The sequence below is a fragment of the Lampris incognitus genome, chromosome 14 (genome assembly GCF_029633865.1).
Source record: "Lampris incognitus isolate fLamInc1 chromosome 14, fLamInc1.hap2, whole genome shotgun sequence".
In the NCBI taxonomy this organism is placed as follows: Eukaryota; Metazoa; Chordata; class Actinopteri; order Lampriformes; family Lampridae; genus Lampris; species Lampris incognitus.
Genome location: NC_079224.1, coordinates 28,570,046 through 28,714,224, shown reverse-complemented (window position 1 = coordinate 28,714,224; position 144,179 = coordinate 28,570,046). Strand labels below are relative to the sequence as shown.

General features: G+C 45.5%; 2 protein-coding genes across 3 annotated transcripts; both read right to left on the bottom strand.

Moving 5' to 3' along the window:
- Window positions 1–1,018: 1,018 nt before the first annotated feature.
- On the bottom strand, window positions 1,019–19,462 carry mpz (myelin protein zero). Of its 2 annotated transcripts, none has more exons than XM_056293315.1 (6): window positions 19,200–19,462; window positions 16,467–16,633; window positions 11,761–11,974; window positions 9,086–9,215; window positions 8,470–8,512; window positions 1,019–3,940 (listed from the first exon to the last, which is right to left on the bottom strand). In XM_056293315.1, exons 1-6 carry the CDS (start codon window positions 19,243–19,245, stop codon window positions 3,854–3,856), a joined length of 687 nt encoding a protein of 228 aa, XP_056149290.1. In that variant the 5' UTR covers window positions 19,246–19,462; the 3' UTR covers window positions 1,019–3,853. The 2 variants fall into 2 exon arrangements, with proteins under 2 accessions (XP_056149290.1, XP_056149291.1); XM_056293316.1 differs by lacking the exon at window positions 1,019–3,940 and adding an exon at window positions 3,953–4,303.
- A 34,351-nt stretch (window positions 19,463–53,813) lies between these two features.
- Window positions 53,814–114,847, bottom strand: lig1 (ligase I, DNA, ATP-dependent). Its single transcript, XM_056293232.1, has 27 exons — window positions 114,701–114,847; window positions 114,245–114,310; window positions 113,242–113,422; window positions 106,948–107,083; window positions 102,595–102,747; window positions 90,447–90,788; window positions 90,174–90,300; window positions 87,165–87,239; window positions 86,253–86,309; window positions 85,569–85,627; window positions 79,086–79,199; window positions 78,805–78,971; window positions 78,329–78,405; window positions 77,944–78,035; window positions 76,888–76,987; window positions 76,570–76,655; window positions 75,344–75,459; window positions 74,110–74,205; window positions 71,108–71,218; window positions 70,262–70,333; window positions 69,678–69,822; window positions 69,351–69,433; window positions 68,578–68,730; window positions 66,647–66,700; window positions 55,809–55,952; window positions 55,049–55,141; window positions 53,814–53,973 (listed from the first exon to the last, which is right to left on the bottom strand). Exons 1-27 carry the CDS (start codon window positions 114,715–114,717, stop codon window positions 53,899–53,901), a joined length of 2,991 nt encoding a protein of 996 aa, XP_056149207.1. The 5' UTR covers window positions 114,718–114,847; the 3' UTR covers window positions 53,814–53,898.
- Window positions 114,848–144,179: the final 29,332 nt, after the last annotated feature.

Here is a 144,179-nt window from a genome sequence, read left to right as displayed (position 1 = left end):
ATTCTAACTAATCCATAAGACTGGACAGTTAAAACGACGACTAGCGAAACAAATCTCTGGTTATAAAATTGTGGATTATAGCACCTCCATTCCCTTTACCACGGTTTAAAGAGAGACATTCAATTCTACAAATTAACCTCCCTGCCTATTGGGCACGAGGATCACAATCCATCTTCGACCTGGGAGGGGGGCACCTTCAAACGAGAAAGGTGTGGAGAAGAAAGAGCCCAGTCTGTTGTGATACATATGGACTTTGGCTTGGCTTAACACACCAGACAAGTCTCTTCCTCCAAAGATTTCTCCTGAGGAAAGGAGCCGGCATCCTTTATCCCCTTGCCGTATCATGCTATATCTGAAGCTAACCTCACCCTTATCATCAGCCCTCATCTTCTCTCCACCCCCTCCCTCTCTCTCTCTGTGTGTTACTTCCCCAACACCGGGATGGGATAGGAAATCTTGCCCCTCCTTCCTCTTGGAACAGAACATATACTGAAGTAACAGCCACACAGTTCCCTCCATAACACAAGGTCAGAAATATAATAGAATACTATATGGGGCTAGAATACAATTACATTTCTTTCCTGCATTGGTAAACATGTTTCCCAGATGTTTTTTTTTCCTTAAATACATGTAAAAATGCCTCGGAAATTATTATTTGCTTTACTTTTATGCATCGTATCTCACTGGGACACTCTTAACAAGACACACATATACAAAGAACACGAGTCATATCGGCGACCAAAAGAGAGCGAGCGAAATTATACGTTTGTGTTTGGCGTCTTCGGGGGAGAACTAGAGGTGAACTCCGCCGTTTGTTTTATTTTCCCTCTCTTGGCCAGCGAGGGGGAAAAGGGGAGCATTTGTGTCATTTGTGTGCCCCCCCCCCCAATCAGCAGAAAGGCGGAGTGAGGCGGGGCAGGGGAGATGCCACGGGGGGTGGTATTGTATGAAGGATGAAGGGCAAGTGAGAGGGTGTCTGTCGATCATTGGCAAGGAGGGAGGGATAAGAGAAAAGGAGCAAGAGAGAGATCACAGAGTTTGAAAGAAGGAAGGAAGGATGAGGAGATGAAGGACAGGAATAAAGAGGAGAAGAGTGGCGCTTTGAGCTGTGGGCCTGGTAGTCTGATAAGGGGAGACTTAAGAGTGGAGTGGATTGTGTATGGGGGCCCGGTGTATCAGGGGATGAGGGGATGAGGGAGAGCCAAGCCATTCTGTAAATTGTGTAAACACAACATCCATTGCACGTCCGTCTGTCTTGGGAGAGAGATCCCTCATCTGCTGCTCTCCCTGAGGTTTCTTCCTATTTTTTCTCCCTGTTAAAGGGTTTTTTTTAGGGAGTTGTTCCTTATCCGATGCGAGGGTCTAAGGACAGGATCTTGTGTTGCTGTAAAGCCCCTTGAGGCACATTTCTCATTTGTGATATTGGGCTAAACAAATAAAATTGACTTGACAACAGGAAGCGAAGGAGGAGACAGAGCAAACGACAGACGCAAGGAGAGAGGGAACAAAATTGGCTGAGTGAGATGGTCAGAGATGGGAGAGAAACACAGAGGGAGCGAGAGTTAGAGAGCGAGAGTTAGAGAGAGAGAGAGCGAGAGAGAGAGAGAGAGATGAACCCGAGGATGTGAAAATAGCAAACGAGAGGAGATGGAAGTGGAGGCGGGGGCACAATGAGTGCGAGAAACAAATGGAGAGATATCTCGTTACCAAGCGCGCGCTAAATAATTAGCCCTGTGTGAGGCGGAAGAGGATTGGGGGGGAGGGGGGGGGGGAGAACGTGCGAGCGGATTAACTGGACCTAAAATAACTCTGGGAGCACAAAAGCTGCACCGTTTCCTGGTAAGCCTTTTGTCAGTGCCCGGAGGGTGTCCGCTCGCTCCGTGACGTCATTCCACTGTGTTGGTCACTCATGGAGGCAACAGTGGACACAGCCTTATCTGCATGTGCGCATGCACGCACAGCACGCACGCACGCACGCACGCACGCACGCACGCACGCACGCACGCACGCACGCACGCACGCACGCACACACACACACACACACACACACACACACACACACACACACACACACACACACACACACACAAACAGCACAGCAAGGTCCCCTGCTCGGTCTATCCCCCTCCACCTGGCCACCACCCTTGGGCCGAAAAATGTGCAGCTGTTACAGTAAGCCTGTACGCTCTTATAGGGCCAGAAATAGCCCCCTCTAGCCGGGGCAGGGACATGGCGGCAACATCCATTAGCTCAAATTTGAGAGGATTGAATCACCCCAGGCACAAGGGATTGAACCTCTATCTACGCCAGCGGAGAGCTGGAATCATATTTCTCTGCGACTCTATCGGTCTCCTCACGCTTCTCTCTCTCTCTCTCTCTCTCTCTCTCTCTCTCTCTCTCTCTCTCTCTCTCTCTCTCTCTCTCTCTCTGAAGTCCAGAGTGTGGTCTGAGCACTGCTCAATGGGGATGTCACGGGGTCGTAAACACTGACTTGCGAGGGGGGAAGATTCAAGGGAGCCTAAACATAGAGGGATGTGATTTCGGGTGGGGCGTTCCTCTTGAAGAAGTTATGTGTGCAGTTTGGCTTTAAACAGCTTTACATTTTGCCCACTGAACGTGTATGGGGTCTCCCGTGGGGGGCGCTATAAAAATCGTTATGCATTACATTGACTGATATAGGAGGACTATTCTTACAGCCAGTGCTGTCTTGAAAGGGTGGAGATAATGGGGAATAATGGGGGCTGCATCAGGCTGGGTAGAAAAGGAGGGAGCAGAGTAGAGGAGTGGAGGCAGTCATGAAGAAGTCAGACCTTTATCTACAGGAGAAAGAAAGAAAAGAGAGAAGGAAAGAAGAGAGGAAGAAAAAACAGGATAGAGCCGTTAGCATATAAATCACTTCTATAATTTGAATTAAAAGAGAGTTGGGTGGAGCATTCACAGTGATAGAGGATAAAAAAAGGGTGGCGGGGGGAGTAGGGTAAGGGGGAAGAAAAAAGTGAATGAAGATTAGCATAAGGGGAGAAAGTTAGAGTTTGACACGTCGTCTCTGAAAGAGCAAATTGGCTTGTCCTCGCTTGCCGGAGAGCCGTGATGCGTATCAGACGCACTGAAGAGAGCTTTTTCATTGGATAGGATCATATTGAAAGGAACCAAAAAGGCAAAAACTGGGGGAACAGCTTTTTAGATTTTGTTATCAAACTCAGCAGTCTCGGGGTCTCGCTTCAAGTGGCATATCTTATGACCTGACAAGAAAGAAAAAAGCATTTGGCGGATGCCAGCTAGTGTAATAGATTATCACAACATCACAGATCGCAGCCCATATCACTTGACTCAGTGCGGCCTCTCTTTGCCTGTGACCAGAGCAGATGTGATTTGACTCATTTTCTCGGGGTCTCTGGGTTTTATTTTTGTTTTGTTTTTATGGTGTGTTTGTGGCGGGGAAAGAAGTAGGCTGGGCTCCCTGGGGCAACCTTTTTTTTTATTCCCTCGCTCTCTCTCGGGCAGAATTCCCGCTCTCTCATCCTGGTGAACCCCCCTCCCCCCTTGCTGGTCTTTAGTACTTGAAGGTGAGTGTGTTGGCGAGGCGGGAGAGGAAGTCCAGCGGCTTGGCCAGGCTTCTTGCTCTCTCGCCAGTGGCAGCGGCGCCCTCCTCCACCCTGTTCGTGCGGGTGAGCTCCAGATCAATGGTCATCAGCACGCGGCCCATGCCCTCCTCCCCGCCTCCTCCTCCTCCTACTCTCACCGTCTTCCTGACTAGGGTTTTTTGCTGCTGCTGCTGCTTCCCGTGCCTGGACACTGGGCGTACGGACTGGAGCAGCCGGCCGGCTAGCGCGCCCCAGCCCTTCCCCGTATCCTATTTCTTATCCCTGCGTGACTCCTGCTTCTTCTTCTCCGAGGCGGCCGCCTTCACCTTGGAGGGGTCAGCAGGAGGCGTGGGGCCCTGTGTGGGGAGCAGGTAGGGGGTGGGGGGGAGCGAGGAGAGAGGAGGAGGGGCGGGGGGGGAGAACAGGGGAAGGAGAGTCACTTCAGGAGGAAAGGAGCGTGTGTGAGAGTGAGAGTTGAGAGCGAGAGAGAGAGAAAGGGAGTGGGGAGGAGAGAGAGAGGGGAGGGGGAAAGGGGGTGAGATTGGCTGGTTACAGATGAGAGGATGAGAGGTGCATTAGGAGAACCAGTGGAGCCTTGTGAAAAGGAGAGAAAGACACATTTAGGAGGAAGAAGAGGCCAAAGAGAGAGAGGGGAGGAGGTAGAGAGACAGTCCTTCTTAGGGGAGAGGGTAGCACGTGAGAGGGGGCGGAGTCCAGAGCTGTAGGGGTGTGACAAAACAGGTAACCATGCGTTAGGATGGGACACTGTGGCAAGGAGGTCTCTGCACACCTGTGACAACTAACAACAACGCACATACACACGCAAACAGACCCACACACACATGCACAAACTGTTCTATATTAGGCACCAGTATGATTCACTCATTCACTCACTCACTCTCGCTCAGTCCTATTGTGAAGTGTGACAATGTAACTTTAAATTATTTCCTGGGATTTATCTTTTGGGACAGTTGAGTCTATTCAGGTATGAAGGGTGTGGGAGAACGAGGGAACTGTAGGGAAACGCAACAAGGGCTTCAGTCTGGCACGACAAATCCTCACAGCAGGAGGGGAGCAGATTGAGTAGAGATAAGGTCAAGGTAACATTTAACTTTGCAATACCCCGATTCTGGCGCATTAACCCAAGTATTAACCTTCGGTAAAGTATTCTATTTTGCACAACAGCATTGCATTTGTACAACTTCCTCGTAGATGTGGTCCCTGAGGGGGTCAAGTACAATTTCATTAGACTCTACCAGGGCTTTGTTGTGTTCCTGCCATGCTCTCCTAGGTCAACAAAAAGTTAAGTGTTATCAGCACAACCAAATAGCAAACTAGTCTAGAGTTCAGGCTAGGCAATTTTTGTTCGTGCACACCACGGCAAGTGTGCAGTGAAAGCACACAAGAGGCTTTTGCTACCCACTGAAGCTTCTACTAATTATACTTAACTGATTGTGTTGAAAAAATCATCTTCAATTATGCACTCAGCGCAAGCAGCACGAATCCCGACAGTCCAGGGGGCAGGGAGCGCACTGTAACTAACAGAGGAACTCTCAATAGGGCAGACGCAGAATCTTTTAAGCCACGTGACTACATTGCATCCTATATCATATTCATATATTCTTATCATTTATTGTCACATTGTCACGGTTATGCATCAGGCAGGGGGGATTCTGGGTTCTGCTGCAATGTGTAGCACCGCTCCCATGCTCTCACAATTGGCCCAGCAATGTAAATCACACTCTCCAACCTGCTTATAGGCAGAAGGCTGAACTGGCCCTTGTTACGGTGGGTGGGGTGAGTGGGTTGGGAGGGGGATATTGAGTGGTGGTGGTGGTGGTGGTGGTGGTGGAGGGCAACAGTGCAGCTTTGGCTGCATGATTCGAAAGGAAAAGAAAAAAGGTGGGTACAGTGAAGAAAATGGAAAAGAGGTAGATTTGAAGGTAAGTGGACAGGTCCCCTGTTGCATACTAACACAGATAGGGGCCAGCAGACAGGTGGGGGGTGAGGGGGGGGCGGCGTGGAGAGAGAGACAGAGATTGAGAGGTAGACGAAGTGTGAGAGATAGCGATTTTCTGTCCAGAACCAAAACTGATCAGAACGCTAAGAACCTGCAGAGAGTAGGGGCGAGAGAGACAGAGAGAGAGAGAGACAGAGAGAGAGAGAGAGAGAGAGAGAGAGAGAGAGAGAGAGAGAGAGAGAGAGAGAGAGAGAGAGAGAGAGAGATGGACAGATGGTAGAAAGGGAGGGGAGAAATCAACAGAGCGAGAGAAAGAGAGAATGAAAGGCTGAGGGAGAGAAAGGAAGAAGAGAGAAAAGAAAGATGTATAGATGCTTCTCATGGTCAGCGAGGAAGTCAAAGGACTGGAGAGAGAAGTGGGGAGTGAGAAGGGAGGGGTGCAACTGAGGAGAGGGAGACAGGGGAGCAGATGAGAGGAATGTGAATGAGAGAAAGAGAAAATGGGGGGTTCATGGGGGATGGAAAGAAGAATGGGTGGGGCATGAGTGTGTGTGTGTGTGTACGTATGTGTGTGCGTATGTGTGTGTGTGTGTGTGTGTGTGTGTGTGTGTGTGTGTGTGTGTGTGTGCGTGTGTGTGTTTTAGTTCCGATCGATACAGAGTGCACTCAATTATCATTCCAGCACAGACAGAAGGAGAGACGGAGAGAGAGCGTGTATATATTATGTGTGTGTGTGTGTGTGGCTGCCTTTGTGTGGGGCTGCAGGGCAAACTCCTCTCCCACAACTCTACCTAATGGGGAGCAACACACACTGGGGCTTCTCTCTCTCTCTGGGTCTCTCTCTCTCTCCGTCCCCATCTGTCTCCCTGTGTTTCTCCACCTCTCTCACCCACTTACTCACAGTCTTTGCTTGGTCTTTCTAGTGCAAGACCAGCAAAATAACCAAGATGGTGTTGCTGATACAAAATTGTGATGTGTCAGCAGGCCCCTCTAATAAGGACTATTTGATCAAACAACCACTTACGTATAAGCACACTGCAAAATCCCCTGGGTCTCCTGTGTGTTGTGTAACTAAAAAAGAGGAACAGGCTCCAAAAACAAATAAATAGACAAATAGACAAATAAATAAATAAATAAATAAATAAATATGTAAGTAAATACGTACACAAATAGATAAATAGAGAAGGAATCAAAATTCAATAAAAAAGAATGTAAGGTTTGCCTGGTAGACATAATTGGACAGTTGTTTCTTGTTTTTGTTTTTTTGCTGTGTATTTTCCTCCGTGTCGAGACTTTGGGAGAGTAACTGTAAATGACAACGCTGTCAGATATTTCAGAGTGTCCTTTTGGTGGCGGGGTTTTATTTATTCATATATGCACTGTCACCTGCCTCAGGCGCTCGAGAGCAAGTGACTGCAGCCCAGGAGTAACCTGACAATCATGTGACAGGGCGGGGGGGAGGGAGAGAGAGAGAGAGAGAGAGAGAAAGAGAGAGAGAAAGAGAGAAAGAGAGAGAAAGAGGACGATGGAAGACAGCTCTGGGGATATGACAATGATTGCGCTTTCGCTAGCGAGTATCCCTCCCCCCATGGGTAGGGGCCAGAGAGGTGGGGGGTGGAGGGTGTAGAGGTGGAGGCGAGTGACAGACTGGTAAAACATGCGCTTCCCCAAAAACCCGACTCAGTCTAAATTGCACCTGCGGTGAAAAGACTCGCTGTCACCATGATTCCTTTGATTCCACCCCATGTTGAATGGCTGTGTGCCTATCTCATTTCAAAAAGGTGATTTTGATTTAGGGGGGAAAAACACCTTAAAGTGTATCAATCCCCCCACTTTGTTTCATTATCAGCAAGCAGTACAAGTCGACTAACCCCGCCCCCCAAAAAATCCTACATATTGCCACAGTGTAATCAAACAGAACCTACTCTGTTGGCTTATACTCACACAAAGGAATACAAGCCACCAAAATGGCTGATTAATCCACCACTTTGGGCTATCACTCTCCCCTGAGAAATGGGGGAGGGTGGAGAGAGGAAAAAAAACTACCTGAAATCCTCAGTGTGCTGTAGCATACAGCTGCTGATAACAGCCTGAGCCCATAATAGGCCCAGTGATTTTCATTTGACTCCCAGTGAGCAAAACCGGCAGCTTCTGTCCCTTTCCCCAATGTGAGCAAATCACAGCCCCGTTCACCAGAGCAATAGTATTAGCGCCATGACCTGACCTCGGCCATTTCACAGTCACTGGTTTGATTTCTGCCCCGTGGCTGTTTACCCGCGCGCTGTTACTTTGCCCATGGGAGCGGTGGTGGTGGTGGTGGTGGGGGGGGTTTGGGGGGGGGGGGTTGATGATGGAAGAAACTGAATGCAGGGTCCAATGCCACAAAATGGGAGCTGGCCAGTGTAGGGATTTAAAGCGGCCAGGGTACCAGCATTCCACTAGAATTTTAACAGCATGAGAACAGTTATTAGTGTTTGCCTCGGAGCCTTTGAATGACACGTTATTTTGCTGCTGATGTGCAGCTTCAAGGAGCAGCCGGCTGTGTCGTGGGCATAAACATATTTCAGCTGTGCTGCGATTATGAAACTGAGCCGTTATGGGCTGTCATATTGGATATGAACTATTGTGTGGCGCGCCACAAAAAAATAGATGATCGCTTGTGTGGCACCATATGTTTACTGAGCCCTCCCAAATTCATATGCTCATTGCAATTGTAATCGCTCCAAGATAACATCGTTCTCCTCTTTAGCGCAGGCTTTCAACAGCAGACCCAAGCTGTTGCATTCACCGGCTGGTCTCCATAATTTGGCATTGTTATGTGATGCATACTTGTGATGGAGTGATGTGTGATGGGAGGAAGGAGAGGAATGGGTGGAGAAGAGGAGGAGGAAGGGGAGTCTAGAGGAGGAGGAAGAGGAAACTTGCCTGTCTCTGCTGTGATCCCTCTTTCTTTTTCTTGCCATGTTTGCTGGAGGGGGACAAAAGAAAGACAATGTCAGGATGTCAAATCTATCTCTCCCTCCAGTGGTCGCAGGGCAGCATTGCCCGGCAGCCATCATGAAGAGAATAGCAGAGCACGTCAACCTAATCTACTGGCCCTGTCTAAAACTCAGCCTCTGGGTGCTAGATGCTTGTAGATCTCAGTGGATTCAAGTAGGTATAGGCAAAATGAAGGAGCGATAATCCACCCAGGATGCTTAGTGGTGCTTGGCTTCATCAATTCTAACCATCTCGTGGTGGACCCAAGCATTCAATTAATTCATTAGATTTAATTGAATTCGAGTGCTCCTATTTTTCGTTTTGTTTAGAGGTCACCTTCCCTAGCTTTCTCTCGCTGACTCAACATGCGACAACCCCACAATCCCATGCAATTTAAAATCCGTAAACCTTGAAAACCTTATAACCTAGAAATACCCCCGCCCCCGCCTACGCCTGCTTGGCCACGCATGTCTCGGTGCCAGGGATGGGCTCTGGTGTCACCCCAAGCCCCTGGCACAGACCCGACTGGCACAGGGCCGCTGGGCACGGGCCAGGGACTGACCTGACGCTGAGGCTGAAGACCCGACGTGCCACCAGGAACCTCATCAGGTAGTAGATCACCACGATGAGCACCAGCAGGCCAAGCACCACACCGATGATAGCGCCGGTGATCACCCCGGCCTGGATGGGCACTGTTGGGACAAAAAGGGGGGAGGGAGGAAAGAGAGGTGGAGGGTGATAAAGAGGAACGGGAAGTCAGGGATGGAGGCATTCAAAGAGAAGGGTGGGAGGAGAGGAGAAAGTGAGAGAAAGGAGGTGGAAGAGAGGGAGTTATATTACACCTTCGTGGATAAAACAAACGAACATATTGGCTGAAGTCTTTGCTGCAGCTAAAATTCTTCTCAGGTTTAAACAGCATTTCCCCATAAATGCCTGATAGAAAAGACACAACGCTACAACTCTAAAGAAGATAACTTCAACGCCATCCAAGTCTTGACCATTAAGACCAGTAATTAAAAAAAACAAACTCTAAGGGTCCTTATCACTGTGTATATCTTTATGTGATGTCGCTTCTGAGCACGTGCCTCTGAGAATCACTGACCCAAACCACAAGACAACAGCAGAATTACATTAAAAGACACTAACTCGGTTGGCGTATGGGCCAGAAAGAAGGTAAAGTAAGCAAGAAGGAAATCTTTCTTTCAGTGGACACGCCAGGTGGGTGAGTAATGCTGAAATGATTAGGCAGCTGTTTTGGTGTGCTGAATTCTGTTTTTAATGATACATCTGCAGGCGTGATAAAGGAAAAGGAGGGGGGAGAAAGATGTGGGGGGGCATTGAGGGCAAGAAAATTGAATGGCAAAGAAGGGAAGATGAAAAGAGTCAAAGGGCAGAATGAAAGCGAGAAAGAGAGAATCACATAAAGGGAGAACTTGGAATGAAGATGAATCAAGGAATCAAAATGGCACTCTCTAGACAACTGGCACGGTGTGCCATTCCCATCCATTTTCAAAGTGGCACCAGGGTAACATTTTTGCACCACTATCACAAAGACAACCAAGGGGCTTTTTTTTTCTCTTTATAGCATAGCAACATGATATGTTCATTGCTTACAACTTGTTGCTCAATATAATATCACAGAAGATGACGAGCTATGTTCACAGATGGGACAAAATAAACTTGCTGTACTTATATGTGTGCCGTAAAGCAATCCCTGTATTCCCCTGGGAGGTTTCTTGCCTGGCAACAGACTAAAGGAATTGCAAAACCAAGGCTTCTAGGGAACTGATCTGAATGGTGATTGTGTCATTCCCCGATAGTCATCACACTATGCAACCGAAATGATTTCCAAAATGAATGGCTATACTTATATGTGTGCCGTAAAGCAATCCCTGTCTTCCCCTGGGAGGTTTCTTGTCTGGCGACAGACTTAATGCATCGCAGAACCAAGGCTTCCAGGGAACTGAGCCGAATGGAAATTGTCATTCTGCGATAGCCATCACACTATGCAACCAAAATGATTTCAATGATGGTAAGTTAAAGCCAAAAAAAAAAGTGTTGCCCATTACTGCTTTAATACTTTAATGAAGACTTGAGACTTGACTTGAGACTGTGAGTGTTGTAGGAACTTGCATTATGTCATACTTTCAATGAAATTTTATATCTTAAAGGTCCTGTGTATGCAAAGCACTGGCTTGAAATTCCTGGTATGTGAAAACAAGTAAAACAGATTCGGATTCTGGTAAGATGGCGATGGGTGTGCGATAGTAGAGAGAGGGTTTGGGTGGAGAGTTAAACAAGGTGGAACAGAGACAGAAGAGGAGGAGGAGGAGTGAAGAGGTGAAAAGCTTTAGAATTAAGGAGCTGAGAGCAGGGCCAGAGGGAGGGAGGTTGAATAGATGGAGGAGGAGGGGTGTAAGATGGAAAAAGGGGACGACAACCGAAATGGGAAGGACTGGAGGGGAGAGAAGAAGTGAAAAGAAGGCAAGTGATAGCGATCTCAAATAGCGAAAGAGAGATAAAATGTAATTGATTTCATTTAACAGGAGGTGCAATGAATTCTAACAAGGCACCAGTGGAAATGGTCTCAACACGGTAATGGCTTTAATCTGATGCACGCAACAAATTGAGATTAATTTCTGAGTTTGGAGTGAATACAACTACAAGAGAGCAGTTGGCCTAAGTCTGAATAAAAAAAAACACCATATGGTCGGAGGGACTCTAATGAGCAGACACAATTTGAATTTGAGAAGCAACGCAACTCCACACGCAATGGAATTCATGAGCTGCGTTTCCACAAAGCTATTGCAATGCAAAAAAAAAAAAAAACAAGACTCGACCCGACCCGACCCGACCGCGGAGAAGCAGCTGATGATGAGATGAGATGAAAAATAAAGAAACACCAAAATATCAAACAACAACAAAAAACCTGGATATACTGGATATATACTAATAGACAACCTTTCATGCCAGGTTGAGGAGAAGTTATCATGGCTGGAGATGTTGATAGAATTATTATGCAATCAGAACTGATGGAAACAGAATTCTCAAATTACTCAAATAGCATGGATATTTCATCAACCCGTCTCCATTTTTCTCTTGAGTATTTTTGCCGACCTGCATATAAAGAGGGTTTAATTGCTTAAAATTCTCATTTGATCCTTTTCCTAACTGTTTTGAAAGTTCACAAAACATTTAGATGGAAACACGTCTCTTGCAGAGCCCTCCCCATCTCACCCTTCTCAAAGACCAGCAGCCGAACACTTGAGGGCCTGCCAACTATGTCAGGGGGGTTCTTGGCATCGCAGGTGAAGGTCCCGTTGTCGCCAAAGTCCAGGTTCTTCAGCAGAATGGATCCGTCGCGGCGACCAGGGTTCCCCACAAATTCCAGTCTGTCCCTGAACGGTCCCTTGTTGTCAAGGTATGGCATGCCGCCGGTGTAGTGGAAGATCTGTTAGGAGAGAGAGGACATGGATCAGTTCCGGCTTGCATTTTTCCAATGCTACAGTACATTTTCCTGTGTTTTGTGCTGTGTTTTTACAGCACTGCACTATTAGATATTGTCTTTTTAATATATGATAATCCCATTAAACTTAATTCCCCCAGGCTGGACAATTAAGATTCAAACATAAACCTGATCTACCTACAGTAACTTCAACATCGCCATTTCCTTTTGCGATACACTCGCAGAGTTCGTGTCCAGTTCTTGTATTCACTGTTCTTGTTTCCAAATGTTTTTATGTCATGTCATCTCTGTAATGGGCCTCGTGAAAACTTAACCCTTGATTTGACTTGACCACTAATTTCAGCTTGGGGTCAATAAATATGGTCATGCTGTAGCAAAAGATAAAAAACAGGTTAAAGACTACATGCAAATATGGACAGAAAAACCAGTGTTTTTCCCGTCATTATAAGACTTCTACGCAGCGCCCAAATCAATTGAACGGGAAATATGGGGGGGAAAGTTGTTAATACGCAGAGCTCAAGCTAAAAAATCTACCTAATTAAAATGTTTTGCCTTTCAGTCTTTGGATGTGCAGCCTCCTAAGCGGACCCTTGAAATGACAGAGATCAGGCTACCATAATTTCAAAGCCCTTATTAAAAGACTTCAAATGTGTTTAACCGTCACGTTTTTCATGGTATAAAATGAATGAAGGTGAATGGCTGCTCTGCTGATTGACTTTCATTCATAAAACAATGGTAAGAAAACATAGCTCAGCCATGGGAAGTTTTATTGTCGCTACTGAGATGATTTCCAGCTGTGACTGTAATTAATCCTACCCTTGAAATTGTATTTTTATAGCAGAGTTTTAACCTTTGAGATTATGGCACTTCCACGTGTTGGCAAGGTGAATAAGGTGAATTATTTTTGGTTCATCCAGTGTTCCTCAAGTTCTCCTGTACTGAGATCAGCAGTGAATGATTTGCTAGCTTGCGAAATACAATCGACTTCTCCTTTACTTTCAAGACCCATACCCAAATACATAATATTTTGGTTTTGACACTGTCGCTGCCGGATCTGACTCAACCGTAGATGTGAGTCATGCATGCGCACGGTTGACTCGGAACGGGCAGCGACGGAAAGCAGCGCTGGTCGAGTGAGCTAGAGAGTGAACGAGGAGAGGGAGCGGCGATAGTGAGAATGTTTTATGGAAGGTTTTTAATCGCCACAACCACAAGAGGTTCTTCATCATACAGTCATAACTGTGCACAAAACGTTGTAGGCTGATAGGTCCAGCAGTTTGTGAGATTAGCCGCAGACACACACACACAAACACACACACGCACATGCATAATCCCCTTCAGGCTACCACCTGATGGCTAATTTTGTATTCCATAGAAGTAGAGACTTAGATAATTGCCAGTCTTATTTGGTAAAACCTCCCCTTTAGTTTCTTCTTTTGAACAACAAATGTACAATACATCATAAAAGCCTGTGTATCAACTGTAGACCTACTACTACTACTACTTTTGGCTGCTCCCGTTAGGGGTCACCCCAGCGGATCATCCGAGTATCAACTGTAGGCCTAATTTATATAAATTCTTAAACGTAATACAAATGCACTACAACTGATAGTACCACAATGCCAGCTCAGGGGGGGGGCAATGCCAGCTCGAGGGGGGGGGGCTCATAAAATGTGATAGTGTAGTGGTTATGGGGATACATAATTCCCTAGGTTTTTAAGGCTTCAAGGTCACTTTTAATCATGTCCTTTCTCGACAGGGTGATGTCAGATTTGGGGAGGAAATAGAAAGATACTGTAGATGCAGGGCTGGTATGAGGGATAGAAAACTGAATGCCAACCAAGTTATTTGATCATTTGCAAAACAAAAACTGACACAGCTGTCCACCACTTAACACTTAGCAATCGTCTGTACACTCCTACAAATGGCATTACTACGACACGCCACTAGGGGTAATAGAGAGCAGCTATGACACAACATGCAGTAGATATTAAAAAGAAATAGAGTGGAAAGGTGTTGAGGAAGCCGTAAAACATATTCAAGCCATTCCGAGGGCATTTAACTCGTTGATATGGTATTATAGTTATAATAGCAAAGTAATTCTTGAAAGTTTATTGGGCGTATCAACAGTAGCTGAGGATGGCTGGATACCTGGCTCACCCCTTCCCCGTTTGCAGCAACTGCCAAACTGTGCTGCTGCAGTTTGTGCTCCTCTAAAATGGAGGATAACAGCAAAAAAGTAAAAGGTGACATCCCACCTTGAATTCACTTTTCCAAAGAATTGATTTTTTTTTAAAGATGGCTTCAAATGCTGATTGATTTTTGGAGATGGCTGTCTTTTGTATTGGAGATATGGGAAAGGGTGGGGGTGGGCGTGGGCGTGGTGGAGTCAGTCAAGGTCAAAATCTGTTGCATTATCCTGAACAAAAACTTTGGACCACTGAATCGAGCCAAACGATCAGTTTTGGTCTCTGATGTGGCTGATTTGACTAATTCAGTGTCAGGGACCTCATCTCGGCCCATGGCAGCCACCGCCGGGTCGCCCATCAATAACACTCAACCTTTCACATGGCACAACTTGTCAGAAGTACGACACTGACATTATAAAGGACAAATCTGCAGTGAGAACAGACAAACATATAAAGCCATAAATCTGTACTGGGGGGAGAGAATGGAAATGACAGAAGATAAGGAAGGAAAAAAGAAGAGAGTAATCTGGTTTCAAAGGGAGGGCGTGGTGGGAGGCGGATGGAGGCAGAGGAGGTGAGCAGAGGAGATAATGAGAGAGGAGGGGAGGGAAGAGAAGATCCAGGCCCAGAGAAGAGCAGATTAAGGGAGAGAGGGACGGGGGGGGGGGGGGGCAGTCAGGACAGAACGATAGAGAGATGAGGGAGATAGGAGGGAGATAAGGGCTGGGTGATCGAAGTTAAAGAGCAGGAGAGAGGTGAGGTGGCGGGCTGGAGTGGGGGAGTGAAGACAGAAGATGTGTGTGTGTGTGCATGTGTGCATGTGTGTGTGTGTGTGTATGCTCATTCGAAAGTGTGCATGTTTCCTTCTCTGAGTTGCTACAAGCAAACTGCATTTACTGTGTTACAATAGACTGGGGGAGCTGCTCGTCTTTGTAATGACTTGTAGTGCACTATAAGTTAACATCTGCAGACTACAGTTGTATCCACTCCTATTAAATTGTGTATTTGTTTGTTCATGCATGAGAGCGAGCATGCCTCACATGTGCATACTGTATTTGTGTCAGATGAAATTTTCGTGCTATGCTGAATACACACTTGCATACATACAGTCGGTCTGAGTTTGTGTGCATTCCCTTGTTTCCACGATATGCCATTATGCAATAGAACTATTAACATGTAAATATATGTGCCTTTGTACATATCTTTAGCTATATCTACGACCCCCATTAACACCTGTTATGTGATCTGGATCTGATTATGTTATTTGGATAATGAACGGTGTGTCATGAAATTTGCATTTACACCTGATATGTAGACGAGTTCATGTTGTCTATGTTGTGTCCACACTGTGGTGGGATTTGATTTTTTTTTGCACGCATTATATGCATAATGCATACCAAAAAAATCAGAAAAACAAGAGAAAAACAAGTGAGTGGGAAGATGGATAGTCAGTCTGTTGTCAATGGTTAAACAAAATGATATCAAACATTTTCTCTGGAAGAGTCATTTAATAAGAGGGATGCAAGTTGTTTAGCTGTGGTCATATTCGCAGCTACTGTGAATGTAACTACAGTGACTTGTTTACCATGGTGGGAGTGGTTCATGCCAAAGTTGGGTAAATATGAATAAATTGGATTCTTCAGCATGAGCTCCAACAAATTTAACTACTGGCTGCAAAGAGGGCGTTTCTGCCTTGCGGTCGGTACTTTCTCACCAATGGGATTACAATGTACGAATTGCATTTACACCTGAATGACTCTGAGATGCGATCACATGCTGATCACACTGTGTCCTGTGTATTTTTACACCTTAAAAGTGTTTTTTTCCCTTCATCCATATAAGATACCACGATACAGAGCCACATTTAAATATAAAGTGCAAATGAGATTTAGTGTTAATTACTGAAGCAAGTCTGCTGCAAAGCAGATATGTAGATTAGGTATGTAAATACACTCTAGGTATTGTGTGATAACTGATAACTTGGGGTTTTTTTTCCTGCTGTTTATGTTCTCATGCTCTTTATAAGAATAAGTAAAAATTCGGATAATGTGCAAAAACTGACTGATAAAACGCCGTTTTAGTTTTTATTTCATAGACAAAACATTTCATCTAAACCACCTATACCTGTGCTGCATAGGTACTGTGCATTTGACATATATATAAAATGTGATCTGATTTCAACTTAAACTTGTAGTCTGTGTGTGTGTGTGTGTGTGTGTGTGTGTGTGTGTGTGTGTGTGTGTGTGTGTGTGTGTGTGTGTGTGTGTGTGTGTGTGTGTGTTTATTACAGAGATGCTGTCCCGGGAGCCATCAGGCCTGTATGTCCAGGAGAAGGTGACGTCCTCAGAGGTCCAGCGCCAGGAGAAGAAGGAGCAGGACAGCCGGATGTCAGAGCCCACCAGGGCATGGCGCTCCCAGCCTGTGTAGATCACAATGGCCTGGGACCGCTCTGGCACTGTACCAATAGGGTGGGGGAATATGGTTAATACATGCACAAACACAAACACACACACACACACACACACACACACACACACACACACACACACACACACACACACACACACACAAATGCTTAAAGGCTACCCACTGAATGGAGTCAGAAAATGCATAAGAATATTATAGTTTAAACATAAAATTCAAAGACAAACCAGACCTGGCCAAAATAAGACTAGACTCGACTAGAATGGAATATTTTCTCCCTAATTGTACTTGGCCAGTTACCCTATTTTCCAAGCGGTCTGTTCCACCCCCTCTGCCGAGCCGGGGAGGGCTGCAGACTACCACATCTCCTCCAATACATGTGGAGTCGCCAACCACTTCTTTTCACCTGACAGTGAGGAGTTTCACCAGGGGGATGTAGCGCATGGGAGGATCACGCGAGGCACTAGTGCAGTGACCAGGACACATACCCCCGCCCAGCTTCTCACCCGGAGACACGGCCAATTGTGTCTGTAGGGACACCCGACGAAGCCAGAGGTAACACGGGGATTTGAACAGGCAATCCCCGTGTTGGTAGGCAACGGAATAGACTGCCACGTCACCCGCATGCCCTGAGAATAGAATATTTTTGCTCACAAAAACATGCTATCCGTTCCCGAACCGAAGTTTGCTAATGCTCTGACACTTTGTTTGACAGGTCTGTAAAATGTAAACAGTTTCAGAGAACAGCAAACCCACACAACTTTCAGGTCATCTGTACATATATACATACATGAAACACACAATGTACCTCTCTTTGCCAGGAAACAACCAAATACACGGCCTTGCGTTTGTTGTATCTGAGTGGACACCAAGTTGACCACTCCTAACCTGAGCCTTTCCTTCAGATCAGCCCCAAACTCCCCCCCCCCCTTTTACTCCCCAATTGTACTTAGCCAATTACCCCACTCTTCCAAGCTGTCCTGGTTGCTGCCCCACCCCCTCTGCCGATCTAGGGAGGGCTGCAGACTACCAAATGCCTCCCCCGATATATGTGGAGTCACCAGCCGCTTTTCACCTGACAATGAGGAGTTTCGCCAGGGGGACGTAGCATGGGAGGATCCCGCTATTGCCCCCAGTTCCCCCTCCTCCCCGAACAGGCACCCCGACCGACCAGAGGAGGCATCAGTGCAGCGACCAGGACACCGACCCACATCCGGCTTCCCTCCCACAGACGTGGCCAATTGTGTCTGTAGGGATGCCCGACCAAGCCTGAGCCCAAAACTTCCTTTACCCTCATCCTCCTTCAGTCCTATTGTAAAACACATCCTGCCTCTCGCATACTCGCTCTGTGCTCTCCTCTCCTGGAGATGTTTGGGTTTCGGTAAATGGTGAAATATATATACAAAACAGAGTTAAATTGCTAATTAAGGGCAGTCTAATCTGCAATAGATGCAGATACGCGGTCAATAAACCTTTGGATTTTTTACTCGAATATTTGCATGAGAGTCTTAAAAGTCGAAGGGGAACATCATTTTCTCCCATTAATATGGATTATGTTGGTTTAATCACGTGCACGGTGAATGCTTGAATAATATTTAATGATCGATGTTAATTCGGTTTTTGGCTGTACAATCAATATTTCACTTCCCTAGAGAATGCAGTCTGCATGTCAAACAACAGTCAAATCCCCTGCGAGCTACCAGCCCCCCGCCACTGCAACAAAAACATTCCTAAATTATTTAGTTTCACTGAGAATGCGTTAATGGGCCTCAGCAAAGTTATCATGGCCCTCATAGTCAATATCAAAACCGTGTCCCCAAGTGTTCTAGGTGTTTCTGCCCTTTGCATTTTCTCTCCCCCCCTCCCCAACACCCAGAGAGGAAAGTTCACAGCTTTTACTGCGAGCACCCATGAGTCAGCACCATGGAGTGCAGCGCACCCCCCCCCCCCAAAAAAAAACCTTGTCAATGAAATTGCCCTTGACGTTTTTAATTAAAATTCTGACAAAACTGCAAATATCTGACAGGAGGAGAGCAGAGAAAACTCGTCTGGAGAGCTCAGGCTTAGTCGGCCCCTCTGTCTGTCAGAGTCATAATATTGTTGCTCTTTCTGGAACTTGCTCTGAAGACAGACGACGCGCTGGTAACCTCTGGGCAAAGAAGTATTAGCTACTTCCTCTGCAAGCCTGTCACCGGCCTTTGCTGATGAAACAAAGCATCCAAAAGCACTTAAGATCTTTGAGCCAACCTGAATTATACCGGGGGTGCTGGTGTTGGCGGTGGTGGTGGGGGGTAACATTTCTACTGCACCAGTCTAAGCCTATTTACCCCCCATTTTTTTTGCATCAGGCACATCAGTCTTCACACAATTATTGAACTATAAGACAATGTCTGAGAGCACAAAATGAAGCTTTTATGTTTTCAATTTAACCTTTAACCCCTGACGAGAGGAAATTCATTCAGGAGATATTCACCAAGTCCAAATCAGAGGCAAGGTGCAGCAGGGTGACTCATAAGCCTTCATCAAAAAAAAAGAAAGAAAAAAAATCCGAACAAAGTAAAGATTTAAAAAACATTTTTCCTTTTTTTTTTTTTTACCTATTCCCAAGAGGATGACCGACGCCAGCGCCCAAAAGGTCAACATGGTGTGTGTGGCTTCTTGTGGAGCTCCCCCCCAAAAAAAGATGAAGCTGCGGAGCTTTCAGGAGGCTGTGTTGAAGAGTTCCACTCTGGAAGGAGAGCGAGTGGAAGGCAGAGGGAGAGAGGAAAAAGAGAAAGGGAAAAGAGAAAGAGAGAGAGATAGAGACAGGGTGCCGGGCGCCAGGACAGCGGGCTTTCAAAACAGGACAACAACAGAAAACTCACTGTCCATGCATGGGTTTATACCCAACCACACCCCTCGCCCAGGCCACGGTCCGGCCCATTCCTCCTTTCTCCTCTCTCCTCTTCCTCACCTTCCCTTTCTCTCTCTCGCTCTACCCCCATCCCACTTCTCTCCATTTCTTGCCTCATTGAAACAAATTACACACATTATCTTTTGAAGTGCAAGACAAATGCGGGAGAGGGAGAAACAAACAAGCGAGCGTCTAGATGCAGAATTAATCGGGTAAACAAAGGGCATCTCGGGGCAAATTTGGAGAAAAAAAACAGTGGACTGTTACACAATGATGAACACAATAAGTTTGATTACGGTTTGTGTGCGATATGATGCCTTTCGAGAGGAAAAGCTAATCAGGCATAGAGCGAGCGAAGGCATTTTCAACGGGTGTCATTGCCAGCCGCCAGTGGGTGCGTGCGGTTGAGCACACTGCTTGTGTGTAAACACTACATGTGAAGGGTGAGAGGTTGTAGTGTGTTTGTGTTGTACTGTGTGTGTGTGTGTGTGTGTGTGTAGTGGTGGAGTGGGGTGGGGTCCTAAAGTGAAGTCAACATAGTGCTCTCTCTGCTTTCCCCTCGGTTCACCCCGTCATCCCCTCCTCCTCTCCTCTGCCTGCACTTTTCACCCAGGGCCCAGGGCCAACGGGACGAAACAAAGCCTCGAGTCTTCCCCCTCTCTCCCTCTCTCTTTCTCTCGTTCTCCGGATTCCTGTCATTTGCTGATGTCCAGCCTTTGGAGACACTGGAGAGAGAGGGGGACAGGGACTGACTGGTGTGCGTCTGTTTAACTGTCAATGGTGCTTTCTTCCTCTCCCTGATTCTCTTTCTGTCTGTCTCTGCTTGGATATTTTCCCCACCCTGGCCAAGACAAAGCTGAGTATTCACTCCACAGCGCCCACGGCACGCTTTCCCACTAACACAGAGAGGGCAGGTGGGGGGGGGGGTTGGTTATATATAGATGGGTTGATATGAGGACAAGTAAGACACACACAGACAGACGCATGAGCACAACGGCAGCAGATACAAAATCAGACACTGAGTGTGTGTCTCCATGTTGGCTAGGGGCGTAAGACAGAGAGAGGCAATGGCAACATGAAAAAGCAAACGCAGAGGAGGGAAGTCACTCGAAAAAACCCCATTTTCCAGAGGCCCCATTCCGTCATTTTGTCATGTGTCATAAATATGCATTTATCTGGCTGCAGGCACTGTAATGGCAAACACACACATACCTACTGTAGATTAATGGGCCGCTGTGCTTCCCCCGGCAACGGTAAATGCTCGATTTTGAACTCATTTATTCCCATCATAATGTGCATCCGGAATCTATCATGACATTGCATTTGATTTTTTTTCTACCTGTAATCAAGGGGTTTAATTTAATGATTTATATATATATATATAAGCAGCTGATGAGTGCGTGATGCACGAAACAAGCTTGTACTGCTATGTATTAAAAAAAAATCCTACATATATATATATATATATCCCCAGCCATCCATTTATATATATATATAAATATATGTATATATGTATGTATGTATGTATGTATGTATATATATATATATATATATATATTAATATATATGCATGTGTGTATAGGTACACCATTTCTTTTTGAAGATTAACCTCAGTGAAAACTTTATTTATTAGATAAGCTCTGTTGGGATCAAAAATCTCTTGTGAAGCGGAGACCCAGCCAAGAAAGCGCAGCGGTGCATTTAGTTGCAGACAAACTTCCACTTACATGTGACACAACATCCTGCCAACTTGTGACAGATCGCAGCCACTCGTTCATCTTTGCACCTCAAATACCCTACTGACGGCTTAGTCGAACAAAAAAGGACCATCTGCCAACTTGTTGGCGTCGTCAACTGACTAAGCTTTGACTTGAGCACCATCTAAATCGCAACGTCCTTAACGATTATGGCAGATCCTGCCTTCGGGCTACGGGGAAACAGGGGGATTCTTTATGAGCCTGGCAGGTGCGAAACGTGGCATCCACCCAGGCTCGATCAGCACCAAGCGATGGCGGTGGTGACAGTGGAAGAGCTTGGCAGGCAGAGACTGTATCAGATACAGAACTAAGGCCCCCACTCCCTGGTTGGCAGTGATATAGCACACTAATGTCAGAGAAGGAGAGCTTATCTACCACTAAATTATACACAGAGAGGAGAGGTAGAGAGGAGGAGGAAGGAGAGAGGTAGCCTTAAAGCCAGGAACAGATAATGAGAGAGAGAGAGAGAAATATTGGAACCAAAATGGAATATTAAACCAAAGAAGAAGAAAAAAAACACTAACTAAAATGAACCAACCAATCAACATTATCAAAATTGAAACACAAAGAACAAAAGCTATGTTGCCAAAAAGAAATCAAACTCATAAACAAGACTAAATTAAGCAACTTTAAGTGTTAGAAAAGCGCTATATACATTTAATTTATTATTATTATTATTAGTTTGCTTCCACAACATTGAACACATTAAAAGTAAGTACAATACCTTAACCAGAATCAAAGAGCCCAGACAAAGAAAAATGCTGTCATGGTATATAGACTGAGTGACCAGCAGCCAGCTAGGCTAGCTGTAGAGATAAGCAGGTAGGAATAAGAGGAGACGAAACAGTATGTGTATTCGGTGAGTGAAGAACCTGTGATGAGTACAAAGGCATCAGAAACACACACTCAAAAATCTCCAAAAACAGTAGACAACCTATAAGACTTAAGTCCCAGTGAAACGTGGTGGTGGGCTGTCAGGGCCTTCTCTGCTGGCCCTGTCAAAATCAAACTCAAATTTGTTTTTCATAGTTAAATTGAAGTGTGCCTGAAATGTGTCTGATTTCAAACACTTTTCTTCTCCTGGGGCTGAGCAGGGATTTCTAAACATAATCTAAATGCATCACAGCTCCTCGGACCAGCACCAGTTTGTATTGCTCGCCTTTCGTTGAAGCCCAAAGCTGCAAACTGATTACAACTTTGAGTGACTGTATCATCAGCCAATCAAAATTCGATGTGTACTGACAGAACGCCCCAGGGCCCTGCGATGTGTTGGTGCTAGCCCCAGTGTCATCATCAACTCTGAGCTTTGTAGTCACATTGACTGGAATCGTGATGAATATTAAACTTTACATTTATTTTCATTGAACAATAGGGGACAATCAGGAGATGATACCAACAACTATATATATATATATATATATATATATATATATATATATATATATATATATATATATATATATATATATATATATATATATATATAAGATGTAGGGAAAAAAACTTTAATTCATAGCAGCACAAGCCTGTTTCATGCGTTGCGCACTCATCAGCTGCCAAGTTGGCTATACCAACTTGGACTTGGCAGCTGATGAGTACATGACGCACGAATCAGGCTTATACTGCTATGAATTAAAAAAAAAGGTCCTACATCTATCTTAATATTCCACTCCTCATTTGTTGAGCACTCTTTCATCAATACCGATGGTTTCTGGAAGAAAAAAAAAACAAAACGCTATGTATATATAAAATAAGATCCCGTTTTTTACCAAATCTCTTGAGACTCCCACCAGGTAAGGCAAAACTATAGTCAAACATTGTCACAGTACAACTGTCCCTCTTCTTTAGCTTTGGTTCTCAACCAGAAGTAATGCGAAAGAAACATTGTACTAATTAGTTCGGAACATCCAACAATGTTTCACAAAATAACAATTCAGCTGGTCAAGCTTATACCTGAAAATGGAGTGTCTTCAAATGAAAGTACATTGCTATTTATTACACAGTTGCACACTGTAAAAAAAATACTTATAGCTCAATGAATAAATGCATAAACAAAATGATTCACATGTTCCCACATATCCAGGTTCATATATGCTTTGTTTTGTGTCTAGTTTAGGTACTTTGTATTTGGCTTAGAAACTAAAAATCTAATGAGATACATGGAAGTAGTAGGCCTTTAACCTGTCTCTACACACTTCTATAACACTCTACTCCTGGGATTCTTTTCAGCACTTGTTTTTGACCTTGTCCTGATGGTTTATGTTAAGTGTTATCAGGTTTCTCAGTCATTTGTGTTTTGTCCATCTGTGGTTCAGGTGTGTGTTGTGATACATCTGGTTTCTTTGCATGTGATGGGCTTTGGAGGCGGTGGCTCCATCACTGGCAGAATGTGATATCCGTTGCTTCTGTATTCCTTACCTTCAGACTCTGAAAGTCTGGCTCGACACACTTTTTCCTTACAACTCCCATTTTGTCATGTCCTTTTTGTATTTGGAGTCTTACCACTTGGTTTGGTATTATGGGAGCTAGTGGCTTGAGCGACAAATGCGCATGAGTAGCCACCAAAGATTTGCTCTTTGGAAAACTTCAGAGGCAGTGTTAATGCCAAAGGGCATCCTCAGGAACTTAACTCTACTGAAAGGAGTTGTAAATGTTGTGTGGAGAGATGAAGTGTCATCCAATTTGATTTGCCAGAAGGAGCTTTTCGCATCAGGAGTGGAGAAGATAGTAGCGCCTGACATCCGTGCTGCTACCTCTTCCACTGTAAGCATGGAATGGTGAGGGTGCATCAATGCCTTATTTAGATCTCTTGGAACTACGCAGATACGAACGTTACCAGTCTCTTTTTATTGCGTGGAAACCATGTTGGAGACCCATGCTGTGGACTTGTCCATGGGTTTGATCACTCCAAGAGCTTGCATTCTCTGGAGCTCGTTTCACCTTTTTCCACATTGCCACAGGAACGCACCATGGAGCGGTTAACAACTGGTGTCACTTCTGGATTTACTTTCATTGAGTAAGTCACAGGTAAGTCACCAACTTCATCTCTGAAGAGATCTGCAAACATTCTCTGTGACAGAGTTTGATCTTGAACAGTGTCCATGTGATGTACCTCATTGCTGAAGGTGACCAGCTTCATCTTTAGGCTGTCCTGCAGGCCTAGAACGGATTGTGCACTTTTATTCACAACTTGTAATTGCAGGTTGTGCGGCTTTGTGCAGCAGCAATTAATAATTTTTGACCCCCCCCAGGGGGGGGGTGTTCCCCCCTTTTCTCCCCAATTGTATCCAGCCAATTACCCCACTCTTCCGAGCCGTCCCAGTCGCTGCTCCACCCCCTCTGCCGATCCGGGGAGGGCTGCAGACTACCACATGCCTCCTCCGATACATGTAGCGTCACCAGCCACTTCTTATCACCTGACAGTGAAGAGTTTTGCCAGGGGACGTAGTGCGTGGGAGGATCATGCTATTCCCCCCAGTTCCCCCTCCCCCCCGAACAGGCGCCCCGCTCAACCAGAGGAGGCCCTAGTGCAGCGACCAGGACACATACCCACATCCGGCTTCCCACCCGCAGACATGGCAATGAATATTTGATATTCACGTTCAAACTTGTGCCAGTTCTCTGCCACATTTCCATTGAAAATGAGAGGGTCTGGATGTCGGAATCTGTGCCATCTTTTTCTTTGACTCCGCGGTAACTTTTTTACTGTTCCTACCAGCTCCGGCGGGTTGTCCGAGAAGCGTAATCACACCAAGAGATATCCCACTTCTGACATCATGTAGTTACATTGACTGAAGTCAGGATGAATGTTCAACTTTACATGCATTTTCATTGAACTATAAACTGTAAATTCTAAAAGATAAGTTTACTTAAAAAATGTAGAAAACCGATTAGACTTGGGAAAAGTAAGTAAATGAACTTGTGTCAAGTTATGTGGAATGATTTTACGTGAAATGAACTTGACACAGTTAAGTTCATTTACTTACTTTTCCCAAGTGTAGCGATTTCCTAATCTTTTTAATTACACTTAACTTTTAGAATTTACAGTGTAGGAGACAATCAGGAGATACGTCTGGGGTTTTTTTTTTCATTGTGCTGTGGTGGACACGTATTGGGGACAGAATTCAACCCCAGGAACTAAGGGTTAAGTCATGGTTGCCCTGGCAGGTTAACGCAGGGTTAAGTTATGGTTGTCCAGCCAGTTTTCTGGTTATTCTTGCCACCTCCGCTCAGTCGAGCTGTGGTTTGGTTGTCTCTCTGATTTACCGTGGATTAAAGAAAGTTGCCTACACGGCTAAAGTGTGAACCTACGGTCTTCTCCGTTCCTTCGGCTCTACACTGGTGACCTCGACGTCGGTTTTCGGATAAGTTTTCTGAAACCACACACATTATGGCTACGAACGCCGTTGCAATTAAACTGCCGGAGTTTTGGGAGTCTTCCGCGGCTACATGGTTCGCGCAGGCTGAGGCACAGTTCGCGCTCAGAGACATAACAGCAGACGAGACCAGGTACTACTACGTAGTGGCAGCGCTGGGGGGCGCTACGGCTTCCAGGATAAGCGGTTTCATAACCAACCCACCGGCCGATGGTAAATACGCCGCACTTAAACATCTCCTCCTTGAAACTTTTGAACTGTCAACAACAGAGAGAGCACGTCGCCTCTTCGCAATTCAGGGCTTGGGAGATGGCAAACCATCGGAGCTAATGAGCAGGATGTTAAACCTACTGGGTCAAGAAAAGCCATGTTTCCTGTTTATGGAGCTGTTTCTGCGCAACATGCCGCCCCACGTCCAGACTGCGCTCGCTAACTCCACCATCACTGATCCCCGTGAGCGGGCAAAGGAGGCTGACCGATTCTTCGTCGCTACACAACGTTCCTCCCATGCCGGGGTGCTGGCTCCTACCTTCACTGGCCCCCCGCCGACATCGCGGGCGTGGCCCGACGGTGGCGCCACAGCGTCAGACCGCTACAAGCCCTCTGGACTCTGTATGTACCACGCTCGATTTGGTGCGAAAGCTAAACGGTGCCGTTCCCCCTGCAACTACAGGCCGACGGGAAACGAGAGGGCCAACACTCAGTAGTGGCCATGAGTGTTGGCGATACGAGCAGGCTACTCTTCATCCTCGACACCATCTCCGGTCGGCGATTTCTTTGTGACACGGGCGCACAGAGAAGCGTGCTCCCTGCTACTGACGTCGACATCATGGGCGGGGAGCGGGGCCCCCAGTTGGCGACGGCTGACGGCAGCCCTATCCACACCTACGGCGTGCGGTCTGTAGAACTGTGTTTTGGTGGACAACGTTTCACGTGGGAGTTCGTCATGGCCAATGTAACGCTTCCCCTCCTCGGAGCTGATTTTTTGTGCGCTTACGGTTTGCTAGTGGACATTCAGAACAGCCGTCTGGTCGATGCCTTAACCTTCTCCTCCTTCGCATGTACGCGGAGGGAAGCGGCCTATGCAGGTCTAGCCAACTCTCTCTCAGAGGCAGACAAGTTCAACCGCCTCCTCGCTGAGTTCCCTGACCTCACCTAGCCTACCTTCTCTGCACCCACCGCTAAGCATGGGGTGGAGCATCACATTGCTACGAAGGGGCCCCCGGTCTACGCCAGAGCCAGGCGTCTCGACCCCGCCAAACTCGCCATTGCCAAGTCTGAGTTCGAGCACCTGGAACGCATGGGGATCATCCGCCGCTCTGACAGCCCGTGGGCGTCCCCACTCCACATCGTCGCTAAGCCTGATGGAGGTTGGCGCCCATGCGGGGACTACCGCCGACTAAATGACGCCACCACGCCCGACCGCTATCCTGTCCCGCATATCAAGGACTTTTCTGCAAACCTGTCTGGCAAATGCGTCTTCTCAAAAGTCGACCTGGTCCGTGGTTATCATCAAGTTCCCGTGCACCGGTCCGCGGTGGTGTAGCGGTCTAAGCATCGGCTCTGTGTCGATGCAGTTGCCCACTGGGGACTGGGGTTCGCGCCCCGGTCTCGTCAGATCTGACTATGGCCGGACTCGACGAAGCAGCGATCATTGGCAACGCTGTCTTCGGGAGGGGGGCGGAGTCGGCTTGTGTTCGTCACGTGAATGCGTCTCTGTGTGTGTCGGAAAAACAGTGGTTCGGCTTGGAGTCGCCTTGTCACGAAAGTGGCGAGGCGGTCTCCTTCGAGACTGCCGGCCGGAGAGATGCAGTTGGCGAACGCATACAGTGCGAGGGTGGGTGTTTGAATTAAAATAGGGATCGATTGGCCACTAAATTGGGAGAAGAAAGGGAAAAAATCAGAAATAAATTTATAAAAAAAAAAAAAGTTCCCGTGCACCCCTCAGACATCCCCAAGACAGCGGTGACTACCCCATTCGGCCTATTTGAATTCCTACGAATGCCATTTGGACTCAAAAACGCGGCCCAGTCCTTTCAGCGGCTGATGGATTCAGTGCTCCGTGGCCTTCCTTTCATCTTCGTCTATTTGGACGACATACTCATCGCCAGCGCCTCCAAGGAAGAACACCTGTCCCATCTTCATGCCCTCTTCACACGCCTCAGCCAGCATGGGCTGATCGTCAACCCGGCGAAGTGCCGGTTCGGGCTGACAGCCATTGATTTCCTCGGGCACCGCATCACTGGGGACGGGGCAGTCCCCCTGCCCTCAAAGGTGGAAGTGGTGGCGGCCTTTCCGTGCCCCCAAACAGCTTGTGCGCTCAGGGAGTTCATCGGGATGGTGACATTCTACCACCGCTTCATTCCCCGAGCCGCCTTTATCATCCGGCCACTGTACGAGGCGCTGAAAGGCATGTCCCCCAACCAGGCGGTCGACTGGACAGCAGAGCGGGACCGTGCGTTCACCGAGACTAAAGCTGCGCTCTCCCAGGCTACCCTGCTAGCGCATCCTTCACCTACAGCGCCTATTTCCATAACCACGGATGCATCGGACTATGCTGTTGGTGCGGTTCACGAACAGTGGGTGGGGGGGGCTTGGCAGCCTTTGGCCTTTTTCAGTCGCCAGCTTACACCCCGAGAGCGCAAGTATAGTACTTTTGACAGGGAACTCCTCGGTCTCTGGCTCGCCGTCCGGCATTTCCGTTTCCTGCTAGAGGGCCGCGAGTTTACTGCGTACGTGGACCACAAGCCCCTCACGTTTGCCATGTCCAAGACGGCCGAGCCATGGTCCGCTCGCCAGCAGCGACAACTCTCCTACATTTCGGAATTCACTACCGACATCCAGCACGTCGCTGGTAAGTCTAACCAGGTAGCTGACTGCCTCTCTAGGGCAGTGATTGGAGCGGTCCACCTAGGCCTTGACTATGCACAGATGGCTGCTGACCAGGCCACGGACCCGAGCATCCTCCGTCTCCGGGCCTCCGACACAGGGCTCCGCCTGCAGGACGTTCCTTTCAGCGACACAGGTGTCACCCTCCTGTGTGACGTCTCCACAGGACAGCCCAGGCCCATCGTCCCGCACAGCTGGAGACACCCCGTATTTGAAGCTGTGCACGGCCTCTCTCATCCAGGCGGTAAGCCATCCGTGCGCCTGACCTCTGCTAAGTTTGTGTGGGAGGGACTTAAGAGAGACGTGAAAGCGTGGGCCGACTCGTGTGTTGCCTGTCAGCGGGCTAAGATACACCGCCACATTAAGGCACCCCTGGAACGCTTCGCAGTGCCGGAGAGACGATTTGACCATGTCCACGTCGACCTGGTTGGTCCCCTACCCCCCTCCCATGGGTTCACCTACCTCTTCACTGTGGTGGACAGGACTACGCGCTGGCCTGAAGCTGTTCCCCTGGCATCCACGACATCTGCTGATGTGGCCCGGGCTTTTATTGGGTCGTGGGTCTCACGTTTCGGTACGCCTTCCGACCTTTCATCTGACCGGGGCCACAGTTTACCTCAGAGCTATGGAATGCTGTGGGTGAGGCTCTGGGCGTCAAGCTTCATCGCACTACCGCCTACCATCCTCAGGCGAACGGCCTATGTGAGCGCTTCCACCGGTCCATGAAGGCTGCGCTTCGGGCTACTCTCAAGCACTGCAACTGGGTCGACAAGCTCCCATGGGTCATGCTGGGCCTGCGGACCGCCCCGAAGGAAGACCTACAAGCCTCCTCTGCGGAGCTGGTGTACGGCACGCCGCTGCGAGTCCCAGGCGATTTCATGCCCAATGCAACGCGTCCCTGGTCAGCTGTGGACCAACGAGCCTCCTTGCTGGACGGGGTCAGAGCTTTCACACCCGTCCCTACCGCCCAACACGGCGCTCCGGTGTCCCAGGTGCCCCCAGGTCTGCAGTCAGCGGACTACGTGTTCATCCGTCACGACGCACACCGCCCCCCTCTGCAACCCCCTTATGACGGCCCCTTCCGCGTCCTGGAACGGGGAACTAAGCACCTGGTGGTGGATTTTGGGGGCACGGCCGAGCATGTTTCAGTGGACCGAGTTAAACCCGCACACCTGGACTTGACGCAGCCGTTGGAGTTAGCCCAACCTCCTCGTCGCGGTCGTCCCCCGGCTCCGCCTCCTCCCCCCGTGGAGGCCCGAGCTGCCTCTTCTGCTCCTCAGGCCGACCTCCACAGGCCCGCGTCAATGCCTCCCAGAGACACTCCGGCCCCTGTTATCCGGAGCCGCCGCGGACGGCCTGTCGTCCCCCCGCGCCTGCCTGCCTTCGATTACTAGGGCGAATTTTGGGGGGGCTCATGTGGTGGACATGTGTTGGGGACAGAATTCAACCCAGGAACTAAGGGTTAAGTCATGGTTGCCCTGGCAGGTTAACGCAGGGTTAAGTTATGGTTGTCCAGCCAGTTTTCTGGTTATTCTTGCCACCTCCGCTCAGTCGAGCTGTGGTTTGGTTGTCTCTCTGATTTACCGTGGATTAAAGAAAGTTGCCTACACGGCTAAAGTGTGAACCTACGGTCTTCTCCGTTCCTTCGGCTCTACAGTGCCAACAAAAGTTGTTTTATGTGCAGATGTTGTTGAGCGGAGCTTGGGGAACCATGTTGAACCAAAAGTCACTCACCCCAACATCCTTGTGTTGTGCTTTGAGCAAATTAGATGGTCCAATCTCCAAGACCTCCATCTGAAGAGCTGCCTCATCTATGGAAGGTACCAGCCTTTTGGCCGCCGCAGTCCACTGGCCGCCAGCCAAAACGGAGAATGGCTGTCTCAGGAAGAGCAGGATGTCGCCTGAAAGTTTAGGGGAGCTTTCAAGTCGTTTCTCCAAGTTTTCAGCCAAGCTCGTCACAAAATCCTTTATTGCTGGATCCTCCCGCATTTCGTTCTCCTTGCAATGCAGACATGGAAAGTGCAACTTTCTCTCGTGAATATCTCTCTCCAGAATCAGAAACCAGAAACACTTTTTGTCATTTCATTTCACGTCATATACCTACTCTCGTCTTCTTACTGTATTAACGTAGAACACACCACATGGCATTATCCAGCAGTGCCTCTTAGCGGCGTTACAAGATAAACCATTACAGGACACAACATCTCTCTGTAAAAGAATACTCTTGCTTGCATTGACAATAAATGAACAAAGTGGTAAACATGACTCACCATTGGACGAAAGTTGTAAAAGTAGTAACCCTCATAATCAAACACTCAGAAGGTATATAAACGCATTCAACATTACATGCGTAGCCACCATTTTATATTCTCATCTTCTTACTGTATTAATGTAGAACACACGTTTCATTATTTAGCAGTGCCTCCTAGCGGCGTTATAAGATAAGCCATTACAGGACACAACATGCACTTGCGCACATGAAATGAAACAAAACATCGTTTCCCCTAGCCCACACCAGTGCAACACAAAGGCAAGAACACATATATCAAAATATATATTTAAACTAAACATATGTCTAAGCTAAACAATAAATAAATAAATAATCACTGTCCAGGAGAAAAAAACGCCAGCTAGGATGACCGTTGGAACTGCCGGTCTGCATGGGCTAGCAGTTAGCTTAGCCTGCCCCGCTTCCGCGTCCTGTCAGACCGCCCTCGGTGTTTCCTCTTCGGGCACAGCTCCGGTCAGGGCCGTGGTCCTTGGGCCTACAGGATGCAGCAGACCGAGCTCCCTCAGCCGATCCAACGCTAGCTCTCCCGGCCAGACGCCTTCAACACACCTCCCCACACTCCACACAAGAACACTACAAACACAGTCAAGGCTGGGCGAGGCCGATGCCAGGTGGAATCTGCATGGGCTACCAGTTAGCTTAGCCTGCCCCGTGTCTGCTTCGGCCACAGCTTCAGGTAGGGCAGTGGTCCTTGGGCCCACAGAATGCAGTAGACCGAGCTCTCCCAGCCATCAAACGAAGACAAACTTAGACACAGACATTGACAGACACTGCATGGCCAGTACTGGGTGAGGATGCTGCAAACGTGAATTCGCACCGCCATCTTCCACACCGGTACTGGGTTAGGGCGTTGCAAACGTCAATTTGTGCCACCATCTTCCACACCGGAAGCAGTGAAAAGGTTCAGCTTTGACCGGAAAGCTTCAGCCACCTCATATATATCTGCAACAGTGTGGTTCTTGCCTTCTAATTGCAGATTAAGGTGTTTTAGATGAGACATGATGTCACACAAAAAATAACGTATGCCATATTGTTGTAGTGTATGGAGATACACACGAAAGCAAATGTTTTATTTGGAGTAATATGTATTTTATGTTTGACCTCTGACCTTCGATGTCTATTGGTTGTGTATGTATAAATGTACGAGCGCCAATCTGGTGCGCGCCCTTGGAATAAGACAGAGCAAGAGGGCCACTCATGTGTTTTCGTGCCTGCTTAACGCAGTCGTTTTGTAATGTTACTACTGTGGTGATACACAATTGAGGGTAGATTCACCAGGGAGTGCTGCTCCTTTAAGGCAGACGTTCAGAGTAGTGACGTAGGCACTGCTTAGAGTTTCCGGGGTGGAGCCATGTTTGCAGCAGCCTAGCGGTTAGCTGGTTGCCACGAGAGATTGTGCTGTATCGGTGTCGTTTTGTGTGGCGAGTAAACGAAATCGACTCGACTCGATCTCTCCGTCTCCTCATTCCTGCACTCCCACACTACGGTCTAGCAAATAAAAGAGGACGACCAAGATACACCTTGATCGTTGTAACCAGTTATCCTTTAGATACACGACAAGTTTTGGCGACGAGAACGGGATTTTCCTCTTTATTTTTATGTGCAACTGGTTGCTCCCGTCTTGACCGGTAATTTTTGAACGATGCTAGCAGCTTACCAGCTAACGTATGCGATGGCACTGTATAGTACAGATATAGGACTGCAGATCGGCGAAACGGCAGAAACCTTCGACAATTATGAAGAAAGGCTTATGCAGTTCTTGTCTGCTAACAAAATTGAGCAAGATAGGAGAAGAGCCGTATTTTTGTCCGTGGTTGGACCGAAGAAGTTTGCCTTGCCAAAGGACTTGGTATCACCAAAAAGTTCAGTGAAGTTGCTTTTGCAACCTTGCTACAGACGTTGCGGGATTTTTACACGCCAAAGAAGACCGTATTGGCGGAGAGATTTGCTTTTAGAAGTCGTCGACAACATTCTGGAGAGACTTTTGCTGATTACATTGCTAGCTTGAAAGGCACGAATTCTGGATTAGAAAGCATGCAGAAGGGACAGTCATCTCTGCATATGCGAGCGGATCATGTCGGAGTACGGAGACACCGAGAGCCCAGGACTGCGCGGAACCAGAGGGAGGTCAGCGACAGCCACCAGGACTGCTACAGGTGCCTCGGGAAAGGACACGGACCGGGGAGCTGCCGCTTCAAAGACTTCCAGTGTCGCAGATGTGGAAAGAACGGCCATCTGGAGAGAGCCTGTCGGAACAAGCGCACCGACGCCGGTAGGGACCAAGGGATGCGGTCTGCTGGACATTCGTCTACCCGCCCGCCTCGGACCAAAGGCGGCCCGGAGTTGAACTTTGTGGACCAAGCAGACGCAACTCGCGAACCGGACTCAGGGACTGACTCTGAATAGCGCACTGATATGAGACTGTATTCAGTAAAGATTGAGTGTGCGTATGTGAAACCTTACAAGGTAATGGTAAAATGCAATGGTGTTAGGATGCACATGGAGGTGGACACCGGGGCAGCAATGTCAGTTATCCCAGAGAGCCTGTACAAATCGAAACTGAAAGGGTCGAAATTGCATTCATGTGACGTTACACTGAGAACATACACAGACCAACCGTTAGCTTTGTGAGGTAAAATCCTAGTGAATGTGCAATGTGGGAAGCAGCATTTACAGCTCACCTTGCTAGTGGCCCGTGGTAAAGCACCGGCGCTGATGGGGCGTGATTGGATTCGGGTGCTCAACTTAGATTGGTCAAAAGTGAATCGCGTTGCCGCATCTGACCCAGTGGAGCAAGTGTGCTCAGAGCACAGAGCAGTTTTCAGTGCAGAGCTAGGTCGTGCAAAAGGCGTCACTGCGTCCTTGCGTGTATCACCGGATGCTATACCAAAATTTTGCAAAGCGAGGCCAGTGCCTTGTGCACTGCGAGAAGCCGTGGATAAAAAGTTAACTCGAGCAACAGGGAATTATCTGTCCTGTGCAGCATAGTGAATGGGCTGCGCCGCTAGTGTGCATTCCGAAAAAAGATGGATCAGTGCGCATTTGCGGAGGTGACGGTAAATCAGTGGCTTGATGTAGATCAGTACCCATTTCCAAAACCGCAGGATTTATTCTCCACTTTAGCAGGTGGAAAGCATTTCACTAAACTTGACGTGACGCAGGCCTACATTCAGCTCGACATGGATGAGAAAAGTAAGCCGTTTCTCACCATCAATACACACAGAGGTCTCTACGTATGCAACCGCTTGCCATATGGGGTCGCTAGCGCGCCCGCTATTTTCCAGCGCACTATGGATGAAGTATTACAAGGGCTTGATGGCGTGGTATGCTACTTAGACGATATTTTGATAACAGGAACAGATACCACCGCACATCTGCACAATCTTAAACAAGTGTTACAGAGACTGGAAGAACATAGGCTTAGGCTTAACAAAGAGAAATGTGCCTTCTTTCTGAACAGTGTGGCTTACCTCGGGCATGTAATTGATGCCGAGGGTGTGCGCCCAATTAAAGAGAAAACGGAGGCTATTGACAAAGCTCCTGTGCCGAAAAATGTGACAGAATTGAGGTTGTACTTAGCCATGCTCAATTACTATGGCAAATTTATACCAAACCGGTCCAGCGAGATTAAGCCTATGACTGAGCTCCTACATAAAGATGAAGAGTGGGATTGGACAAGAAAATGTCAAGAGGCGTTTGAGCATACTAAAGCACAGCTTGTAGCCGCGCCAGTGCTTACACATTATGATCCTAAACTGCCTGTTATTTTGGCATGCGATGCTTCGCCTTACGGCATAGGTGCCATGATTTCACATCAGTTTCCAGACAACAGTGAGAAACCTATAGCTTATGTGTCTAGGACACTCACTAAAACAGAAGTCAACTATTCTCAGATAGAGAAGGAAGCACTTAGTATCATCTTTGGGGTGACCAAGTTTAATGACAATCTGTATGGACGAAAGTTTACTCTGCTTACAGACCACAAACCACTCCTAAAGATACTAGGGCCCAAGACTGGAGTGCCTACATTGGCAGCAGCTAGGCTGCAGAGGAGGTCATTCATTTTAGCAGCATACCAGTATGACATCCGTTACAAGCCATCCTTACAACATGCAAATGCAGATGCATTATCGCGTTTACCACTACAGACTCAAGAGGCAGACTCAGATTATAGTTGTGTTTAGGGTCTCATTCCTGGATAAAGTGCCAGTGTCCTCACAAGAGATTGCAAAACAGACAAGGATTGATGCAGTACTACAGAGAGTGAAGCACTTCACATTGAATGGTTGGCCAAAGCATTTGAATGAAGATGAGTTAAGGCCATACTTCATAAGAAACACTGAACTGACTGTTGAATCTGACTGTGTGATGTGGGGTTTCAGGGTAATCATACCAGAGATGCTAAGACCACAGATGTTATGTGAATTGCATGAAAATCACCAGGGAATGGTAAAGATGAAGGCATTAGCCTGTAGTCACTTTTGGTGGCCAAACCTCGATTCTGATATAGAGTCACTGGTAAACAGTTGCCAGACATGCCAGTTAAACAGACACCAACCTGGTACAGCTCCTGTTCACAATTGGAGCTGGCCCAACTGTCCTTGGCAGAGGATACACATAGATTATGCTCAGAAGGGAAAGTTCAACTTCCTAGTGGTCACTGATAGCGATTCACGTTGGCCAGAAGTAGCTTTGATGAGTAGCACTACATCTGAAAAGACCCTAGAAGTTTTGAGGGGATACTTTGCCACTTGGGGTCTTCCAGACGAACTTGTGTCTGATAATGGACCACAATTTGTATCTGCTGAGTTTGAAACATTCCTGAAAAACAATGGGGTGAAACACATTAAGAGTTCTCCTTACCACCCAGCTTCTAATGGGGCTGCAGAGCATTTGGTGCAGAACCTGAACAGCTCTTGAAAAGGGAAAGAGTAGCAATATGAAATTGCAGCACTGCATACACAATTTCCTATTCTGTTAAAGGAGTACACCACAGTCTACTACAGGGGAAACACCTGCAGAATTGTTTCTCAGACGTCAATTCAAAACCAGGTTGTCTCTCACCAAACCTAATTTCACAGAGTCCATGCAACAGAGACAGGTCAGTCAACAGTCCAAGCAAGCAGATAAGTTGGCACAAGTCAGACACTTCCTACCAAAACAGAAGGTGTTGGTTCGAAACCACAGGGGAAGGGAAGGTGTTAAGTGGGTGCCTGGGTGCATTGTAAAGCCACTTGGTCCTGTCATATATCTTGTGAAAGTGTATGGAAAGGTGTACAAGAGACATGTCAATCAAATGATCAATACTGAGATTGAGAGCTGTAATGTGTCAGATGAATCTGAAGATGATCTGAGGGTTGTTCCAAATGTATCACATGCATGTGTAGCAATGCCTGTAAACATTCCAGAATCCACTGAGAGGGTTGTGCAGCAAGGATCCAGTGATACTGCTCCCTCCTCAGTTGCAGAGGGTATCCAGAGGCCGCAGCGGCATGTGAAGCCGCCTGATAGATTAAATCTGTGAGAACCCAGTTGTTGTTGTAACAATGTAATGTTGAAAAGATGTAAAAAAAAAAGAAGTAAAAATGAAATGTTGTACTGTAAATGTACTGGGTTCAGATTGCAGGGGAGGAGTGTAGTGTATGGCGATACACACAAAAGCAAATGTTTTAGTTGCAGTAATATGTATTTTATGTTTGACCTCTGACCCTCGATGTCTATTGGTTGTGTATGTTGTATAAATGTACGCGTGCCACTCTGGTGCGCGGCCCTTGGAAGAAGACAGAGCCAGAGGGTCACTCGTGTTTTCGCGCCTGCTTAACGCAGTCGTTTTGTAATGTTACTACGGTCTAGCAAATAAAAGAGGAAGACCAAGATACACCTTGATCGCTGCATAATTCAGTTATCCTGTAGATACACAACAATTGTCACTTAAAAACCTCTGCTATTCTTGGGCTTTTTGGCTCTGCAGTCCGGATAAAAATTACATAAGCTCATCACGCAGGTCGCACACCCTCTCCAACACACGGCCTTTGCTCAGCCAGCGAATATCATTGCGCAGCAAAAGATCCTCATGTTCCCCTGACATTTCCTCCACCAATGCTCTGAAAAGGCGATGTTGCAAACTAGAACGTTCATGAACAAAATTTACCAGTCTTGTCACAGTCGCCATCGCCACTTTCATTTCCCCACACGGTTTAGCGCAAATGCAATGAAATGCTGAGTGCCGGGTTAACAGCTGCAAGACCGCCTACCAAGCCCTTGTGTTGTCCCACCATTGACAGAACCCCATTGGTGACAGCAGACCCAATTTTGCTAACATCCAAGCCATCCTTCTCAAAGAACTGTTTTAATTCATTGAAGATGATTTCCCCAGTTGCGCGCCCAGGCAGACGAAGCAAATAAAGTAGCTCTTCTTGAAAGGTCTTCCCATCAAAAATCTTGCAAACACAGCTGTTCCATATCGGTTCAGTCACAGCATGAGTCTATGACTAGTGATATTGCTTCTGCTTTCTTCACATCAGTGAGTAGACTGGAAAAACACTCCTCCACTAAAGGTTCTACAGGCCAACAATAACACCTGCATTAATAGCCCCACAACCGTTTTCTTGTTTTTCTCATCATGACTTAAAACTTCGCCCACCATATTAATTGTACACGTTTTAATCAACCCAGCATCAGCGAATGGCTTCTTAGCTTTTGCAAGGTTCCGTGAAACATGCAATGATGCAGCTGTTGCACTCTCGTGCCAATGTTGACTTACAGATCGCAGAAATAGTGCTTGTATGATGTTACTATATTTGCTAGTTTTTGACTGCGGGGATCTGATTTTGTAGGGTAGTTGGCATTAAAACTGGCAGCATGCATTGCGTGGAAGTGACTCTTGAGATTATCTGCTTTGCAGACAGTTACGGCCTGCGTGCATATCAAGCATGTCGGTTTGGCGTGGTCCGGTAAAATGAAACAAAACTGATCAGGCCAGTCAGATTTGAACTGACAGTTTTCCTGGTCGACTTTCCACTTTTTCGCACAGGCCATGTTCTTGGTTTAGGGCAGTTATTATCTGTGACTTAGTTGAGTGGTAGCTTTGTCTAGTCAAGGACCGTAGAGAGCGCGGAGTATGGTTTACGTCTATGTGCTCTCTACGGCATAGGTCAAGTGTACGGTGTGGGTGAGGTCAAAATAAAGTAGAGCAGAACGCACTTTATTTCACATGTTAGGATAGATACATTAGCGCCAATGGGTCGGCGCGGGCCAGACATTTGGCTCTTGCGGTCCGGACATGGCCCGCGGTTCACTTATTTGGGTTCAGGGAGCTAGGCTGTGCATTACTAGTCCACCTTCTCTTCCTTTCTCTAGAACACACTAACGCACGCCAGCAGCTTTTTTCATCAACTTGCGATTGTAGTTTTGGTCAATGCGCGTGTCTTACAGTGTTGAGGCTTGACCTACGAGTTTTCCCCAAAGTGGTAATCGTAGCTTTTGTTTACACTGTGGGAGCGCAGGAATGTGGAGACGGAGAGATCGAGTCGAGTCAATTCCGTTTACTCGCCACACAAAACGACACCGATACAGCACAATCTCTCGTGGCAACCAGCTAACCGCTAGGCTGCTGCAAACATGGCTCCACCCCGGACACTCTAAGCAGTGCCTACGTCAGCACTGAACGTCTGCCATAAAGGAGCAGCAGCCCCTGGTGAATCTACCCTCAATTGTGTAACACCGCCAAAACGTTTTTTTTTTTTTGGTCAGAAAGAAGAGCCTTGTGTGTGTATATTGTAGCGAATTCAGGGGGGCAGCCCGGGAACAGCCAAAGCTGGGACGCGAACCCATATGTCCTGCACAGCAAGCGACAACGTTAACCAGTCGACTAAAGGGTCTTGCCCGCTGGCTAACGGGTCGGACGTTTTAGTCGACTGGTTAACGTGGTCGCTTGCGGTATGGGAGCCACGGGTTCGCGTCCCGGCTGTGGCGAGTCTCGGACTGCCCCCCCGAATTTACTACATTGGTGTCAGAAGTGGGATGGTGAGACCGTGAGGTCATTGCAAGCGTGTGCGCCCATAGATGTGAGGGAGCTGATATGCTGAAGCGCGGGGACACGCTTCCCGAAGGAGGGGGGTAGTGTAACGTGCATGGCTAAGTAGACACGTTGGTCCTTGACTAACAGGTCGGACGCTTTAGTCGACTGGTTAACGTTGTCGCTTGCGGAGTGGGAGACACGGGTTCGCGTCCCGGCTGTGGCGACGGTCTCCCAGACTACCCCCCGAAGTCACTACATGGGTGTCAGAAGTGGGATACGCGCGGACGCGTTTTCCCGAAGGAGTGGGGTAGTGTAACGTGCATGGATAAGTAGACACGTTGGCCGCTGGCTGACGGGTCGGACCCTTTAGTCGACCGGTTAACGTGGTCGCTTGCGGTATGGGAGCCACGGCTTTGCGTCCCGACTGCGGCGAGTCTCGAACTGCCCCCTGAATTCGCTACAGTATGATCGAAACAGAGTTCATGTCTTTAATGAAGGGTTACTTGATTTGGTGCTATTCAACAATAAAGAACACAGTTTGTATTTGTCCGTTTATTTAGTAGCCTAGCCCCGTTGTCAACTCACGCATCTGACGTGTCTCACTCTTTCAGGCTGTCTCACGCTCTCGCAACACCAAGGCAAATCTCACGCCAAAACTCCGCGATAGCAACAGAGATGGAACAGGCGAACGTAAATCTTTCTGGTTCGGAACCGCCTACTAACCATACTAAGTATGACGTCAAAATGAGTAGTCCATAGTATGGGCGATGGGGGTCGATTCACGATGGCGACCTGTGCGGTTGGTGGGTGCTGTGGTGCGCTCCGAAGCTATAATTTGTACCACAACAAAAAGACAAACCAAGCATTATGACTGCTATGCCTGCCGTTTTGAAAAAGAAAACTGGAGCAGCACCTAACACGGATTTCTTGTGAAATACACGTGAAAAAGTACCACGCTAACTTCCTAGCTTTGCGTTAGCCTAGTAGTGCTAGCTTAACGTCAAGATCAACATGCCGAAGAGACTCTAGAACCAAAGACTACATCACTGCTTGACCAAGAGGTTGAGGGCTTTGGCGGTTTGTGCTCGCCGTTAACTGTTACACCAACTAAAAGCCCGGAACCGAAGAAACGGTGCTCCAAAGACGGTGAAGAATCGGAGGGTATATCAAATGCTGATTTCCTAAAAGCGTGATTGATTTGACAAAACGCTACTCGAGCAAAACATATCCAAGAACACTGACGCCATTGCTACAGTTAGTCCATGGGCCAGACGATATTTCGGTACACTCAAGGTGGCAAAACTTACTTATAATTTTTGAGAGGATCCATGTCTGTAGATGATATTTTGGTATGATAACCATTCCTGAGTGGCAGCTGTATCACAGTTATCAGCTCATGAAGTTAACCACCTGCTAAACTAAATTGCATTTTAGACGCTGGTGCATATCCTGGTTTAGCCTCATGGTCAGGACATTTTTCAATGTTCTATAATATTGTCTTTGGTATCATTTTAAAGGGGACCTTCTTAGCTTTCATTCAAGCCCTGTTGTGGATATTTCTCACAAATATAGAGGTCACTTGAGCTCTTCAACCCGTCAATAACACACACCTTTCTGCAATTTTCGCCTAAACTGTATACTTTCTTTTAGCCCTGTGGCATCTAGGAATATCAGGGACACAAAACACAAAAACTGGAATACTCACAGGACTGTAAAGATTCAGGAAATGTATAATATACCCATACTATTTCATTGTGTGAGGTGATTGTGAGCCTTAAATGAGAACTAGACCAAAGCCAGTTAGGTCACAAACTGGTCTCTATACATTTGTTTAAATACACAATCAAAATACATGATAAAAAGGAATACCATAGTGAGGTAATGAACTATTTTAACATTTTAAACAACATTGACATTTACATATACTTAGTCAATGATACATGTAATCCCATATCATTAGTGGGTATATGTAATGGTAATGGGTAGGGTAATGGGTATATGTGAATATGGTTACATTATTGTTATCAAGCTCTGGGTAACCAAGTCCAGAATCAACATCCTGTGCATCAATAGACTACTACCACAGTAATACCATCAGAATCATCACACTGTCATTCATCAAACTGCTCGTTTCTCTCATCATCTGACTCCCCAAGTTCCAAGTCCAGTTCTGGACCATCCTGCTGTTTTTGGTTACTGCAGGTCTGTAACCTGCACATGTCTGTGCATGGAAGTCCATTTGACAGGCACATGCAGCTTGGCATTTTGTATGAATGCACACACTTGCATGTTAGCATTTCCAAGACCACATCTGGTGCAGGTGGGGAGCGCATCCAGTAAATGGCCAGCTTGCCTTCAACGTCTGTCCATCCATACTCAGTAGGGCTTGGCACCACAGGGTTAGCCTGCAGACAGCACTTCCATATTGCTGCCTGATAGTTGGCTCGTTGAACATGCATAAAGAGACAGTCTCTACATGGTGGCAGCTGGCTGGACTCAACCTCTCCCCTTTTGGTGCAGAAGAGCTGGTAACGCAGTTTGTTCACCTCAGCAGTGCTGCTATTAGCAACATACATCCGACAGGTGAACTGCTCAATTTTCTGGAACAGCTCATCACTCACATTCCATGTCTGTCCCAGTTGACTAAAAGTCTCTTGGCAGGAAGTGTGCTTTCTCACTACCTTCAGGGCATTCAGCTTCCCTCGACCAGCGAATGCACTGACAGTGTCACAGCCTGTGAAGGCATGTAAGCCAATTAGGCTGTCACAGATGCTGTCTCCAAGTGAACTTGCCAGTTTGGTGATGTCGACAAACCGTGTGCGGTTCTGAGTCCCACACTTCTGGTAGATGGGACAGGTGATGTCCTTCTGGAAGCCAAGACAAAGCACCATGACATCAGTGTCCTCAGCTGTGATGATAACTGACTTTGAGCCCGCATTTGCTGCATGCAATGCATGCAGGAGCAGATGGGTGTCAGCTTCTTCATGTGTGGAGTGCAGTTCTGCTGCTTCCTCACACCCATCTTCTGTCAACTTGTAGCAGGTTTCCTCACAGGTCATGTACAACACCTTGCCATGCAGCATAGCTCTGTATCGTGGGAGTTTCCACTCTTCCACCAGAAACTTGATGAGACTGGTCTTGTTGGAGGAACTGCACAGAAATGTTCTCCACTGCTGGACGTGGTGTCCCCCCCGCAAGATTCTTGTACTGGAGAGTGATGTCTCCACCCCGGTTCAGTCGTTCAGCATCTTTGATCGAAGTCTGGTGATAGACATCAAAAACAACATCAATCCTCCCACTCTGTGCTCCCTCATGGAGGACCTGGGTCAAGGCTGACTCTGCCACCTGTGCAAAGGTTTTGTTGTTGCCATTCATTTTTTGGACCAGGCTCATCCCATCAATGATGGAAGTAGATGGGATTGGGATGTCTTCTGCAGGAGATACATTCTTTTCAAGCTCTCTGGCAAGTGCAGCCTTGTTTGTTTTTCGTAAGGACCCATCAGCATTTGCCAGTGCCCATGGTAGTGGGCCCAATGGGTAGGCAAGGACATCCTTCAGATTCACCTTCCTGCTTTCAGCCACCAGGATCATGTGACTGAAAAGGTTTCTATCTGCCTTCAGAACCACATCCTGTGCTTTCTTTCCATGAGCTTGTTTTGTGCTGACATTGGAGAATGTTTTCAGACTTTGCTTGGTCATCTTGTCGTGGAATTTCACAGGTGGTGGGTCTGCATCTAACCTTGTTTGCTGGAATGCTTGGTAGGCCTCTTCTCCTTTCTCAAGAGCTCTCAAGAGATCTATGGTCACATCAGGTGGAGCCATGTTGCCAGTGGAGAGGCTAACCAAATCAATCTCATCAGGGGACATAGGATTGAGCCAGTTATTCTCCATAAGGTCCATGAGAGACTGCACATCTGCTTCATCTCTCTTGATCCTTGGACTCTGTAGATCTGGATGAGACCATTTGCACCTGCCTTGACCTGTCAGGTCTCTCAGCTGTCTGAGGTACATGCTTCTATACTCAGCTGTGTGATAATATTTGGTCACAGCTCCTGGCTTCAAGCTGAATCCCTTTGTCCCTCCAGCTGTTTGGGTGTCTTTGTTCACCGTTTCTTCTATAGCTTGGTCAACAGGGATTCGGCCAAAGGGATTGGTGGAGCCCAGTTGGACTGAGAAGCCTCCTTCCATGAATTCTGTGTACACATCTGGGTGTGTGATGGGCAGCTCAGACATCTGGGCGTAGTAGTAGGGGAGGTTGCGTGCATAATTCATCCTGTCATAAGCAAAGCACCATGGGATCATTGCTCGAATGCTAGCCAAGTGTAGCATCCAGTCTCCCTCTCTGGATGCTCGGATGAGCCCCAACAAGATTTCAACCATGTCCAAATAGGACATCCAGAAGTTCGAGAGGCTGCCGTTTCCACCTCTAAGGAACTCACGGTAGACTTCAAATAGATCCATGATGCGTGTACAAGAGCTGTTCTCGAGGACCTCCTTCAAAGCATGTTGTGAGACTTCTTTCCCAAGGCTGTCAATGGTCTTCAGTGTCTCATTCAGGTGAACCATGTCATTCCTGTGAGTTTCTTCCAACCAGGACAGGAAACCATTCAAGGTCAGTCGCATGAGAGCCTCATACAGGAGCTTGTGTAGTCGCACTGCCCTGTTGTACTTGCGGCCATCCATAACACCAGCAATTGAGCCTTCTGCAATCATGCCAGACTCAATGCAGAGGTCTTTGAGTCCAGCATCTTGGAAACGCTTTCCTATTATTGCCAGCAGTGTGCAGATGGTGTGGAATACCCCAAGCCTAACGATGATATCATGGAACTTGTCATGGTGTTTCCATGTGATCTCGACAGCCTTCGCATACAGGGCTTGGTCAAAGACACAGACACTCTTCCTCAGGCCTAAGCACTGCATGATGCTCAGTGACTGGTTAAGCACCTCGTTGACAGTAGACATTTGTGTCGCTGGAGCATTGATGGTAGGCAGATAGCCTATATTGTCGGGGATGACCGTCATCTCTGAAGCCTGTCCAGCTGCTGACTGACTGTTCTTCTTGTTGTGACATGCGTGCTAGGACCCAAAGAAGGTTTTTCTCTCTGGCAAGCTTAGTATTGGCTGCAGTATCGGCATCTGACTTTTTGCTTTGTGGTGGCCCTACCCGTTGTCCAGCATTGTAAGTTGGTAACATTGGTGGGGGTCCATCAATGCTTCTCTTCTTTGTTTTGGGAACAGTGGGCATGGGTTGGACAGGAAGTGGGTTGACTGGCTTTGCTTGCACAGCAATCCCATTGACTCTGTGAGATGTTCCCTCACCACTGACAGTTTCTTCAAGACGGTCGATATTGTCCCAGGCTAAAGTTGTGAATATGCCAGGATGGATGTTAGCTGGAAGGGCAATGCCACTCCCTGATGATGAGAGTTTCTGGAGACACAGGGCAGTGTTGATCTCTTCCATCTGTGAATAGGACACACTGTGACCAAGTCGGTTGAGGATGTTTATCAACTCTACATTTCCTGTCAACGATTTGACACTGAATGGCAGAACAATGTGCTTGGAAGGCTTGGTATTTCCACATGTCACTGCATATACTATGTCATGGCCAAATGACTGCAGAAGGCACTGCACTCTCTGGGATGCATGATCAGGATCATTTGAGCCTGTGAGTAGAGAGTACAGGAAGATAATGAGCGACTCTGGAATGGTAGGACATTCTGCTTCTGGTTTGACTTCAGGCGGCCAGGTTTGAGGAACATCTTGACTTTTAATGTCTGCTCTCAATTTGATGGCTGCTTTGGCTATAACATCTTGTGCACTGACACTTTTCAGGGTCTGCAGCTCCCTTTTGAGAGACTGATTTTCTTTGGCAAGTTCCCTCATGGACAAGTTATCGGGATAGAGGAGGAATTTTCCTTTCTCATCAGGGAATATCTGCAAGGCTCCAGCAAACTCACTCTCCAGGTTTCGCCTTATGTGCTTCTTGGTTGATTCCTTGACTTGGGCAATGCCTTGGGAGTTCATTGAAGCTACCAGTCTAGAAGAGAGATCAGTCATTGTCATCACTTGAGGATTGCCAAAAAGCTCCATCCTGATGAAGAGGAACAGCTCATTGTATGCCTTATTCACAGCAGCTTCATACTGGGCTGCAGCATCATCATCTTCATTGCTGGCAACCTCTCCTTTGGAAACCTCTTCTTTGGTGTAAAATCTATAGCATGACCTGTGGTAGTGCCCTTCAGCTGCTACAAGGTCTCTACTCACAATGGCAAGGATTCTGCTGTCCCTTTTCTTTGTGGCTGCACTCCTGATCTTTGCATCAGCTCGCAGTTCTCGACACTGCACCAGTACTTCTCTCGTATTCTGTCTCTTGGAATATTTGCTGTTTTTCTGACAAAATATGCACTCTGCATCATAAGTCCTAGATGTACTTGGAGCATGTCGAGCTACTCTCTTAGATTGTTTCTCTTCAGCAGAGACACAACTTTTCTTTTCTTTTGCAAGGAGGCCATCAAGAATTTGCTTCATAGTGAAGATACTGCAACACTTTCTGTGGTAGTAGATTGCTGGAATCTGTCCCTCAGGAATGTCTTTTGCCAGTTTCAAAACTGGTGCATGATTTCGTATCTGAGCTGCCCTGAGCAGAGTTCTCCATGAGTCGACACTTTGTAGATAAACCAGCTTATCTGTATCATCAGAACAGTGGATAATGCACTCCACCCGTGGGCGCTTTAGTATTGGGTAAAAACTTGCTTGTTCACCAGTGGCCATATTCAGTCAGTTTTCACCTGCCACATACAAACAAATACATGTAACTTAGGTGTATGAACACTACTAAAACAAAGTTTACTTTGCTTCACCAGCGTCATATTACCATTATTTATCTTACATAGCCACAAATAGATACATTACCTAGTTGCTATGCAACAGCTGTATTTTGTCCACATGAGGCCGCTAAAATCAACACAAGATGAAAGTTCCTCGTAGCCACTTTAACTAATCATATTAACATATACATTAAAAGAACATGCTAACATTATGGGAAATTAGCTTACAATCTTCTCCAGAGTGAGACAAGAAGATAGATACCAGTTTCCTCTATATGTGTTTAGTAGAAAGCTATCTGGCTGCACGTTAGCCTAGCTTAGCACAATGAATGGAAGTGCACAGTACTGGTTATCCTTGGTTGTTGGCCAACTAAGAACTGTCCCAGAGTTTAAGCTAGGCTAATCAGTACCAGGGGTGTTGAAATGCTATATTTGTAAAAATCTGGGCAAATACACAATCGTGAGAGGCACAGAAACAGGTTTCCTGAAAGAAAAATGAAATAGCTGCTCATTTGGAAAGGTTATCATGTATTATTTTACTTCTGTTAGTGTACCAAATAAAATGGCACCAGTGAAGTTGTGTCACCTTGGGCGATATCGATATCTGGTCTGACCCATGGACTAACTGGCTTTGGTCTAGTTAGTTTCTTAGTAATAATGCCCTTCTAATTTAAGGTTCACAATCACCTCACACAATGAAATAGTATGGGTATATTATACATTTCCTGAATCTTTACAGTCCTGTGAGTATTCCAGTTTTTGTGTTTTGTGTCCCTGATATTCCTAGATGCCACAGGGCTAAAAGAAAGTATATAGTTTAGGCGAACATTGCAGAAAGATGTGTGTTATTGACGGGTTGAAGAGCTCAAGTGACCTCTATATTTGTGAGAAATATCCACAACAGGGCTTGAATGAAAGCTAAGAAGGTCCCCTTTAAAATGATACCAAAGACAATATTATAGAACATTGAAAAATGTCCTGACCATGAGGCTAAACCAGGATATGCACCAGCGTCTAAAATGCAATTTACTTTAGGGGGTGGTTAACTTCATGAGCTGATAACTGTGATACAGCTGCCACTCAGGAATGATTATCACACCAAAATATCATCTACAGACATGGATCCTTTCAAAAATTATAAGTAAGTTTTGCCACCTTGAGTGTACCGAAATAGGAAATTTTGGGCTCTGGCCCATGGACTAAGTGGGCGAGCAGCTGAAACGGGTGGAAATTCAAGTTAAAGAAAACAACATATGAAAGAGATTTCGGGGCAAGTCTCGCAACTGCAAAAGAGAAGTGAAGATGCTGAACGTTACAGCAGGCGATGGAATGAGAGACACCTGCAGAAAACATCAAAGGTGAAACCATCAAGCTTCTCGCACCTGAAGATAAGGAAGATGGGCTTTCTTGTCGACACGGTGCATAGAGTTGGAGTGCAACGTGTAAATGCAACTCGGCCCGTCCTTGTGCGTTTCACAATGCGATTGGTGTTTCGGTTCACCTACGCCCGTTTGCCTGAGACCTGAGTGATCCTGATTGCCCGGCTTCACTCACCTGGTCCTCCCTCACCGATTGGCTGTACTGTACCTGTGCCCGATCTCCCTCCCCTTTCTCAGATTGGCTTATCTGGTCTTGTCCTGTCCTGCGCACCTGCCCCCAATCTCCCTGATTGGCCAAACTAACTCTTAACTTATATATTTCGCAATGCATTATGGGGCAGTTGAGTATGTCTATTAAGCATACAGCGCATACTCAGAAATTCTCGCCACTTAGTGTACATCCGGGTATTTCTCGCGTACACAATTCACATACTATGCAGTTGGAACTTACTACATACTCATTTTGACGTCATACTTGGTATGACTACTACGTTCGTAGGCGGTTCCGATCACCGGGAAATACTGCAGTGTGAACAGAATAGCATACTAATCGTTCATTTAGTGGGCGGTGCAGTACGTTAGTAGGCGGTTCCGAACTCAGTCTCAAAGTCGTTCTGGTATAGTGACGGTTAAACCAAGCGAACGACTTTTACTAGAAGACAACAGGGTATTCAAAAACCGGGTCTTTTATATGGGTGTTTCCATGGAGATGCATCTTACATTACTCTGATTGGTGCGTGATGCTTATCTCCGTGTTGAATAAATGCTCTGTAAACAGCCAGCCGTGAGTGCACGGCAGAGAGAGAAAGGAGAGTGGCGAGTGAACACCAGCCAGCTCCGGTCAGGTTACCAGAGTTGGCAACTCCGGTATACTGCAATAGGCTATGCCTTACAATCAGTGTATTATGCTGGGCAAACAGCCCACGAACGAAATACTGCAACACTGTTCACTTTGCAGTAGCCTCGGCTAAATGTAGAAGTTTGCGGGTTAATTAAGGCATATTTTAGCGGGTCGGAGTGGCTCTCGTGACGGGTTGGGCGGGTGCGGGTATTAAAGAACCCTGACCCGCGCAGTGCGCACACGTTGTCATGGCCTAAGAAAGACAAAAACTGTCTTCTGCGATGCCGAATAAGCACGTGTCTTCTACTTTTCTCTCTATCCTCACTTATCACACAGAACAATTTTATGTGAACGCTGTAACTAGGCAATTTATTTCATTTCCAGTTCATTTATGCTCAAATCTAAACTTTAGCAATATGTGAACATGTAAATCATGCCAATAAAGCTTACTTAATTGAACTGAATTGAATGAGAGGGAGAGACTCTTCTGAAGAGCCATTTTAAGATTTTAGTGAAATTATATACGAGTCCTCAGCCACACATTAGGGATATTGAGGGGGACAAGGCTTCGTATCAATTGGAGTTATTAGAGATGACAGAATACGTAAAGTACCTTGGGGTGCAGCCACTGTGTGAATGGAACCACCTCGCTTGTCTGGCTGCAGAACTCATCACATTTGTTTCAACGGGGCGCCAGTTGCCTCCCTCATATTCTGTGGGGGCATGTCATTAGACACCCGTAGAAATTTATAGAGCTTATTCCTCTATGACATTGTAATTTTGTTTGATGTAGAAATATTTTGCGACGGGGCGAGATGGGGGCAAAAAGCATTACGCGCATTCTCAACAGACAAGGGATAATCAGAGTCTGGGAAAGTTTCCCAAGCTGTAGATTTTAGGGGATCTTGTCAATTTTATCCGTGTCTAATTTGTTGTGCAGCATTGAGTATGTTCGTCACAGCACTCAGATGCAGCCCTGATCACAAGGCGGACTGGCAGATGTGCCAAAGAGAGAGGGCTTTTACACCCCCCCACCCCCTTCTCCCCAAACCCCAGCACAGAGAGTGGAGGGCCCCTGTGAATGTGCAGCATCTTGGGATGGGACCGCTGAAGTGTTTTTCACTAGTCATGACGATGGAGAGAGAGAGAGAGAAAGCGAAAGCTGTGAGAGGAAAAAAAAACATATACAGGGGCCAGAGGCCAGTTCACATTAAGGTCATAAGACTAATGACCGTGCAGGAATCCAATGGAGTGCACTATACTCACAGCCCCTCAAGTACATACTGCTCAGTGTGGGCCAGAGCTAAGGAGGGGGACCCACAACCCTCACCCACCAATGATAATAAAGCAGTGTCTTAAATGACCACATCACTTCAGAGTTTGGCTGGAGGGCCTGGATAATCAGGCGAAACATTAGCATGGCCAAATCGGGCAAATGAGTTGTGCAGAGCATAAGGCCAGACAACTGTCAGTGCTTAGAAGAAAGGATTAAATACGCCTTTAAGTGTTTACATTATCTAGGCCGCTCAATGGGACACAGGTTAATGAACATGCTGTTTGACACTCGCGCCCCCCACCCCCCGCAAATAATGGATTTTTTTTTGTTCACATTAACCCAGGCCACCTATTTGGATTTCATAGCAATACGCTTATCTTCCACTCAGTTATTAACAATATTCATGGTTAATTGTTGTTATTCATTTTGACTCAAACACAACACAAAGGGAGATCTGCCCTAAGTCACATTACCGACACTGGTCGGTCTGTCTCCAGCTTGTTCGGGCTGGCGTGCTGAGCCCAGAGTAATTTCTCCTTAATCCATGGAGCCGATGGGAGTGTTAGGATGAGTCACACAGCACATACAAGTCCAGCGCTGTGTTGTGTGCCCGCTGCAGGGGACCTGACACTCCGTCACAGCAGAGACCGTGGGGCCAGGAAATCGTCTAAAGGGCCCTAAAAGGAGGAGAGGCTGACATCATCAAATTTCAAAAGGTTAGTGGCCAACGCTTGGCTCTGCCGCTCAAGAAAAACTCTATTGATATTCCGTGGGCCGAACCCGGCACAATAGCAAAGCCTGTCCCCTTCTCTCACCCCCCCTCACCCTCACCCCCACCCCCCCGTGGCCTGGCATGGCAGAGATGTCACAGAGTGCACCGAAACAAATGGATGGAGGGATGAAGGAGAGGAGGAGGAGGAGAACAAACACATTGTTCTCTGTGCGAAGAAAGAGGCATTGTGAGCAAAACAAATAGCTCATGTGGGAGAAGGAGGGGAGAGAGGGTGATACAAAAGGACAGGGAGAGGTGAAACCTGGCATTTGTCATAGACACTCTTCTTTTTGGGGGTGGTTGGGTGGGGGTGGTTTTGTCTTAACAGTAATCCATAAACACCAGCTTTCGGGGACACTTCCCGAGTTTTCTGTGAAAGGAGGGTTGGGGTGGTTGGGCCAGTTTCACAGTAGCCGAGTTGCCTTCAGCCGGCCTCACTTCTTTTGCAGTGCCGGTGTTAAACCAAAATCTGTGACCATCAAAAATTCAGACCGTGGTTAAGGTACGCAAAACTGGGGATTAGTTCAAAAGAGTTCGGCAGCAGAGTTACAGACACCCCCGAGTCTTTATTAAGTTTAGGTATGGGCTAAGTTCAAGGTACCGATGTGGGAGAGCGGTCGTCCCTAAGAAACACCATCTTGTAGACAAGGTATATGAGGCACTTAATACGAGTTCAAAGACGCCATATGATCACAATTTTTGAAAGTCGCAGAATTCAATGTAACACTGGCAGGTGGGTGGGTGGCACAGTGGTTAGCGCGGTCGCCTCACAGCAAGAAGGTCCTGGGTTCAAGCCCCGGGGTTGGCCAACCTTGGGGGGGGGGGGTCGTCCTTTGTGTGGAGTTTGCATGTACTTCCCGTGTCTGCGTGGGTTTCCTCTCGGTGCTCCGGTTTCCTCCCACAGTCCAAAGACATGTAGGTCAGGTGAGTCAGCCATACTAAATTGTCCCTCGGTGTGAATGTGTGTGTCGGTCCAGTGATGGACTGGCGGCCTGTCCAGGGTGTCTCCCTGCCTGCCGCTCAATGACTGCTGGGATAGGCTCCAGCATCCCCGCGACCCTACTTAGGATAGATAAGCGGCTTGGATAATGGATGGATGGACTGGCAGGAAAAGGAGCTGCGACCTGATTTGGTGTGTCAGTCACCAGTTTTGTGTCATGACCCCTTACCAAACACCCCAACCATTCCCACAAGCATCACCTACACACACCTCACCGTGGTGCCCTGTAGGCGTGTGATGTGAGCCAGTGGACGCCCTTGGTAAACATTAAACCCACACACACGCATGCAAGTGAAAACAGAGCGGTACCTAAGTGCTGTTCACACACAGGGAGACACAGATCTGCAAAAGGGATGATGCATGCATTTAAATGGTAATTGGACTGCATTTATATAGCACTTTTCTATTATTATTTTTACACTTTCCTAGTCTACCGACCACTCAAAGCGCTCTACAGTGTATGCCTCACACTCACCAAGGCACACACATTCATACACTGATGATACAGGCTCCCATGCAAGGCGCCAACCTGCTCTTCAGGAACAGTTAGGGGTTCAGTGTCTTGCTCAAGGACACTTCAACATGCTCTCTGGAGGAGGTGGGGATCAAACCAGGAACCTTCTGATTACTGGACAACCCGCTCTACCTCCTGAATCATGACACCCCAAGCCATGCCATGCCACACACACACACACACACACACACACACCTTCCCTGCACCGTCATCATCGCACGAACACAAATTAGGTTGAGACACCACACTTGCTGCAGTCAACTTTCAGATTAATTCACTAAAAAGGCCTGTATCATACAGAACACAATATGGAATTGATTTTAGAAGACATTTGCATTTTCAATATTTCATGCTCTGTTGCTTGTTTGATTTCCATTAGGGCCTTTCTCAGCCTTCACGTTTGCTGCTAAAAAGGCAACTTCTAAGGCTACCGCATCACAGACAACTGCCGTTTAAATTTCAGATTTTTGTAACACCAGCGGTTAAAAAAAAACAAATCTTGCTTTGTTAAAAAAAAAAGACGTGATATTCAAAATGAGCAAAAAGCCCCCCCCCCCACACACAATCACTTTAAAAGGAAAATTACAAGATTTATTGAAAGCGACGCAAATGGAAATATATATATATATTTGGAAGATTAAGGGATAAATTCTCCCTTTTTCTTTGGGCTCAGAAAAAAAGCAAAACAAAAGAAAAATGGACGGATAGATGGCGATAAACAACACTGGCAGATGGAAAGGGCAGGCAAATTTGAATTCATGGTCACCGTTGCACAATAGTGTCTTTCTCTTCTACCTACCCTTCGGCAGACACACAGGCCACAACCCACACACAAATTTAAGGGGACACACACACACACACACACACACACAAACACACAACAATGCTAAGCGCCAAGTGCACAGTACACAAATAAAATACAGCAATAATAGCACTAATCTTCCAAGTGCTCCTTGCTCCTGTCTGGAAAAAGAATCAATCAGCCAACCTCGGCACAAGCTAATACACGGTGGCAACGCTGCGACGGGATACACACTCATCTAAAGAGCATTTGTATAAATGCATCCTGAATGTTAACAGCGTCATACCGCGCCGCATAATGTAGGCTTGTCTAGACCACAGGAATGCACTGTAGGCCCTCCGACACACACAGTGTATTTCCTACATCTCATCATCGTATGCAGCGCGACTTCCTGGCGGGGCACTGGATCAGTGAATTTATTGGCCAGTACATTACCCTCTACAGATAAATCCATATGAAGTGCAATGCTGCCAGAATACACTCAGCTATTTAATGTTCAATGTACATCTGTAGCGGTGTGTGCTTACAGGCTGTCTATTCCTACATCTTGTTGTCCTTTTCGCCGTGTGCGTCAGCACAAGTTGTGAAACTTGAACGCAGTAGGTAGGCAAAGGGAATTCCTATTATTTCTATAAGCTATATTTATTTGTCTTATTTGTCTATACCTATCATCATCCCAAGCGGGCTTACATGAGGTTATGTTATTGGGATTCGATGCACCTTACTTGCAAGCTAACAAAAACACACTCAGACCCAGCACACACACACACACACACACACACACACACACACACACACACACACATCAATAGGTGGTTCTGTATCTCTTTCTCTGTCATAAACACAACAGCATCCTGCCACCCATCAAATCCTCTCACATGGCACAGCTATGCAGAAAGCCTCTCAATCCTCTTTGCAGCTCTGTAATAACCGCCTGTCCTTGGCTCTCAAACTGACCCTCCCCATCTCCAGTAGTCTCGCATTGATTTCCACCGGGCAGCTAGCGGATTCCCATCATCGAATGCTAGCTGTGAGTGCTACTAGTGCTCTTTTGCGGTTTGAGCAACTGCCCCCCCCCCCACAACCCTCTTGCTCTCTCACAGACACACACACAAACACGTTTTTCTTTTTTGTCCCCTGCTTCTAATATCATGTTAGGCGGCCAGTGTTCTCCTTGGCTCATCCTCTTTTGCATCTCATACTGCATACACTCTGCTGCACTGGAGCCGAGCTCTCTGGTAGCAGAAATAAAGCCACTTGGAGGGATTGGTATGCTTCCTGTGCCCTCCCCCATTTTGCCAATCATTTTTTTGCGGTGCATTTTTGATAAGCGACCATTACTGGCAGGTATACCTTAAATACCAAGTTGATTTTGCCCTCTTTTGGAAAGTATTTACACCCTTTGGAGAAAATTGTTTGTTAGTTTTTTTGTTGTTGTTGTTTGTTTGGTTGGTTGTTTTTTTTTTAGGGGTGGGGGTGGGGGTCTGAGAATAAAATTCCGGTCAATATCAGCGAGGCATCAAATCAATAACACAAACGGCAGAATATTGAAATGAAAATTTCAAGTGCTTTTATTTTCCTTTCAACATTAGAACAAAACTATGTACAATTGTATTGATTTCCTCCTTGGTCGTTCTCTGCTGAGTGTTGCAGGGACGATCAGTAGTAGTCCTCAAGCTCAGCCTTTTCTCCCTGATTCTGGATTTGCTGCTGCTTCTTGTAGAAATCAGCCATCTAGTGAGTGTGTGTGTGTGTGTGAGAGAGAGAGAGAGAGAGAGAGAGAGAGAGAGAGAGAGAGAGAGAGAGAGACAGAGAGAGAGAGAGAGAGAGAGAGAGAGAGAGAGAGAGAGAGAGAGAGAGAGAGAGAGAGAGGGAGAGACAGTGAACGTGAGAAGATGACAAAGTTAACAGCCACAATAAGGAGGAGGGAGACCAACGGTACAGTAAAAAGCGAAGGACAGATAATATTTTGAGAAGGGGTTATGAGAGCGCGCCAAAAGCATCAGGGAGAAGGGAGCGAATGCAAGAGAGGGGAAGGGGCAGAGTGCATGAGAAGGGGAGAGAGAGAGAAAGAGAAAGAAAGAGAAGATCATGAAGTCAGGTCAGTAAAGGGAGGAGGACATGCTAAAAATAGCCATCTAATTATTCAGATCCCAGGCTTTGAAGTCAGTGACTCCCAGCCGCTTACTGGGAGATGAGTGTTGTGCTCATCCAGGCTCGGGGCTGAGGGTTACTGGTGGATGCAAGTTCTAGTTCACGTACTAGTAGGAAACCCACCCCGCCAAAGTGTCCGCGAGGACGACACAGTCCCTACTCTGTCCTGTAGCTGACCCTGTGGTAATGACCTCTTTGTGGAAAATTGGTGAGGGGTGATGAAAGGGGTGGGGGGATTCAACTGAAAATGGAATTGCCCCTTCAGGGATCAAATAAATTACCATGCTTATTAGTTTTTACTGGACAGTAATTTATGTAACTGCCCCTTGTGCTGTTTAACTAGGGAGAGAGAGAGAGAGTACCTAGAAACGTGCCTTGAATGTTAGAGCCAGGGGGTCTTGGGTGATGATATACATGCCCAGGGAAGAATACCCCCCTTTTTTCCACCACCCAGTGTCACCTATCAAAATCCCACAGCTACTTTAATCATTCCAGCAAAGCAGACATTTAAAAAACAGAAGAATCCCCAAAATATGTCTGGTTAACTGCATAAGTAGACGGGCTTAGCAGCCACAGCCTACACCTGGCTGGTGGCAGATCTCCAGCCTGGTATGTAACTGGGATTATTAAGTGGGTCCACCATGTTCAGACGCACCTGCGCTCCAGTCGTGGCCTCCTCGGGTTTCTTGTCGTCCCTGATTCGAAGGAACCTCGGGAACCTGAGAGAGATGCCTTTCTCTGGGTCCACCTACATAGTGCATTGATAGATAAAGAAAGAACCAAACAATCAGTTTATACGGTCGTGAGTCATCATATACAATAACGACAGACATCACTGTCAACCTGAATACGTGCTTTTCCCCTTGCTTTCAACTGGAGTAAAACCTTACGTTTTTAAATTAAAATGTCTAATCATGACCCTCAGGGGCTGAAAACATATTAAAAATCCCACCATACAATTTCAAAGGTACATAACCACAAAAAATAGGGAACAAGCAAACGAGTATCTTCCCCTGGCCTGTGAAACGTAACCTTTTATTTCTCAAATAGTTCCCAGTCGCACTTTTTCCTTTCTGACTGGCGAACCACTTCAGAGCACAGTATGATAAAACGTAAAACTTTCCAAGTACTTTGAACACACAAATGAAACACGTTATACATCGGTGTCGTTTAGGCAGATATATACATCTAAACTTTAGAGCTCATGTGTGATCCTCCAATATGGAGCTTGACTAGGTCATAAACAGGTACCATTTCATTATATAGAACATTTTTATGGCATTTTTTAATGAACTCCATCACGAGTTGCTAATTAGGACATTTTATTGTTAGTAACAGATCATAACAGGGAGGACTTGTCAGGGGAAAAAAACAAAACAAAAACCTGCACAGGCAAATGAAGAAGACCAACTGACCAATCCCATTGCAGCCTTGTAGATGGGTGATAGTGATAGGTCAGCACACTTGACTTCCCACACCTGCATGGCGTCAAGCCAAACGTCAGGCTCAGCTGATTGGTCGACACGGTAGTAGGCCCGGGGATTAGGTAGAATGTGCTCCTGGAGTAAAGAGGTGAGAAAGTCAGCGTAAGAGAGGAGCGATGGAAAGAGAGAATGAGGCGAAAGAACAAAGAGAAATGGGGGGGGGGGGGGGAACAAAAGTAGGACAATGCATTCATGGGGAGCTTGATAAAGAGACAATGACAGAAAGCCTTTGGCTGACCCAGTGGGTACTGTCACTACCTCGCATTCACATCTCTAAGAGCAGGGAAAGCTTTGCTTATGGCTGTACTCAAATGCTAGTATTTATAGTGCTCTACAGAGATGCATAACTGGGAAGTTTTGAAACGATATTATCCCCAACACCAAATCAAAGACCGTTTTCAAACACTTCACCCCCATTTTAGAGGTATAAAAAGTTACCATGTGTTTATTGGGCTAGACTTGGAAACAAAACATATTGCACAGAAGCCCACTAAAATAGTCCAAATGTCAATTTTGAAGGGCTCAAGGGAGCCATTTCAATGATATTCATCAGCCTGTTTATTTTGACCGCAGCAATTAATTTCTCAGCATAGGCATCAACCTTCTCCGAAATGGGTGAACGGTTCCTTTTTTGGGATCAAGCTCTTAATACCTAAATATTTCTCTGAAAGCGATTCTCATCCAGTTTCATTAAAAATGGGCTGCTGCAGTTGCCATGGAACTGGGTCATAGTTAAGTAATGCTGAGAAAAACAAGACAATTGCAGTGGTGGTGCCTTCGACAAATGATTTATATTCTAGGCTTTTTAGCTGACACGCTCTTCTGAAGCAAGTGGCAGAGACAGAGCAACTCCGGGTTTAAGGTCTAGCGAAATTACACCCAGCTGTTAAAGAACACATCAGAAACGGTGGGATTCGAACGTGTGTGCTTTTGAGTGGCGTACGCGATGTGTGTTGGTATGGATCCGTCACACAGGGGGGAGCTACAGCTTTCACAGCCCTGTCACCGGGACCCAATTCTGTTTCTGTGTGGAGTCTTACTGGCCTGCAGAGAGCCGGCACATTGCACCCGGCTCTGCATCACTTTCAATCACTTTCAAACAGGGGGCACCATTACAAAGTGTTGCAGTGCTGGCTGTATTTGATTTTTGACTCACATTTTCACTCAGGTTTTTCATTTTGTACTAACACGCACGCGCACGCAAACGCACACACACATAAATACATACAAAAGCACACTGTAGCCTTTGCTTCAAAATCAATTTGTAAAATAGGGTATCAAGATGTATTAGTATGATATATTTGGAAGCCATAACCCAATATCTAAACCCTCGACAGTCAACTCCGCCCCTTTCATACTTTTTTTTTTTGATTTCCCCCCGTTTTTCTCCCCAATTGTACTTGGCCAATTACCCCACTCTTCTAAGCCGTCCCAGTCGCGCCCCCCCCCCGGTCGATCCGGGAAGGACTGCAGACTACCACATGCCTCCTCCGATATGTGTGGAGTCACCCGCCGCTTCTTTTCACCTGACGGTGAGGAGTTTCAACAGGGGGACGTAGCGTGTGGGAGGATCACGCTATTCCCCCCAGTCCCCCTCCCCCCCGAACAGGCGCCCTAACCGACCAGAGGAGGCGCTAGTGCAGTAAACAGGGATTCGAACCTGAGATTCCCGTGTTGGTAGGCAATGGAATACACCGCCACGCTACCCAGACGCCCCCTTTCATACATTTCTAATCCAAAACAGTATAGAAAACTTCAGTTAAAAATGTGTTGACCAGCAAGTCCTCAAAAAAAAAAAAAACCTTTCTCTAAAATGGCGCCTTTTTTGTGAGCGCTGGTAAATGTTAATAGGTAGCTGTTAATTTCCAGCTCCTGATAAGTTTCACCTCACATATCAGCAATTGAATGTCAACTTTGTCAAAAGCAGGCCCTCTTTTCGGTACAAACCTCATCAAAAGTAAATCGAAAAGGCAATTCATTACTTGACGTCAGAACACTCTTTCTCCATTACTTCGTCTCAGATTGGATACGACAGGGTTTTGGATGACTAACGTTTTCTTGATGTGTGAGGGATTTTCGTTCCAAAAAGCTGCACTTTAGCAATTAGATCACTGGCCAAAAATTAACATATTGTTTTTTCACCCAGATTAACAAATCTACCAACGTATGTAGTGTGAGGCAAAGTGACTGCCATATCCACCAATTTATTTTGACACAAACACAAACATTGCCACCATCTGAGATCAGTTTCAGTAAATCAGGGAATTAAGCATACACATTTCCAGCCCTGGTTGGACAATAGAGTTCTATTTTGTTCCTATTATCCAATTTATTTACCCCCCCCTTTTTTTTCTCCCAAATTGTACCCAGCCAATAACCCCACTCTTCCGAGCCGCCCCAGTTGTTGCTCCACCCCTCTGCCAATCCGGGCAGGACTGCAGACTACCACATCCCTCCTCCGATACATGTGGAGTCACCAGCTGCTTTTCACCTGACAGTGAGGAGTTTTACCAGGGGGACGCAGCACGTGGGAGGATCACGCTATTTCCCCTAGTCCCCCCCAGACAGGCACCCCAACCGACCAGAGGAGGCACTAGTGCAGCGACCAGGACACATACACACATCCGGCTTCCCACCCGCAGACACGGGCAATTGTGTCTGTAGGGACGCCTGACCAGGCCGGAGTTAACATGGGGATTCGAACAGCGATCCCCGTGTTGGTAGGCAATGGAATAGACCGCTACACTACCCAGACACCCCCTCCAATTTATTTACTTAACCTGGGTATCTAAGAAACATACTATGGTACCAAGGTTTCTTTTTAAGCATACGTTAAACATACACTGCACAGTGGTCTTATATGCCATTGTGTCTTAAAGAAAAACAATATGGGCTGGACTCCCCGAATGCAAGACAGGCAAACAAAATACATTTAAAGTGTCCCAAAAATAACAGCATCACTAATATCACATCTTTTTTTTTTCTCACTACATGCAAATGTGGAAGTCTCTTGCAAAGGTAAGTGAGAGTGATTTGGCGATCGCACGTAGGAATACATCCATCTGAATATCAAAAGGATGAAAGGAATGAAGGACTGCAGGATTTAACAAAGGTGTGATGATTGCAGCTGAAATGAATGGGACCCAATGATCTGTATGGAATGGATAATATAATGCCCTTAAGAAAAGCAATTGACACCATCAAACATGTTGAAATGCAATGCACGCATGTCTAAATTGGATAACATTTCAAACTTGATTATTTTTTTTTTTTTTTACTGCTGCACAGCACTTTGACACGCTTTCCTTGCTGCAATAATGAATGCTTGTTCCTATCCATCAACCCCTTGACTTCACACATAGAAGACAAGTACAGGAATGTTATTTTTCCATGCTCCCATGAATGGCTGATAGTCTGGTTGGTTTGCCAACTGCCATAAAACCACTGTGAATAAGAGCTGACGGCTTAACTGAAGATCATAACAAATGGTTGGTATCATCTATATAGTTACACACCTTTGCACAAATTTGTCTAATTTTGCTTTTGGAGATGCGTCTTTTCTTTTGGGGGGGGGGTCCCCCTGGGGGGGTATTCCCCCCTTTTCTTCCCAATTGTATCCGGCCAATTACCCCATTCTTGCGAGCCGTCCCGGTCGCTGCTCCACCCCCTCTGCTGATCCGGGGAGGGCTGGAGACTACCACATGTCTCCTTCGATACATGTGGAGTTGCCAGCCGCTTTTTTTTTCACCTGACAGTGAGGAGAGAGTTGGTGCAGCATCAGCAGTAATGCGGACGTTGTACTGGACCGTTGTGGCGAGGAAGGAGCTGAGCCAGAAGGCAAAGCTCTCAATTTGCCAGTCAATCTTTGTTCCAATCCTCACCTATAGTCATGAGCTTTGGGTAGTGACCGATAGGGTGAGATCGCAGATACAAGCGGCTGAAATGAGTTTCCTCCATAGGGTGTCTGGGCTCAGCCTTAGACATAGGGTGATGAGCTCGGACATCCGGAGGGGGCTCGGGGTAGAGCCGCTGCTCCGTCGCATCGAAAGGAGCCAGTTGAGATGGTTCGGGCATCTGATTAGGATGCCTTCTGGGCGGCTTCCTTTGGAGGTTTACCGGACACGGCCAACTGGGAGGAGACCCTGGGGTAGACCCAGAACTCGCTGGAGGGACTACATGTCCAATCTGGCCTGGGAACGCCTTGGGATCCCCCAGGAGGAGCTGGAGGGCGTTGCTGGGGATAGGGACGTCTGGAGTCCTACTTAGCTTGCTGCCACCACGACCCGACCCCGGAGAAGCAGCTGAAGATGAGATGAGATGAGACGAGACAGTGAGGAGTTTTGCCTGGGGGATGTAGCACGTGGGAGAATCATGCTCCTCCCCGCCTGAACAGGTGCGCTGACCGACCAGAGGAGGTGCTAGTGCAGCGACCAGGACACGTCTACATCCGGCTTCCCACCCGCAGACATGGCCAGTTGTGTCTGTAGGGATGCCCGACCAAGCCAGAGGTAACACAGGGATTTTAACCGCCGATCCCCATATTGGCAGGCAATGAAATAGACCGCCACGCCACCCGGACACCCCGAGATGCGGTTTTTGTATCATTTTGAAATCTAATACAAAACCTTTGAACGAAACCCATGTGGCTATTGCATTTCGCTCCCCTGGCGCTATAAAGGTGTCCCCACTCAATGCAAAACAAGTCAATATACTTTTCTCTGTTTCGAGGAAGCCTATTCTACTTCTCAAAAGACTTTCTGGTTATCGTATGGATAGTCAATGTAGTCAACTGTCCAAACACAGTGAAAGGGTGGGTTTGTTAGTAGCATCGCAAAAGAAAACCCAGACAAGTTAAATCTATGCACCTGAATGCGAAGCTGAACCAAACAAACATGCCTTTAAAAGAAGTTATTAGGCAAGAGATAAACACAGTGCCTCAACAAATTGAGAATGACGCCACAGGTGGTGACTATGCGTTTTTTAAAGTGGAGTGGTTGCTGGAGAGAATGGGACAAGTGGTGACTGTCAAAGGTGAGGGATTCCGTGCAATTTCCTTAAAGTCATTGAGACCCATTCAAAATTGGGTTTAATAGACCTGTTCCCTACAACTTTTTGTCTTTCAATTGATTGTGGAAAATGTTACTGCTGCTTTGAACATTACAGTTTCAGCATGTCTGCAAGATCCATCAAGTTTAAGACTTCAGATTTCTTAAAAAGAAGAGATTAAACAGGACATCTAAGACGTAAGACTTAAAACATATTGCTGCCAGTTAGAACGAAATATGATACCAATTCTGCAATCAAAAGAAATGTTAAAACTAAAACTTCTGGTTTTTTTTTTTTTTTTTTTTTAGCTGAATATGGGTTTCCATGCTTGGGTTATGTCTTAACCAGGGTTAGTACAAGAGATGGCTAACATTTTTTGCATTTCAAAAACAGATTTTACAATTTCAAACACAGAAAATACTGAAATGAGTAACGCTTTATAATACACTCCTTTAATAAGCATTAGTTAATAGGTAATAGGCCGTTTTAAATCTTATTAAGATGCTTACCTTACTTCCCGGACTATAAGTTGCCGTTTTTTGTTTTTGTTTTTATTTTTTTACTCGTCTGGGTGGTCCTACGACTTATATTCCAAAGCGACTTATACAATGTAATTTGTCTGGCGAATAAACTGCATTTCAACTAAGGCCACTAGATGGCACTGCTTAATCTTGTGACTCAATTGAAAATACTGTGCTACCCATAGAAATTAAATGAGAGTATAGCGGACTGTTGGCTGTGGTCATTTGAGTAGTTCAAAAGAAAATGGCGATTGAGAGATGTTATGGTGCCAACACACGTCAGTGGGGCCGTAAATGTTCGTACTACCCCACTGCTCGTTTGGTCCTTACTGTAAAACCTCAGTCCAGTGAGTCTGTGACTTATTTAATAATAATTTTTTACAAAAAAGGTCAAGTCACGACTGACTTGAGACTTGCTGCAAGTCAGTTTCTATAGAAGTTAGCCTGCTACAACGGTCGCAGTTCTTTGTAATGGCAGCAGTTCAAATAAAAATGGCCACCGCTCTGACCATCCTGCTATGTTGATTTGAATGGGAATGTCCATCCATCCATTATCCAAACCACTTATCCTGCTCTCAGGGTCGCGGGGATGCTGGAGCCTATCCCAGCAGTCATTGGGTGGCAGGCGGGGAGACACCCTGGACAGGCCGCCAGGCCATCCAATCTACTCATTCAATTTCTATGGTACCACCATATAAATGCGACTTATACACCAGAGACTTACATGTTCTTTTCCTCACAACAACACGCTTTTTTGCTGAGTGTGACTTTTACTCCGGTGTCACTTAACATTATCCAAAGGAGTCGAATATATACCAAGTCCGGTTGCACTTGATTCAACTCCTTTGGATAACCATGACCTGGATGAATGAGAACATTCACAGTCACTTAACATTATTATGTATTAATAATGAGACTATATCTACTACTATTACTTTCGGCTGCTCCCGTTAGGGGTCGCCACAGTGGATCATCAGTTTCCATCTCTTCCTGCCCTCTGCATCTTCCTCTGTCACACCAGCCACCTTGCATGTCCTCCCTCACCACATCCATAAACCTCCTTTTCGGACTTCCTCTTTTCCTCTTCCCTGGCAGCTCCATATTCAGCATCCTTCTCCCAACATACCCAGCATCTCTACTCCACACATGTCCAAACCATAATAATAATGAGACTATATACACTCACTGGCCACTTTATTAGGTACACCTTGCTAGTACCGGGTTGGACCCCCTTTTCCCTTCAGAACTGCCTTAATCCTTCGTGGCATAGATTCAACAAGGTACTGGAAACATTCCTCAGAGAGTTTGGTCCATATTGACATGATAGCATCACGCAGTTGCTGCAGATTTGTCGGCTGCACATCCATGATGCGAATCTCCCGGTCCACCACATCCCAAAGGTGCTCTATTGGATTGATATCTGGTGACTGTGGAGGCCATTTGAGTACAGTGAACTCATTGTCATGTTCAAGAAACCAGTCTGAGATGATTCGAGCTTTATGACATGGCGCGTTATCCTGCTGGAAGTAGCCATCAGAAGATGGGAACACTGTGGTCATAAAGGGATGGACATGGTCAGCAACAATACTCAGGTAGGCTGTGGCATTGACACGATGCTCAATTGGTACTAAGGGGCCCAAAGTGTGCCAAGAAAATATCCCCCATGCCACCACCGTGGAAATATGGACAACTTTGACTATGGATACTTGAATTATTGATAGTTGAACTACGGATATTTGAGCTACAGGACATTTGAACTACGACAAAAAAGATCCCTCCCACGAAGCTTCCTTGGTGAGCCGCTAGCCAAAGCTAAAAAGTAAACAGCTTTCTGTGTTCCATGTAATCATAGCCATTTACGTAGGATATCTTGATTTTATCCAAAGACAGATGATCTCCTGTTGAAGGAAGAAGGAAGACTCTTTTCTCTTGTGTTTTGTACGCTGCTGGAATCCTGGTGAGATAAGAGTTTAAAATCTTGAAATCTAAAGACTGACAATTTTCCATTGGTTGCTAAGCTAAGCTAACCAAGCTAAAACGTATATCTATGATCCTTAGCAGTTCCCATATGATTCAGAGCTTTAAAACCAGTCAGGACACCCGGTCCATAGGGTTTATTTGATGTAGGAATGTTAGACATTTTAATATAATAATATGCTTGTTGTTAAAAAAACCTCTAAGCTCCAGTTGCCACTAGCCACCGAGCCAACTCGGGCTACATGGCATCCATGGAACCCATAGCAGCCAGCTAGACGTGAATTCACGTTGATAGTGCCGCAGCCTGGCTGCGATGACATTGTTTTTAACTGTTCTTACAGCAATAGGCTGTTGTCATTCAGCCGCATATTAGTTATATGTAGGAAAGGATTTAATTCTGAGAATTGACTCTAGATTTGGGTATTTTTATTTTGTTTGTAATTGTTTGATAGAGATTGCAATTAATAAGGAATCTGTACAATTTTGTGCAGACTGGTTTTTTAGTACCCCGAACAACCCCCCTTGCTACACCCTTTTGGAACCCTTGGATACCCCCTTTGGATTGCCCCCATCATCGCCCTGGATTTGGATTCATCATCATCGCCTCTACATTAACCTGCCCCTGTGATTGTGGTAGGATCTGGACATTGCACCTTGCACAGATTGGAAGACTGAATCATTCCCCCTTTTCTTTTCTTTATTATTTTCTTTGAGTGCATTCATACTTTATTTTGGATTATTTTCTTTAATTTGTTAGTGTAGAATATGGCTGCATAAGTAATATATTAGAAGGGTATAAAATAGAATATAGATAGATATAGACAATAAATAGAATATTAGGAAGAACTTTTAAAAAGTATAATAGAGTAAAATATATATATATATATACATATATATATATATAACACATCTAATTTAGTATTGCAATTGAAATAACTTTACTTTGAACTGTTGAAATAAATTGGTTTTTTATTGTAAACTATATCCACGAGTGTGTGTGTTGTCTTTGGGGTGAGTACTAGAATCTGGTCTAGAAAAAAACCTACACCAATCTCCACTGAACTTAGACATTAGACTGTAAACTGTCCCTGCGCAAGCATAGGCCCATTCCCCTGTCGTGCAGGTTACATGTTCAAGGCTGATAAAATGTGAATTAAAAAATTACATATAAATACAATATTTAAGTGGTGAAGCACAAAAACACATTTTAAGATAGCTCTTTTGAAAAAAATTTTTTTTTTAACTTTTCATCACTCTCATGTAAATGGCTGCCACATGCGGACACAGAGAACATTCTATAAAACATAGCCTCAAACAGGCCTTTGAAAAAAGTAGTACTTATTAGTACAATTACAGTCTCTTTCAACATTGAGATAAATTGTACATTGTAAAAGACATTGTGAAAATACATAAAACTGAACTGAAAATGTTGATAAATCCTGAATGTTTACAAATGTTGAAATCTTCCTCCCCCTCCTCCTTAAACTTGTCTATCACCCACTGAGCCTTGGCTAGCGGGTCAGCAGCAGTCCCATCATAATTTGGGTCAATCTTCTAATTAATTGTTTTCATCCCCAAAGTAACTGCTGTACTCGGCATCAGTGTCGCTCGGGTCGTCAGCCATTGTCAGAAAGGTCCAGCTGCAGCCTGCAATACTACTACAAGACACACCCACTCCAATCACTTGCCCTAACCTTGACCTCCCACCCTTAACCTCGGTGGTCGAGGGGTTCTTGTTCAGACAAGTGGGCGGTTGCTGATTTGGCATGAGCATTTTTTGTACTGATGTGGGCATGTGTTGCACTGTGGGGGTGTGCTTATATTAATTATATTAGCTGCAGACTGTAGATAGATAAATTTGCACAAGACAGGCTAAGAGCGCTGGAAAAACATACTGCATTTTGCCTTCCCCACGTGTATTTTAGCAAATCACGATGCATTTCATTGGTCATGTGTCTTGAAAACGATAACATCTGAAACACGCTCACGCTACATCTGGCTCTAAAAGGAGAAGCATGCAAACGTCCCACCCGGTCTTAAAGGGATATAAACGTAAACGTTGAATCTGGGGTGTCCGGGTAGCGTAGTGGTCTATTCTGTTGCCTACCAACATGGGGATCACTGGTTCGAATCCCCGTGTTACCTCCGGCTTGGTTGGGCGTCCCTACAGATACAACTGGCTGTGTCTGCGGGTGGGAAGCCAGATGTGGGTATGTGTCCTGATCGCTGCACTAGCACCTCCTCTGGTTGGTTGGGGCGCCTGTTCGGGGGGGGAGGGGGACCTGGGGGGAATAGCATGATCTTCCCCCGTGCGAAACTCATCACTGTCAGGTGAAAAGAAGCGGCTGGCGACTCCACATGTATCGGAGGAGACGTGGTAGTCTGCAGCCCTCCCCAGACTGGCAGAGGGGGTGGAGCAGCGACCGGGACAGCTTAGAAAATGGGGTAATTAGCTGAGTACGATTAAGGAGAAACGGGGGGGAAAAAGAGAGACAGAAAAAAATAAAATAATAAAAAAAATAAAAAAAGCTGCCCTTGGTCTGGCTTAACTTTTAATACGTGCACAGTTAACTGTTAATAAATGATAGTTTTTTTTAACCTTAATAAAAAACAAAAAAAAGCTTAGTAAAGGTTTAATAATGATATAATATTTAAGACTCAATAAATGTATTTGTAATGTTATTATAAACAATTACAAGAAACTCATAAGGCTTTTATTAATGTTAAGCAGTTTTTAAACTGCCAAGTTTCTTATAAGTGCTTATAAATGTCTTATAATCTCACAAACGTGTTTATGATACCATTATTAACACTTACATTGTCTCATTAACACATAATTTTAATAAGCATCTTCTTAGGACTTATGTGGGCCTTATTACCTATTAACTAATACTTATTGAGGGAGTGTATTATAAAGCATTATCCTGAAATGTGTTCTACATCATTTGAGGACTTGAATTCGGATAATGTGATCTAAGACATTTTAAGACGTTGTAAGGACCAAATGAAAGTTCACTCAGTTCAATCATTTTATGACAGTTGCAGCCGTGAAACAGGTTAAAAAGCCCACTGAGGAAGTTAAACAGTGTGTGGGCATAACTGGGTAGAGATGAGCACTCTTTTCCTCAATCAAGAGGAACCTACTTCATTTCAGAGCATGTTTTTTTTCTTCTTTTGCCTCCAACTGACAGAAACCATCTCCTTGCAAAAGCCATTTCACTTTACCTTTAAGAACTTGTAATGCTGCTCCAGATCTTCATCCTTGAAGCCCGTCCCAATCTGGAGCAGACGAAAGGAGATAAAAAGAACACACACACACACACACACACACACAGTTCCTGCATGGTGAGACAGCAGACATTTGGCAGAACACAGCACACTGACTGAACCCCCCCCCCCCCCACACACACACGCACACCAAAAAGCTCCTTGTCTGGCTGCTTCGCCTGAAGCATCGTGTCACATATGCAGAGGAAAAAAAGTTATCTACCACCCAAGACAGGTGTGGAAAGCAGAGGAGGGGGTGGCGGCTATTTATAATGATGCAAGTAACACTTTTTCTCGCCTTCACAGACGAGCCTCAGGCGTTAGCGCAGGTGTCCGGCAGAAGGAAGCCTCGTATTACCCCCCCCCCCCCCCACTGTAGTTCCTGATCTGTTTTAGGATTCTCCTGGGTCTTTGGAGGCCTGGAGTGGGGTGGGAGTTGGGGATGTACCTTCAATGTTGCTCAAGAGCACGTTAGCAGGACAGGCATAGGAGCGTGTGTGGGTGAGGCTGTAGGGGCCACTAAACCGGTGCTGAGGGTCTCCTGATTCCATGATGGTCTCTCAAATCACTAGCACTGTCCTTTCATATTATGACTACATCTTGGAAAATGTGTTGCAAAATGGCAAAACTGCACTCAGGTAAGCTAAAACAAAACAAAACAAGCCTGTTACTATCAGCTTTTATAAAAGTGACATTATCGAGCCAATTAGCAAAGTTTGCTTAAACTGGTTGCCTTGACAACTGTGTCAGATTGATGTGACCACTGTGGGCAGGACACACGCACACACTCAAAGCGCTTCAAAATAAAAGCGCATCATAGAAAGTTTTGCGAAACCTATGAAAATTGAAATAAAAGCTTTTTTTTTTTTCCTTTGGAGGAGCAGAGCACGTACAAGCAAGTGCCCGTCCACAACCCACTCTGCATCGCAACCCACTAGGACCTAGTGTATAGTGTAGACAATTCAAATGTAATACCAAATCAACAACAAAAAATCTTCCGATACAAGGGGTGCTTGGGAGGAAAATCATCAGATGGGAGTAGGTTTTCCCTTGTGTGTCCATTGGGTGTCTGTGACATAAAAATTGATAACAACGGCACCTTGGGGAGCTGCTGAATGGCCAGTGAACTTAAGGGTAGCTTACAAAAGATTCTGGTTGTGAATGGGTGTTGACTGTATGAGTGTAATGCGGGGCAGTGCTGAAAAAAAAAAAGAGTTTGCATGCACAGCAAAACGCTTTCCTGGATAGATAAATGTAGGTTGACAGAGGACCAAAAAACTGCACGAAGGTGACGTAAGGTTTTAGTGATGATACAGGTTTTACCTTCTGTCGCGCAGTCATGCCCATGCTTGTTCACGCTCGTATAATCTCGAGTACACACATGTACGCACGCATACGTAAACACTTGCAGCGACAGTCATGCATGCTTCGGGACGCGCTTAGCGTTTATCCGAAGACGCACACGGTCACGCCTCCGCACTGGGTTGCAGACACACATTAAGGTTTTCATTCCCACTCAGATTTGTTGGGGAAAGAAAAGTGACAGGTCTAGTGCGTATGCATGCACATGCACACACGCACACAACCATGTAAATCAGACATAGTAAATGTGACATCTGCACTTACACACCAAACACACACACACACACACACTGGAAACACCCATCATACACACAGCAATACATGCAAACACACACACAACCAACCTATAAAGTACATCTAGTTTTCAAAACATGCAAAAGGGGCTGAGCCACACACACACACACACACGCACGCACGCACAAAATTCCCCTCATATACAAAATAGACATAAAAGACAAGTTCCCAATAAACAGAAACACAATGAAAGCAGCTCCAGCACAACACACACATATATATATACTACATACCTTGCAGACAGACTGAAACTCCTCGTTGTCATCATCATAACAGGCTAGCAGGAAGCCTCCATACGTCCCCGTTCTCTTGCCCTTCCCTAGGTATGCCCCAATCACACACAGGTCAACCGTGTCGCCTACCCCGTCCAGGTAGTCCTTCTTTAACTGGAGGAACAGAGAGAAAAAGTGGAGACGAAGCAAAAGAGAGCGATGAATGGATGTTAAACCATGTGATCACAGACTGAGGGAAAAAAAGCGATAACAACTGTTCAGATTAACTTCTGCCACTATTGTTTGATAAATGTGATGACACACTGAGTGTGTTGACTGTTCTTCTGTCACTATTTTTCTCAAGTTTGGCTACCGTCACTTGAATATGCATGTGCCAACTTTGCTTTGGCAAGTTAATAATGGTTGTATTTCAAGCAATTGAAGCATATCTGAATGTGAAAGACTACTCGTGTCTTCACCTGTGCAGTTAGCAGGGTGGTGTGTTTGTTGGTCTGGTGTGTGTGTTATAGTGTCTGTGCATACATGGGCAAAGTGTCAATCTGCTTGCACTATGTGTGTGTGTGTGTGTGTGTGTGTATTACTTGTGTAATATCAGAGTTTATGCATGTATGTGACTAAATGTGTAAAGACCATGACTTTTACCTATGTACTGTGGAAGTCTGTCAGTATGTATGAGGACATGTATTTGTATTTAATTGTATTGGTAAGTCTTCATGTTATGCAAGTTAGTGTGGATGTTTCAACATTTACAGGATTACACACACACAACTTACCTTGAGCCAGTTATGGGATCGCTTAGCAATTTCATAGGTGGCATCTTTCTCAAGAGTCTTCACCATCAGACCCTCGCAGGAGTCTACACACACAAACACACACATTACACACAGGGAAGACTCTAGTAGAGCAAAAGGAAATGAACTGATTATCTTTCAGATATAAGGAGTCTTTGTGTGTTTCTCTCTCACTTTTACTGTAACAGATTCATGGACACATTGACACCCCGCAAAATAACAAGGACACAACACACTCACATGATCAAAGACCCCCAGGGACACACTGCAAAAGAGCAACCACACAGCTCATCTACAAAACACACACACCTCGGACAGACTGCTCCAGGAACTCTGCAATGTTTTCTGTGCTGTTAGAGTCGATGGACCTGGCGAACACAAACTCTCCCTCCACCTCTGAGAAGTTCTCCTTCAGCAGAGCCCGGCGCCGTGACAACGGCTGACGAACTAAGGACTGGAAATGGACAGGTAGACACAAACACACAGGCGGACAAAAATGATAACACATACACACAAGCAGAGAGAAACACAAGTTCTTACAAATGCAAAAATGGCAAAATTGCACATCATTACAATAATTTTCTCTTCACCCGGAGGTCTACAGTCATCAGAATGAAATGCACGCTTCCACGCATCAAACATGGAGGGACACACATAAAGGTAACAGTTAATGCCTCCACTGGAATGACAATGAGTCACAATCATTATGTAGTTACGGCCTTAAGTGGCACCGTCATTGGCATTCTGCAGCATTACTGGCATCTTAAAGGGGCAACGTGCGGAACTTGCTTGTGTGCCCAAAGATGGGAGGACAAACACAGGTTTTACGATGATGAGGAATGCCTTAACACCAATCTGGGTGCAATGTTTTCATCTTGACCGCCAGGTCTCACCTCGCCGTTGAGATAGAGCAGGTCGAAGGCATACACACACACTTGCACTTTGATCTCAGAGGCATCCACGTCCTGCAAGAACAGCAGAAACATATCAAAACTCACATACACACACACACACACACATTTACACAAAGAGACAGACACCCATAAACTGAAACAAAAAGACACACGTGTGCAGAAATGAGCAGACACATACACACAATATCCTCCATTAACAAAAATATGCAAATAGAGGCATCTAACTTACAAAACGCCAAACCTTCAACCTTAGGACTTGTTTTAAAAAAGCTCTTTAATCATCATCTCCAATTAATCCCCCACACCACCCCTACTTGTAAAATGTTTCCCACCTCTCTACTTCCTGCTGCTCATTCCCAACCTCATGTACTCCAATCACTCTCTCCTTTAAACTGTACCACTCCTCTTTCTCCCACCAGTCGGTCTCCCTCTTTTTTTTTGGGCCAATTTCACTCTCACCACACATTTTTTCTCCATTCCCTTGTTCGACATAGCCACTGTCATCAGTCTTAAAATCTTTGTCTGGCACATGGCCAAGGGAATCCAGTGAAGTAAAAGTTGGGAGGGGGGAAGAGGACCAAAAACGTTTCTCATTTCATCATCCTTCATCCATCTGACTTGTTTCTTCTGTTTTAACAGTTTCTCTCCTACAGCTTCCCCTCTCTCATCTCAGTCAAAATAACAGGCCAAGTGAGGGCCGTGCAGCATTATTATTATATGGGAATGATATGCAATCATCTACCCCAATCCCTTTTCCTATCTTTTCCTTCAATATATCCTTCCTCTGTATTCCTTCTTCCTCCATCTTCCTTTCCTCCCTCTCACCTTTCTCTTCCTGGTGGTGAGGACCTGGAAAGGCTGGATCTGTCCCTTCTCCCTGTCCCAGGCCACAGCCTCAGAGTCCAACACACATGATGTCACTGAGCCCTTCTTCACCTGGTGCGGTAACAGATGTAGAAAACGAGGTGAGAAACAGAGGTAAAGAAAGTGTGTGAGAAAGAAAAAGGGAAAGAATGACTGACTTCTTTTGAACATGTTTACTGATTCATGGCAAAATGTAACAAGAGAAGTTGCCACAATCAGCTGAAAAATATCAACTATCAACTCCCACATCAAAGTAAACAACTCTCACAAAAATGAGAGTGAAAAAGAACAAGGCAGCAAGTGAGAGAGAGAATAACAGACATAAAAAGGGTGAGGGGAAAATGGAGTCAGTAATTTTATATATATATACAGTGCATCCGGAAAGTATTCACACCCCTTCACTTTCCCCACATTTTGTTATGTTACAGCCTTATTGCAAAATGGATTAAATTCCTTTTTTTCTCATCAATCTACACACAATACCCCATAATGACAAAGTGAAAAAGGTTTTGTAGAAAGTTTTGCAAATTTATTAAAAATAAAAAACTGAAATATTGCATGTACGTAAGTATTCACACCCTTTGCTATGACACTCGAAATTGAGCTCAGGTTCATCCTGTTTCCACTGATCATCCTTGAGATGTTTCTACGTCTTGATTGGAGTCCACCTGTAGTAAATTCAATTGATTGGACATGATTTGGAAAGGCACACACCTGTCTATATAAGGTCCCACTGTTGACAATGCATGTCAGAGCAGAAACCAAGTCACGAAGTCAAAGGAATTGTCTGTGGACCTCCGAGACAGGATTGTATCGAGGCACAGATCTGGGGAAGGGTACAAAAAAATTTCTACAGCTTTGAAGGTTCTGAAGAGCACAGTGGTCTCAATCATTCGTAAATGGAAGAAGTTTGGATCCATCATGACTCTTCCTAGAGCTGGCCGCCCAGCCAAACTGAGCAATCGGGGGAGAAGGGCCTATGTCATGGAGGTGACCAAGAATCCAATGGTCACTCTGACAGAGCTCCAGCGTTCCTCTGTGGAGATGGGAGAACCTTCCAGAAGGACAACCATCTCTGCAGCACTCCACCAATCAGGCCTTTATGGTAGAGTGGCCAGACGGAAGCCTCTGCTCAGTAAAAGGCGCATGACAGCCCGCTTGGAGTTTGCCAGAAAGCACCTAAAGGACTCTCAGACCATGAGAAACAAGATTCTCTGGTCTGAAGAAACCAAGATTGAACGCTTTGGCCTGAATGCCAAACGTCACGTCTGGAGGAAACCAGGCACCTCTCATCACCTTGCTAATATCATCCCTACAGTGAAGCATGGTGGTGGCAGCATCATGCTGTGGGGATGTTCTTCAGCGGCAGGAACTGAGAGACAAGTCAGGATTGAGGGAAAGATGAATGGAGCAAAGTACAGAGAGATCCTTGATGAAAACCTGCTCCAGAGTGCTCAGGACCTCAGACTGGGGCGAAGGTTTACCTTTCAACATGACAACGACCCTAAGCACACAGTCAAGACAACGAAGGAGTGGCTTCGGGACAAGTCTGTGAATGTCCTTGAGTGGCCTAGCCAGAGCCCAGACTTGAACCCCATTGAACATCTCTGGAAATACCTGAAAATAGCTGTGCAGCGACGCTCCCCATTTAACCTTACAGAGCTCGAGAGGATCTGCAGAGAAGAATGGGAGAAATACCCCAAATATAGGTGTGCCAAGCTTGTAGCTTCATACCCAAGAAGACTTCAGGCTGTAATCGCTGCCAAGGGTGCCTCAACCAAGTACTGAGTAAAGGGTGTGAATACTTATGTACATGCAATATTTCAGTTTTATATTTTTAATAAATTTGCAAAAATTTCTACAAAATCTTTTTCACTTTGTCATTATGGGGTATTGTGTGTAGATTGATGAGAAAAAAAAAGAATTTAATCCATTTTGAAATAAGGCTGTAACATAACAAAATGTGGGGAAAGTGAAGGGGTATGAATACTTTCCAGATGCACTGTATATAGAAAGAGAGACACAGAGAGAGCTCTGATAGAATGAGACAGAGAAAAAGAAAATTCACAAGAAAAAAGTTAAGTGACGTGAGGAGGAGAAGAATGTCAAACAGGTCCAAGGTGAAATGAAAAGGTATTTGAGAGGGGGGGGGGTGAGAGAGAGAGAGAGAGAGAGAGACAGACATAAAGAGAAAGATTAAGAGAGGGGTGACTGAAATAAAACATGAGAAGGGGGAGCAGAGGAGGATCGAGAGGCAGGAAGAGAAGACAGTTAGTTGGGGGGGGGTGGTGAGAGAGACTGTTATCACCTAGAACTAGGGGAAAATGGAGTGAGAAAGGGGGAGAGTGAATGAAAGAGCAAAAGAGGTAGGGAACATGATGAGCCAATGACGAGGGCTGAGACAAACGAACGTGACCGAATAAAGGTGTGATAGGAGAGAGAGGGGGAAGAGTGTGAGGTGCATCACAAGGCAGTGAGGACAGAGAACAGCAGAGAGAGAGAGAGTGCGAGAGAGGGGTAAAAGGGAAGTGACAAAGTGAGAATAAAAAAAAAATTAAGAGAAAGGCAGCTTCCAGAGGAAACAAACGTGAGAGAGAGAGCGAGAACAAGAGAGAGAGTGGGAGGGAAAAAATAGGATGAGAAAGAAGGTGCAAGGTAATGTCAGAGGCTACAGAATTTCACACGGGTTGAAGGTGAAATGGAGAGAAGAGAGTGAGAGCACATATATAAAGGGAAATCATACAAGAAGTGAGCAGTAGGTGTATCACAAAAAGATAGATGGCTTAGAAAGAGACATGTAAAGTGAATAACAAACAGAGCAGGAGATAGGCAAGTGAAGTTATCTCTGGAGCTGTAAAAACATCAATTTGACAATTGGCATGCAAGGGAAAAAAAGGTTGAGTCTCTCTGTATCTCTCTCTTACTCTCAAGCCTCTCTCTCTCCGTGTCTGTCTCAGCTTTACCTTGGGAATGCGAGAGATGATATCAGGGTACTTGCTGGTGTTGTCCTCTTGGTTACGGCTGAATATTCGCACCTCACCACTCTCCAGGATGTGGATCTGTTTGGGGAGTGCAGGAGAGGGAGAGGGGGCTGTTGTGATTGTAATTAAACAGTTGATGCGCTCCGCTCAGTGAGTTGAATCTGCGAGTATTTTGGAGATGCATGCAAGGGTGAAGGCGTGAATAATGTTGCGTGAAGATGCAGACGTGTGCTGGAATTTGTGTTGTGAAGGCAAACAACTGACTGAGAGCGGACACACACACACACTCACAATCTCGTTTGCTCTCTTTCTTTCTCCCTCTAACACACACACACACACACACACACACACACACACACACACACACACACACACACACACACACACGCATGCGCACGCACAGAGTTGCTCACTAAATCCATACACACATGTTCACCCACCCACACAGTTGTTTATCAAATCTGGGCATGCAAGTACATGCGCGCACACACACGGGTTCACAACAACAACACACACACGCGCACGCGGAGTGCTTGTTATAGATCAGTGATGAGTCACGAGTCCCCCTGCTGGTTATTTTGGAGTAGTGTCCACTGCAGTGTGGCGAGCTACAGAGAATATGAGGACGTCATACTTCTTGCTCACTGTCTGTGTCATTCTGCCACACTCATTCTGTGGCTCCCTCCCTTTATCTCACCCCCTCAATTCAGTTCAGTTCAAAGACACTTTATTGGCATGACTGTCCAAAATTAACAAAACTGCCAGGGGCGATTACATTATAGTCTCTCTCACTTCCTCTCTCCATACTTGTGTCTCTCCCTCCTCGTTCCCCCTCTCTATATGGTTGACAATGGATGAAGCAGCTTGCTCTACCTACAGGCCTAGGGCAAAAGCAGCGCCACTGTTTGCCTTGAAAGAACAGGCGCACATGCTAATGTGCGCACGACCACACACGCACTATGCAAGAACACATACATAAACCTCAAGTGAACAAACACAACTGAAAACAAATTGAATTGCAGCCCCTAAGATGCACTCGAACACACACAAACACACACGCATGCACACAGACACATGCACACAAACAAACACCAAGAACACAGCAAAAGTTTTAGGATACAATATTCACTCAGCATATGTTCGGCGGCGACCACATGAGAAAAACAAAACCGCATCCCCATGTATGCATGCCTACAGTTGCGACACATATACACACCTGCGCTCGCTCCCCGTCGTATTTGTACTCGCAGGTGAATGCTGCCTCGTCAAACCTCTTCAGCACCTCTCCAACACCTTTGGTGGGTTGTGCCAGCATGGGTCTCAGCGGTACACCTGGGAGAAATAACAAAAATGGAGAGAGGCCCTGAGGAGGCATGCCAAAGCATTGAACACAGAGACACCATCATGCATTTTTCATGAATCATAAATAGTTAAGAAACTAATTCAAAACATAGCCGCAGAGAACTCTTTCCTTGGTTGATTTTTTTTTTTTTTTAATATTTGCGTTACAGGATAGTTAGATCGGTTGCCTCCGGGATAGAAAGAGTGTAGCAGATCAGGGATCGGCTTTGCCTCCCACAAAACCCAGAAGCTGTGAAATTGGCTGCGATGAAACATTCCCACATGACATGACTGGATCACACCCACAACTCTTGCCATGATACCCCCCCCACCTAAAAAAACAAAAAACAAAAAAACAACTGTTATAATTATTTGATTTGCGTTTTTATTTGGCCCCAATTTGAGAGTTCTCTGACTCAGCTCCCCTTGGGGAAAGTTAAGCTTCAGAGGGGATATAATGAAATATGCTTGTAAAAAGCCACTAATTGAGGTTATGGAGCGTAGCGTCAAAAAGCACAGACTAACTTTTGCCCGTCAGAAACTTGAAATTCATTCCGGCCACCGGAAATTTCAGTTTTATCAGTCAAAGCAAGTCAAGTTTATTAGTAGAGCTCTAAATCACAGCTGTCGTCTCAGAGGGCCTTGCACAGCGAGAAACATAGATGGGTAGATGTGGTGAACAATAATGGAACAATAATGGATGACACACCCCTGATTCAAGCTAGCAAAGAATCCACAGAAAAATATTTATGAGAGCCAAATGGTCTTTTAATGTATAAAAAAACAGAACCTTTGATTGACTGATTGAACCTTGAATAACAGTAGCTGTCAGAATGGACCTAATGACCACCTATAGCCAACCATAAAGTTGCCGGCTTTTATCCTACGACAAATAATTTTTCACCCCAGCATCAATGGTCGTTATCACAGTTGGCTTAACTAAACAAAAAAAAAAAAGATTAGGAGTTCATCCTTTGTTTTGGTTGTCTTGTCAACCTTCAAAATATAAACGACTAACCTAACACTTGAATGGCTCAAATCACACTTTCTTCGTTATTTTGTGAAACCTTTGGTGCCTTTCATTCGTGATTGGTCGATTACCTGGGGTGAGCTTGCAGTGATTGGGAAGCTGGTCAATGCCCTCCTTCAGCAGAACTGGGATGATGATGTCATAATTGGGCATCTCACTGAAAATGAGGAGGGCATGGGGGGCGGCGTAGAGGGGGAAAAAAATCAATATGATCCAAAATTAAAGTCAACAGAGTGAGTGAGCCAGGGAATCAGAGAGAGGGCTTACTGGGTGTAAAGGTGTGTATATATGTATGTGTGTGTGTGTGTGGGGGGGGGGGTGACATAGCAGAGGCAATGGAGAGAGACTACAATGTCAAATGTAGAGGTTTGTTTAGACACTTCAGTTACCAGTAGGTTTGTTTGAGAATAAGACTTTTCTCTTCAATCCAGGCTTTCTTACTCTCGGCACTCATCCCCTTTCCTGCATCAATGACAGTGGGGGGGAAATCTGAGGGTGAGAGGAAAAAAAAGAAAGAAGAGAATTTCACTTCGCCAGTTCTGTGTCAAAGTCTTTGAACATTCATATGACCTCGGGTGTCTTTGCCAAAGGTTGAAAAGCACTTCAAAGGTCATGAAATATAGATTCATGCACACTAAATTATATGTATGTTATCACATTAATAGTAATAAAATTCAAATATTGGAACATCTAAATAGTATTTCATTTTATTTAGGGTAAAAATAGCAACAAAAAAAAAAGGTTTTCTTGACGTCAGGATTTCGAAATAAGATGTAAGATGCACAATAGGTGATTTTGCTCTCTAAACTCACACTAATAAATGACCTTATTTTGTAAACAGTCTCTATCATTTAGCTTCATTAGCACTGCCGGGGCTTCATGCAGCCCTGACAAGAAGCTGTTCTTAAATGACCTTCCTTGTTTAATAATGGTGATCAAATTAAAATGAAAAAATAATGAAAAAAAAAACCCTAAGGAAACATTTCCTGACTGGACCACAGATCAATGCAAAGAAAGTCTCTGGGCTAACTGACCCCTATTAACGCATACATCAAGTCCTGAGTAAGCCACAAATACTAATAAGCATTTAATCTTTAATTTCTACTTGCTGTATGTGCAGTGTTGTTAGCTATTGGTCTGATCTTTACTGAGAAAGTAAAAACAAAAAAAGAACAAAACACGGTGTGTCTGGCATGCCCAAATAGTCTGTTGAGCTTGTGGAGGTGACTGTTTGATAGCCCCCGACAACTCTCATCCAATATCAAAACCAAGTTTTCACAAAAGGTGCCAGTTTCAGTAACATGAAACATCTACATCAGATGCAGTTTATATGTATCTCTCAACACAGCCAACAAAACGCTAAATTTCTCAAACTCCCAGCTACAGCAGGCAAACCCTGGACAAGCATTCCAAGAAACATACATTACATTACTATTCCAGTCTACCTTGTCCAGGTGGGGTCAGGCAGACAGCCTGGTTCAGTGCTGCCAGGACGCTTTGCTCAGCCAAGCCTATTCTCAGCTTTCCCGCCAGGGACCTGTCAATCAAACACATAACCACCCATAGCAGTCAGACTCAACAGCCAAAAACACCTGTTTCCCCTGATGACATCAACATGCTCACACAGTCAGACAGAAAGACATGCAGGTAGAGCTGTTGTGGAACACGTGTGAACATGCAGACATGAGTAGCTGTGTGTGTGTGTGTGTGTGTGTGTGTGCACATGCAGTGGAATGTAAGATGTAAAAGAGACGGACGGACAGATGGACAGACAGACAGACGGATGCAAGTACGTGTGTTTTTGTGTGTGTTAAGTATATATGCGTCTACCTGACTATGTAGCGGGCCTCAGAGAAGCGACACGCCACAAAGAGGCCTTTGATGATGTCAATTTTCTTATTCATGGCCTGAGGCCGCCAACAGGGAAATTGAGATTCACAGAGGAAGAGTGAGAAGAGCAGAATATAAAAACAGGGAGGTCACTAGCGAGCAAAGAACACCGTGTTCAACAGTTCTACAATAGATTAAATAAATAAAACACAATACCTATTAGGGCGGGGGTCTAGTTTTTTGGGGGTTAATCCATCTAGCTGACAATTTATCCAAAAAGGCTGACAAATTTACCACGGCATATTTTCTGCACAGTAGAAAATATGAATGTGAATAACATTTCTTACTTCAACACACTTGGGTGAATATTATTTTTTGCTCCCGCCCGAACACAATTTCAAGAGGAAAATTGACTGAAAACATTATTTTCCCCGAGTCCATATCCCCTTTAATGAAAATGTTATTGTGCGGCTAACCGAGTTGCCACCCATGTTGGCAATTTCTTTCAATTTGCGGAACACGCCCCCTGCTGTTAGATTGGCCGGCTGAAACATCATGCGCTGGTTGCTACGGGAACTCTCCGCCACCAGGCCCAAATCCCCCTTCTCCTGCGCCTCTGCCTTGATTTTGTCCAATTGTCGCCCTGGCAACAAGACAGGAGACGGTAAATGACCATGTGACCATGTTGGGTATCTGCCTGTGTACGAACAGGGTGTGCATGTGCTTGTGTGTGTGTGTACGAGTGAATGAGAATTACCAGTTGCTTGGGCAACAGCTTTCATGAGCACAGTCTCTCCCACACCCAGCTCCATTCCCAGGTAGGCCGGCCCCAGCTGGTTCAGACACAAGTATACACAGCATAGCAAGTCGTCTGGAAAGGAATCCAGCCCACAAACACATATATAAACAAAAAGAAATGCAAATAAAACACCTTGACACACTATCAATACAATAGCATACATACACAATATGCAGAAATACACACACTTGTAAACACATACAGTCAGTCTAGTGCAGTCTATATATTCAACAGTGGTGAGCCACCATGGCCAAGAACAGAATACGCCACAGCACTGCTATTTTCAAAATTACTTTCATGAAGGTAAAACAGTCTCATTTGATAGTCTGAAATGTTTTGCAATGAAAACTTTTAGTATGGAGAACCAAACTATTGAGAAGCTTTGCCAAACTGAATACTGCCCACCCAGTCAGTTGCGTGCACCACGCGTGCAACCTGACTGAATAATGCAGAGTAAATAAATGGTGCATGCAACAGACTGGATGAGGGGCGATCTGTCCACTGGTTGACACAGCGTAAATTGGACACATCTCACTAAACAACTGGGTAGCGCATTACAGCTGGATGGTTGGTGTCCAGTTTGGCGAAGCCACTGAATTGTTTGGCTCTGCATACACATGGAACAGACAATCTGGAGCCATCGTCACAGCAGAGCTGACACATTGGCGGCAATTCTGTGCAAAAAATATTGCTTCATGATACCATAAGAATAAAAATAGGCTTCTGAATTATACTGTGTACTAAACATATTGACTATGCTTCTTCATTGGTTTAGACACACGAAGATGCTGTCAAACACCTGAAAATATCTTGATGCATGCTCAATAATCCAGGTAAGGAAATCACAGAAGACTGAATCAGTTCACCTGGACACAACATTTATTGAGAGAAATGTTTCATCACTCATCTAAGTGACCTCTTCAGTCTCATCAGACTGCAGGTATCACCACCCTAATAAACAATACAGTTGCATAATGACCAAACCAACAATTGGTTTCACATGCAAATTGCAGTAACCATTAACTAGAGTTTCAATGGCCATGTGTACTATTCACAGAGGATTGGGGAATAGTTGCAATCACAGCATTGTAAGGTGGCGACAGATGCACTCTTAGAACCCCCTTCGGTTCAGGGATGGTCGTTCCATCTTAACAAAGATGGCCTCTTTGACTCCTCATTCAAACCAGTGTTCCTCCCTATCAAGAATGTGCACATCCTCATCCTTGAAAGAGTGGCCGCTGGCCTGTAGATGGGCGTAGACTGTGGAGTCCTGGCCTGACACGTTAGCGCTTCTCTGTTGTGCCATCCTCTTCGCCAGCATCGGTTTAGTTTCCCCAATGTAAAAGTCACGGCGATCCTCCCGGCACTTACCAGCGTATACTATATTGCTGTTTGTGCCAGGACACTCCCACCACATATGGAATCACCAATGGTTTATGCTTAGGCAGATGCTGTCTTTCTCCTCTCTTCAGTTAGCTGGTGCACTGTTTGGGCGTCTTCCTGGTTTTGACAAACGCCCAGTTAGGATAACTACACTTAACCAGGGCCTGCTTAATGTGGGATTTCTCCTCTTCCCCGGCCGCTGTGTCGGTGGGGACGTTGTCAGCTTGGTTGAACAGCATCCTGATGACTCCTAGTTTGTGCTCCAGTAGATGATGAGTCAAACCTTAAGTACTGATCAGTATGTGTAGGTTTACGGTAAACATTAATGTCCCACATCACCAATTGCAATTTCACAGTCTAAGAAGGTTTTCACATCCTCCCTGGTGAACTTGATGTGGTTGTCCACCGAGTTAATGTGGTCGGTGAAATGGGGTACGTCCTGACATTTAATTTTGACCCAGGTGTCATCCACAAATCTGAACCAATGGCTAGGTGGTGCCCCTGGATAGGACATCAGAGCCCTCTTTTCCACTACCTCCATATACAAGTTGGCCCCTGAAACTGGGGAACCCATGTTTCTGCCTATAAGTACTGCCGCCTGTATGTGAATAATAATAATAATAATAATGATGGATTACATTTATATAGCGCTTTATCAAGACATTACATTTCAGTCATTTAGCCGACACTTATCCAAAGCGACTTACAATAAGTACATTTAACATAGGAAATCAGGAGAACTACTAGTCATCAGAGGTCATAAGTGCATCTTCTCTCTAAGCAAGCATCTAAGAGCAAAACCAGTGCTAAAGTAGAAGCGCAAGAAAGAGTTTTTTTTTTAAATGAGTGAATACAATAAGTGCTAAGAGCAGGTAACAGCGTAGTAGTTCTTTAAGAGGTGAGTTTTCAACCTGTACCGAAAGATGGGCAGCGACTCTGCTGTCCTGACATCAGTGGGGAGTTCATTCCACCACTGTGGAGCCGGGACAGAAAAGAGCCGTGACCGGGTCAATCAGCAGCAGGGGCTTCTGAGCAACGGGGCAACCAGGCGCCCCGAGGCAGCAGAGCGAAGTGGTCGGATGGGGGTGTAGGGCTTGACCATGGCCTGGAGATAGGAAGGAGCTGTTCCTTTCACTGCCCTGTAGGCTAGCACCAGAGTCTTAAACTGGATGCAAGCAGCTACTGGGAGCCAGTGTAGGGACATGAGAAGGGGAGTTGTGTGGGAGAACTTAGAGTGGTTGAACACCACCAAAGCTGCAGCTTTCTGAACAAGCTCTAGGGGTCTGATGGCCGACACCGGGGCGCCAGCAAGGAGGGAGTTGCTGTAGTCCAGCCGGGAGATGACCAGAGCCTGGATGAGCACCTGTGCCGTCTCGTCGGTGAGGAATGGGCGAATCCTCCTGATGTTATAGAGGAGAAATCTGCAGGAGCGAGTAACTGATGCAACGTTTGCAGCAAACGACAGTCGGTCGTCCAGGATCACACCCAGATTCCTCACAGTCCGAGCTGGCATCACCACGGTGTTGTCAATGGTGACGGCCAGGTCTCGGTGCGGGCAACTTTTCCCCGGGAGGAACTTCAGCTCTGTCTTGTCCAGATTGAGCTTCAGGTGGTGTGTTGCCATCCACTCCGAGATGCCAGTCAAGCACGCATTGCTGCATGCTTGACTGGCACCCAAAGCGCTTCACACTGAAGCGCTTTGTGTGAAGCGCTCAACCACCATCAATGTGTAGCCCCCACCTGGGTGATACATGACAGCCATTCTGCACATGAACGCTCATCACACAACAGGTTGAGGTGGGGAGGGAGGAATCATTGAGTGAATTACATGGGGGGATGATTAGGTGGCCAGATGGAGAGAGCCAGGTTGGGAATTTTGCCAGGACACCAGGGAACCCCCTACTCTTTACGATAAGTGCCATGGGATCTTTAATGACCACATTAATCATAGTAAGGACCTCAGTTTAAAGTCTTATCTGAAGGACAGCATCTCCTACAGCACAGTGTTCCCATTATGGCGCTGGGGCATTGGGATTTTCTTTTGTTATTTTATTAGGACCAGAGGGAAGACTGCCTCCTACTGGCCCACCAACATCACCTCCAGCAGTAACTCCATTTTCCTGGGAGGTCTCCCATCCAAGTACTAGCCAAGCCCATGTCTGCTTAGCTTCCGTCATTCGTTAGAGCCAGGGTACATGTTGGTATGGCCTCCGGTGAAGTACGTGGACTGAAGACAAAGCTTCAGGAGCAGACACACTTGGTCAGCGTTAACGGTGCTCCTACTGCTAAGGGTGGGGTCATCCTGTAAATTTATACCTATTACCTCCACTGCTTTGTCAACAGGAACACACGTGAAGAGACTTATCTCGAGACCATTGTTTCATCCAGCTCTATAATGATGTCCCTCACCTTATCCCCTAAATCCATAGTGTTCTGAATGTGATGTTCATTACTGCCTACCAACGGGTTAAGAATAGATGCCAGAAATTTAGAGATGTTATAGTTCACTGAGTTAAGCGTACTAACAATAAGCCATAATGGCACATCCTGTTTATATCTTAGGTAAACCATACAGACTAGGTGTAGCTAGCCCTAGGTATAATCTATGGTACAAAAATTCTGTCAATAGCATTGTCTTGTTCTAACAGCTTCAGACAATCTATCACCTTTTTCTTGTAACCACTGCCTGGATCTCGTTTTAGGGGCCCATAAGTATTTACATTGCTAAGTAACTTAAGGAATAACTTTCTCATGATAGTCTGTCTGGTTTAATAGGATGAGGCTGTGCAAATCCTTGATAGGGAGGAACACCGGTTTGAACGGGAAGCCTCTGTGATCCCCACCCCCACGTTCAAACCAGCTCTATGTGAAGAGGGAATGACTATCCCTGAACTGAGGGGGTGGGGTGGGTGGCAAGAGTATTATATCTGTCACATTACAATGTAATATCTGTCACCATCTTAAAATGCGGTGATTGCAACTATTCCCCAATCCTCTGACTAGTACACATGGCCATTGTAATGCTAGTTAATGATCTTTGCAATTTGCATATGAAACCGATCGTTGGTTTGGTCGTAATGCAACTGTATTGTTTATAAGAGTGGGGATACCTGCAGTCAGCTGAGACTGAAGAAGTCCCTTAGATGAGTGATGAAATGTTTCTCCTAATAAACGTTATGTCCAGATAAACTGAAGAACATCGAATAGTCTCGTAGCCCAATAAAAATCTCCCCATTTTTGGTCCATACATGGTCAACTCTCTCTACTGCACTACTGAGGGGTAAAGACAAGTTAGTTGCCCCATTTTTGACACAAAATCAGCCCACAAAAATGAAACAGAAACCGTGAAGAATTTTTTTTTTTAATTTATTTTGGATTTTTCCCTTTTTTCTCCCAATTTAGTGGCCAATCGATCCCTATTTTAATTCAAACACCCACCCTCGTACTGCATGCGTTCGCCAACTGCATCTCTCTGGCCGGCAGTCGCGAAGGAGACCGCCTCCCCACTTTCGTGACAAGGCGACTCCAGGCCGAACCACTGTTTTTTCCGACACGCACAGAGACGCATTCACGTGACGAACATAAGCCGAATCCGCCCCCCTCCCGAAGACAGCGTTGCCAATGATTGCTGCCTCATCGAGTCCGGCCATAGTCGGATCTGACGAGACCGGGGCGCGAACCCCAGTCCCCAGTGGGCAACTGCATCGACACAAAACCGATGCTTAGACCGCTACACCACCGCGGACCCCCGTGAAGAATTTTTTTATACTGCTAATCAACAAGTAGCAATCATCTGATGATAAGCATAAATGACATGCTGTTGTGATGACTATTGTCTATAGTCATTTTTTTTGACTGTTTTGTGTAGGAATGTTATGCGCAAGCGCCAGAAAAAGACTCAACGCTGAAATCAGTGCTCATAGTAGCTAGCTAACAAGTTAAAAGGAACCAACTTGGAAATGTGACATCTTACTGTTGTATACTGTTGGTTAAGCGAGAATTACTAGTATTATGAAGAGCTTCTGTTCATGTTTCAGATGACTTTATCGAGATATTTCTCAAGGAAGAGAAAGGCGGCAGATGAGGAAGAGTCAGGTAAAAGTGCAACACCAAGTTTGAAATTTGTTCAAGTGTGGAGTCATATCAGAGTTCACTCATGACTGTTTTAATACCCAGCAGCAGTAAAAACAAGAACAGCAACAATAATTATGTGGTTGCAGAATTTGTAACCTGATAGCCTGAACCAGCAAGTTTTTCAGTATATCAGGTTACAAATGCTATTTCTAATGCTTTAATACTTTTTTTCCCTGAAAGTGGTCCAATCTCTTGCAGAACAATTTTGCAAAATGGTTATATCTGCCTTGATGGATTTTCTGTCATTTTAGAGTCATTGAAGAATACGAATTTTCATATTATATTTCATAAGAGTTTAATTAGGCTAGTATTACATAATTAGCAACTGCGGCAATATTGTGTTTTTTCTTAATAAAATTAATCTTATATTAAACGTAATGTTAAGAGTTGGGGTCACGTTTCTTACTTGACCGTACTGGGTTTTAATGAAAGATCTTTGTCTGAAAGTCATAAAATTAGGTATTTAACAGCCGTTTTTGAAAATATTCATGGGGGAGGATGCCCAATGACCTCCCTACAGACAGACTATGGGTCCAAGTTTTGTACCACCACAATAAGAATAAAAATTTGGGAAATGCTGGAACACACACACACACGCACGCACGTACGTGCACACACACACAAAATCACAGACACACAAGTGACTGCAATCAAGTATTTACAAACCACAAACAGGAAAATACAAAAATACACATGCAGACAGACACATCCACAAATAGAGACACACACGCAAATTAAGATAAGAGGTATACCACAGATGCGCGGCACTGTCAGGCAAGCATGTGCATGCGCACCAACTGACATATCCTCCCACTTTTATCTGCAACCTGGCTTCATCATCACTGCCTTGATAGAGTGGCTGCCAGCCAGCAGTCTGTGTAGGTACATCACCATGCATTATGGGAGAGATAAAATTCTATTTACCTGGTGAGAGCACTAGCACGGAGCGGAGCAGGTTAGACAGCGTCTCAATGTTCTTTAGCCTGGGAAACGACAAAGGGATGGCTTTGAGACAATGACGGTGAGCTAAACCAATTTCAAAGCCATTCTGTAAGTACTTAGCAGAGGTGAAATGAGATGTGTCTTGAGGTTTTAAAACAGGGAGCCAAAGGTGAGGGAGGTACGTGAGAAGTTAATTTCAGGAGACTTATGCATCTGTTGAGGGTGGGGCGGGAGGTTGGCATTAGCATCAAGTTCATTATCAAATATATTTAAGATACATAGGAATGAGTCTGGAAAAGTTGTATCGTTCTGCCAGCTGGGGGTTTAAGTTTCCTCCCTCCCATCCATCATTCATGCAGAGAAAGCAGTCACTTTTTTCCAAATGGCTGAAATCACTTTTTAGAAAAGAAAAAGAAAGCTTTAATAAACAAAGTCTGTACAAGTGTTACCACTGTGTTGGACTACACCATAAATTGCCCAATCTCATTCAAACTCAGGATTGCTATTATCCATTTTACCTGTTTGCTGTTAATCCATTTCTAAGGCCAAGATGGGTAGTAATCACATTTTCTCCCCATGGTGAAATTTTTATTGTCATAACACACACACACACACACACACACACGTTTTTTTAAAGACAAAACTGTATTACTCCAGAGATCTCACCTTCCAGAATCCTCTTCTATCCTTTCAAAGGTGCGCGCTAAAGCCAAGTAAGGCACTCTGAGGATAGAGATGAGGAGAGGATGATGGTATAATAGATGTTTGACACAGATACAATGAATGACTGACAGCCCTTGATGTTTTAGGCACTGCCTGTACCCTATGATCCAACTAGCAGTGAGTGTAACAGGATGAGCCTGGATTCCCAGATTTCTTATATCAAGAGCAAAGGATAATGAAGAGCTGGAAGGCAAGACAGTGCAAACAACTCTCTTCCAAGAATAATCTGATACTTACAGAAATATATAATGAGCTGCCCTCTTGTAGGTTCAAAGATAGGACAGCAAATAGGTAATATTCAGGGAACAAAAGTAACTGAAGTCTTTCTTTCAATTAAACCTTTGGATTTCAATGAGTTTCCAACTTGTGAACATTTCAGTGTTCCTAACAGCTCTCTTGCTCCCTCCGGTAGCTTGGCAAATCAGATTCTTCAACCATCTAACTACATTATGGGCAGGCTCAGTAAGCCCTCGGTCAAACCGAGTCTGAAAATTATTTTATGATGTTTGTTTTAACTTGCTTGGAACACCGGATGGGTGGAGTTTGCCACAGAGGGCAATGTAGTTAGTGCCAAAGAAGTTACACATTCATGGAAAGGTTTGCGAGCATAGGGTTTGAGCTGAAAAGGCTAAGTGGAAAGCTTATTTGGTAAACCTAACTCCGATTGAAACCTTACCAAATATGATCAGAAAAAGACCTGATGCAATAAACCCCACCCATCTAGTACTGCCCTAAGGTAAAAGAATCACAGCATAGCCCTGGTGTGGGCCCAATGTGGTCAGCATACTCATTTAGTCTTGGGGGACATTACATCGCTACATTGACTGGCTGAGGAGAAAAGCAGGTTGGGCTTACTTCTGTCCCAGCCCCCAGCAGGCGTGATCCACAGGGTGGTAGTTAGGCCTGGACGGGTCATAATCTGACTTCATGCTGGGGAAGGGGAAGAAGACATTTAGAAACATACTTAGGAGTGTGGCTGCATTTTAAGTTTTGACTTGTTTGAAACTGCTGTGAGACAACATTTCTGGGTAAAAGGAATAAATCTATAGAGTAACACAGTTAGAAACGTCAGACAGGTTACTTGAAGTTAATGCTCATTCCAAAAAAACAAAACAAAAACCAACCCCCCCCACCCCCAAAAAAAAGATTGGCTGATGGAGCCTTGCAACTATGGCTGGTGGTATAGCAAAGCAACTACTCACAGCAAAAATCAAGGATGCACAGACAGGAGGGTAAAGTAAAGCCAAGAAGAAGAGAGTCAAGAAAATCCCACTGGACCTTTATGGTGATGACGTTAAGTTCTCCCTGAATACAAGGATTCGGTACATATATTCCACAGTAACCAAGACTTTTACTTCGTACTATTAAGTAGATACAGATCGGTCAAAAGCATAAATGATTTCTTGTAAAAACATTTTCTCAAGTGCCATATACCTGAAAGAGGTTCTGCCAAAGATTCAGGGGCAGTCATGAAAAGGTTAACCGGATGTTTTAAACTGGACTGGCAGTTCCTGCTTCTGTATTTGGGGATTGTTTTTTCCCCACCAAATGGTCTCATAGAGAATGCATAAGATGTTTTCAACCATGCGTGTCTTTTAAAGGGCATCTTATTGTTTCCAGATGGGGCCTTGTTCACTGCACAGTGTGCAAGCAATCTCGCTAGGGACTGTATGTCATTGTTGTGTTGGCAAAATTGTGTTGGGACAATGACTGAACCTCATAATTCTTTGTTCGCCTCAGTTCAGTTCTGTCGAGAACTGCATATTTACTGACAAAGGTAAGTTGTTTTACTTTTGTTTCAGCAATATATGTCGATGTGCTTTGGTGATTTTTATTAACTCATGCTGCGTTTTTGAGCAGCAGTGCAGCACCCTTGTAGACGTTCACTTTTTGTTTTAAGTTTGGGCCTGACAGATTGCATTTATTATAAACCAGGGAGGCTTTAAATAGGTTTAAATGTTAATGCTGGTGGTAAGTTTGTTTGGTAAAAACAGTCTAACCACATTGTTTAAGGTGATAGTAAAAATCATTACATTGTTCCTTTTGGGTCCATATCAACACTGGAGAAACCACATTTTAGCTGTTTGTGAACAGTGATGCTGGTAGTGAATTACAGTATTTTTGATGACTGGTGAAGTGAAAGGTGACAGCTAGAGCCAGAGCAAGTCTGTTAACCAGGGTGCTACCAACAATGTGGCCACTTGTAGGTCCTCCCATACACTGTTGTTCAATGTTCTGCACTCTACATATTATATACACAATAAAAAAGCGAACCATTTCTAATACACCATGTAAATGTTGCACTTGAAACTACGCCTGTATATGCAGTGCATACTATTAAGGAAATCCTTGCTATTTGTTACCTTGATACTTCTCTGCAAACTCTGGTTATATTTTCAAGGCATTTTTTGCCACTATCCAAACCTGCACCCAAAGCTGTCATATTTCTTGCCAACTGTTGAATCAACAACTGCCTCCATGTGCCAAAATAAGCTGCAATCATGTCACAACTTGACAGCATTTCTAAACTTAAATAGGACAGATACCAAATATTCATGATACATACTATCTGCAGTAATGCCATCATAAATAAGCAATTCTTCACTCACTGCTACGGTCTTCCACATGTCTTAGTGGACATAAGGAAAAAAGTGGAATAGAGGAAACACCCTCTTGCCTTATACAAAAAGATGAAGAAACATCACATACACAAATTTATCTAGGACTGAAATTTACACTTACAGGGATATCTATAGTGTTTAATGTTTGCTGGTAAGTCTCATGAAAATGTAAGCATTGTATTTTAGCATTTTTATCACCAATACAAATTCCTGTGTCTTGTACTGGCAAAATATAACAAATAGCTTTGCTTTTCTGCTTGGCTCATTCATTGTGGTACAACTTATACAAATGGAATATTGATTTACTCGTTAAAAATATTCTTTGCTAGCAGCATCTTTGCATCAAGGTAGCCTACACAGTATTCTCAACCATAATACACATCCTCAACATTGCCACACAACCAACCACTTTGCACTCACTTCAATCCAGCTTTTGCAGGGCACAACACCTCGTCTTATTGGAACACTTCCATGACAGTGTTTCACCTCATCTGTATATCAGAGATGTGTCACTTCCCCAGTGTGCGGGGTCCCCTTGGACTCAATGCAGAAATAAAAACATGTGGGATTCTAGTTACAGTATGGTTCCTTACCACTGGGCCCCTCTTTCCTCTCAAATATAAAAGTCGGCAGAAAGAGGCGACAGACAAACAGGGAAGTGATATAGAAAAACAGGCTAGACACTCACGCACGCTCCGAATGGGGATGGACCCTCACCACTCAGCCTCTTAACCGTTTTTCCTCTTACAGGTAAGCCACAAGTGCAATAGTTTATTTCCTGCTGCGGTGCAACGTTTGAACAAGCACCAGTGCTCTTTATATAATGGCTATAATGTTCATCAATTTTTTTTAACATTAAGGCTATTCCAGCTTTTCACATGTACTGTCTTTTTGTCTATTGTCTATATCATCCAGTATTTTTTTTTTTTGTCTCACGTCTGGATGTCGATTTTTATGAATTTCTTACTTTCCTTTTTAAGTTCTGTACACCCCAATTCAGATTCAATTTGGATACTGAACATGGCAATAAACATGAATGTGAACATAAGCAGAATAACAAGCAGGCTAAAAGACCCACAGAAAGGCCAGCGGATAGATAGGCCAGCAGTCAGACAGCTAGCCAGAAAGGTAGGCTAGGAGTTAAACAGTCAGAGAGAGACAGGCCAGCAATCTGATAGAGACAGAGCACAGAGGCAATCAAGCCTGAACCCTTTATAAACTTTTTCCTCATTCTTGGCCTTACCCTTTCTTCACTTTGCTCTCCTCCACTGCACTCCTCTCCTCGGTCTGTCTCTTCTCTGCACTCCTCTTTTTCTCTCCTTCATTCTTGTCCTTTGGTTTCTCCATCTTCGCAGTAGCTTTCCTGGGAGCTGTTGAAGTAAAAAGAGGTGGCGGTGGGGAGGGGTGGATTATTTTGAGTAATATTTTGCCTTCTATCCCGACTGATAAAGGCACAGCACATTTACGGGGTGCATATTTTTTTGTGCAAGCATAGAGCTATGCAAATTCTCCTCACCAAAGAAACTGCTGATGGGCGCTTTCTTGGTCGAGTCCTTATCTCTCTGCTCTTTTGCTTCTTTCTGCTCGTTTGCTGTATGACTCGTCAGGCTCCCTTTTCCCTCTCCTGCATCCTTTTCAACCTCCACCTCTTTGGCGACGACGGGTCCTTTTTCTTCATCCTTCTCATCCTTCTCTTTGAGCTCATGGTCCTTTGTTCCCTTTTGTTCAGAGTTATTTTCCGTCATCTCCTCCTCCTTCCCTTCGTCCTGCCTCTTCTTCTCCTCTGCCCCATTTGATTCAATCACTGCCTTTTCAACTCCTTCCTTTGCTCCCTCCTCCATAGGTTCACTGTTGTTCCCTATACAGGGGTGAAAAAGAAAGGTAGAGTCATTTGAAGACATAAATGCCAATAAGTCAGAGGGCAACAATTTCTTTTATGTACACGGATGTTTGAAGATCGCTTTCAGCAGAACAGCCCTCTTTGGTAAATGGCACAGGTCATGTTTATGTGAGTTTTTATACATCTTTTTTTAATTTTCCACAGAGACATCCTTGAAAGAAACCTATTGAGAGACTTGTGAAGTATGGGGCTTTACAGCTAAACAAACAGAGATTAACCCCATCACTAGCATGTCACCACCTAAGACTTTCTAACTAACTCTCTCCCAACGGCAAAAGAAACTGTTGGGTTCCAAAATATTAATACTTTACTCGATAAATTGCATTTTAGAAGAGAAAAGAGCATGGCTGTTTATAAGCCGAAGTGCCTGGCAGTCCAGACCAACAGCACATTGTTAACCTGCCAGAGCGTCTGTCAGGGCAGGCAAACCCGCCATGTGTAACCGAAATTAACTTGCATTTGGCGGGTGCTGGTGTTTATTTCCCAGACTGGTTAGGGGAGTTGACGACCACTGGGACCAGCCACAATAGAAAAGGTTGGCACTCTTTGTACATATTATAAGACACTTTGAAAATACATCGACCAAATGGCATACATAGAAGTGAACTCTAATTAGTGCACAGGGACAATACAAACATTTTCCAAGGCAAAATTTCATCAGTTGTTCCCTTTCAGTCGATTCACTTGGTACAACACACCTTGTATAGGATATAATTCCCTCTTGAGTCTGGGTAAGGACAGCTCTATTCACGCCTGAAAGGCAAATGATGTGTGGTGACACTTGGTGGCCTGGTCCCACCCCCTAGGCTATATAGCATCGTCACCAGCAGCATCCCTCAGGTCTGTCATGTTTCATCTCGTGAAAAACACCTTATAAATATAGCAAAACTTTTGAATTAGCTAATTGGGTTCCACCAGGTTAGTCTGAACACAGCCTCAATTGGTGAGTCAGCTTTCCTTGGAGCGCTATTTTTCAGTTTGTGCATACTGGTTTTGTTTGTTCATCTCGGTAGTTGAGCTGCGCTAGTTTAGCTTTGTTAACGGCTGCAGCTAGAAAACATGAGTGAGCGAACTCAAACCAATTCTTCCAAGAAGAAAATTACCACTCATCCTTGTCTTTAAGGCTGTGGTTTTTCAATGCACAAGAAGGCCCTCCACGATGCTTGCCCAGTCTGGTTGGGAATAGTCCATGCTAGAGGAGTACGACTCAGCCTGATGCATGTGCACTCTGTAGCCAGCTCAGGCGGACGACTCTCGAACGGCATGCGACTTTCGTCAAATGGAATTTGGGTCAAGCTGTGGTGCGGCAGGAGGACCCTCTCCTCTCAGAAGTTTCCGGACAGCCCATATCTGATATGGAGGCTAAGGCCAGCGGAGAGGTAGGGCTCTCCCGGAGTGACCAACTGGAGGAAATAGACGATATGGAGACAACATTCTCCACAAATTTCATGATCACAGATGGGCTCCTTTCGGACTATCAGGAGGAGGATATTGTGGAGCTAGACTACAGCCTTTATGGAGATGAGCAGGAGTTGCAGGTGGATCAGGCTACCTCTGGTGCTGCAGAGGTTAGCCAGGACATTACTGATAACTCTTTTCTGGCGCTGTTTCGGCAGGCTGCCAGCAAGCTGGAGGTTGATTGGCCTTCGCCACCTACGGCACAGCAACAAACAAGGTTTACAGGGCTTTTCCTACCCCCCGGTGCTGGCTGATCACAACCAGAAACTACCTGCCCATGTTTCCGGATTTCCTCACCAAATTGACAGCTACCTAGGGCAAGCCGCTGTCTACTCCCACTGCTGTGCCTGGATATGTGCAGTTTCTGGACCTGGATGGGGCTGATAAGGCAGGCCAGGCAAATTCTCCTCCCATGGAGCCATCCTTGGCTTCCTACCCCATGCCCTCCCACAACATTAGGCTTGCAGGTCCAGCAGTCCTGCCTTCTAAACACTGTCATTTCTCCTCCACTCAGCTGGATAAAGTTTACAGGGCACAGGCTGGCACTGCCAGGGCTATGAGTTCTGTTACATTCCTTCAGACTTACCAAGCTATGTGTCTGACAGAGCTGGGATCAAAACTACCTGCAGGCAGCCCCCTGTCCCCACTGCTAGATGAAATCAGGTCAGCGTCTGACTACATTTTGTGCATGTTGCAATCCGTGGTGCTGTCACTGGGTCGGGGCTTAAACGAGCATGGTGGTAGCACACCGATATCTGTGGTTGATGCTGTCAGACATGCCTGAAAGAGACAGGGCAGTATACCTGGATGAGCGCATTTCAACAGAGGGTCTGTTTTGCCAGTCACTTGAGTCTATTCAGGCCAAGTTTGAGAGCAGAAAGCTGGTGGAGGCTGGTGGAGGCGCTATGGAGCCCACGACCTTAGGGGGAGGTAAGACGAAAGCCACTATCTGGCACTTTGAAATCAGCCTCGTCTCCCCCACTGAGGAGAATGGCCCCAGCAGCTGCAGCCAGGATGTCCTCTTCAAAGCAGCCGGAGAGTCCGCAGTGGTGTAGCGGTCTAAGCATCGGCTTTGTGTCGATGCAGTTGCCCACTGGGGACTGGGGTTCGCGCCTCGGTCTCGTCAGATCCGACTATGGACGGACTCGATGAAGCAGCGATAACTGGCAACACTGTCTTCGGGAGGGGGGCAGAGTCGGCTTGTGTTCATCACATGAATGCGTCTCTGTGTGTGTCGGAAAAAGCATTGGTTCGGCCTGGATTCGCTTTGTCACGAAAGTGGGGAGGCGTCTCCTTCGAGACTGCCGGCCAGAGAGATGCAGATGGCGAACGCATGCAGTACGAGTGGGTGGGTGTTTGAATTAAAATAGGGATCGATTGGCCACTAAATTGAGAGAAATCAGAAATAATTAAAAAAAAATTTTTTTAAAAAGCAGCCGGCGATGTTTGCCCCACGCAACTCTGCCTGAAGCAAAGGACCTCCTCCTAAACTCATGAAGGACACTGTGGCGAGGAGGAAGAAACTGGCTTCCTCCTAGCTATGGAAGAGAGAAAAGGGAGGCAATTAGGGATCGGACACGCCACTGCCCCCCATCTTGTGCTATTCAAGACGCTGCACCATCTTTCTGTTCAGGTGTCAAGCCCAAATCGGTCATGTTCCCCCGACAATAATGTCTCCCGAGCACACTTTGTTCGCCCAGCCAGCGCTGTGTTCTCTAAAGAGCGGGATTTTGTGTTTCAAACCCCCACTATGGGCATTTCACACAATGTTCATGTTCTTAGTGGGGGTGTGATGAAAGATATCTCATGGAGACATTGTTTCAATAAAGGTAAATCTCACGTGTGCTGTGAAAGATATTCATATCCAGTCTGTATCGGAAATAAACAGACAAATAAACCAGAGAGCTTCTTTATGTCTGATTTTCCAGGGAGTTTCAATTGGGGCACACACTGCACCTTCACAAATACCTGCAGCTGCTGGGAATGATGGCATCTATGATAGTGGTAGTTCTGCTGGGCCGGTTGTTAATGTGTGCGTTGCATTGGTGGATATTATCTCTTCACCTATACCCAGTGCGTCATCTCCACAGATAGATAGCGGTAACCAGGCAGTCTGTGGCGGCTTTGTTACCTTGGTAAGAACTGTGCCTACTGTTATATGGGGTCTCTATAGGCTGAGTCCTATACTGCAAAGTGGTGACCATGGATGCCTTGTTAAAGGGCTGGGGGGGGGGGGTCATTTGCAGAACAGTAACGGTGAGAGGAGAGTGGTTGCCTGTGAAAAGCAAACTCCACATAAATTACTTGGAGCTTCTAGCTGTGTTTCTAGCTCTATAGCTCTTTCAATTTGCTCTGGTCGGTCAAGTCAAGTCAGTTTTATTTGTATAGCTTATTATCGCAAATTACAAATTTGCCTCAGTGGGCTTTACAGCAATACAACGTCCTGTCCCTAGACCCTCGCATCGGATAAGGAACAACTTCCTAAAATAAAACCTTTAACAGGGAGAAAAAATAGGGAGAAACTTCAGGGAGAGCAACAGAGGAGTGACCTCTCTCCCAAGACAGAAAGATGTGCAATGGATGTTGTGTGTGCACAATTTACAGAATACCATATTGAAAGAGGATAACAGTGGGTCACCGTGTTCTGAACAAAACAGACAACATGACAGTGGTGTCATACATAAACAGACAAGGGGGCACTTGCTCTCGCTCCCTCCTTCAATTGTCTCACTGTGCAGGTATGGAGCAGTGTACAGCGTTGTCCATCAGAGCAGCATACATTCCTGGTCACCTCAATTGAGGCGCAGACCTCCTCTCCGGAGGAAGACATCTGGTCAGAGAACGGAGACTTCACCAAAGGTTGATGGCGCAGATATGGCATTGGTTTGGCAGGGCCGACATAGATCTCTTTGCCTCCAGAGAAAACACACATTGCCTTCTCTTCTTCACTCTGACAGACCCCAGTGCACCACTGGGAATAGATGCTCCGGCTCATCCATAGTCTCAGACTCTACTGTATGCATTCCCACCAGTGGAGATGATTTTGCCCACTCTGGAGAGGATCCACCAGGGGGGCTTATCCATGATTGTGGAAGCTCCCTGTTGGCCAGCCAAAGTGTGGTATGCGGTGATAGTCAGCCTCATGGTGGGGGAGCCTTAGTGTCTCCCAACTTGCAAGGATCTGCTATCTCAGGCAAGGGGAGAGATAGTGCATCACCACCCACAGCTGTGGCATCTGCATTGATAGATTAAACATGATGGCCAGGGGCCTACCTTCCAGTATGGTAGCTACCAAACAGAGTGCAAGGGCTTCACCTACCAGGGGTCTGTATGCTTATAAGTGGCGTGCATTTGAGTAGTGGTGCCAAGGATGGGGTTTGATTCCATTTCAGTATTCTATGGTGGATGTTCTGACATTCCTTCAGGACCTGTTGCAGCAGGGCCATTTCCTTTTCTATCATTTAAGGTCTATTTAGCTGCAATTGATTTCCTACGTTAAATGCACTTATTGTAAGTCGCTTTGGATAAAAGCGTCGGCTAAATGACTGTAATGTAATGTAATGCAATATCGGCTTGTCATGTGGGTTTTGGCTGAATGTTACTGGGGGCGCACCCTCTGGCTATACGGTTTATGCAAGGTGTATGGCAGTTGAAATCAGTTGTATGGCCCAACATTCCTTCCTGGGATCTTAACTTAGTTCTTGATGCTCTGTGTGAGCCACCTTTTGAACACTTGGAGTTAGTTGACAAAGTTTCTCTCATATAAGACAGCCCTCCTTTTAGCATTGGCACCGGCTTAATGGGTAGGGGAACTTCATGCTTTGTCAATACATCCAGCATGCCTGGTTTTTGCACCAGGCTATACTATGGTGATGCTACGCCCAAATACAGTATATATTCCTAGTCATGCCTATGTCCTACAGTTCAACGGCTTTTGAGTTACGTCCGCGGTCCCCTCCTCCTTTCGCCTCAGAGGAGCACAGAAAGTTACATATGTTGTGTCCTGTGAGGGCTTTACACATGTACGTATGTTAACCTTACTCAGCCTGTTCGTAAATGTGATCAGCTGTTTGTCTGCTTTGCTAATCCAGTTAAGGGTAATGCTCTGTCAAAGCAGCATCTTTCTCATTGGATAGTTGAGGTCATTTCTCTGGCTTACAGCAGCAAGGGCTTGAGTTTACCTGGGGCCTTGTTTAAGGGCTTGTCTTTCACACTTTTGTGCAGTTTTATCGTTTAGATGTAGTGGCCACTTCAGTGGCTCACTCTGTGCTTGCTGCTGGGTCTACTTTACTTTGAACCTAGAGGGATAGTTCGTTCCCGTTCTGCGGCGCATGAATATACGTCCCATACAATGTGTGTTGTACAAAGTGAACTGACTGAGAGGGAACGTAGGGTTATGAATATAACCACTGTTCCCTGAAGGAGAGGAACAAGGTACAACACCCATTTGCCTCGCTTTGCCAGGAGAGCTCAGTGAAGAGCAGTGTGACAGAACTGAGGGATGCTGCTGGTGACGATGCTATATAGCCTAGGTGGTGGGACCAGGCCACCCTGCGTCACCACGCATCATTTGCCTGTCAGGCATGAATAGAGGTGTCTTATCTTCAGCCAGACTCAAGAGGGCGTTATATCTCATACAATATGTACTGTACCTCGTTCCCCTCCTTCAGGGAACGTTGGTTATATTCATTAACCCTACGTTTTGATGTTGGTATCACACACGTGTACCAGTCATGGCAACGTAGACAAATTGTGTAGACTATAACTTCAGTGTCACTATGCAAGTAAGAAAAATGTTCTTCATGACAGTCAATATCACAACTACATACAGTGTAGTGCTGTGTATCAGGTCAGAAAAAAATCTGTTCTAAACTTTTTCCTATTTTTTGTGCATTTCCCCTGTTCTGAAAATTATAAGCAATATTAAGTAGTAAACCTTTTATTACATTTTTTGAACTGAAAACATGTCATTATTTTCCAAGTGTTGTAAAACTTTTTGCCCTGGTGATAAAATCTACAAAACCAAGATCGCCTCACGCGACTGCTTTTAGAGAGAAAATCTATAATGGGTTTCTTCCAGGGTAAAATGCACATTACAATTAACCCTCTGGATTTACCAGTGTCATGACGGCAAACGCACTGATGACTCCACACTCCCGATACAGGTCTAGTCCAACACATCGGATTAATAAAACACGACCTGAGTAGAAAGTATAGACTGTATAAAAATGATGAACGTAGTGCCTCATACATCACCCAGTGTTTGCTGAAAGGGAATTTTGAAGTCTTAAGTTTGGCTTTATGCCTCTGTCATCTTGTCGGTTGCCGGAGCCACAAATACAAATTTTGTAAACAGGATGGAGCTGGGGTGAGCCTTTGGTGGCAGACAGGTTGATAGACCTGTTAATCAAGGCAGACATACCTCAACATGCCATTTTTTTAATCAAAGAAGGTTGAATCAGTTCATCTGGATACAACATTCATTGACAGATTCATTTCATCACCCATCTAAGTGACCTCTTCAGTCTAAACTGATTGCAGGTATCCCCACCCCTTATAACAACAGCTGCATAATGACTGAAACCAACAACCAGTTTCATATGCAAATACGGGCGTGACCCATTAACTAGAGTATCAATGGCCATGTGTACTATTCAAAGAGGATTTGGGAATGTTTGCAATCACAAGATTGTAAGATGGCGACAGATGTACTCTTAAGCACCCCCTCAGTTCAGGGATGGTCGTTCCCTCTCAAAATACACTACCGTTCAAAAGTTTGGGATCACCCAAACAATTTCGTGTTTTCCATGAAAAGTCATACTTATTCACCACCATATGTTGTGAAATGAATAGAAAATAGAGTCAAGACATTGACAAGGTTAGAAATAATGATTTGTATTTGAAATAAGATTTTTTTTACATCAAACTTTGCTTTCGTCAAAGAATCCTCCATTTGCAGCAATTACAGCATTGCAGACCTTTGGCATTCTAGCTGTTAATTTGTTGAGGTAATCTGGAGAAATTGCACCCCACGCTTCCAGAGGCAGCTCCCACAAGTTGGATTGGTTGGATGGGCACTTCTTTGAGCAGATTGAGTTTCTGGAGCATCACATTTGTGGGGTCAATTAAACGCTCAAAATGGCCAGAAAAAGAGAACTTTCATCTGAAACTCGACAGTCTATTCTTGTTCTTAGAAATGAAGGCTATTCCATGCGAGAAATTGCTAAGAAATTGAAGATTTCCTACACCGGTGTGTACTACTCCCTTCAGAGGACAGCACAAACAGGCTCTAACAGGTACTATTTAATGAAGATGCCAGTTGGGGACCTGTGAGGCGTCTGTTTCTCAAACTAGAGACTCTAATGTACTTATCTTCTTGCTCAGTTGTGCAACGCGGCCTCCCACTTCTTTTTCTACTCTGGTTAGAGCCTGTTTGTGCTGTCCTCTGAAGGGAGTAGTACACACCGGTGTAGGAAATCTTCAATTTCTTAGCAATTTCTCGCATGGAATAGCCTTCATTTCTAAGAACAAGAATAGACTGTCGAGTTTCAGATGAAAGTTCTCTTTTTCTGGCCATTTTGAGCGTTTAATTGACCCCATAAATGTGATGCTCCAGAAACTCAATCTGCTCAAAGAAATGCCCATCCAACCAATCCAACTTGTGGGAGCTGCTTCTGGAAGCGTGGGGTGCAATTTCTCCAGATTACCTCAACAAATTAACAGCTAGAATGCCAAAGGTCTGCAATGCTGTAATTGCTGCAAATGGAGGATTCTTTGACGAAAGCAAAGTTTGATGTAAAAAAAATCTTATTTCAAATACAAATCATTATTTCTAACCTTGTCAATGTCTTGACTCTATTTTCTATTCATTTCACAACATATGGTGGTGAATAAGTGTGACTTTTCATGGAAAACACAAAATTGTTTGGGTGATCCCAAACTTTTGAACGGTAGTGTAGATGGCCTCTTTGACTCCCTGTTCAAACCAGTGTTCCTCCCTATCAAGGATGTGCACATCCTTGTCCTTGAAAAAGTGGCCACTGAACTATAGATGGGTGTAGACTGTGGAGTCCTGGCCTGATGCGTTAGCTCTCCTGTGATGTACCATTCTCTTGGTCAGCGTCTGTTTTGCTTCCCCAATATACAAGTCACTGCAATCCTCCTGGTACTCAACAACTTACACGATATTGCTGTTTGTGCCAAGCGACCCGATCCTTGGGGTGGACCTACTTTTGGCACAGCATGTTTTGGGATTTGAAAGCAAATGAGACGTGATGTTTGGAAAATACATGTCTCAACTTTTCTGACACTCCCACCACATACGGGATCACCACTGGATTACACTTAGGCAGCTGTTGTCCTTCTCCTCTCTTCGATCGGCTGGTGCACCGCTTGGGCATTTTCATGGCTTTGACAAACGTCCAGTTAGGATAACCACACTTAACCAAGGCCTGTTTAATGTGGGATTTCTCCCCTTCCCTGGCTGCTGTGTCACTGGGGACGATATCAGCTTGGTGGTACAGCATCCTGATGACTCCTTGTTATTGTTCCAGTGGATGATGAGAGTCAAACTTAAGTACAGATCAGTATGTGTTGGTTTACGGTAAACATCCAATAATCAAATGTCCCCCATCATCAATTGCAATTTCAGTCTAAGAAGGCTAACCTGTCATTTTTCACAGACTCCCTGGTGAAATTTTGTCTCAAGTCCATTTTTTTTTTTATCCTTAATATCTTCTTGATGGAAGGCAAACTTTCAAAATAACCACCCTCACAGTGTGCCTGACTAGAAATTAGCGATCGAGACCCTAACAGCTTGTAGAAAAAGTCATTGACTTTGTATTTGAAGGGGAAAGTTGGGAATTTTCTCTCCCTCTTACAGTGCCTATAAACAAGTATCCACCCCCTTGGAAGTTTTTATGTTTTATAACATTGAATCAAAGTGAAATTTCATTTGGCTTTTTGACACTGATCAACACAAAAAGATTTTCATGTCAAAGTGAAAACACATTTCTACAAATTAGTCTAAATTTATTACAATTATTAAACACAAAATAATTGAGTGATTAAGTATTCACCCCCTTTACGTCAATATTTAGTAGATTAACCTTTGCCAGCAATTACAGCCTTAAGTCTGTGTGGACACTGCAATTTTTCCCCATTCTTCTTTGCTAAACTGTCCAAGCTTTGTCAGGTTGCATGGTGATAGTAAGTGAACAGCCTTTTTCAAGTCCAGCCAGAAATTCTCAATTGGACTGAGCACTCTGACTCGGCCACTCAAGGACATTAACACTGTTGTTTTGAAACCATTCATGTGAGCTTTGGCTGTATGCTTGAGTTCATTGCCTTACTGGAAAACAAATCTTTTCCCAAGTTGCAGTTCTCTTGTAGACTGCATCAGGTTTTCCTCCAGTATTTCCCTGTATTTTGCTGCATTCATTTAACCCTCTACCTTCACAAGCCTTACAGGGCCTGCTGCAGAGAAGCATCCCCACAGTGTGATGCTGCCACCACCATTGATGATGTGCAGTGTTTGGTTTACACAAAAAAAGCTCAGTTTTGGCCATCAAACCAGAGAACCTTCTTCCAGCTAACTTCAGTCTACCAAACGCTTTTGAGCAAACTCTAGCCCACCAACAGTGGCTTTCTCTTTGCTACTCTCATAAAGCTCTACTGTTTAAGAACCTGGGAAACAGTTGTTGTGTGCACAGTCTCTCCCACCTCAGCCACTGAAGCTTGTAACTCCTTCAGGGGAGTCATATGTCTGTTGGTGGCCTCCCTCACTAGTCCCCTTCTTGCATGGTCACTCAGTTTTTGAGGACGCCCTGCTCTAGGCAGATTTATGGCTGTGCCATATTCTTTCCATTTCTTAATAATTGACTCAACTGACGTCCGCGGTGGTGTAGCAGTCTAAGCATCGGCTTTGTGTCGATGCAGTTGCCCACTGGGGACCGGGGTTCGCACCCCCCCGGTCTTGTCAGATCCGACTATGGCCGGACTCGACAAAGCAGCAATAATTGGCAACGCTGTCTTCGGGAGGGGGACGGAGTCGGCTTGTGTTCGTCACATGAACGCATCTCTGTGTGTGTCGGAAAAAGCAGTGGCTCGGCTTGGAGTGACAAGGCGTCTCCTTCGAGACTGCCGGCTGGAGAGATGCAGTTGGCGAACCCATGCAGCACGAGGGTGGGAGTTTGAACTAAAATAGGGATCGATTGGCCACTAAATTTGGAGAAAAAGGGAAAAATCAGAAATAACTTTTTAAAAAATTAAAAATAATTGACTCAACTGTACTCTTAGGGATAGTCCGTGACTTGAAAATTTTCTTGTATCCATCCCAACTTCTGCTTTTCAATAGCATTTCCGCCGAGTTACCTGGTGTTCTTTTGTCTTCATTTAGTAGTTTTTGCTAGGATACTGACTCACCAGTAATTGGACCTTCCAGATACAGGTGTATTTACACTACAATCACCTGAAAAACCTTGACTACACATATAATCTCCATTTAGCTAATTGTGTGACTTCTAAAAACCAACTTGCTACACCAATCATGATTTAGGTGAGTCACATTACAGGGCCCACCTAGTGGCCTGGTTGGAACTGCAACTTAAGGCACTTGGGCATGGGCTTCAACTTCTATCCCTGGGGGTTGACACTTGGTAGAGAGGAAAGACCCTTGGTTTAAATCGCTGATTTAGCTAAAGCACAGCCTGCCATCCCACTCTGTTTGAACTTGAACTTGCTGTAACCAGTTGTGGAAAAGCATGAATCAAATTTTCTTTCATCATTCAACTTCTTCCATGACTCTTAATTTGGTGATCCTTATGATAATTTATATATATGTTGTGTTCTGAAGCTTCATTTAGCGTTGGTTGATTTGGTTTATTGATTGTATTAAGTGATTTGAGAAGCCTTAAAACAGCTACCACACCCTCACTTTCCTCTTGCTCATCACCCCTTTCTTTGCCTTTTTGAAAATGTGAGTGGGTGGAGCATTTCAGCAGTCTGTGAACATTTAATCTCAGGGCAAAATACCTGCTGTTGTCATAAACAGTCAACAGAGTGGAATGAGATGTTAAAAGAATGGTAAATACTTTTTCTCCCCAATTCAAGACTAACACAGTAATTAGATACAAATTCTGTATCTAGAAAAATCATCAGGAGAAAAAGTCAGGTATTACTTGAATTGACTTTTTTCCCACCCACACATTTCAAAACGTTTTAAGTGCCAAAAATGACCATATTCATTTTTTTCCCACTTTCACCCAACTTCCTGCCAGCAGACATAGTAATGGAGGCAAAACCTTACCAGTCTTGCTGCCGGCAGGGCTCTCCACGCGGGGTCTTTTGCTTTGTTGTTCACATGACTCCTTGGCCTCTGGCACCTTCTTCTCTTCCTCCTCCTGACTCTCCTCTCCACTCCTGTCCTCATTCAGCTTTCTCTTGAGGAACATCTTCCTCGCTATAAATATTGAGACAGATGGACAGGAGACAAAAAAAAAGTAGTGAGAGGCATTGCTGCTGAAATAATGCAGTCACCAAACAGGAAAAGAATGTGATGATGAAAACAATGGCAAGCTGCTCTCACTGCAGATGTATGGTAAGGAAATTAAAATAAAATCAAAATGCAAAAAAAAAAAAAAATCTGAGTGATACTTTGCTAATGGAAATGCTAATTCCATCTTGAAAGATATTATACAGCAAAGCAGCTTAAGATCCGGGTGTAATTTCCTCAGTAATGTGATGCAGCAGTGCTGCTTGAGGGGAATTGAAGTTGTGGTTCAACTTTGGTCCCCGTTGTGAATCCAATTACAGTTCCAGCGCAGGTTGCAGCATTACATTATTCTATTTTTTTTTTTGAGGGGTGGGGAGGTTATTATAATGAGACAAGTTAATGCCGAACATTATAGAAAAAATGTTTTTTTTAATGTTTGGGGAGAAATTTGGCTGAATTATGATTGTTGTACTGTCATTTCAACTTCACATCATCTCCATTGGCGGTGGTGGGCTTTCACTGTGGTGCCGCCCCTCTGCTGGATAAAGACAGAGGACTCACTGTAACCCCACTGAAGTCATGCAATCATCGGATACAAAGAGAATGGGTTGATGAAAAGAGACTGTGTGGCTTTCTTACTGGGAATGGTGGCTGAGGAAAGCAAAGTGAGAGAACAATAGAGCAGTCGTGAAACATGTGGTGCAGTGAAGTTGCTTGCCTAACATATTCCATATTTCTAGAGAAACCTCCTTTGAAGAACTGTACCATATGTGGTAATAACAAAGTCAACCTTCTCATTCTGAGTTTGCCTTCTTTTGAGGAGCTGTGTCTCAAACAGTTTATGGCTTGAAAATTCTTCTGCTTAATAATGGGGGCTGTTCCTATCCATCTACGCCTCCACCCCAAACATATGTAAGGGTATATAGATAAGGGTTCATAGCAAATTTAGATTCACCTGGCCATTCTTTAATGGCGAGAGGAGGTGATCATAATGTAATTGTAATGTACACTCTGCAGATATGGCAGGAAATCAAATTGCTTGATTAACAGACATGTTCATTAGAAAAGTACACTTAAGCACTTTATTACTCAGTCTTGCAAAGCACAAACTTTATTTTGTGAGCAAGTAGTCACATACAACCTGCAGCTATCAAATGATAAATTTATTTTGTACAGAACTCCTCTCAAGAAATCCGTCAAAGAAGCAAAACAATAATTTACATATCATAAAGAAAGACTTACCCAGCTACCTCTATTAAAACCCAGTAAGCAGAACAGAAATTTTACAAGGCAACAGAACACTCTTAATACTAAAACATCCATCCATCCATCCATCCATTATCCGAACCGCTTATCCTGCTCTCAGGGTCGCGGGGATGCTGGAGCCTATGCCAGCAGTCAATGAGCAGCAGAAAGGGAGACACCCTGGACAGGCCGCCAGACCATTGGTTGTAATGTCTCTGAAGTTATTTTTCAAATGTTTTCTATCCTCCCATTGGTTGCTGTGCGCCATAACTAGGGGCGTGGCGCGGTGCAGCGTGGTATTTATTGGTTGTATTTTTTTCTTTGTTGTTTAGCCACCTTGGCAGCTGATGAGTCAAGATGCACGAAACAGGCTTGTTCTGCTATGTATTAAAGTTTTTCCGACATCTATCTGTATACATATATATACATATATATACACATACATATATATACAGTAGTGTGAAAAAGTGTTTGCCCCCTTCCTGATTTCTTATTTTTTTGCATGTTTGCCCCCCCCCCGTTAAAACATAAATTAAGTGTGGTTTATCACATCTTTGGAAAGCTGAGTTCAATTTCTCTAGCCATACCCAGGCCTGATGACTGCCACACCTCTTCTCAATCAAGAAATCACTTAAATAGGACCTGCCTGACAAAGTGAAGTAGACCAAAAGATCCTCAAAAGCTAGATATCATGCTGCGATCCAAAGAAATTCAGGAACAAATCAGAAACAAAGTAATTGAAATCTATCAGTCTGGAAAAGGTTATAAAGCCATTTCTAAAGCTTTGGGACTCCAGCAAACCACAGTGAGAGCCTTTATCCACAAATGGCGAAAACATGGAACAGTGGTGAACCTTGATGATCCCCAAGACTTTTGGGAAAATACTCTGTGGACTGACGAGACAAAAGTTGAACTTTTTGGAAGGTGTGTGTCCCATTACATCTGGCGTAAAAGTAACACAACATTTCAGAAAAGGAACATCATACCAACAGTAAAATATGGTGGTGGTAGTGTGATGGCCTGGGGCTGTTTTGCTGCTTCAGGACCTGGAAGACTTGCTGTGGTAAATGGAACCATGAATTCTGCTGTTTGTGACCTCAAGCTGAAGCGCACTTGGGTTCTGCAGCAGGACAATGATCCAAAACACACCAGCAAGTCCACCTCTGAATGGCTTAAGAAAAACAAAATGAAGACTTTGGAGTGGCCTAGTCAAAGTCCTGACCTGAATCCAATTGAGATGTTGTGGCATGACCTTAAAAAGGCGGTTCATGCTCGAAAACCCTCCAATATGGCTGAATTACAACAATTCTGCAAAGATGAGTGGGCCAAAATTCCTCCACAGCGCTGTAAAAGACGCATTGCCAGTTATCGCAAACGCTTGATTGCAGTTGTTGCTGCTAAGGGTGGCCCAACCAGTTATTAGGTTTAGGGGGCAATCACTTCTTCACACAGGGCCATGTAGGTTTGGATTTTTCTTTTCCCTTAATAATAAAAACCTTCATTAAAAAACTGCATTTTGTGTTTACTTGTGTTATCTTTGTCTAATATTTAAATTTGTTTGATGATCTGAAACATTTAAGTGTGACATACACATATATACATATATATATATATATATATATTCAAACACACACTCATACACAATTTGTAGGCAAGGGACAAGATTTTGGTATCAGAAGCATTTCTGGTTTCTGTTTCCATTGTAGTCAAAGTATCGACCAATCGCATTTGAGCAGACGGCCATTTTCAAAAGGAACATGCATTGGTTGCATGCAGGTTAACAGTACGTGTGGAAGTAAAAGAGGCAGAACACATTGACCAAAAGGTCGTCTGGACCTAAAAAAAAACCTACGAAAAGTATGGATGTTTGTATATTAAGCAATCATCACCAGACAATAGCCAGTGGTTTCCGAGATCACAGGTATTGTCTCTCAACTCCAATTCCATTCTCGCGTCTCAAGTTGCTAATCAGATTGTAAACAATGACAGGCGCACGGAAGAGGAAGTCTTTATAAGAAACGGATATGAGCAGCCAGCAGCTCCCCCTTAAGCCCCGAAATATTGGCTGTTGCCACCAGACGCCAAATCGTCATCACAGATAGCTGATGGGTTCCAAGATTGGTCTAACCCTAACCCCGGCTTTATTTTCATAATATAATAAAGCTGGGTAAACCGTTTACGCTCCTGCATGCGCGACTCACATCTACAGTGAACTCAGATCAGGCAGCGACAAGAACATGCAACACCTCCTAATTTGACTGCAACCTAGAGAAGTTGTTCCTTTATAATGTTCCCATTTTTTGGACTATCAAAATTCTTTAGATAATTTTTGATCATCTCACTGCCTAATCCGAGTCAACCATAAATGTGAGTCACACATGTACGAGCATTAACGGGTTTACCCAGCTTTATTATATTATGAAAATAACGATACAGGTTATTATTTTTGGTTCATCCAGTGTTCCCCCAGTTCTCCTGTGCTGAGATCAGCAGTGAATGATTTGCTGACTTGCAAATATGATAAAGTATTCTGATTCTGATATGATCAACTTCTTGTTTACTTTCTCAAGACTCATTCTCAAATGCATGTTTTGACACTATCGCTGCCCAGTCTAAATCAACTGTGCAGATGCATGACCCACATCTATGGTTGACTCAGATCAGGTAGCGTGGTCAAGCAAGCTAGAGAAAGTGTATGAGGAGAGGGAGCGGTGATAACAAGAACAAATATTTTCAAAGGTTTCGAATCTGCGCTGCCATGAAAATTCTTGATCATACAGTCATAACTGTGCAAAAAAATATTAGGCCGATAGGCCCAATAGTATACAAGATTAGCTGTGGACAGATACACAAACACGTGACCAAATGCAATATTGCCTCCAGGCTACTGCCTGGCAGAGATAAATATTGCTAGATACTGACCTGTTTTACGTTTGGGGATCCCATAGGGGGAGACGGAGGTGGCTGTGTCAGGGGTCCCAGGTGTAGTAGAGGTGGTGGGGATGACCGGGACAGGGGGAGGGGACAGCTGTGTGGGAACAGCCTTGATCTCATTGTCCTGCTGGGACACACAGAAGCAGAGGTGGTGGCTAAGATTTGGAAGTCAGTACACTTGTGCATTTCAGACAAATTTAAAGTGATAATTAACTGTGACAAAATGAAAATTCCAGTTGTTTCACTGGATATCATTATCCACTTGATGATCTTTAATCTTAACATTTTGATTAACAACATTATATAGCACACTTTTTGTATAACATACATACCCATCTTGACCATTTCACCTATAACGGAAATTCTATGCTATTTACATTAAGATACAATACATGTAAATATACATGCTTAATTATACAGCCAAATCAGCAACTAAGCAAATAAAGAACAGTATTAAACACATGGAAACAGTAATTAACAATTAGGGCAGTGGCTGAGAAACGAGTTGGTCATTGGTTTGAATCCAAGTTGCAAAAACATGTTCAGGAAAAGTGAATGAGTAACAGACTTCCATCCATCAACAACTGACATCAAGGTGCCCCTGAGCAAGACACTTACCCCCTAAACTGTGAAATGGCCTGCTCAGTTGAAGACTGTGGTGTATTTGGTGGATGCCATGAGTGACTGTGGTTAACCATGGCATTGAAGATGCTGGTAATCAGCATGTGTGCTCAGCAAAACTATTCCCAAATTCACATAAAGTTGAATTGGTTCATCTGGACACAAGTTTATTGGCAGAAATGTTTCATCACTCATCTAAGTGACCTCTTCAGTCTGAACTGACTAAGTAGCCCCACACTTATAAACAATACAGTGGCATAACGACTGACAACGATTGGTTGACTCTCATCATCCACTGGAGCAATAACTAGGAGTCATCAGGACGCTGTACCACTGAGCTGAAAACATTCCTACTGACACAGCGGCCAGGGAAGGGGAGAAATCCCATATTAAACAGGCCTTAGTGAAGTGTGGTTATCCAAACTGGGTGTCTGTCAAAGCCAGGAAGATGCCTAAACACTGCACCAGCCAATCGAAGGTCAACAGCTGCCTAGGAGTAAACCAGTCGTAATTCCGTATGTGGCAGGAGTGTCAGAAAAGTTGAGACACGCATTTTCTAAACACTGATTCTCAGTTGCTTTCAAACCCCAAAACATGCTGCGCCAGAAATTGGTCCACCCCAAGGATTGGGTCCCCTGTCACAAACAGAGCAATATATAGTGTACAGGCTTAAGTGCCGGGAGGATTGCCATTACTTATACATCGGGGAAACCAAACAGACGCTGGCGAAGAGGACGGCACAACACAGAAGCGCTAATGCGTCAGGCCAGGACTCCGCAGTCTACACCCATCTACAGGCCAGTGGCCACTCTTTCAAGGATGAGGATGTGCACATTCTTGATAGGGAGGAATGCTGGTTTGAACAGGGAGTCAAAGAAGCCATCTAGGCGAAGAGGGAACGACCATTCCTGAACTGAGGTGGAGGCTAAAAGTACATCTGTCGCCATCTTACAATGCTTTCACTGCAGCTATTCTCCAGTCCTCTGTACATGTGGCCATTGTAACTCTAGTTAATGGTCATGGCAATTTGCATATGAAACCGATCATTGGTTCGGTCACTATGCCACTGCATTGTTTATAAGGGTGGGGATACCTGTAGTCAGTTGAGACTGAAGAGGTCATTTAGATGAGTGATGAAACGTTTCTCCCAATAAATGTTCTGTCCAAATGAACCGATTCAACTTTCTGTGATTTCGTTACCTGGATTATTGAGCATGCACCAAGGTATTCCCCGATTGGATTAAAAAGGGCATACAATGTCATAGATGCAAAGCACTGCTGTTATAGAGTTGACGTATGGACTGGGTGAATTTGAGTTCAGTCGACTTATGCTGTGCTCACAGGAGACCTGTATTAAAAAAACACTTTTGTAATGTTTTCTAATGAAAGTCCAGCTTTGAGCACTCTCAACTCAATACAGAGACCTCGCATCTTTTTAGAGCTCAACGTTGTGAGCACTCCACTACTTAGCAAAGTCGAAACTATTTCAACTTTTGCTGTAGCGTGAGGCTCATCAATATCTTATCTGGTTTCGTCATCCAAAAACAATGAAGGCGGGGCAGGACCAGAAGGGAAGCAAAAGCTTGATCGTCAAAACAGAGGAGAAACAAAAATGGGGGGGGGAAAAAATCAATAAAGTGTTGTTGTTTTTTAAATAAAAGAAAACCAGTTTGACATTTCATATTTGTGTTATCAAAATATGAAAAAAAAGAGAGCAGGGGGAATATTCCTTTTGTCGTAACACTTCTCAGTACATAGTAACATCTACTGAGCATTTCAACCTGGCACTCAGCACCTTATCTCCACCCGGCTCTATCCAGGCACTCACCTCTAGCGCAAGTGATTTTTCTTTGAATGAGATCTCTGGTGGAGACACAGGTTTCTTCTATGTGTTCAGCAGGTATGAGGCTTATAAGAGCATATTTCCATTGCTACAAACTTTTCTTGGGAGGAAAAATAGCTACTGGCTACCCCAAAAGTTGCAAAACTCACGAGATGACATCATCAGTTAATCTGTAAATTAACGTGATGATAACCGACAACACATTAAAGAGAAACTGCTACAGCGGTGGAGGGACAGAGACACAAAATGGACAATATGTTTACAAAAAGTAGACACCATAATGACAAACTAATGTCTTTCACTCAATCACAAAACATTTAAATGAAAAAGCACTGAACTTGCTTACATGCAACAAAAAAATTAAAAAAATTAAAAGGGCAATGATAGAAATAAAATCTTTAACTGCAATATCAGCAGGTGTTAAATGACATATGACATCTGTCAGCACTGGTGGCTATAAAATGCTGGTGTGATTTATAAAAAAAAAAACTGTCTAATCACTTGGACTGTAAAGAAAATACAAGTCAGAGCAGCTCTTCAAATAACGATTGTTCAAGTTACAAACAATAGAGACAAGCCTGTCAAAAGTCTCTGGTTTTAGAGCTAGAATCAGAATCATGTTTATTGGCCATGTCGGTTTGCACATACATGGAATCTGACTCCGGTTTCGTGGCTCTCTCAGTGTACTTAACATAGAATAACAACACTACAATCTTCAGATATATACACAAGGATTGACTTATACAGGCGAAATAAGAGGTGATGGTACAATGGTGCAGAGATGCTGAAACAGATGTTAGCAGGTTACTTACATACATGCCTGAGGTAGATGGACATGACAGAGCGTACCAGTATACGTACAATGTACAGTACAGTATATACAAAATGGTTAGATTTATTTGACAGTGTTAAGCATTCATTTGAATGACAGCTCCTGGAAAGAAACTGTTTTTATATCTAGTTGTTTTGGGGTACAGTGCTCTGTAGCACCTACCAAAGGGTAGGAGTTGGAACAGGTTGTGACCAGGGTGTGATGGGTCTGCAGTGATGTTGTCTGCCCGTTTCCTGAGTCTGGAGGTGTATAAATCCTGAATGGAGGGCAGGTTGGCACCAATGATTTTCTCTGCAGACTTAACTGTCCATTATACTCTGTCCCTGTCCTGTGTGGTGGCCGATCCAAACCAGACAGTGATGGATGTGCAGAGGACAGACTGGAGTATTGCAGTGTAGCGCTGAATCAACAGTTCCTGAGGCAGGTTGAACTTCCTGAGTTGGCACAGAAAGTACATCCTCTGCTGGACCTTTTTGTTGCTCGTGACCCGTGTTGGACGCCCACTTTAGGTCTTGGGAGATTGTGGATCCCAGAAACCTAAAGGTTTCCACAGCAGACACAGTGCTGTTGAATGGGGGGGGGCAGTGTTGGGGGGCTCCTCCTGAAATCCACTGTCATCGCCACTGTTCTGAGCATGTTCAGGTCCAGGTCGTTATGGCCACACCAGAGGGCCAGCTGATCAACCTCCTGTCTGTATGCAAACTTGTCACCATCCTGGATGAGGCTAATGATTGTTGTGTTGTCTGCAAACTTCAGGAGTTTAACAGACAGGTCTCCTGAGAGGCAGTCATTTGTATAGAGGGAAAAGAGCAGAGGGGAGAGCACACATTCCTGGGGGGCTTCAGAGCTGATTGTCCAGGGCAGCCTCACCTGCTGCCTCCTATCTGTCAGAAAGTTTGTTATCCACTGACAGGTGGGGGCAGGCACAGTGAGCTGGGTGAGTTTGGTGAGTAGAACTTCTGGGATGATGGTGTTGAACACCGAGCTCAAGTCCACGAACAGGATCCTTTCATATGTGCCTGGAGAGTCAAGGTGTTACAGGATGTAGTGCAGTCCCATGCTGACTGCATCGTCCACTGACCAGTTTGTCCGGTAAGTAAACTGCAGCGAGTCGAGCAGGGGGCCTGTGCTGTCCTTCAGGTGGGTCAACACCAGTCTCTCGAAGGACTTCATGACCACAGAAATCAGGGCGATGGGCCTATAATCGTTCAGTTCAGTGATGGAGAGTTTCTTGGGGACCGAGATGATAATGGAGTATATGAAGCAGGAGGGGGCTTCACACAGCTCCAGTGACTATCTGTGTGAAGATGGGGGCCAGCTGGTCTACACAGACTTTCAGACAGGAGGGTAACACGCCGCCTGGGCCTTGTGCCTTCCTGATCTTCTGTCTCATTACTAGTTGACACATATCCTCTTCACAGACCATTAGTGCTGGTGGGAAGATGGCAGGGGGTGTAGATGATTGTGTGATATTTGAGTTGGAGTGGGTGAGGGGTATGCAAGTGCGCTGATCAAACCTGCAGTAAAACATTCAAGTAGTCAGCTAGTTGAAGAGTCTATAAAGGGTGGGGAGAGGATTTCCTGTAGTTAGTGATGTCCTGCAGGCCTCTCTACAGACACAGGATCATTAGCTGAAAACCTGTTTTTCGACTTTTCAGTATAGCCTCTTTTGGTTACTCTGATCACCTTTGCCAGTATGTTTCTGGCGTGATTGTACAGGATCCTATCTCCACTCCTGTAGGCCTCCTCCTTGGCCTGATGACACTGCCTGAGTTTTACTTTGAACCAGGGCTTATTGTTATTGAAGGTGCAGAAAGTTTTGATGGGTACACACGCCCTCACAAAAGCTGATATAAGATGTTTACAGTGTCAGTACGCTCATCCAGGTCTGTAGATGCAGCCTAAAAAAAAAACAACAAAAAAACCCACTCCATTCAGTGCATTCAAAGCAGGCCTGAAGCTCCAGTTCTGACTCAATCCATCGCCTCAGTTTTAACCACAGCCTTTGCAGATTTTAAGTTTCTGCCTGTAGGTTAGGAGAAGATGAATCAGACAGTGATCAGAGATGTCCCAAAGCTGCACGGGGGACAGAGCAATAGGCATCCTTTAATATTGTGTAGCAATGACCCAGTGTGGTTTTTGTCCCTAGTGGGACACTTAACATGCTGTTTGTATTTTGGTAGTTCGTGGCTGAGGTTTGCCCTGTTAAAATCCCCAAGGATAATGAATGAGAAGGAAGTCTGGATGATGGTGCTTCATATTTATTATCTGGTCAGCCAGGTGTTTTATCACCTCACTAACACAGGCCTGGGGTGGAATATAGACACCAGCCAGAATAAATGATGAAAACTCCTGCAGTGAATAAAATGGTTTACAGTCAATGAAAATAGTCTCTAAGTGAGGGCTGCATGATTTCTTCAGTACCATGACATCTGTACACCAACGTTCATTTATATAGATACAGATTCCGCCTCCCAAAGAGCTCTGTTTCACGGGCCGCTTGGAGGATTTGGAAGTGTGGCAGATTGAGTGAGCTGTCCAGAAAATGCTCACCAACCCAGGTTTCAGTGAGGCACAGGATAGCACATTTGGAAAAGTCCATGTTTGTTCTGTTGAGGAGCAGTAGTTCGTCCATCTTGTTGGCCAGAGAGTGGACATTCGCCAGGTGGATTGATGGGAGCGTAGTTCAAAATCCCTCCTGTCGCAGTTTAACGAGTGCTCCAGCTCACTTCCCCCATTGTCGGCTCTGGAGAAGCCCATACAGAGCTGCTGCTCCCCAACTAAAAGCTTAGTAAAACATTCCGGTTCAATGAAAAATGGTAGAAAATTTGACCAGTGGATAGTCAGAGGTTACACGTTCTTCCCTACTGACTGTGATCAGAGTGAGAGCAGGAAACTAAACAAATAAACAGAAAAAGTACTAGCGAGCGCAGGACCGAGGCTGCCGCCTGCAGCGCAGACATGACGTGTAAACCAAACATTTTACCTTTTCCTTTCTCAGCAGGCCCGCTTTGTCTGCTTGACCTTTGGGAGTGACCTGCTCTTTTACGACAGGTGCTTCATCATCGTCGCTGTCCAGTATTTGACGGCTGCGCTTGACGACCTTCTTGACCGGTGAATCAGCTTCCTGGACTCCATTCTGCACCTTAAGGGGGCTTTTGACTGGTCTGGGGAGGAAATGAGAGAAGAGAAGTGACAAAGTTAAGACATATGCAAATCAAATGAACACAGTGCTCAGAAAAACCTGTCCCCTCACATTAAAGAAGCAATGTCACAGTCCTCAGAGCATACAGATTTTAACAGTAACTGCTGCAAAACAGAGCGGCATGGTGGCGCCATGGTTAACGTGGTCGCCTCACAGCAAGAGGGTCCTGGGTTCAAGCCCCAGGGTAGTCCAAACTTGGGGGTCATCCTGGGTTGTCCTCTGTGTGGAGTTTGCAAGTTCTCCCCATGTCTGTGTGGGTTTCTTCCCCGTACATCTCACTCATTATGTTACATCTCTACGCACAGGTAACTATTTGAGAATATCTTGTCTTTAACACCATCCATCCTTGGAGATGAAAGTTAAGTTTACAACACTTAGTTTATAAGAGATTATTCATCAATCCATCCATCCATTATCCAAACAGCTATCCTGCTCTAAGGGTTGCGGGGATGCTGGAGCCTATCCCAGCAGTCACTGGGTGGCAGGCAGGGAGACCACCTGGACAGGTCGAGAGAGGGAGAGACAGAGACAGAGAGAGAGAGAGAGACCCCTAGGGACAATTTAGTACGGCCTATTCACGATTATTTATTATATAGAGATCAGTGGTTTACAAATAACATGTAAATTCTTTCACTCTGCAGTATTTCCACGGTATTGGTAAAACTAAACTTTTTTTTCTTATGAAGGACAGCTAGAACCCCCCCCCCCCCATGACACCAAATTAAGGGGACCACTGCTCTGTGAAACACCTGTCTGTCAGGCATTGCCACAAGCCAACACTTACTCTTTTACAGGCTCATCGCTTATCTTCTTGACGTCCTTCTCCTTGCTCTTGGGCTTAAAGAAGGATCTGGATACAAGACACACAACAGACTGTCAAACTCATGTGTATAACAATTTGCGAGCTCGGCCTATTGATTGGAAATTCCCTAGCCGTTTTAAATTGCTTTTAAAATGACATTTGGGGTGTATCCTCTTCGCAAACTGCAATTTGTCAAATGAAAGCAATACACGAACGGTCAGGTAACTAGGAGTTAGTTTGCATGATTTGTAACGTTAGACAAAGAAAGGAAGAAAAAAAACGCAAGCAAGCATCGTATAGCTCTATTCAGCTGGGTCTTCTGTTAACACACAAAAACTCAAGTACACCGAGACGTCAGAGAAAGATAACGCTGCCGCCTAGCAAGCTAAGTTAAATAGACATCGTTCCATGCTAAGAGGCTGTAACGCTGTTACTTACGCGATGCTTCTCTGCATGTTGTCTCCCGAGTTATTCGTTGCAATACTTGCTATAAAACTGGAAATAACTGCAAATTACGCACAGCAAAGCCGACATCCACATAGACCAGGATATCTCCCGCGCTGAGTCTAAAAAAACATACGTAGCTACTCGGCGCCAAAATGACGTCCAACTTTCTTCCTTCTTCTGTTTTAGGTCTATTGGCGGTTGGCAAACTACACTTTGGTGCATTATCGCCACCAACTGGAATGGAGTATGGACCAGAATGTCTATTTGCTAAAACAAAAACCCCTCCTCTTCTCAATCAAACTAATTATGTACTAAGATACTGGAATAAAATACGATAACACTCGTTTCCGGATTTCTTTTGTAGAATGTCTATTAAGTCCAAGTTTACTTCTTTTCTGAGGTTTCGAATCAGATTCCTTCTGGCTCATATCTTTGACAGTGTAGCACAACATGCTCTAATTGTTCTTCTTAGTCCGGTGTCAAGTCAAGTCGATCTTACTTGTATAGTTCAATATTGCAAATTATAAATTGTGTGTCCAAATCAAAGTCTAGATATTACTGTGTTATCTCGCTGTTCCTTCCTGCAACCCTCATTTCTCCCACTTTTCCTTTGAACTCTGTGAAACCATTGTCCTTTCCTCTCTTCCTCCCATGCTTTAGTCAACTTTCCTTCAATCTCTGCTTAATAATGCTCTTTGTTGAGATATGACACCAGTGTATTTGTATGACTATGTGTTACTGTGTACTATTATTTTGTTTACGACTTTGTCCACAAGTAGGCGGTGTTGCGCTTGCATGCGCGGATTGATTACGTCACTGAGACGCCGTTCATTTTTCTTCATTCTCCCCAACCTACCGAATAAACGGAGGCTACAGTTTTCCCTCCAGCAGAAGTTTGGTAGTCAGTACGATTCTTTATAATGGTTTAATAATCTACTTCATCTGCGCAGAGATAGATGTCATGTACCGGTCTGGCATGTAAGGGCACCCGTATGTATGTGACGTCACCTGTTGACGTGGGGAGAAGCGCGAGGAATATTATTCGGGCAGTCTTGCAATACGGTGGAACAAAGCAAGCCACGTTAGGCATTGTGTAATAACGGTGTGCCTAATCATTTATAATCAATGACACCTAAATAAGCATATAGGTGGGAATAACGGATCAGAACAATGGCGACGAGTTATGTACCGAGCCTAAGCTAAGTGATGAGCTAAAGTTCGTAACGTTTAGTTAGATCTGAAGTGTAGCTAACAGTTGTAGCTAGCTAGCGCGGCAGCATGGAAAAGACAGCATGCGTACCGGCGTTTGATTGCTACTCCGACCCGGCGACTTTGGGGCCGCGGTGGACAAGATGGCTAATGTCATTTGAACTGTTTGCTGATGGGAAAGGTCTGATCATCGATGATAACACCGAGGATGCAGTGAAGCAGCGCCGGAGAGCACTTCTTTTGCATCACGCAGGTCCAGACACACAGGACATCGTTTCAACTTTGGACGCCACCGGAGGTGACTGATTATGATGCCGCTGTTGCAGCTTTGAACAGATATTTCGTGCCTCAAGTAAATGCTACATTCGCCCGCCAGACATTTCAGAAAATCTCTCAGAAGCAAGGGGAGACAGTACAACAATTCGCTACACGCTTGAGACGTGCGGCAAAAGACTGCGGTTTTGGTGGAGACACAGACGATCAGATTAGAGACGCAATTGTAAGCAAATGCACGTCAAGTTATACTCGCCGTAGACTCCATGAGGAGCGTGGTTTGGTGCTTGCTCGCGCTCTCGAGTTGGCGGCACAGTTTGAACAAATTGAAGAACAAATGGCGGAGATGTCTGTGAGGGAGGGGAAAGCAGAGGCGACTGTGAGTCGTGTCTCACAGAAAGGAGGGAAATGTCAGAAAAGAGGACAAGGGAGACCGGGCGCGGATAGAGGAAAAACGGACAAAATGGACAAAACGTGTTTTAGATGTGGACATTCAGACCACTTTGGGAAAGACCCCAATTGTCCCGCGCGCGGCCAAACGTGTTGCAAATGCAATGGTAGAGACCATTTCGCAAAGCAATGCAAAACAAAAGGTGCAACAGGAAAGGAAAAAGTGCATAAAATAGAGATAGAAGAACATGATTATGCCTTTGTATTGAGTGATACAAACAAGTCAGATAGGCTCAACATAAATGTGGGAGGAGTTAGCTTGAAGATGCTTGTCGACTCCGGGGCTACTTGCAATGTGATAGACGAAAAGACCTGGGAGGGTTTAAAGTCAGAGAAAATTAGGTGCCACTCATATGTCCCAAAGCCGGAAAGGAAACTATTTTCTTATTCATCTAACCAACCTCTACCCATTAAAGGGGCGTTCACATGCAAAGTAAAAATAGGAGAACGCTGTGAACAAGCAGAATTCATAGTAATCAGAGGTGATGGAGAACCACTACTAGGAAAAGAGTTGGCCATGAAACTAGGTGTTCTGAAAATAGGTGCCAACATATCAGCCGTCAGAGACATGAACCAATCACTTCAGCAGCAGTACCCGACTGTATTTCAGGGGGTAGGGAAGCTGAAAACAAAACAGATAAAGCTACACATAGACCCAGAGGTGACACCAGTAGCACAGCCACTCAGGCGTATACCCTTCAACCTACGGGCGCCTGTGGAGGCCAAGATAAAAGACACTCCGTTTGAATTCGGTCCAGAACAGAAACAAGCGTTTGAGGCGCTGAAAGAGGGCTTAGCCAAAGCAGGGACACTAGCCTACTTTAACAAAGACGCACCGACCAAAATCATTGCAGATGCTAGTCCAGTGGGATTAGGAGCAGTGTTAGTACAGACCCAGAATGGAGAAAATGTTCCCATTTGTTATGTCAGTCGTGGTCTAACCGACTGTGAACGCAGGTATTCTCAGACAGAGAAAGAGGCCTTAGGTCTGGTATGGGCATGTGAAAGGTTACACCCATACAGCTATGGTAGACGATTTGACTTGGTTACAGACCACAAACCTCTTGAATCTATCTACAGCCCACGCTCGAAACCATGCGCTCGTATAGAGCGATGGGTCCTAAGGTTACAGCCTTATGATTTTAAAGTAGTACATATCTCGGGCAAAAAGAACATAGCAGACCCACTATCACGTCTGCTGGGGAACAGGTCACTGAAACAGAAACATGCACACGGATCCGACGAGTATGTGAGATTTGTTGCAGTGAGTGCCACACCCAGGGCATTGACAACCCGCGAGGTGGAGGAGGCATCAGCCCACGACGAGGAGCTGATCGAGGTGCGTAAAGCTATTGAGAGTGGACACTTTGAGAAGTGCGCAGCATATGCAGCGGTGGCTAGTGAGTTATGTGTAATAGGACAGTTGGTTCTACGTGGAACGCGTATTGTGCTGCCACAAGTACTGCGGGCATGCGCTCTCTCACTAGCACACGAAGGACACTTAGGAATTGTCGGAACTAAACAGCACCTCAGGAGCAAAGTCTGGTGGCCAACAATGGACAGAGCAGCCGAGAGACATTGTAGGTCATGCCACGGATGCCAAGTTGTTGCTCGGCCAGACGCACCGGAATCGTTAAGACCAACAGAGTTACCAGAGGGGCCCTGGCAAGATATTGCCATTGACTTACTCGGACCCCTGCCGACAGGTGACTCGATTCTAGTTGTAGTTGATTACTACAGCCGCTACTATGAGTATGACGTGTTAAAGTCCACAACCACGTCAACAGTGATAGACAGTCTAGAGACAATCTTCAGTCGACATGAACTTCTCGTCACACTGAGGTCGGACCAGGGTCCTCAGTTCAAATCAGAGGAGTTCAGTGAGTACTGTGACACCAACGGAATCAAGCATGTGAAAACAACGCCACGATGGGCGCAGGCGAACGGCGAGGTAGAACGTCAAAACGTCTCGCTGATGAAGAGGATTCGCATCGCTGTTTCAGATGGACTCAATTGGAAGCGAGAACTTAGAAAGTATGTGACAGTATACCGGAGCATCGATCACGCGACCACAGGGAAGAGTCCCGCGGAGCTGCTCTTCAAAAGAAAGATGAGGGGGAAGCTGCCAAGCATCACAGCAGCACACACTGATCTGGAGGTAAGAGACAGAGATGCAGAACAGAAAGGACAATCAAAGATCTGTGCAGACGAACGGCGTCACGCCAGGTACTCGGATATCAATGTCGGTGACGGGGTCCTGGTGAGACAAGAAAAAACTGATAAACTGACAACACAATTCAACACAACGCCACACAAGGTGGTGAGCAAATCAGGAAACCAAGTTGTCGTCGAATCTCCAACCGGAGCCAGATACACACGGAACACAACATTCGTGAAGCGATACACCAGTACTCAGGAGACACCTGCCGGAACAGAAGCATCACAGGATGCCAAGGACTGCACATCAAACAGAGAGACACTGGGTGCTCAAAAGGCAGAGCGGAGCAACACCAGCAATGACACCCCGGGGGCAGACAGGCCTCCAAGAGAGAGACGCTTGCCATCGTGGCTGGCAGATTATGATTTGACCTAGACTGGAGAAATGAAAAAAAAAACTGTTGGGTCAAGTTCAGTGACGATTGTTGTTTGATGATGCAAATGTGAAATTAACATGTTAAAAGGTCTTATATGTTTACAGACTGTTCATAAGTGAATATGTGTTAATGGAGAATTAATACATGGTTCTAATTAAGGTGAAAGCATAAAGAATATGCGGTATGTGTTTTGGTTAGGAATGTTTTGATACTGTCATTATATGGGTTCATATTTTTTAATTGAAAATAACCTGAAGTTTATTTCCCAGAAAAGGAGGGATGTCATGTACCGGTTTGGCATGTAAGGGCACCCGTATGTATGTGACGTCACCTGTTGACGTGGGGAGAAGCGCGAGGAATATTATTCGGGCAGTCTTGCAATACGGTGGAATAAAGCAAGCCACGTTAGGCATTGTGTAATAACGGTGTGCCTAATCATTTATAATCAATGACACCTAAATAAGCATATAGGTGGGAATAACGGATCAGAACAATAGACATAAAGTATTAGTCTAGTCTTCTAACAGGTTATGGGCCCAGATAACGTTGGATTATTTAGTAGCTTGATAAAAGAAGTACACAAAGTGTGATAACCTCGGATGGCGGGATGCGCGCAGGTTAGCACGGAGTAGCAAGTTAGCAAGTGTGAAGCTAGTTAGCATCGAGAAAACTATCGGGAAGCTGACGGAACGCTAAGCTAAGCTGACGCTACCTAGGGAGATGGAGCGAAAGAAGAGCAGGTGGCCCACATTCAACCGACAGGCCGATGAGTATGAACTGTGGGAAGAGCGAATGCTCTGTTGCATGCATGGTGTGGGGCTGAAAACCACCATTCTTACCGAGATCGTGGTACCTTTGACAGTGGAAGAGCAGGCCCTAGACGAGGGGCGGAACGCGGACGCCTACTGCGCATTGGCGCCTTTATTGGACAACACAAGCTTGGGACTGATCTTCAGAGAAACGAAGGACAAAGGTAGAGAGAGTCTACGGGTGTTGCGGGAACATTACATTGGTAAGGGCAGACCCCGGATTGTCACTCTGTATGTAACATTGACTGGTCTAAAGAAAGCTGATAATGAGACGATAACCGAATACATTATCCGAGCTGAACAAATCATTACGGCTCTCAAAGGGGCGGGAGAAGCACCGAGTGAGGGACTAATGATGGCCATGGTGATGAGGGGGTTACCTGAGAGATATAAGCCATTCACTCTAATGGTGACACATGGCGACAGTGAGTTGACATTGGGACAATTTAAGGCCAAATTGAGAAACTTTGAGGCGGCAGAAGATGTAGCTAATGCTACAGCATCGGACGAGACGTCCCGAGAGGGTGATGAAGGCCCACGCAGCGCCTAAGAAAAAGCCAGTGAAACGCCGTGAGGGAGAAGATGATCAAACGGTGTGCTGACGATGCGGTGACAAAGGCCATCGGAAATCGGACTGTTCACGCAGCGTGTGGTGCAGCTTCTGCCGGATCAAGGGTCCCACGGACAAAGTGTGCAAGAAGAAGGACCGCGCTGATGGAGCCAGATGTGCACGCGAGCAAGGTGGCGGCGGCGGCGGCGGCGGTCACGGAGCAGGTCGAGGTCAGGGACCGGGGAATACTGCGGAAGAAGAGAACTACATCTTCAGAGTGCAGGCTGGAGAGACCAGCTCAGCAGGACCAGGACGACGGCAACAGTTCAAACCAGGAATGATTGTGGACTGTAGGGCTTCTTCCCACATAGTCAATGATAAGAAGAAGTTCAAGAGCTTTGACAGCTCGTTCGAGCCAGAGAAACACTGCATGGAGCTGGCGGACGGTAAGCGCACCTTTGGTGTGGTGCAGGGCAGGGGAGATGCTACGGTATGTCTGCTCGACAGTGAGGGGCGACGGTGTAGAGTGACACTGTGGAACGCACTATATATTCCATCGTACCCCCAAGAGCTCTTCTCTGTGAAGTCTGCGACAGCACACGGAGCCAGTGTGTTCTTCGAAGAGGGCAGAGATGCCCTGATGTCACCGGATGGTACCAGGTTTGACATTTTTGTACAGGGGAAAATGTACTATTTGCAAACTGAATGTGTTGTTGAAAAGTGCCATGTGAGCCATGATATAGAAACTTGGCATGAGATAATGGGCCACTGCAACTATGACGATATCATAAAGCTACAGGATATCACTGATGGTATGCATATAAAGGGTAAAGTGTGTAAACCTGACAAAGAGTGTGCAGTATGCATAGAAGGGAAGTTTACCCAAAACAGGAACAGGAAATCTACAGACAAAGCCAAGACACCACTGGAGTTGGTAAACACTGATTTAGCCGGTCCTGTGGCAAACGAGTCCATTAATGGTTTCAGGTACATGCAATCATTTACAGATGTGTGCACAGGGGCAGTGTGTGTTTATTTCTTAAAAACAAAGAGTGACACAGTGCAAGCGACCGAGAAATTTCTGGCAGATGTAGCTCCCTATGGGACAGTGAAATGCATAAGGTCAGATAATGGAACTGAGTTTACAGGCAAGGAGTTTCAAACCCTGTTGAGACGGAACAAAATAAGACATGAGACGTCCTGCCCATACTCTCCCCATCAAAATGGCGTTGCAGAGAGAGAAGGACGCACACTATTCGAGATGGCAAGGTGTATGCTAATAGATAGTGGTCTACCAAAGAGCCTCTGGCATTATGCTGTACAGGAGGCAGCCCACACCAGAAACAGATGCTTCAACAAGCACACAGGCACTACGCCATACACGGCAATGACAGGAAAAAAATGCAACATGGCTAGAATGCAAAAGTTCGGGACAGAATGCTATGCTTACCAGCAGGACAAGGGAAAGTTAGATTCTAGATGTGAGAGGGGGCGTTTTGTAGGACACGACAAGAACAGCCCGGCCTACCTAGTCTACTACCCTGACCAAGAGAAAGTACAGAAACACAGACTAGTTAAATTTGTACACAAGGCAACTAGTGAAAATGAGACTCAGACACCAGGTCTGCACCCAGAAGACTGGGTAAGAGAGAGAAAGTCTGTTGAGACAACTGCAACTCAGCCTAGAGTACAGAAAAATGTACAGACTGACGGTACACAGTCAGCACCCGAGGATGATGACGAGGAGCACCCAAGGGTGACATCACAAGCCTCAGCCAGTGGGAGGTACCCCCAAAGGGAACGCAACCCTCCGAGATACCTGATTGACTATAGTCAGGGCGACAGTGATGACAGCTCACTCACTACTATAGATTATGCATACAGGGCAGTGTGCGGTGTCCCTCTGACCTTTAAAGAGGCCATGGAATCGCCAGAATCAGAAAAGTGGTCCAGGGCAATGGACGAGGAAATGGAGTCTCTAAGAGACAACAAAACATTCACCCTTACGAAATTGCCAGAGGGCAAGAAAACAGTGGGAGGAAGGTGGGTGTATGCGATAAAGACAGATATAGACGGACACGACAAGTACAAGGCTAGATTTGTAGCAAAGGGATATAGCCAGAGAGCTGGGGTGGATTATGGGGAGACATTTTCGCCGACAGCCAACCTAACAAGTGTTCGAGTGCTTCTACAGAAGGCGGCTCAATATGACTTGATTTTACACCAGATGAATGTAATGACGAAGCCCGCATCCAAGGTAAAACTGAAGACATTTGCTAAGGCAATGTTTGGTGCGTGAAATGTGAGTGGTATGGGTTATACCAAGTTTTTTTTTTTATGAATATGAAAAGGTATACAGTAAGCTCATGATTCATAAATGGGAGTGTTGAGATATGACACCAGTGTATTTGTATGACTATGTGTTACTGTGTACTATTATTTTGTTTACGACTTTGTCCACAAGTGGGCGGTGTTGCGCTTGCATGCGCGGATTGATTACGTCACTGAGAGGCCGTTCATTTTTCTTCATTCTCCCCAAACTACCGAATAAACGGAGGCTACATTTTTCCCTCCAGCAGAAGTTCGGTAGTCAGTACGATTCTTTATAACGGTTTAATAATCTACTTCACCTGCGCAGAGATAGACATAAAGTATTAGTCTAGTCTTCTAACACTCTTGATTTCTGTCTTTCAGAGTCTAACTGCGAATTCAGTGTTTATTTTTTTGTAGGCTCATTTGCAACCTTATCTGCCATTTCATTTCCGACTTTCTTGTTCTTCTTCCTCTTCCTCCTCCTTCTTCGAGTTTTTAAGGCGGTTGGCAACATCCGAAACCTTCTATTGTTGTGAGACGTTCTGCGAGTCAGTTAATGAGCGACTGCTTCATGCTGTAGTGTAGCTGTAATGGCAGGATGCCACAGGGCTGGTCCCCGTTACTGCGAAACTTGCAAGGAATACCGTCCAATCCGTCCATCCATCCTTTATCTGAACCGCTTATCCTGTGTGTCTAGTGAAAAAGTGTGTGTGTGTGTGTGTGTGTGTTGTATACACATTATTTCATAGAGGAAGAAAGCAAGACAAACGGCTAAATAATGTAAAACAATTGCGAAATTTTATTTGCTAAAACACGAGTGCGTGCAGTATCCGTGGATCATTCGATCGTTTCATAAGTCCATTTCCTCGCCGCACCATGTGGTGTTGACAGAAAATAAAGGCTGGTTTGTTAACGCTTCTGTCCACAAAAAACAAACAAATCAAAAACAAAAACCACTGTCTAACCTTATTAATACAAAGTGTGTGTATTCTGAAACATACTGTACAAGGAGCTGGAAAAAAAACAACAACAACTGTAACTAAGATTTTAGGAGGAAAAGCCAGTCCAAACGCTTTCCAGTTTCCTCACCCTCTATTTCTCAATGTCGTCATCAGTTCCTACTTTCCCCATCTCTACTTGGCTTCCGGTCCTTTTTCTCCTTCACTCCCCGGAATAGGCTTCTATTCAGGTTGTTCAGATCACTGCTAAACGTTGACAGCGCTAGCGAATGCCGGAGGTCCCAACACCAACTCCCTCAGGTTGGCACCTGAAGGAGGCGGGGTGGAGAAGAAGGGCAGGTGGGCTTGAAGAGCCTGTGGGAACGACATTGGCTTGTGGAGGCAGTAGGGAAGTAGGAAGGGATTCGCCACTGGCTGGACAGCTGTCAATCAAAATCATCATCATTATCACCATCGTCATCATCATCAACATCAACAATAACAAGAGAATATTCTCTCGGTTAGTGTTGCAGTGACTTATTGACAACGTACAGTTTTACTGTAACCTAACGTATAGTACACGGATGACAGAACCTCATATACAGTGAACATATGTAAGTACTATACGTGCAGTTAACATTCATCACATTACATTACACGTCAACATTTCACTGCATAACAGGAGACACAGATGTGTGAAAACTAAATTCGTTTTCTGGGTAGAGGCTAACTCTTATCTTTAGAAACCTATCACGTCATTCAAGCTGGCTACGTATAGGAGATTAAAAGTTTGTTGTGAGCCGATTCTTAGTGAGTAAATTAATTTTCTTTCTTTCTATTTCTTTTTCTTTTTCTTTTCTTTTTTGGTATTTTGCAGAGTAGTGGTACATTTGAACAATTTCCACGTTGGCTCTACGCAGATTCTGCTAGTGTTACCACACTTACTTTGATACTTCTGTTGAAAACAGAGACCCAAATGCTAACATTGGACGAATATCCATTTAGGGTTTTTTACAGTTGGACAACCGATTGACACCTTTGCAGTGGTGGCAAGTCAAGTCCATTTTATTTGTATAGCCCAATATCACAAATTACCAATTTGCCTCAGTGGGCTTTACAGCAACACAACATACTGTAGCGAATTCGGGGGACAAAGCAACCACAGGAACTGCCGCGGCCAGGACGAGAACCCGTATCGCCTGCATCGCAGGAGGTATCGCTAACCGCTCGACTAAAGGGTCAGACCCTCTCATCGGATAAGGAACAACTCCCTAAAAAAACATTTAACAGGGAGAAAAAATAGGAAGAAACCTCAGGAAGAGCAACAGAGGAGGATCTCTCTCCCAGGGCGGACAACGTGCAATGGATGTTTTGTTTACACAATTTACACTGCGCAACTTTTTTTTTTTGCAGCACTTGTTGCAACATTTGACAATAAAAAATGAATAGAATGAATGTCTCCGTAATGTTAACAGGCAAAAGTGGTAGCGAGTAAAATATACTCTGTGACCCTTGGGTTTTAAAGGGAAAATTCGCAGATTTAAAACCTTGTCGCTGTCTATCTGCGGGACAGAGATAAGGTTTTTTCCATGTGTTACTCCTGTCGCTGATCATTACTGCGTCTCTGGAGCGGCAGTGATACCGAGTTCCTTTTCCGGCCACCAAGTGACGTATCGTGACGTCATTTGGCGGCCGGAAAAACTACAGTCTAGCAGGGTTTCTAATACTCTAATCTACTCTAAATACGCTGTTAAAAAACATCCTCGTTGTCTCGACTAAGCTATATTTCTTAAGGATAGAAATGACGTCCCACAACACTATCAGAGAGGATTTTAAGGAGGACTGTGCAGAAGCTAGCTCGCAGCAATGCATTCTGGTACATGTAGGCGCTGTGGGAAAGCCTGAGCAGGACAACGCCGATTTCTCTGTCAATGTAGTGCACGGTGAGGACTTTTAGTGCTGCGATCAGTACTGATTGCACATACGCAGAGCCATCGGTAAACTTCTCCCTTGAAAGTATGTGGGCCTTCGTTCGTTTAAAAACCACTTTGTGTTGGCCATAAAAGGAGCCACAAATGAGAAAGGGCAATAAAACATGAGCATACGTGTCCATGGGGGAATGGTTTTATGTGTGGTGTGTGTGGTCTTACCTCTGTCCATCACCGCTCCCCCTCCTGCGTACATTGGGAGCCCACTCTCAGAGAAGAGAGGCACAGACAGAGGACATCTCTGGGCCAGCTGACAATTGAACAAAGGATGACCATGAAATAGAAAGGGTGTTCATAAATGGGTGGGGTGGGGGGGGGTTTCTTTCCCTGACATGATAAAGTCTGACATTTCCTTGCGTAAAACACATAGAGCATGTGTCTCTTCCATGATCCAGCTGATGAAGACGGGTGAAAAGCTTGGATCTTTTACTGGGTTTATGGATTGCGTGCAGACTAGTGGAGATGTCGATGAAGGTGAGGTGAGAGGTTAAGGACTGGCCTGAAACAGTTCATAGAACTTGATATCAGGTGGCATGACTGATGATGATGATGTGAAAACCACATCTCGTTCTCCATCAGAGTGATTTGAAAAGCAGTAGGTAATTGAAATCATTAGCTGTCAAAGTGATATCAGTTATACATACCGGCTTTATTCTGATTAGAGGATGAATTGGTCGAATTTACAATTAAAAAAAGCAACTGATGTTTGTCTCCTTCGACATAGATGTGTAATGTTTTTGGATTCAAACTCCTGTTGTATGGGATGATTCAAGGTGGGATGGTTTTGATAATGACCTGATGCACTGGTGGACATCCTGGGTAGTTGACCAGGATGAGTTTACTGAAGTTGAACTTGTAGGTGAATCTCTTCCCTTTGGTCTTGTGCAGGATCCTTTTATTGTAGTAGTATCTGGAATATATAGTGAAACGGTTTAGGGTTCGATCTTTGTGTACTTGTGTGTGTGTGTGTGTGTGCGTACATGAGCCATGCTAAACATGCATGGACTCTTGATAAAAGGTTTCCTTGTGTATGTGTGAAGCTGTGAGTGTGCATGTGTGTGTGTCTGTGTTTGTCTAATGTTTATTTAACCAGGAAAGTTGACGAAGAATATGAAAAGCCTGAGGGAAGAAGCTGCATAGAGAAAGAGGATTACACACATTCTCAACTGGGAGATGCAGTCTACACCCTTAAGGTGTGTGTGTGTGTGTGTGTGTGTGTGTGTGTGTGTGTGTGTGTGTGTGTGTGTGTGTGTGTGTGTGTGTGTGTGTGTGTGTGTGTGTGTGTGTGTGTGTCTTCTCCAGGTGCCAGCATGACTTAAAAAAAAACAAACCTCGACCTGCTCTTGAATTTTGCATTACCTCAGTGCTCGGCTGAGCTTGTCATAATTCATGTGCGGCTTGCCTTTCCTCTCCCCCCACAGCTGGGCCAGCCTCTCTGGGTCACGAATGACAAACTCCCCCCATTCGCCACCCCAGCCGATGGCCCCGTCCTCGTCCCGTCCAAGCAGCTCGAGCAAGAAATGCCACAGTTGTACCTGTCTGGAGCCGGGTGACCAGGCTGGCTTGTAGGCCCAATCTGGAAATAGCACTGCTGAGGAGACAGGAAGTGTTGTGAAAAATGTCAAGGGAGAAAAGCATCCTTCACTCCTTTTTTCCTTGCAGATTTTTAGATATTCTCTGATTCTTAGATACTGTTCTCTAGATATTCTCAGATACTCTTACATTTCTTACTTTCAAAATTTCATGTCACATATGTATTTTATCTGAGCATCCCAGAGGCATAATGATGACATATTCCTTCATTTGCTTTGCAAACTATGTCAGCAGTGTCTGATTCCTGACTGCCCTTAACCTTAAGAAACATAAATATGCAACATACAGTATGTTTCATGTCATTGTTATTTCATAGTTCTGTGGAATTCCCCCCCCCCGCTGTTCTATGTACAGTCCGAAAAAAGTGAATGCAAGCATATACACACACACACGTATGTATGTATGTATGTATGTATGTATGTATGTATGTATGTATGTATGTATGTATGTATGTATGTATGTATGTATATGTATATATAATCCAGTGAGTCAAGTAAATTCTTTATGAGACAGTACAAGCCTGTTTCATGCCATAAGCAATCATCAGCTGCCAAAAAGTGCTTTATTGACAGCCGATGATTGCTTATGGCATGAAACAGGCTTGTACTGTCTCATAAAGAATTTACTTGACTCACTGGATTATTTTGCTCCTTATTTGTTGAGCACTTTCCCTACCATTGAGTGTTTTTTTAACAAATTTTTATACACACACACACACACACACACACACACACACACACACACACACACACACACACACATATACTTAGCACAAAAAATAAGGAAATTTGTGTTTGGTAGATTATTTCTTTGTTATAACAATGCTTCTTGGCAATAAATCTTATACCGTTTGAAAGCCCATTTATTTCCCTTTTAAATGGTGCCACATTTGTAAGGAACAGGCATTTGTGGGATGAGCAGCAGAGCTGAGTATGTGGGTTGTGCCCATGAAAAATTTGCCAAATCTTCTCTGCCAATGCCAAACAGCTTATTTTGCTGTTGCTATTGACTCTTGTTCTGAGCTTCTGGTACCCCAGGTGCTGACAATCAGGTGCCTGATATAAGATTTATTGCCAAGAAGCATTGTTACAACAAAGAAATAATCTACCAAACACACATTTCCTTATTTTTTGTGCTAAGTTTTATATATATATCAATACAGGTGCAGGAAAAAAAGTTTTTGTTCCTGCATCTGTATTGATATTCCACTCCTCATTAGTTGAGCACTTCTATCAACACTATTGAAGGTTTTGGAAAAAAGGCTATATATATATATATATATATATATATGGTCTGGCGGCCTGTCCAGGGTGTCTCCCTGCATGCCGCCCAGTGACTGCTGGGATAGGCTCCAGCATCCCCGTGACCCTGAGAGCAGGATAAGCAGTTTGGATGATGGCTGGATATATATATATATACATACACACACACACACACACACATATATATATATATATAAATACATATATACATACATACATATATACACACACACACACACACACACATACATACATACATATATACACATACATACATACATACATACACACACACACACACACATATATATATATATACACACACATATATATATACATACATAAACACACACATACATACATACACACACACACACACACACACACACACACACACACACACACACACACACACACACACACACACACACACACACACACACACACACACACATATAGCAATGCATTAAAACTTTTTCCCTGTATCCGTGTTGATATTCCGCTCCTTGTTAGTTGAGCGCTTACCACACCATTGACAGTTGCAAAAAAAAACAAAGCGCTATACACACACACACACACACACACACACACACACACACACACACACACACACACACACACACACACTATATGGGCAAAAGTATTGGGACACCTGGCCATTACGCCTACAGGAGCTTTTATGACATCCCATTCTAAATCCATGGGCATTAATATGGAGTTGGTCCCCCCTTGCAGCTACTATATATGGGTGTTCACACACAAGAGAGAGCACGCATGCACACACACACACACACACACACACACACTTACTTCTACTCCAGTACGGGGAAGAGAGGGGTCCTACTGAAGAATTACAATTGCACTGCATCTGAAATTGGATAACCACGTATTATGATGAGAAAAATCGCCATCGTCTTCATTCTGATCATTGATGTGTAAAAGTTTTACGTGTCTGAAACCAGACAGGACAGCTGAAATGGAAGAAATGTTTGATGGGCAGTCCTTAAACTTTAACTTGGCCAACACATAACTATTTCCTTCATTTTTTTTTCTTTTCTCGACACAGGCTCTTAATTTTGTACTGTCTGATTTTTACACTCATTAACAACCAGAGAATCAAAATACCCTTTATATAGATCCATTTGAGTACAGTGTGTCACTTCTTAATGACTTAAACAACACATTTATTAACCACTGCAAATAAAAATGCTTAGTTTGATATTGCTCATATGCTTGATTACAGTAAACCAAGTTCAATGGCAGATGTAAATGACGAGCAGAGAGAGTTTAATATTTCCCAGGCAGACTGGAAGCCTTCATGCTTACATCGTCTCCACACCACTCGTACCCCAACCACAAATGACCTTCCCACTCCAGTGAGGACACTGACCCCTCTTCATCTCTTATTGTGGGCTAACAAATCTAATCATGTGAAGAACTACGTCCCATCACCCACTCTCCACTGACTCACATCCTCTCTGACACCCACACTCATCCACCCGCCGCTGGAGCAGCTTGTCCGCTCATTATCGCAATTTCCCTTTTGGGCACCTCCATCATTCCTTATCATTTTAGGGTCAGGGGAATATTATAAGTGTGCCGTGGCTCTGACCCTTATCAGTTGCTTTTAACGTGGGAGATTTGGGAATGAAAGATTATCCTACTGTTGACCTCACCTTAAGTTGCACAGGATAAGGTTGTTGGCTAAATGACTCAGACCTGAATGCAAACTTGGCTTCACTTAGAAAACAACCAGCAATCGGCGTTACCTTGTCTGGTGCACTGATAAAGTCATAGGCTTAAAACATCGTTCAATTCAAACCCAAAAGGTTAGTGCATTGGGGATTTGTACAAGTAGATAACTCATATATCTGATTAAGGAAAATTGTTTGTTTACCATCAACCCCCCCCACACACACATACACACACAAGTACTCTTCCCATTCCAATCTTTTGATTTAAAAAGATTAAGCTAATTAAAAGCTTCTAATTGCACGGATATAACTGAAGCTGTTACCTTGATTGGAGGAGAAGCGGAATGGCAAGAAGAGCTCCGTAAGATGAATAACAATGATCAGTTTGTCTGACGGCACCATTCAAGTCTGGGAGGACTGAGGAATGGACGGACAGAATTTTAAACCCCCTATCTCATCTACTTTTCTCCCTTACCCCCACCCCACCCCACCTCTCTCTCTCTCTCTCTCTCTCTCTCTCTCTCTCTCTCTCTCTCTCTCTCTCTCTCTCTCTCTCTCTCTCTCTCTCTCTCTCTCTCTCTCTCTCTCTCTCTCTCTCTCTCTCTCTCTCTCTCTCTCTCTCTCTCTCTCTCCCTCTCTCATTCAACCTTCTCTCTCCATCCCGGTTCAATTAAGACGAAACTAAAATGTCATTTGTGTTGATACTTTGAGTTTCAGAGTCATTCTGGTTTGTTATTATTTTTTAGTTCCCCCCCGATGGATGGGGAATATGGTGTCTGGGCCATTCGGGAGATTGTCATTCCGCATGTTATTGGTTTGACTTAATTTGATGATGTAAAAATGATAAAACACAAATAAACATTGGGAAGAGTTGAGATTTAGAAAATGATTGGGCTTATTGTAATGACGAAAAAACACCAATATTCATGTACCCCAAAACTGACACTGAGTTTGCCTCGGCACAAGGCCACTTGTATGAGAAGTATTAGGAGAGAGGAATCTTCATTTGAACCTAAACAAGGCTGGTATTCGGGTTTATGATATGTTCATAAGTTATCTGAGTCATTAATATTAACTACAGTGCAGTCATTATTTTACACCTGTGACAATCCTATGGTCAGAAATCTGAGGGGATGTCATCAGGAGACCTGATACGCAGCATTTTAAAGCCCAGTCATCCATAAGTACAGTAGGTTTTAAAACTGTGGTCCTGGACCCCAAACTGGGCCCTGGAAAGGTTAAAATGGGTCCTGTAATTAGTTCAGAGGAACTTAAAGGTACTTAAATTGCCTTTGTCCTGTGACCAAACCCTTGGCCAGACAATGAAAGGCGTAAAACACTGAACATAATTCCTTCTTATGGTGGTCACTCATCTGAAAGAGGATTATTTTGTTCTACATTACCTTGTGCAGTCACACAGCGAAGTGGGAGCCACAGTCGAAATTATTTCGAAAATGTGTGTCCAAAGTGAAAATTCTTGCAAACCAAGGCATTGCAAAAGGACTTAGCGCAGTCTTTATTAGAACAGAGGAAAGGAAAAACAAACAACTAGCATCCTCGCTTCACCCATCGCCCCAAAGTGTCCTTCAGCAACACAACCCCTACCCCGTTCTCTGGTCAGTCCCTCGTAAGCCACTCTGTGCTAAAAGTGCTAGCTAAATGTTGAAAACGTAGATAGGTATTATTTCAAATGGCTGTCTATTCGCTGGATTCCTCCCTCTCCCTTGGCCTGGCCGGCACCCTGTCCCCCATATGTGATAGCCGACACCATGGGCTTTTAATTCCAGTGTAAACACAAATACTCCTCCAGACAGCTATCAATTATGCATGGCGGTAATTGAGTTGAATGTTGTGCTCTTAGCAGCCCTGGGACCCTGGGTCACATGTGAATGGGCTGAAATCAGACACATACCCATATGTGGTGTGTGTGTGTGTGTGTGTGTGTGTGTGTGTGTGTGTGTGTGTGTGTGTGTGTGTGTGTGCGTACATACACACTCATAAGCACATACTCTCACATAACGCTTACAGTCGCACACCCAGTTAACACACTAACACATACGATTGAGCATATGCTTGTGACTGTACTCACATACACTCTCTGTCCTTCCCGAACACACACAAACCCAAATGCTCACTCATTCACTGATTTAACCTTCCTTTATTCATGACTGGTTCGTTGAGCACGGCTCACTCCTTTTCAGTAACACCCTGCTAAACACTCAAGTTTGCCCAGCACAACCACAGCAACCCACTGAGCAGCTCCATTGCAGCACTTGTGGGTTAAGTGCCTTGCTTGAAGGGCACTTCAACAGTAAGGGAGAGTAGAGCATCAATAATTGTCTTCGCCACCCAGATTTTTCCTGCCAGTCCAGGGGATCGAACCGGTGACCCTCATCACAAGCCCACGTCTCTGACCTTTAGGCTATCGCTGCCCCCTAATACACAATTATGGTCTCCCCCTCCCTCTCTCTCTCTCTCTCTCTCTCTCTCTCTCTCTCTCTCTCTCTCTCTCTCTCTCTCTCTCTCTCTCTCTCTCTCTCTCTCTCTCTCTCTCTCTCTCTCTCTCTCTCTCTCTCTCTCTCTCTCTCTCTCTCTCTCTCTCTCTCTCTCTCTCGAGTGGAAGTGCGAGTTAGTGAACGGAGCGACAGCGTTTTTTGCTTCGGTGTGAGTGAAAATTTCCATGCTTTCTCTTTCTTTTCTGTATCTATTTTCGTGATTAGTTTGTTGTTAGGTGGTCAATTTTTTGGGTGTAGTTTGGTGGTGCGGTTGGCAGCCGGGCACTATGCCCGTTGTCAGTAGTAGTGCGGAGCTGGAGAAGCTGACACGCCGTCATGCGGTTAAGATATTGCCGAGTGTCGGCTGTTCAGTGGAGGAGGCCAGCTATGCTGTTGGAGAGGTTGTCGGGTTTGAAAGTGTGAAGTCTGCTTCGCGTATGAACAAAGCTGTTGTCATTTTCTTAGATGACGTGGCCAAAGTTGGAAAAGTTGTGGAAAATGGTGTCGTGATTCGCGACTCTTTCACCCCCTGTTCTCCCGCTGGTGAACCTGGCAAAGAAGGTCACTATTTCAAACGCGCCTCCGTTCATTAAGAATGAAGTGTTGGCCACGGAGCTGTCGCGTTTCGGGCAGCTGGTGTCCCCCATTAAATTGGTTCTGCTGGGGTCCAAGTCGCCAAAACTTAGACACGTTGTGTGTCACGGAAGACAGGCGTTCATGATCCTTAAGGACAACACGGGCGATTTAAACCTGACTTTCACGTTCAAAGTGGACGGTTTTAGTTATACCGTGTTTGCCACCTGAGACGATGAAATGCTTCGGTTGCGGTGCAGAAGGACATGTGGTTCGGTCGCGCCGCGGCCCGAAGCCGAGTCTGACTCGCCCGGTGCACAGCAGTCCGCAGAGAAAGTAGAGGAGACCGAGGCAGACACGCAGGACAGGGAGCAGAGTGAGGAACAGGACCAAGCTAAGAGTCGAAATGATGCCGATAATGCCCAGACCAGAGAGAAACCGGAAAAATGTAAGCTGGCAGAGGAAAGGAAATGTGATAAAGGTAAAATGAACTGTGGTCAGAGTGTGGAAAGTGTGGTCAGTGAGGAACTAGTAGATGGCACCATGTTTACGGAGGAGACTGGTTTAACAGCTAAACGCAGTAAAAGGAAATGTCTGACAAAGAGCAGGGTAGTGCCAAGGCCAAGAAAGTGTTGGATGATTCATCGGATGAGGAAAGTGAGTGGTGTGGTGACCCACATCTATATAACTAGACACATTCACCTAAGAGAGAATGCACTTCCGCTTCCGGTACAGAGTGTTCAGTGTCGTTGTCGAATATATGACATGTAAAGTTGGAGCTAGTAAACTACCTCGACTACGTCTACTCTCACGTCTCCTGTCTCGTTGTTTTCTAACTCCACATTGGTGACCCCGACGTGATCGAACAACTAATACGAGTATGTTTGACAACGACGACGCCGGTGCTAACAACATGGCTATTGCTAACGCTAGCATTTACACCGCTACTGTGAAGCTACCCGACTTTTGGCAGCATAATCCACGGCCGTGGTTTCAACATGTGGAAGCCCAGTTCCAGCTGAGAGGGATAACGCAGGATGCAACGCAGTACTTCCACGTAGTGGCGGCGTTAGACGCATCGACAACGGCGCGAGCAATGACGCTGTTGGAAGCTCCGCCAGCTGCTGGCAAGTACGATGCTATAAAGACATTCCTCCTGAAACTATTTGAACTGTCGGAGCTGGAGAAGGCAGACCGTTTACTGTCCCCGAATGGCCTCGGCGACGGCAAACGTCTGAGTTAATGGAAAAAATGCTGTCTGTGCTGGGATCGGCTGATCCGGCCTTTCTTTTCACACACATTTTTCTGAGGCAGCTCCCCGCACCTGTACGCACAGCACTGGCCAGTTCTCCTCTCGCCGCCTCCAAGGACTACCGTTCTCTGGCTGCTGAAGCAGACAGGGTTTTCCTGGCCAACCGGCAACAGTTTGTGCATGCCCTGCTACCCCACCAGACCGCCCCACCACCACCTGTGTACGACTACATGGACACCGCGGCTGCGGTGACAGCCCGCCGCCAACCTGACGACGGGCTCTGATATTACCATGCCAGGTTTGGGGCAAAAGCAAAACGGTGTCGCAAACCCTGCAGTTACAGGGTTCAGGGAAACGCCAAGGCCGGCGCTTGTTAACGGCTATGGGCGCCGGCCGTGACTGCAAGCTGTTGTTCATCAGAGACTCCTTGTCGGGCCGGCGGCTGCTGGTTGACTCTGGCGCTCAACGCAGCATACTACCAGCACAAGCTGTGGACACGATGACCGACAGTCACGGCCCCCAGATGGACGCCGCCAACGGCACGTCCATTCGGACGTACGGTATCAGACATGTGGACGTGTGTTTTGGCGGCCGACGTTTCGGCTGGGACTTTGTGATGGCTGCTGTATCCACCCCGCTCCTAGGTGCGGATTTCCTCTGTGCTTTCAACCTGCTGGTGGATGTTAAAAACTGTCGCGTGATTGATGCCGTCTCTTTTGCGTCATACCCCTGCACGCTTGGGGGCGCTGGAGCGCTGTGCCTCGCTAACACACTCTCCACCGGGGATCCATACCAACGCCTGCTCGCAAATTTCCCCGAGCTGACCACACCCACCTTCTCCTCGGCGGTGGCCAAGCACGGCGTGGAACATCATATCACCACAGTGGGGCCCCCAGTTTACGCCCGGGCCCGACGCCTCGACTCGGCCAAGCTCGCAATAGCCAGGGAGGAGTTTTCGACTATGGAGCGCCTCGGCATTGTCCGCCGTTCTGACAGCCCGTGGGCTTCCCCTCTTCACATGGTTACTAAGGCCAACGGGGGTTGGCGCCCGTGCGGGGACTACCGTCGCCTAAACAATGCCACGACCCCCGACCGGTACCCCATACCGCACATACAAGATTTCTCTACCCACCTGGCGGGCGCTGCCATCTATTCCAAAATCGACTTAGTGCGGGGGTATCACCAAGTGCCGGTCCACCCACTGGATGTCCCAAAAACGGCTGTCATCACACCCTTTGGGCTCTTTGAGTTTTTACGTATGCCTTTCGGCCTTAAAGGGGCGGCGCAGACGTTTCAGCGCCTTATGGATTCTGTGCTCCGTGACATGCCATTTTTGTTTGTGTACTTAGACGACATCCTCGTGGCCAGCGCGTCGGCGGAGGAACACATGACGCACCTCAGACAGCTGTTTGACAGGCTCAGCGAACACGGCCTCATCATCAACCCAGCTAAGTGTCAGTTCGGGGAGTCGTCCATCACCTTCCTCGGGCACCACATCACTCCACAGGGGGCCGTTCCCCTCCCTGCCAGGGTTGAGGCTGTCACCATGTTCCCCCGCCCCCGCACTGTACAGTCGCTGCAGGAATTCCTGGGCATGGTGAACTTTTATAACCGTTTCCTGCCCCGTGCCGCCCACATCATGCGTCCCCTGTATGAGGCCCTGCGGGGTAAGAAGTCTAAGGACGAGCTGCACTGGTCTTCGGGGATGGACGAGGCTTTTGTGGCCGCCAAGACCGCGCTGGCCAACGCTGCGCTGCTAGCTCACCCGTCGCCTGCCGCCCCCATAGCCCTTACAACGGATGCCTCCGACTACGCCGTGGGGGCCGTGTGTGAGCAGTGGGTGGGGGGGGGGCTGGCAGCCGTTGGCGTTCTTCAGTAAACAACTCCGTGAGAGCGAGCGCAAATACAGCACCTTTGATAGGGAACTACTGGGTCTCTTCCTCGCAACCAGACACTTTAGGTTCCTATTGGAGGGCCGACAGTTCACCGCTTTCGTGGACCACAAACCGCTGACGTTCTGTATGGCCAAAACCTCAGAACCGTGGTCTGGGCGTCAGCAGCGTCATCTCGCGGCGGTTTCCGAGTTTACCACGGACATACAACACGTGTCGGGCAAGGATAACTCCGTCGCCGATTGCCTTTCACGGGCGGTTGTTAACGCCGTTCACTTGGGACTCGACTACGCCGCTATGGCAGCGGACCAAGCCAAGGACGCGACCGTTCAAGACTACCGGTCGACCCCTACGGCGCTACGGCTGGAGGACGTGACGTTCGACGCGGCCAACACCACCCTCCTCTGTGACATCTCCACCGGTCAACCGCGCCCCCTGGTGCCTACTTCCTGGCGGCGCCGAGTTTTCGACACCGTCCACGGCCTTTCCCACCTGGGAGTGAAGGCCTCGACCAAATTGGTGAGCGTCAAGTTTGTTTGGCCTGGGCTCCGTAAGGATGTTAGAGCCTGGGCCGGCTCTTGTGTGCGTGCCAACGCGCCAAGGTGCACCGCCATACCAAGGCCCCTTTGGCGCCGTTTGTGGTTCCAGAGAGGCGGTTTGACCACGTCAATGTTGACCTGGTGGGTCCCCTGCCCCCCTCCCGTGGTTATACGTTCCTCCTCACTATTGTGGACAGGGCCACCAGGTGGCCAGAGGCTATTCCCTTGTCCTCCACGACGGCAGCAGAGGTAGCACGGGCGTTCATCGGCTGCTGGGTGGCCCGTTTCGGCACACCGGGTGACATCACGAGCGACCGGGGCTCCCAGTTTACCTCGGAGCTCTGGACGGCGGGTCGCTGAGCACCTGGGATGAAGATCCACCGCACTACGGCGTACAACCCGCAGAGCAACGGACTTTGTGAGCGGTTCCATCGGGACATGAAAGCCGCTCTGCGGGCAAGCCTCACTGGCTGCGACTGGATGGACCGGCTCCCATGGGTCATGCTCGGCCTGCGTTCGGCCCCGAAGGAAGACCTCCAGACCTCCTCCGCTGAGCTGGTGTATGGCCAGCCCCTGCGAGTTCCGGGGAGTTTCTTCCGGATGCTACGACTCCCTGGTCGGCCGCCTCTCACCTCAGTGCGTCCCGGAGCGCTGCCGGTGCCTTCGCTCCCGTTCCGATGTCTCAACACTGCCTCCCCGGTCCTACGTCCCCAAGGATCTGCCATCGGCGAGGTATGTCTTCATTAGGCACGACAGCCATCGGTCCCCGCTGCAGCCCCCATACGACGGGCCCTTCCGCGTCCTGGAGGCGGGGGATAAGAACTTTGTGGTGGACATGGGGGGCAGGCCGGAGCGGGTCGCTATAGACCGTCTCAAGCCTGCTCACTTGGACATTGGGGAGCCAATGCAATTGGCCCTACCCCCGCGGCGGGGACGCCCTCCTAGGTCGGCCCCGGCACCTGCCTCTGTTCCTGCTTCGGCCCCGCCTATGGCCCGGGTTTCGGCCCCATCTGTTTCCCCTCCTGTGAAGCGCAGCCGTTATGGCCGCAGGGTCCACCCCCCGACTCGTCACTTGTTTTCCCCGTGACTTTGCACTATGTCATTGACTGTTCTGTTGTAGAGTCTATTTTTATGTTCATGAGTTGCGCTTTTGCTGTTTTGCATTGTTTTGTGTAGGTGAATTCTGGGGGGGCCTGTGTGGTGACCCACATCTATATAACTAGACACATTCACCTAAGAGAGAATGCACTTCCGCTTCCGGTACAGAGTGTTCAGTGTCGTTGTCGAATATATGACATGTAAAGTTGGAGCTAGTAAACTACCTCGACTACGTCTACTCTCACGTCTCCTGTCTCGTTGTTTTCTAACTCCACAGTGGACACCATCACAAGAGGATGAAACCATTTTTTATCCCCTCGAGACAATTAGGAATTTTTTAACTGACACTAAAGGGCAAAGGGCGGTTAAAACCGAACAGTTCTTCCCCGATTTGAGATCTTTCGTCAGGTCTGTGGCACGACTGAGGAAGGAGGAGGGGGCTTTCACTGACCAAAAGGTTTACCGGCTCAAGAAAATCACGACAAAAGTCAAGGCACAATTAGTCAGTGATGGTTAAGACAAAGTTTGTTCTCCTCATATTGTTTGTATGTGCTTTTCTTGTTGCAGAGACAACTTCTTTCCCTTTCATGGCTGATTTGAAGATAGGGTCTTTAAACATAAATGGAGCCAGGAGCGATGTGAAGAGAGCTTCTCTCTTCAAGTTGGTAGAATTGAAAGGGTTGGATGTGGTCTTTATTCAAGAAACTCACAGTGACGCTGTGAATGAAAGTGACTGGAAGAAGGAGTGGCCTGGGGAGGTCTTCCTAAGCCACAAATTAACTAACAGTGGCGGCGTTGGTGTGCTTTTCTCTAAGGGTTTCAGTCCCTCTTCTTCTGAGGTAGAAGAGATAGTGTGTGGTCACATTCTAAAAGTCACAGTACAATATGAGGGTGCGAAATTGATTTTTGTGAATGTTTATGCCCCAGTTTCGGGCGTTGAGAGAATGAGACTGCTGAACACCTTATGTGATGTAATTCACCATTGTACCGATTTCTTTTTGTTTCTGGGAGGTGATTTCAATTGCACGGAAAATGCCAAACTAGACAGGAACCATCTAGAGCCTCATCCCGCTTCATCTGCTAAACTTAAGCGGTTGATTGAAACCCATGGCCTACAGGATGTTTGGAGAGGTTTTTACAAGAGTGACAGGCAGTGCACGTGGAGTCACTCCAAGGATAATTTGTTATCTCTGGCCAGACTTGATCGTTTTTATTGCTTCAAACATAATTTTGGTATCTTTAAATCAAGTCAAATAACTCCTGTTGGTTTTTCTGACCATTGTCTTGTTCAGTGCTCTTTTTTCATTCAGAATGTTAAAGTACGGAGTGCATATTGGCATTTTAATACTGGTCTTCTACATGATAGAACTTTCAGAGAGGCTGTTGAGTTTCTTTGGGCTTTGCATGGAAAAAGCAAGACCACTTTTTCTTCATTACAGCAATGGTGGGATGTAGGAAAGAGCAAGATAAGACAATTATGTCAGGAGTATACTCGCAATGTCACCAAGTACATTACCAGATCTCTTAAAGAACTGGAGATTGAAGTAGTAGAGTTACAGGGTTTAGTGGATTCTACAAGAAATCAAGGGCATATTGAAGCCCTTAAAGCTAAAAAGGCTGCCTTAGCCAACCTGTTGCGCACTACAGCACAGGGAGCTCTGGTCCGTTCACGTTTCATGAATGTGTCTCAAATGGATGCCCCATCACAGTTTTTTTTTGGTTTGGAGCGAAGGAATGGTCAGAGGAAGATCATTCATTCGTTACGCTCTGGCGATGGAACCACAATAACGGGAACCCCTGAGATCCGCAGATATGCCACCTCCTTCTACAATGATCTGTTTAAAAGTGAATTTGTGTAGGATGCAGAGTTGGCCAGTTCTTTTTATGCTGGGCTTCCTCAGGTGGACGGTGATACCAATGCGGTGTTAGATGCAGAACTGTCTCTGAATGAACTGTACACTGCTCTCATGAGCCTGGGCAATTGTAAAGCACCTGGCATTGATGGCCTGCCTGTTGAATTTTATAAGTCTTTCTGGTCTGTGGTCGGCAAAGATTTGCTGGAGGTGCTTCAGGACAGTTTGTGCAGAGGACAGCTACCGCTGAGCTGTAGAAGGGCAGTTATCACTTTGCTGCCGAAAAAGGGGGATCTACAAGACCTGAAGAACTGGAGACCTGTATCTCTGCTGTGTGGGGACTATAAAATCCTCTTTAAAGTTTTAGCCTCTAGACTTAGAGAGGTGATGAGTAAGGCCATTCATGTTGACCAGACTTACTGTGTGCCCGGCAGGTTAATAAGTGACAATATCACACTAATTGGGCACGTTTTGGAACTCTCTGGGTCATTGGGTGTAGATACTGGTCTCATTTCCATAGATCAGGAAAAGGCTTTTGACCGGGTTGAACACAAGTACCTGTGGCAGACGCTAAATGCCTTTGGGTTCAGCCCAGGTTTCATAGTCAAGATCCAGGTACTGTACCGTGACATTGTGAGTATACTAAAAATTAATGGTGGTTTGGCTGCACCTTTCATTGTACAGAGGGGAGTACGTCAAGGATGCGCACTCTCTGGAATGCTGTACTCCCTTTCCATTGAGCCTTTCCTTCACAAACTCAGGGAAAAACTCTCAGGTGTTTTTTTTCCCAGGTTGTACCACAGCCGTGAAGGTCTCAGCCTATGCAGATGACGTTATGATAATGATTAACAAACAGCGTGATATTGATACCTTGGAGGGGACTGTATGTCTTTCCAATAGTTTGTCATCTGCTAAGGTAAACTGGGAAAAAAGTGAAGCCGTGATGGTTGGGAAAAGGCCACTTGACAATTTAGTTCTACCGGGAGGGCTGATTTGGAAAAAAAGGAGGGATAAAGTACTTGGAAGTTTATTTGGGTGAAGAATCTGTGTTAGAAAAGAACTGGGAGAACATTTTAGAAAAAATAGAAGGCCGGCTTAAAAAGTGGAAGTGGCTCCTGCCAAGCATGTCTTACAGAGGGAGGACGCTTGTAATCAACAATCTAGTATCCTCCTCATTATGGCACAGATTAGTTTGTGTTGACCCCCCTCCAAATTTACTTGCAAGAATTCAAGCTGTTTTAGTTTATTTTTTTTGGGATAAATTACATTGGATTCCCCAGGCTGTCCTTTTTCTCCCAAAGGAGGAAGGAGGACAAGGACTTGCACATTTGGCCAGTAGAGGCGCTGCGTTCCGCCTTCAATTCCTCCAGAGACTGCTTTATGGCCCGAAAGACTTGTGGTGTGGAGACCACTGGCACACATAGTGTTGCAGAAGTTTGGTGGTTTGGGACCTGCATGACTCACTGTTCCTCATGGATTTGAAGACTGTGAAGTTTCAAACCCTGCCACCTTTCTACCGCGGTGTCTTCACAGTGTGGAAGATGGTGGTGAAAGAGAGGACAAAACAATGCGACTCCCTGTACTGGTTGTTGAGGGAGCCTGTGGCGCATGGAGGACGTCTGAACACACCCTGCTGGGCAGGATCGGCAGTCACAGAAGTGTTTTGCAGAGCAGGTTTTCTAACCCTTGAATCGGTGGTGAACACTGCTGGACCTGACTTGTGCAATGCAGCTGCTCTTGCGGCTGGTCTGGGAGTGCATTCTGTGAGGATCATCAACAGGCTGCTTGACCACTGGAGACGCTGTCTGACGAGACATGATGATTCCGTCCTGTTAAATGAATACAGCAATGGTTTGATTTGCCTAATGTAGATGATCCTTTTCCTTGTTTAAGTATTCGTCCCAGCTTTGATGACTGTTCAGGTTTTTTTTTTTACTGAGAAGAGAAGTACTTTTCTAAATTTAGAAGAAGCAAAAGGCAAATTACTGTATGGAATGATGGTTAAATGTCTAAACAAGGGTAAACTACACGACCGAGTCGACACACCTTGGCGAAGTCATCTGGGCTTGGTGGGAGTCGATGTCAGACCTGCTTGGAGGGGTTTATATAAACCACCATTAACAAAGAAGGTTGCTGACTTGCAGTGGAGGATTGTGCATGGGATAGTAGCAGTTAATGCTTTTCTCTCTGTTATTGGTCAGGGTGTGAGTGATAAATGTATTTTTTGCCCTTACAAAGAAACTGTTTTCCACTGTTACCTGGAGTGCGTGCTCCTGGTACCACTGTTCATGTTGTTGGAGAGTTTATTCAGAAAGGTAGGGGAGGTTTTCTCCAAGCACACTTTCATTCTGGGGTTTGTGTATAAACGTACTGTGAAAGACAAATGTCAACTGATGAATTTCCTCCTGGGACAAGCGAAACTGGCCATATATATAAGCAGAAAAAGAAAGATAGAAGACTCAGTAGACACTGATGTAAAGCTGCTGTTTACTAGAATGGTAAAAGCCAGGATGATTCTTGATTTCAATTATTACAAAGAAATGAAAGATACCCAGCAATTCAGTGCTATCTGGGCTTACAGGGAAGTGTTTTGCTCAGTAAAAGATGACCAACTTGTTTTTTCTGGAGAATTGATGTGATTTACCTTTTATTTTCTACGCAATTTATTTATTGGCTTGTGGTTTGAATATGATTGTATTTTTCTAAAATAAAAGTCACTTTTTAAAAATCAAAAATCTCTCTCTCTCTCTCTCTCTCTCTCTCTCTCTCTCTCTCTCTCTCTCTCTCTCTCTCTCTCTCTCTCTCTCTCTCTCTCTCTCTCTCTCTCTCTCTCCTTATCCCTCCCTTTGAATTGACCTGGGGTTCTGTGATGGAAGATGAATTCTTTATGTGTTAATATTGTCAAAAGATGTGTCATTGTTACATTTTGTTTCTCTGTTTCAATAAAAAAACCTTTTTTAAATTCAGAAAATTCTCTCTCTCACACACACACACACACACACACACACACACACACACACACACACACACACACACACACACGATGCCTCAGACTAATAAAATCAGACACGTTGGAAATTGAGCCTTTCATCCAGGTAAAGACACAGAGGGAGCGGGACCCCCCCCACACACACACAGTAACAATAGCCCCACAGAAGTGCTACATTTTGACAGAGGTCTATTATCGTAAAGATGTAATACAAACACAGAATAGGAAAACCCTGTTTTGCCCCGTGTTATTTACTTATTCTTTTATCAGCCCGGTAGCACAGCAGTACGGGGAAGGCTCGACCTCAATACAATAAGACCTTTATTCGACAAGGAGCAGTTTAGGTGGTGGCACACAAATGAGCCGTCAGACGGGAATATGCTTTCCACCGTGTTTCTGATCCTCTTCGCCTCTCCTTGAGTAGCATTATCTTCTGTGTGACTAACCGTGAGTATGTGTGTTTGGATGTGGATAGGGGGGCTAAATCGGGATTAGCTCCCCGCCAAAAGGACTGTTTGTTTTACAGATGACGACCTCGGAGCTTAATCTGGTGTTTAGCTGCCAGCTCAATCTCTTTCCCCGTCTCTCTCTCTCTCTCTCTCTCTCTCTCTCTCTCTCTCTCTCTCTCTCTCTCTCTCTCTCTCTCTCTCTCTCTCTCTCTCTCTCTCTCTCTCGTATTATCCTTTTGCAGCAGGTTCCCCCATCCTTTCTCCCCCCCACCTTCCCTTGTACCCCTGTTATTTCTTCTTTTTTTGCCAGATGGTTTTGCCAATGGTTTACTCATAATTGGATCTAATCAGGAATCAGGAACACTTTATTTGTCATTTAATTTCTTGCACTTGTGTACATGAGATGAAACAAAATGCCGTTTCCCCCAGCCCACAGCAGTACAACACAAAGACCAAAAACAAAACACACATCCCAAAACTACATGAACACACATCCAAACTAACACATTTGTCTAAACTAAACAAAACAAAATCACTGCAACATGTGTGTTGCATAACATTTGACAAGAAAAGAAAAAAAATCGGGATCCTGTAGTTCAGAACGCACGTGCTCATGCGTGTATTTCATGTCAAGTATGCTGCGTGTGTGTGTGTGTG

What these genes read in the sequence shown, in the direction of transcription:
- lig1 (XM_056293232.1), bottom strand. An exon ending in GCCCATCAGCAGTTTCTTTG is followed by an intron (nt 90,301 to 90,446) that starts GTGAGGAGAATT and finishes TTACTTCAACAG; the next exon opens with CTCCCAGGAAAGCTACTGCG. An exon ending in TCACTGCAAGCTCACCCCAG is followed by an intron (nt 75,460 to 76,569) that starts GTAATCGACCAA and finishes TATTTCTCCCAG; the next exon opens with GTGTACCGCTGAGACCCATG.
- mpz (XM_056293315.1), bottom strand. Translation starts at nt 19,245, where the DNA reads ATGTTGACCTTTTGGGCGCTGGCGTCGGTCATCCTCTTGGGAATAG. An exon ending in GTCTTCAGCCTCAGCGTCAG is followed by an intron (nt 8,513 to 9,085) that starts GTCAGTCCCTGG and finishes GTCCCCCTCCAG; the next exon opens with CAAACATGGCAAGAAAAAGA. An exon ending in AGGGATCACAGCAGAGACAG is followed by an intron (nt 3,941 to 8,469) that starts GCAAGTTTCCTC and finishes CTCCCCACACAG; the next exon opens with GGCCCCACGCCTCCTGCTGA.